This window comes from Amblyomma mixtum, chromosome 3 (genome assembly GCF_055824585.1).
Source record: "Amblyomma mixtum isolate Tamu chromosome 3, ASM5582458v1, whole genome shotgun sequence".
In the NCBI taxonomy this organism is placed as follows: domain Eukaryota; kingdom Metazoa; phylum Arthropoda; class Arachnida; order Ixodida; family Ixodidae; genus Amblyomma; species Amblyomma mixtum.
This window is the reverse complement of record NC_143014.1, coordinates 216,556,055-216,683,380: the sequence shown is the minus strand read 5'-3', so window position 1 is coordinate 216,683,380 and position 127,326 is coordinate 216,556,055. Positions and strand designations below refer to the sequence as shown.

At 46.3% G+C, this 127,326-nt stretch overlaps 3 protein-coding genes and 1 pseudogene across 5 annotated transcripts; 1 reads left to right on the top strand and 3 right to left on the bottom strand.

Moving 5' to 3' along the window:
- Positions 1-5,728: 5,728 nt before the first annotated feature.
- Positions 5,729-8,048, bottom strand: LOC149353668 (solute carrier family 25 member 35 pseudogene; annotated as a pseudogene).
- Positions 8,049-15,667: 7,619 nt separating this feature from the next.
- On the bottom strand, positions 15,668-68,287 carry LOC149353667 (solute carrier family 25 member 35-like). 3 transcript variants are annotated; one of them, XM_089582710.1, is made up of 4 exons: positions 68,081-68,287; positions 34,579-34,739; positions 33,082-33,374; positions 15,668-24,801 (listed from the first exon to the last, which is right to left on the bottom strand). In XM_089582710.1, the coding sequence occupies exons 2-4, from the start codon at positions 34,694-34,696 to the stop codon at positions 24,250-24,252; spliced, it is 963 nt and encodes a 320-aa protein (XP_089438836.1). In that variant the 5' UTR covers positions 34,697-34,739; positions 68,081-68,287; the 3' UTR covers positions 15,668-24,249. The 3 variants fall into 3 exon arrangements, with proteins under 3 accessions (XP_089438836.1, XP_089438837.1, XP_089438838.1); XM_089582711.1 differs by having other exon boundaries at positions 68,086-68,287; XM_089582712.1 differs by lacking the exon at positions 68,081-68,287 and adding an exon at positions 45,669-45,769.
- A 24,743-nt stretch (positions 68,288-93,030) lies between these two features.
- Positions 93,031-103,539, bottom strand: ubl (Ubiquitin-like protein 5). Its single transcript, XM_089582709.1, has 4 exons — positions 103,308-103,539; positions 103,101-103,184; positions 94,817-94,854; positions 93,031-93,231 (listed from the first exon to the last, which is right to left on the bottom strand). The coding sequence occupies exons 1-4, from the start codon at positions 103,361-103,363 to the stop codon at positions 93,188-93,190; spliced, it is 222 nt and encodes a 73-aa protein (XP_089438835.1). The 5' UTR covers positions 103,364-103,539; the 3' UTR covers positions 93,031-93,187.
- Positions 103,540-108,998: 5,459 nt separating this feature from the next.
- Positions 108,999-116,559, top strand: LOC149353665 (uncharacterized). The gene is made up of 3 exons (XM_089582708.1): positions 108,999-109,156; positions 110,936-111,262; positions 113,258-116,559. The coding sequence occupies exons 2-3, from the start codon at positions 111,154-111,156 to the stop codon at positions 113,620-113,622; spliced, it is 474 nt and encodes a 157-aa protein (XP_089438834.1). The 5' UTR covers positions 108,999-109,156; positions 110,936-111,153; the 3' UTR covers positions 113,623-116,559.
- Positions 116,560-127,326: the final 10,767 nt, after the last annotated feature.

Here is a 127,326-nt window from a genome sequence, read left to right as displayed (position 1 = left end):
CGAAAACACTGTACAGGTTCCGGATAACAATCCAGATTCCACCTTTCAAAGAATCCCTCGCTGTCCGCGAAAACCTGAACACATCCGACGCACAGAGCATGGAACACCATTAGGCAACTCGTTGTCGTGCAGAAAGCGAGGAAGAGATGAAGAGCTCGGGTCTGGAGCGAGAAGACTGAAAGCAGAGTCGGGGCAGGCTCGAAGGCACCCACTGTTTATCCGGGAGAACAGAGGCTGGGCGCTTTTACGTACAGCTCTAGCTCTGCTCAGGCGGAGAACAGGGACGCGCTCCCTTGGCAAGCGAGAGACCAATGCGGCCGCTTGAGCGGCAGGAGGGGCTGCGCGACAGCGACCACGTGCACCCGTTGTTTATCCCGGGGTCCTTCTAAAAACGGAGTCGGGGCGCACGATCCGCACGCACTGAGCGGATCGCCTTCATTCCGCACCTCCGAGCGCCCAGACAGCCGCAGTGACAGAACGCTGGCAGTAAGCAGTCGAATTTTCGCAACTGGGGTGCGCGGTGGTATACACACATGGTCGCTGCGCACAAAGTACAAGACGTGTTCGAGTCGGAGTCTGGGATAAAATCTTCAAAGAAAGCCGATTGGCGACTACCTTTGTGACGCCGGCGAGACCGAAGTCCGCCATGTTATCCCTGAAGCGGTTCGCCGGCGCTATAGTGTGCGTTTGGCGAGAACAGACAAAAGTGACATAGCCGAGACACCTACGTCATGAATGGATGGAAAGCTGAATGAATGCTAAGAGCGTTCACTTTGAAACAGGTTGAGGGCGGCTGGCCACCTGGCCAGTTTTTGTTTATATTAGGGGTGTGCGAATATCAAATTTTTCGAACACGAATCGAATACGAATACTTGATTCCGAATATCGAATCGAATATCGAATAATCAAGGACAGACGCATTTAACCACTACAAAACATTTATTTGAGCACCCGAGAACATCACAGTTCAACTATCGGTGATTAAATGAACACAAAAGGTGTGTGTGGCTGCACAAAAAGTATCAAAGGCTCGAACATTATTCTTAGAAGAGCGGAAATATCAGAGAGGATGGCTAGTACACAGCATGATTAAGGCTAGCTTGCCATCAGCACAAAAGCGCGTTGCTGGGATGAATATAAAAGGTTGTCGTGAAGGAAAGCCAGCTGCTCCACATGGTCAGGCAGAATTAGTTCCCTTCTAGCTGAAACGACTCCTCTAACCACAGAAAATGCCCTCTCACTTGCCACTGACCTGGCACGTATTGCGAGGTACTTCGTGCACAGCTCTGACTATAGCAGCTTCTCAGGTATAGCGATAAAAAAGCTCACCAGCGCAGTCAGCTACGGCATGGCCCTTGGAGGAAGGAAAAATTTTCCTTCCTCGAAGGAAAAATTCAAATGAAAAATTTTCCTTCATCCATGCGCATTGCTCTGGGCGCCGCTATGTTGTTAAGTCTCTGTCGATAGGGTTTGCGGACCGTAATGAACGCCGGTGCTCTCAATGAATATTCGGCTAGATACGAATATTCGCGTCGGGTCGAATAATCGAAAGAACACGAATACTTGGATTTCGAATCGAATACGAATACTAAATAGGATATTCGAAATATATTCGAAAATTTCGAATATTCGCACACCCCTAGTTTATATATATATATAACTCGACTTACACGCTCCTAGCATTCTTAGCAACCTAGAATTATTGTCCTGTGCGCCCGATTTCCCTATTAAATCGGATTAAATATGTCAGATCCCGCCTTTTTTTTTAACTGACCTCCCGTGAGTAGGAGTCGTCAAGGAACGTGTGGAGTGCCTTTCAGCCAGTCGCGTGGTGGCTTGTCGCTCTGCCATCGGCGGAGTGATACGTGATAGGCGGAGTGATCTGTGAAAGCAGAGTCCACACGCATTTTTTATTTAGGTGGGCCTAATTCACGGCTATGTTGCCTGCGTTTGTAACTACGGAAACATAAAAAAAAGCGAAAGCGAAGCCGCCACGCCACTGGCTGCAAGGTACTACACGTGTTGGTTGACACCTCCTACCCTCGGAGGTCAGTTAAAAAAAAAAAAGGCGGCAGCCGGAACGTTTCATCCGATTTAATAGGGAAATCAGCCACACAGGACAAAAATTCGAGGTTTTTAAGAATGTTTGCAGCATGTCGATAAAAGACGAGCTCAGAATCCTCTTTAGTGCACCTTAGAAAGTACGATCTTGACGGTAACCCTTTTCAAGTAAAGATTCTGGCTTTTCCGCTCTGCCGACTCTGAGTCCCGAGTCCTATCTTTAGGTGAGTGCCTTGCTTTTATGCCACCAATCCTCCAATCGTTTTTTTTTTTTACGTCTTTTCACAGTACCTTTGTCATCCCTGACACCTATGGGGCCTCAGCGATACTTACTGTCCCCATCTGGATGAATATTGCTGCATTGCAATATACTGAATTGTTTCTTCAGACTTACCGCTCACTGTACTGAATCATATCGGGGCATAACTCTTTTTGTAACTGCGTGTTCTAAGGTACCTTGCGCTCGTTTCAAACACTCATACGCAGAGTATTTACGCGAGCGCCGTGAGGATCGCTGCGTATCCCCCCCCCCCCCCCCCCCCCTTTCTTACACCGCCCACTCTCTCGAGAGAGGAAGCTGCCCTATGTCGGCAGTTACAAACAGGCACCTTCCCTTCAGCTCAAAGCCGACATTCCCCTTCACCCCTACCGACACCCCTTCAACATGCAGCGTAAGCATGCGTCCCCGACACTCTGTGCCAGCACCGCCCGACCGCCCATCCACAAATCCTCAAGAACCTCGCGGGACCACTAGCTGTCCTTCCCGAAATTTGCCCGACCACCAGCTTCTGCTGGTCCGCCGTACACGGGAAACAGCAGCCAGCGCTTTTTTAATTATAATGAAGTTGTCTCTCTCTCTCTTTCTCTCTCTCGCTTCAAGCACTAACGCACTGCTTGTCGAATTATCATCGCAGGTCCACTCTGCTTTTTCTTCATCGAACTGATCCTGTTCACAATCTCTGCCGTTTTGGCTATGCCTTCAAACATTTTTATTTGCCCGTTATTGTTTCTTATAAGCGTACTGGTTAGTTTTGCGATCATTTTGCCCACTATGAGTCAACGTTCTTTAAGTACGTAAATATCTTGGCTGCACATCGGTTTTGTTCATTTCCCTCAGCCATTCATCATATATAGGGGTTGAACTTTTAGGTTTTTATTTTTTTGTAAATTCAGCGGACTTTTCTCGTTTTTATGACGCTACTTTGTTTTTTTCAGCGATTATTGTTTTGGGCGAATGAAATACTGACTTTTTTCGGTGACTTAATGTAGCATTTATTTATTTATTTATTTATTTATTTATTCCTTCATTCCTTCAGGTACCTACAGCGCCCGTTGAGGGCATTTTTATAGGGGCAACAGTTGCAAAGCATACATCGTCATGCACTGTGACACTGTGTAAAAGTCATTTACGGCCTATTTCGGTATTTTTGTCATCCTGGACAATTTATTTAGCAGTAATTAACGTGCAAATGGCAATACTTGAAGCTGTGCTTGTAGAAAAATTTTCTACTGTCATTAAAACATTACGTCAAGTTAAAGAGCCGGAAACAAAAACGGAAGTGGTAGTTTACTTCGAAGAACTGGGTTGACGTGTTATCGTTGGGTTGTCAGACTGCGCTGAGCGCGAAGGCGGAGCATCACGAGGTCTACGTGTTGACGGCAGCGATGGAACTGGCGCTGAATCGTCGCAGTAGCCAAAACATACTTTTTCGTGACGCCCATTAGCGGTGTCGTGACAGTATCCTAGATGCATTTGATTAACATAGTTAACCGACTAACTGCTCTAAGTAGGTGATGAATGAAGAAAGTGTTTAGGTAGAAGACGGCGAGGAGATGATGCTTCTCGGGTCTGCAGAAACGTGCAAGCTATAGCGGAGCAATAGCTCAAATCGTACAGTTACGCTGCTTATCCTACAATACCATCGTCGCATCATGGCCGTGGCTTCCCTGCTTAGTTAAATGTCAACTTTAAGTGAGTGTAAATTGATTTCAGCACCCGCCTAGCTATGCCCTAAAAGCCAAAAATGCTTACCTTTTTCGGTGACCGAATTTCTAAAAGTTAATTCGGCGAACTTTTAACGTTTTTTTTTTTTTCGATTTAAACCGGAAAGTCCAACCAGCAGTCATGCAGTATTTCATTCTGCGCTTCCCTCACTCCAAACTATGTCTGGTCTGTGTCCTCCTGTCCTTTTTCATTTCTGGTTATGCCTGTGAACACTTAATGCTAGTCTCCCAAGAGCTGTCTGGTTTGTTTCTAGACATGATTAGTGCGAGTATGAGGGCCAGCCTCGCAGCGCTGAAGTCATGAAGGGTGTTTGCGCGAAGAACTATAGTTGGTACACTTAGGGGCAAGACTATTTAGAAGACAACGAAAACAAAACACTGCGCACGCAAGTACAATAGAAAACGTGCTCAGATGCGGAGAAAAAAAGCAAATCTTTGATATTATTCGCGTGTAGAAATAGTGGCAGTATCATGGTGCTAAAAAGCGTGGGAAGAAGAGGAAGAAGCATGGTATGTGGAATTTAACGCCCCGAAGCGATACATGGAGGCTATGAAGAATGCCGCAGCGGAGGGCTCCGGACTAATTTTGGCCACCTGGGGCTCTTCAACGTGCGCTGACATCGCACTGCACGCGAGACACGGACGTCATTTGCGTTTCGTCTCCATCGAAATTCAGCCACCGTGGCCCGAGCAATAGATTCCGCGACCTTGGGATCAGCAGGCGAACGCCATTGCCAGTAAGCCACCGCGGCGGGTGGAGGAGGAAGTTGCAGCCCAGGGTGAAGCACACGCAGCACAACCCCGGGCACTGTCGCGGACCTTGGTTGAAATCCTACAGAACTATAGGCTAGAACGACCAGAATTTCACAAACACTCGAAACAATTAAGATGGAGGGACAGCACTGAGGAGGATACAAACCTCTCACACCCTTAAATAACTACACACCTGGTACCCAGAACTGTATAGTCCAGAATATCGGCACGATAGAGAAATTTCGTATCTCTACCACATGCTATGGGCCTGCCAGAAAAACAAGGCTATTTCCCCCATCCCTTCCCCAACCTTTAACCAGTGGGAGACCTCCCTGCGCAGCGCAGGCCTTAGGGGACAGAAATAGCTCGTATAAACAGGGCGGCCGTACCACTTCCGACCAATGGAATCCTGAAAAAGGGATTCCAAACACAGGATTCATACTCAGTTTGGTCAATAAACATTTTTAACAACAACGCACGCTCGCATACGCCAGTTTCGACCAGTTATTCCTTATTGGTGATGGCGCTTCATCTGCCACAACAACAATAGAACAGTATTCCGCAGGGATTGCGCAGCGCTGAAAACGAACGTGCTTGTTGCAGGAAAACGACGACGCTATACGATCAGCAGACACGGATAGAAAAGTCTGCACCGAACTCGGCACGTGCAAAGACAGGTCATGAATAATGATATAAATAAGCGAGGCTTGGGCACTTTGCATATAGACCATGCCGTGTGAACTAATTACGGGTCATAGTTGCGGGTTTAGCCGGCATGAGGGTGTTACCGCACAGACCTTACAGGACTTCACGCAGCACGGAGTCTCGTTATGGACTAATTCAGACGCGCGCACCTGGTCAGTGCATCGACAGTGGTGTGTGAACAGCGTGGTGAGAGCACAAGGCTAGTTCAGTACATGCCGTAGTCGATGATGTCGTTCCTGTCTCGGTGGCGCCCTTTCTCCATCTCGTTTTTGATTTCGTCCCAGGAGACGAGCGTTATGACGGACGACGTCATAGTGTAGAGGAAGGCGCCGCCAATTCCCCGTGTGAAGCCTCGCAGGCCCTCCGTCTGTTTCACCTTGCTGATGCAGTCGCGAATGTTGTTGTAGTAGATGCCTGCGCCAAGCGGGTTCGAAGGCTGCGCGTACATGCGCGCCCGAAGTACGTCAAAGAACGCGATGATAGGCGCTGACGCAAGGCCCGACAAGAAGGCCGCCAGCAGGGTATTGATGAAGAGGTAACGCTCGCGACCTTCCACTGTCGTGTGGAGCAGAATCTTGAAGCTGCTGAAGGTGGACAGCTGCAGCGCCGACCCCGTGGACAGGCGCAGCACGTTTGAAGAGGTGGCGCGCCACAGCCCGTTCCAGACGCCCTGAGTCTTGTAGATGTGCACCAGGGCTGCTCGCGCCGTCCGGTAGCCATGCTGATAGCCGACCGCGATGGCAGCTGTCGCCGAGTGCAGCTGAGAGGAAAGGGAAAGCTTATTTGCATTAGGGTGGGACCGCATAATGAGATTTATACGAATGGACTGGCGGCCGCGAGCTCTGCGCTGGCGTCGATTCCAACCTTCGCTTTGAAAGTACAGAGGGCTGAACGCTTGCCTAGAAGGCCTGAGCTGTGTATTCCGGTCGTGTTCCGGGCAAGTGAACATGCGCAGCTACTCTCATGGGATTGTGTTATCTTGCCTTTCCTTCCTAGTTGCCGCGGATTTGACAGCTGCTTTCGCAGTCTGGAGCACGTAGCTAGAGTGCTGTAGACAAGTGTTTCGGCCTCTGTACCATTCAATTTGAGACGAAGTACCTGCTCTTGCATATGAGCATGGACTGGCTCCGGTATTAGTTATCGTAACCAAGACTCTTCATCCACAAGGGTCAGTTAATACAAACATCTTCCCTTCTGCATGATCGCTAGTTGTAAGAAGCGTACCTGTATGTGTGTCTTCAGGAGAAAAAGCGGTGAGCTGGCAAAAGCGCTCAAGGCGCCGGACACGCCGCCAAAGATGGCGCTCAAACGGATGCTGGGCTCGAGGTCGCTGTCCAGAGTGAAGCCAAGGTCGTCGCTGATCTGGTAAATGCCCAAGCGTAATCCATTGCCCACTAGCTGGTAGGCAAGGTTTGGACACAGGCCTCGGTACACGGCCAGTATGCCGTCGTATTTGGCAACCGTGTACAGAGCTTGCAGGGTGTTACGGTACATGGGTCGTGCCCGCGTCGATCTGTCTGCAACGTATTTGGAGGCAAATGGAGCGTAGCTTTAGGCGCTCTTCCAAGAAATAAGGAACATGCATAGTCTTATAGTTATTTGTTTTGAGCCACCGTGATCTAATTAGATATTTCCATTTTACGACAAAGCACACAATCTCACTGCCCAAAAAACATTGCATGCAGACTAGAGAAACGCTGAAACACTTATGAACATTGAGAAGACCCTCTGCACATTCAGATTCTTGGCAGCATCTCACGAGGCCATATGCCCCAATCGAACAGCGTCAAGTCACTGGCTGTAGAGCCCAGATTCATAGCCCCTTAAATTAATCCGCAAGCATGGATTTTCCCTTTGTGGAGGTTCCTTTGTGTGACCTTTATAAACGGCTGAGGTATGCATCGGAGCATAAGTCGGCTGCTAATATTGTGCGCACGCCTGCACACTTATCACTTTCAGGAATTACAAATATCACTTGAGAAGGCGTTCCACATATATTTGGAGCCAGTCAATGGAAGCTAGTCGCACGGTTCGGATGCATCGCGTGTGGTGTCCGTCAGTCGTGACCATACGAAAAGCAACTTAGCTCGCCCCTGGTAACAACACGAGCGTCTGAAATAAGCAGGCCACTTGGAGTAGATCAATACATTATAATGTGTGCCGTGCGGCATTCTGTGCTCTACAACGCGCCTTACTGGGAATGGCATTCCGCGAAACTGATAAAACGGCTCCGAGGCTGGTGAAACCTGCCCGCTGCGCCTATAGACGTCACCTGCGACGGGCACCTGGAGCTCCTCCTGCAGCTGTATGCGCAGTTTGGCCACCTCGATGGGGTGCGCCACAAGCGTGGCGGTGCAGGCGGCGATCGCGCCCACTACGATTTGCGCCACCGGTTGGCTGGTATGCTCTTGCAGGAAAACACCCAGGGGTGCCAGCAGCTGCAGCGACCAGCCACCAGCGCTGCCGCCGGGCCTCTGTCGCCCCACGAAGCCGGGGCTCCAGGACGGCGACGCTGACGGACGCATCTTTGCCACGTTCTTCTTTTTCCTCAACCACCACTTCCGCCTCCGAAGTAGCAGCGTCACGTTACACCCAGATATTACAGCTCGGGATGTGTATGACCTTCACTTGTAACTCTGACATTCATGACTGCCGAGAGCGTTATTCACGAGGATTTAGTGCCATCTTATTGCTCAAAGTGTCATGGAAAATACGGTGCAAACAAGAGCAACGCAAAACAGCACGCGATCACGGGTCCGCCGGCCTTTTGTCTTCATACCAGATATTTCAGGGAAGACTTAATTTCAAAAATAGGCTTTTGGGGGTAAAAAAATATGGCTTCTGCGGCATAATATTACCAGTGTTGGCGGACACCAGAAAGCCGGTGTTTTGTCTTAAGTAGTAAGCTGGTTAACTGATTTCTGATAATTTACTTTTTAACTATCACAGCTAGGCAACTGCATGATTGCAATAAATTTGTAACTGGTGGTTACTAATAGCCATATCAGTTATTAGAATTTTCGAAAATGCGGTTTCCCTCGGCGCTGTGGGTCGACAAAATTTGGCTACATCGTTCCAAAATACATATGCTTTCGAAAAGCATGCAGGCAAAGCAACCTTTCCAGTGCACGTAACTAATCAAAAACGCCAAATTTTGTCGAGTCACAGCGCCAAGGGTAATCGCGTTTTCTAAATTGTGAAGACAACAGCCTTCGCTCAGGGGGGCTCGTGAGCCGCACTCCGTGCGACGAACCACCAGCAACTACGCTAACAAAACTTTTTTAATTCCAACAGCAACAAAAGAAGAATCCAAGTCTTGTAGATCGGGAAAACAGCGTCAACCTGCGGTTGGGTAAAGAAGGAAAAAAAAGTAAGCGAAGGCAAGGCAAACAATTGCACACGCGGAAAAGCAGCTCAAAAGGGCAGCCGAGGCACCAGGCAACCTGCCGCAACAGCGAAGCGATGAGACGTACTCGCCTAGCAAACGGAAAACGGACACCCTTGAGCGGGGACTTACGCAAAGTTCCCTTCACCGCCGCCGCGGTAATCCACCTTCAGGGGAAACGCTTGGCCAACACCGCCGAAACGCTCCGGCCGAAAACAGCCCCACTGCTGTTTGCTTGCGGCTTATCTATAGCGCGGGACGGGTCACGTGCGATTTCTACGCGCTGCCGTCCTGGGACCTTCCTGACATGCGCAGTAAGGTAGCCGTCGTTTGAGTGCAGCCGGGTGCTCTGGCCCCCAACAGAACAACGCCCACCGCATGGGTGCCTCGTGCGCGTCCTTATACACCGAGAAAGAGGGGCCACATGCCCACATACCCGCGACCTCGAGTACTGCGGGTCGCCTTCCCTTGTTTTACTGGTTGGAGTGTTCCAGGCGGGCGAGGTCCAAGTTCTCTCTGGCCTCCTTCAGGGTTCCGGTCAGGCGGCCAGACAGATCCTGGGTAAACTTTGGGTAATTGCAAGGTGACAATCCAGAACAGTGTCAGATCATGTTCGATAGGAAACCGGAGCTCACGACCGAGAAGAATGGCTGCCGGCGTGAATCCTGTTGACCGGTTTACTGTTGTCTTTGTGGCAAAAGCCATTTCCTGCAGCCGGGCTTCCCAGTCCTTATGTCGCTTTGTGCACGCCACCATCATCATTTTCAGGTTTCTGTTAACCAGCTCTGTAATGTTGGCTTGAGGGTGGTATGGCGTAGTCTATTTGTACTGCACGGCCAGGGCCTTGCAGGTGTCCGCAAAAATCCTGCCCGTGAAATATGTGGCATTGGCCGTGACAAGCTCCGCGGGAAAACCAAAACGGGTGAAAGTGTATAGCAGCTTATCCCAGATTACCCTCGAGTCTAGCCTACGCAGTGGGTACAGTTCTACCCATTTTGAGAAATGGTCCGTCACCACTAACAAATAGCGGTTCCCTTCGGGCGATCGTGGGTAAGGGCCCATTACGTCGCATGCTACGATCTCCCATGGGTATCTGCTCTCCACGGGCTGCATGAAGCCCGGTGGTTTCCCTCCCCTCGGCTTCGCAGTCTGGCACGTAGGACAAATTTCAGCATACTTCAAAACATCTCATCTGCGGCCATGTCACGATGCGACACAACTTCTCCTAGGTTTTAACGCGACAGGGTTAAAGGCCCTGTATTGCAGAAAAGCCGGTGTCGTCGTCGGCGGTGTTGGCCGTGAGCGAAAAATTCCAGAAGCTTTAATAAATAAAACCGAGCAGAAAATTAGTCGAGTTGGGGAATCGAACGAGGGCCTCCGGAGGGCGAGACGAGCACGCTAACCACTCCGCCACGCCAGCTCGATGCTTTGGAATGAACAAAGGCGCGTCTAGTGAATACGGTGTTGTCCTAGAAGGGTGCTTTAGAGACATGTACTGTGGTGTCCATTCCTTTCGATATGAGAGGCAGGCGTCGTTTCGTTTCCTTTCATTAAAACCAATTTTCATTTCATTTTTCTTAATGCCCTTGCGCAGTTCGGGTTTCCACCGAGATATGAGAGAGACGCGTCGTTTCCTTTCCCTAAAGCCAATTTTCATTTCGTTTTCCTTTCCTTACGGCGCGGTTCGGGTGTCCACCGAGGCATGAGAGACAGGCGTCGTTTCCTTTCCTTCGGGCAAGGTATCGCGCCGAACGGGCGATGGCGTTCCGTGGACCCCTTGGCAACGCTGCAACACGCTGTCGCGTCCCGCTCTTAAAGACTTAAGCGTAAAGTTTTCTTCCCGTCGCTATGGCCTGCGAGACCGGTGCTGTGGAAGTACTCTAGGAAGGGCTTGCGGAGGCTCCTAGGAACGACTACACGGAATGGGGACTCACCCCTGTCCGTGTCGGCAGCAGGTATGTATCGTAAGAGCAAGCCGTTCGCAGCTTCTATGCAGCAGTCGTAGTTTCCGTTAGGCGTTCCGCCGCCGGCAGGTTTGGGACTTTTCAGGCTTTGGCGTATCAGATTACACTGGTCATCGCCGAGCTGAGAGTCGAGCAGCTGTTGACGAGATACCAGTGTGCCCCAGGCATCTGCGGGTGCTGTCACAGCCAGGACCGCAGGTGACGGCTCGCCATCACCAGGAAGTGGAGCTCCGGACAGGGCGTCGGCTGCTTTGCTGAATGTTCCTTTCCTGTATTCCACCCTGTAATTGTATTTTTGAAGAGCGAGAGCCCGGCGGGCTAAACGGCCAGCTGGGTTTTGCAACCTTGAAAGCCAAGATAACCCCAGGCAACACAACACCTTTGGTCGAACGTCGGGCAATTGTTGGCAAAAATTGGCACGAAAATCAGTCCTACACTAGAATTTGGGCCGAGCGCTACCATTTTGACACACTGGCCCTACTTTCATGCCAATTTAGGGCCAACGTTCGGACTATCGAGAGGCCCACGCAGGTCCGGCGTTCGTTCTGGAGTATGGGCCAGTAAATGTCTCATACTGGCATCCAACCTTCAAACACTGGTATCCAGCTTTCGAATAGTGGTATCCAGCTTTCGAGCATTGATATCCTAGCATATCCTAGATATGCTAGATATGCTAGCATTGAAGGACTATGCTATTACTAAGGACCAGCTACAAATCTCTAATTGCCACTAGGCGCGCAACTCTAATAGTTAAAAAGTTCATCATTAAAATTAGTTAACAAGCGTACTAAAAACGATTACTGGTTTTCTGGTGTCCGCCAACACTTGCAATAGCATGGTGCAAAAGCCATAATTTTGCCTCGAAATACCTATGTTTGAGAATTACTTAGTCTTCCCTGAAATATCTGGTATATATTCCTTTGTCTTGTCCATGCTTTGCTCTGCGTGCAGCATGACATAAGGCGCCTGGAAAAACTGGAGGGGACACTTGAGCTCCACCTTAGGGATATGACGCGGCATCAGGTAGTGATGACGTCACAGGGTTACGCCACTTAGGTGGCCCACCTGCCAACTAGGTTGCTTCTCGGGGGGTTTATTCGTGGATTTTTTTGTTCATGGCCAACGATGCTGACGACGACGCCGGCTTTTAAAGGTGCACTGAAGAGGAATCTGAACTCGTATTTTTACCGCTGGAACTCGGTCTACACTCTCCGAGCGTTCTTGGAAACTTGGAATTATTGCCCTGTGCGGCCGATTTCCCTAATTTAAATCGGATTAACGTTGGGCTCCCCCCCCCCCCCCCCCTTTTCTTTTTGAAATTCCCGCAAACGGTGGAAGGAGTCGACCAACCTTTCAACCAGTCCCGTGGCGGCTTGCCGCTCTGCCATCGGCGGAGTGATACGTAGTGTTCGGCGAAAGCAAAGATTCCACCCGTATTTTTATTTCCGTGGACCTAATTTGCAGCTACGTAGTCTCTTACTAGACCTATTTATTCACGGAAACCTAAAAGAAACAAAATAAAAGCGAAACCAAAGTCGTCACACGACTGCCTGAAAGGTACCCCATGCTTTGGTCGACTCCTCCCACCGTATGCGGGGAATTCAAAAAAAAAAAAGGCGGGAGCCAGACGTTAATCTGATTTAAATAGAAAAATCGGTCGCACAGGGTAATAAATCAAAGTTTCTAAGAATGCTGGGAGCGTGTAGACCAAGTTCCCGCCGCAAAAAGACGAGTCAGATTCCTCCTCAGTGCATCTTTAACTCTATCGCGTTGAAATGGATTTGGCTGAACGGCACAGGATAACCAGTATGATTAGGAGAAAGTATGATACAAGATATCTGGTGTTGACAGTATACCACCACTCTAGTACCATTACATTTGATCAATCTCGTCACCGCTCGCCCATACTCGTGCGACCACTCGCATAGTGTATGACGTTAAATATAGCATAACTTGATCGTAATTTCCATTTGCATTTCTCGCATGCGTTTTTCGTACGGTTGTGGTTCCTGCCAGCTTCTAGCAAATATCTGAAGACTTTTAGTGAAACTTGATGCTGTTTTTGCGAAATAATCGAAAAACAAGATCATTACACCGAATGACTGCCCGCTCCTCCGCTTGAGAAAAAAATTAAGGTGTTTTTACGTACGAAGCTGCCGAGTGGGATAGTGTAGGTACGCCATAACAGAGGTACGCTACAACTCGCGATTCACTAGCGATTTTTAGTTTCGCCCTCAAACTAGAGAGGCCGCTGCCGTTAGGTGTCCAGCCTCGGCTCGGGCTCACTGGGCCTGATGAGCAGCCACAGATAGGTTAGAAACAAACAAACAAAAAAATCTGGGCCTATAGGTAGCTACTAAAGAAGCCTTTGGAGGAATAGCGCACATTGAAAGCGTTGACGCTAGCCTTTAGGCTAGCGTAAGCGCTCAGAAAACACAGGCAAACAGTTATTAGTCGGATTAGTAAGGATTCCTCGCTGCCGAGGCCTATCTTCTAGAAAGGCACACATGAACCAGTGAGATGCACGCCATTTATGAACTAGGAATGCTCTCATAGCAGAACAGGGTTAGTTATATCCACTTGCGATGTTCGCGCGTCACTTATGAAGTCTGCTGATAGACGCATTGCAGAGGCGACATTGAGCTATATGTGTCGGCAAGAAGACCCATTAAATATTCCCTTCCGCTTTCGTTGTCACGGAGGCGTACTAGCGTAGGCGTATACCGCATTGTATGCATTAGGAGACAATCAAGGCAATGTCACTACCAATATGGATCAGAAAGTTAAGCCGAGGAGTTCTACAAAGACCTATAGAGTGGCAGAAGTAATTACGACGATAACGAGAGAAGCATTAGTGCAGAGAAATTGGACACTCCGCCGGTAACGAAGGAGGTATTTAAGAGAGCCTTGGAAGCAATGGGAACGGGGAAAGCAGCTTATGAGGACGAGGTAACAGCAGATCTGTTCAAGGACGGTGGAGAGATTGTGCTAGAAAAACTGGACACACTGTACACGCAATGCCTCATGACCTCGAGCGTGCCGGAATCTGCGCTAACGTTATCTTAATCCTTAAGAAAGGGGACGTCAAGAACATGAAATATGCCAGTCAGCTCACCAAATGTTTCCTGCAAGGTATTAACAAAGGTAATCGCTAATGGGATCAGTGCAACCTTAGACTTCAATCAATCAAGAGACCTGCAGGCTTTCGTAAAGGGTGCTCGGCAGCATACTCGCACCATCAATCAAGTGATACAGAAACTCGCAGAATATAATCAACCCCTCTATTTAGCATTCATAGATTACGAGAAAGCATTTGAGGAACCTCAATAGCCATGCAGGCATTGCGGAACCAGGGCGTACAAGAGGCTTGTGTAAAAATACTGGAAGATGTCTATAGTGGCTACACAGGCCCCGTAATCCTCCGCAAAAAAATAAAAAATAAAATACCAATAAGGAAGGATGTTTGGCAGGCAGACACAATCGCACCAGTGCTATTTATCGCTTGTTTACAGAAGGTATTCAGAGACCTGGATTAGGAGCAGCTGGGGATAAGAGTTAATAGAGAATACCTCAGAAATTTGCACTTCGCTGATGACATTGCGTCGCTAAGTCACTCATGAGATGAATTGCAAAGCATGATCGATGACCTAGAAAGACAAATCAGTAAGGTAGGTGTTAGAATTAATGTGATGAAAGTAATGTTCAACAGTTTCGGAAGTGAAGAGCAGTTTACGATATGTAGCGAGGCGCTGGAAGTGGTAAAGAATATATTTAGGGCAGGTAGTGACCGCAAATCCGGACCACTAGAGTGAAATAACTAGATTAAAAATGGGGTAGAGCGCATTTGGCAGATACTCAGACCACGAATGACAGTTTACCAATATCCCTCAAGAGAAAAGTATACATTAGCTGTATCTTACCGGCATTCACCTATGGGTCAGAAACGTGGAGGCTAACGAAGAGAGTTCAGCTTAAACTGAGGACAGCGCAGCGAGCTATAGAAAGGAAAATTGTAGGTGTAACGATGAGAGATAAGAGAAAGGTTGTGTGGATCAGTGAGCAAACACGAGTTAATGACATCCTAGTTGAAATTAAGAGGAAGAAATGGGCTTTGAGCAAGGCATGTCCAAGAGAAGGAAAGGGCAACCGAGAGCGGCAGAAACTTAATTTAACCGTAACACCCGTAATTGCATTTCAACGTCTGGCTCGAAACTTTCTTTATCAGTGCACACAAGGACGGTGAAGCCTTTTCTGGGCACCAATATTTTAATATCAGCATGGAGAAAAATATTTTCTCTCAGACTTGATTTTATTAGCCTTCTATACCAAACAGGCGTAGAGTCAGTATGTATCATTGGGAATGCGTAGTCGCAAAAGCGGCAGGCAAAGGATATAATAAAAAATGTTTTCCTCATTCTGAATAACTGCATAGATGTGTATTTTACCAGTTCCGAAAAAATTTGCCAGGCAATGCATGGATATGCTGAAAAGCACTGGGCTGCTTTTAACGTGAAGTGCATGGCCTTCATTGTGTTTGCAGCCCCGCCTTGTGGTTGTGATAACAACTTGAATATAAGAGAATGAAGCGCCTGTGATTAAGAGCAGTGTTTGGGCTGGTCATCCGCCTGCGCCGAGACAGGGATTGCAAGGAACTCTTGCTGCCTGTTACTAACAACGAGCAGACCGAGCCCTTGAGTTCTAATAACACTTCTGGGGTTTGTTTGATGACGTCGGTTTCCCATTCGCCCTTAATACTCGTATATTCACATTTTATTTCGAACAACAGAACAGCCAGTTGAGCAACATGTATAACAGTCCTTTATTTTTTCCTTTTTACAGTGTGAAGTCTCTGCGAATTCGCACGCTACTTTACATTCGCGTATTCTTGCGTTCCCACGAAAAAAATGCATGCAGCGTAATAACCACTCCTGTATAAATTTTTAATCGCACAAAACTCGCTGGTGCATATCACCAGCGACATCCTAACGAAAATGACGCAGAATACTTTGCTTACAGGCAACATCATAACCTGTGGCAATCATAACATTACCACTTTGGCATTGCCGGAATGCTGTAGTGTAGAATATGAAATGCATGCCCAACCTCAGTCACGCTTTTCTACACGACAGGTATTCGCATACATTAAAGCGCCAATCCACACATTCACTCATCATCGTACCTGAAAGAAGAGTGACATCACCTTCCCTCAAATTGGTATTTCGCCCGTATACTCAGTACTAGATTTTGTGTATGTCTTGTACTACCTATGACAGTACAGCGTGGTCGGGGCTGCAGTCATCAGGTGTCCACGAAACACAGTCAGCGCACGTTGGCGCGTGCGAGCAGGGGGAAAAAACGACGAATACTCTCGGTTTCTGCGCTTCGCGCACACTAAGCATGCGTGATCAAGCGCAAGATTGTCTCAGCGAGTAGCACGTGAGGACAGCAGCATATACATTTGCCGAAAGAAGTTTCTGGAACGCGAAAGTTTCGATTAAAAGCTCTTGTTCCTCGCAGTTTGGAGTGGCAGCCTGACATTCAGAAGTTGACTGGTCAGGTCACGCAGAAAAATGCACAGTACAGTTTGCACACCTTTCAAACAACTTTAGTTCGTGGCTGCATGCTCAAGCTGCCCATAAATTAAGCGCTTTTGTGGCTTCCGAGTTACGGGAACTTCTGTGGGCACATTTACATCCGCGGCTACGTCCACAGCCACGTTTCGTTCAGGACGTAGTCTTGGAATGCCCCTTTCGCGCCTGTGTCATTGGGAGCACGTTTCACGATAATTGGGAACAAAGCCATGCGTAGCAAAATGACAGCGAGGCAGTTTAGCAAGAGGATATATAGCTGAAATAAAGAATTCTTCGTTGCATCTTCACGAGACTTTGTTGGGGGCAACGCTCACTTTTTTTTAGGCTCAGCATAGAGACCAGCAAATTGTATTGAGATGCTCGTGCACATTCTGCGTATTCCGTCCATGAGGGCCTTTGTTTTCAAAAGTGGGCATGTAAAATGCCGCCTTTTGGATGACTAACCTAGTCCATCAACTATAATAAACCCGCGCTGCTAATGAAACCTCGTTGCGCAACGATTCTTGCTTAATGAGTTATTCAGTAGAAGTCTGAAGTTCCAAAGGTTCCAATTACTCCACTTAACCTTGACCAATTATGGTTAAAACATGGCGAGTAACAATTATGCTCACGTAGTGGAGCATGCAAAACGCCTAGATGGTGTATTTGCTTGAATATATCCACCACTGAATCCAGCCTGCTCAGCAGGACGAGCAGTGCTTCCTCTTTTGTGTAGATGGTATAGAACACCCGACACAAGAGAGCAAGTACCGCTAGCCCAACAAACCACTCATGTAATGCAATTGAAGATGACACTGCAAAGTCATGTGGCAATATCATTCCCCCTCCTCCCCCACCACATGCCCTAAGACTTGAGAAAGGGACGTCAAAATAACGATAAAGTCCCTAGACCGCTAGAAGTGGAACTCGTGGTCATCATGGAGACCAATAAGCTCCTTTCACATCCGACTTGTGACTTCCCCACTCTAAGAGATGCTCAGGCTGCCTGCAGACACAGACGCGACATTAATAACCCTTGCCACCCACGCAGCGCACTCAATTACGGTTCCAAACTTACCCCCAGCCTAGAGTCACGATCCAGTAGAACCCGGGTCACTCGGCTGTCTCGAGAAAGAATTTTTATTTTTAATGACTTGCCTTGACCCACGATATCACCTGTCGACGAATATGACCTCCTAACACATCAGAACGTCCTTAAAGGAACCGACGATTGACCAAAACATGTTATAAGATTAAAGAGGAAATCAACAGATTTTGCCTTGCATTTACCAACCCACGCATGATATCAACGGTTAAGTGAGAAATTTTAATTTTAATTCTGCATGCGGCGCGCAGCTTGACGGAGTGACTTTCTGCGGTGTAAATTCAGGACTGCGAGTACTGAACTGCGCGTGTATTGCGTCACATGACCATAACTTTGCTGTGGGTGCATTATTTAGATGCCGCTGTATTTTTTATTTAAAAAAATGCTTGATATATTTTGTTAGCGTTTACACAGCCTTCTGAGTGCATTTTCTGGTGCCCGGAGGAATAGTGGCAACCTCATCGCACGCTGTCGCAAATCGATGCTCTCTTGTATATGCATGCGTAAAAAGCGTAGAAGCGTGAGTGTATTGCCGTACAGGTAATGAAACAGCCCTGAAGACACGTACAAAAATTACAGCCGAATTATTTAACCAGGGACAGCGCTTGTTATTGGTTACGCACTTCTGCCGGCGTGGAACTCCTGTCACACTCACTGATCATTATTTTTGGCACCAGGAGATGAAGAAACCAGTTCGTCCTGACCTCAGGATCCTAAAAGTACACTTTATATTTCTAAAGCAACCACTGCGGGATCGGGCACTTTGAAACCACACTTTTCATTAGGCAAAACTCTTAAAGAAAATGCCATAGCATTTAGATTGTCTGCTATGGTGTCTAAAATGAGTTTCTAATGTTCATTTTGTGATTTTCCCGCCAAAGCTCCGGTTGGAACCAATTCCATTGCCCTTATATGGTGTGCATGAGTCATCACCTACTAGGATGGTCGAGTACCTTCCGTTGGATTAGCGTATGGGATTATACTAATCTGAACCCCTAGTCTACCTTAATCCAACCACTAATGCACCCTAATCGATTTCCTGGGGTGGGCCTACTTCCAAAATTTTGGGGTCCTCAGATTTTCTACTTGGCGCTGCCCTATGGTTGGTTCACTGGTGATCACGTGGTGCTGATGACGTCAGGCCTCTCTCAATCGCATTCATAGATCCCGGGGAGACCTCATACCACTACTGGCGCAAGTGTTGCAGCGGTTAAGCGATTCTCCACCGCTCCGGCAGGTAGGTGTTTCAAACACAGCCGCGGGTGGGGCTTGGGAGACCCAGGTTGCTCTTCCCGAGCTCCCGTACGGCTCATGCGCAGCGGGACGTGCTGGGCAGGTGGCAGGTTGCTACCTGCCACAGCGGGCAGGTTGTGATGACGTCACAAGGTCATGTGGCCTCTGTCGACCAATCAGAGAATTGCGTGACAGAGAAGCCGGAATTTTTTTTTTTTTTTGAGACGCCAACCTAAACGCTGTCGCATTAAAAAAAAAATTAGTGTGCTTAAAAATCAGCTGTCAGTGCCCTTAAGCGCCATAGAAAGGCCACCATCAAGTTACCACCCTTTTTCTTCACGTCAAGACAGTGCATTCTGGCGGGACGCTCTAATTCAAATTCACTTTCGTCAATAGACTCTACATACACAGACCACCACCACTGCAAATACCGAGCGGCGCCACCCGAATGACCGTCATGGTTTTTGGGACTGCCCACACGCCCTAACTACCCCCAACCAACCCTTGTCCCACATCCCAGCCATGAACCGCCCACCTCATGGACAAACTGACTCACAACATCCCGCTTATCCGCACTAAATAAAACATGTCAAAGTAATCTTGAGCTTACAGCGGCGAACTTGGTGTTGACTTAAAGACGTCATCGTTCTCTCCCTCTTTCTCTCGCTTGTCCCATGCTCTAAGCATGCAGTGGCGAAGACAGTGGCACACATCCACCACAGGCACAGTGAAAGGAGCGCCATGACAACACACTGTCAATAAAGCTGAAATCGTGGCACGATTATCAATAAAAAACGCTTTGCGGCAATAGTTTTGGTCACACATGAGGAATAGCGCTCCGTGACGAAGGCTTCAGCAAACTTCCAGTGAAAAAGTCGATCAGAACCTAACCATTACACTATGCCTGCGCAACGTTTTGTCCCGCGTTAACTCTTTTGGTGCCACCAGTAATAAGAGAAGCTGCGGTGAAAATTATATATGCAGTCGCGCGAAGTAGTGGTGGCCGATGCCGCTGAAAAATCTTTACCTTCCCAAAAGCACATTCAGTGGTTGCACTAAATTATTTTTCCGCGTCTAAAACATACCCACCCGGCAGGTCAAATCACTTTCAGGAGCGCATCACAATGGCAGGTACGAAATCTCTTGACTTATTCGCCCATAGTTGCAGCCTGAAATGGCATGCGAGCACCCTCAAGCTCTCAAGCACCACACAGATACTTTGTTTCTGCAAAGAAGCATAATTGGCACGAATGCGATCAATACTTAAACGACATTTCCACTAAAGGACATCTTTCTTTGGAAACATTCGGGCAAACATTGAGCCGCGCTTTCATATGGCGCTCACCACTATGACAGCTCTATAGGTCACCGTTTGCTAACAAGGCGGTTCTTAATTTCACTCCGGTCATGCTACGGTTCTTAGTGGTTTATATATACTCAGCGCAAATACGTGAGAAATCTGAGCTTCCCGAATGGCGCTGCGATCGCCTCAAATGCGCTACTACTAAAGCTGGCGGCAGTAGTGGCCTCTTGCGTCGCGATGAAAACGAGAGACAGCATCCTGCAGACGAGAGATATGTGTTAGATTCAGGGAGCTCCTTATCTTGTTGCTGCTTCTTCCTGGCCACATGGCTATGGTAGAAAGCGGACGCCCAGGCCTCGCGATATGCGATAGCGTGTCTGCGTCTTCAAACTGCACAGCGAACTACTAGAAGCTGTTCCCTCCATTTACTAGGCAATGTGTTACGGCCGCGTCCAGACCGCTTTAATGCGGAGCGCAGCGACTGCTAGCAAAGCACCTCATGCGATGAAGATTGCTACCTCATCGCCGTGTGACAGTGCACGATTTTGGCATCACGCTACGTTCAAACGTTGAAACTCGCACTCCTCTCCTGCTGCACGACGACGAAACACTATTCATAAACGCTGAGGGAAAGGTGTGCCTCTCGGTGTCACGAAACCGAGAGCAAATTTATCTATTTAGACTGATATACTCCACGAGGAAGCGGCCATAAATGTCAGTTAAATGTCCCACGTGACAAACTTCAGTGCACTCAAACAACAGTCCTTTTACGTGCCGCCCTTATTTGCAATCAAGAAGCACGAGTCTGTCTCAAGAGGTGACACACCTGTCAGAAAAACTTAGGCGCCCTTTTGCCGTCTGGAACCGCATTTAAACCCCACCTGGTAAAGGTGTCATTAATCTGAGTTGCTCAAGGAGTAATACAGGAACTGAGTAAAGGACTAGACTAAAAAGAACGCCAACACCTCGTCCGCTGCGCTGCTGTTGGATTTCGGTGAATCCTTTAGCATTTCTCAAGAGCGACCCTTTTGCCTTTGCCGTCACTGCAGCGTGGGACTCCTCGATCACAGACGTGCTTAAACAATCTGAATTGAGCAGTCTCAAAATGTGAATGACAGTAGCACCGCGCTATCTCTTCCAGAGAGGCCCCGCCGCGGTGGCTCAGTGGTTACGGCGCTCGGCTGCTGACCCGAAAGACGCGGGTTCGATCCCGGCCGCCGCGGCTCAATTTCGATGGAGGCGAAATTCTAGAGGCCCGTGTACTGTGCGATGTCAGTGCACGTTAAAGAACCCCAGGTGGTCGAAATTTCCGAAGCCCATCACTACGGCGTCCCTCATAACCTGAGTTGCTTTGGGACGTTAAACCTGAATAAACCAAACCAAACCAAACCTTCCAGAGAGCGCGACTAAGCGAACCCACCATGGCTTGGTCAGCAACCGTCGCTGACTATAGTAGCAATAGCCTGATCAAGAACTTTCTGTTGATCGACCAATACCAAGGCCTGGCCACTCATACCGTCGTCATTGTCATCATCAATTCGGCACTGCAATCAAAATCACCTCCCGACGCTGCGAACGGTCTCTCAGGGTGAGACGCCATGCATTTACTAAGGTTAACAAACACTTTCTCGGGCCTTTGTCCACCGGCACAGGTTACCATATCATAAACAATGTCGATAGCAGGCCGATAATGTCAACGCTACAATACAATACCTTCGGAGTGCCGTGATAACTTGGCGAACACCGCGCGATTTGGCAGGAAGGTCTAATAAACAACATGCAAAGCCGAAAACTACACACTGCAGCACAACCACTATTGGTCAGAACCAGCGATACCAGCATTCATCGCAACAAACGATGGCGTCGCTAATCAACTTCACTGCTCCTAAAAAAAAACTCTTCTAGAAAACGAGGGAAGGGGCAATTGCAAACATTCCCAGCTTACGACATTAAGTCCAAGATAAAGGTACAGTATGTTGTACTCCTGAATACAGTGGCACATTTAGATCCTCGTTGCTACTCTATGACGCCAAATTGTTCACAGAAAAGCGTCTACAATTATGTACACAGCTCTAACGACGCTACTGGCCCACAAATGTTTAATTCGCGTAAAAAATCTAGCTTCAAAGGAGCGCAGTGATAGAAGTCGGCGAAGCCAGTTGGTGTAATGACTGGCGCCGTACAAGTTGCGCGACATTGTTGTTCTCTGGATGAGACATTATCCTATAGGTAGAGATCATGATAAAAATGCGGCGAAATAGTTTAACAAATGTTTGCTTTTTTAAATACCGCAAACATTAAAACTGTCGAGATGTTGCTTGTCCATGCTGTTTATATGGCAGTGCAGTGCCGCGATGGTACGTATTATTGTGCATATACTATCATACCAACCACGAACAATATTTAATCCGTGCTCTATGTTTCACGTATCCGGCGATAGAAAACCTGTGCGGCTAGAGGCACTTTAATAATGGTCAAGTAATGCGGCTTTGTATTAAACGTTGCGTCCAGATTAGATCACTTCGTTGACCATTAATTGATCTTAAGCGCCGCAGCACAAAATAATTTATCTTTAACGCAGGAAAATAGTGGCACGTTAGCTTCTGTGTAAGCACGTAGGAGTAATTTTCGCGGCAGTTACAGTCAGCAACACTTACGCATGGACCCTATAAATCCATCAACAAATTCGTTTCGCGCAGTGCCAAAGAAGACGTCCATGTCTCATTCGCCAAAACCAATCACCGCTGTCTTTATAAAAACTACGCCGTATCTTCGCGGCGCTGACAATGCTTCAGTTACTAAGTCACGTTCGCATCCAGTCGTATTACACCTCTGTCGCCACTCAGATGCAATTGGTCGCCCGTTATGCGCACATTCGAGCCTGCGTATGACAAAGTGTTTTCAAGCTAAAAGAAAAGAGCGCTTAATAGGGAGTATGCACTGAAATCACAGTGGCGGCCATTTTGTGGTACATACATGTAGCACGGCGAAAGGCTGCAAGCATACTAACCAGATTAACGCCACTTGCTCCGTTTTGCACTGCTGAGGCAGCGCACTGTACCACAAAATGGCGCCTGTGGCGTCACATGAATACCTCGGATACAACTGATAGATTCGATTCAAGATAAAGCAAAAGAAAACGACCTGAAGAAAAAACTCTACAGAACTGCTTTCATTTAGTTTACACGGTTACGATTTGGCCTAGTCTATCTGAAGACGCGCTCCTGCCACGGTTTCCTTCCTCAGCTTTTGGCCACGGTTGATTTCCAACAGCGCAAGGATATCACGGCGACCCTTTGAAGCCAAAGCCTACTCAAGCATGGATGTAGCTACTGCATTTCATTATTTCATGCTGCCTCGTGGCCCTTGAATTAGCCATGCTAGCTGCGGAACCGCACTTAACGAGAGAATAAAGCCCACCTTTTCGCCGAAGGTGGGCTTTATTCTACGGCTTTATATTACGGTCACTTAGCTTGAAACGCACGCTCTCAGAAGTCATGTCCGTGGTCTACACCCGGCTTCCATCCTTTTTCGAAGTGCAAGATGTACCGCGTGCGTTCCACGTGGAAGCTTAACCGTCAGGGCTAGACTCACCAAGTAAAAGATGCTGCGTCAGCCATCGCCAACAAGATAGAAACATACAAGAATGGACAAGACTATTTCCCTAACCCTTCCGTCTTACCACTGGTTGGGGTACCTTTACTCAAGTTCTTCGAGCTCGCCTGTGCAACGCTTTTACTGCCGCTCGTATCAGCTCTCAAATGATGGCTTAATTGAAAACTGGTATAGAATCCGGCTTGCGCGTTTGGTAGCATGCACAGCATTCTAGCTGCAAATTTTGCGAAAACACCAGCACTGACCGACGCATACTCCGCGTTCCGCAACCGTTTATACAAGGCATGGGCAAACAGCTCGAACAAACCTAAGGTGAAACAAAGCACGCGCCTTTGCAAACCGAAGCCTATGCAGTCATGACCGCTTTAGAAATCAGGCTGTGAACCCGTCCCTGTTGACGCTGACAACCCGAGCGGACGCGCCAGCTTTTCACTCACTCTTTCGAAACACACCCCAAAGACAGTAAGTCTTAACAATACTCTCAAACGGAATAAATGTCCTCAGTCCGCGTACATCTGCGCCCCTCGTCGAAAGTACCGCGGGGGGCGTCGTCACTGGTAGCCGAAGTCGATGTAGTAGTCCCTCGAATGCCTGCGCTCCCTGCGGGCGTTCTTGAGTTCGTCCCACGAGATGAGCGTGATGGACGAGGTGGTGAGCGTGTAGAGGAACGCGCCGCCCAATCCCTTGGACAGGCCGCGCAGGCCCTCGGTGCGCTTGATCTTGCGCACGCAGTCCCAGATGCTGCGGTAGTAGAGGCCCTCGCCCCGCGCATTGGACGGCTGCGCGTACATGCGCGCCCGAAGCACGTCGACGGCCGCGATGAAAGGCGCCGACACGAGGCCCGATATGAGCGCCGCCAGCACCGTGTTGATGAAGAAGTAGCGCTCGCGGCCCTCGGTGGCCGTGTTGAGCAGCGTCTTGAAGCCGATGAAGGTGGACAGCTGCAGGGCCGAGCCGGTCGAGATGCGCAGGATGTTGGACGACGTGGCGCGCCACAGCCCGTTCCACAGACCCTGCGTCCTGTAGATGTGCATGAACGCGGCCCGGGCGGTCCTGTAGCCGTGCTGGTAGCCGACGGCGATGGACGCCGTCGCGCAGTGCACCTGCGAACACGCGGGCGGCGATCGTCAGCCGGCTTGCTGGGCCGCACCACGCGGCTGCACCCTGTTCCTTATGACCTTACGTCTAATTGAATGCTAATACTTGATTCTCATGTTTCTGGCTCGTGGAAACAACGTACTGAGGGCACAGGAAAAATAAGCATCGCACGAAGCTCACGACGGTTAATCTGCTTGGAGGTCACGGCGATACTCGATTATATGGCGAAAGGCAAAAATCCGGATTGAATAAAACTTGGAAAACCTTTTTACACTACCTCCTCTTGAGTTTGCAAGGGTAGTACGTAGAAAAACTCGGTAAAACTCACAAAAACCACTTAATCCGACCGCGCTGCCTGTTCTTGGACACAATTAACTGCTCTTAAGCATGGTGAGGGCGAGGGCTATATAAATGATTCCAATCTAATTAGCACGTGTTTAGCATGCCCAAGCTGCATGTGGACTAAAAGTGTGCCGTGTAGCGATGGGCTCTGGATTAGTTTCGTCACCTTGGATTTCTGCAACGTGAATCTTGGTACACGAGCGCTTTTGCTCTTTGCCTCCATCAAATGCAGCCCGCTGCGGCCGAGTTTGAACTCGTGACGTTGTTTGCGACGGCCGTTGTGCCCTCATGGATAGATTATTAATTATACTGCATGTGCGAAAAGCGCGGCACACAGTAAAAAGCCGTTGCGGTCACGAACGTCTTGGAGGCTCAGAAATAGTCAAATCAACCTAAAACCACACGCCTGTGCTGAAAAGTTATAGGTCTGCTCGTAAGCCTACAAACTTTCTTCCCACCTTTCTTAACTAATGAATGACTTACTACAGATATTTCGCCTGACTCTAAACGGCGAGCACGATACACGGCTGCCAGTGACAAAGCCAGGGCCGGTATAATATCACTATCATTTTCACTCGACTCCATACCAGTGTTATCACGCTCCGCGCTGGCTGACCGATCCCAGCGATAACAAGGGTGTGGGAGGGCACGGCGGCACCTCAGCCAGTGGCCAAATGAAATCGAATTTGAATGTAACCGTTACGTTATCCCGGTCCCACACAGCGCATAACGAAATTCGAAGCACATCAAAGAGCGAGAGCGTAGGTTCTTTATCGAAGCTCATATCAAACAAAGAAGTTGGCTAAGCCGAGAGAATAACAAAAGAAAAGCGAAGAGGTTAGCCTGAATCTGATTGTTCTGGCCTGCCATTCTACGATAAATGTTGAGGAAGGGGAAGAAAAAGGGTAGCGACAGGGATCGACGAAAATAGAGGATAGACGCGGATCTGTAACGCACACTGACAAACATTGGGTTGATCTACATAGCCTGTAGTTAAATTCCCGCGGTAAAAGCAGAGTCACGTTTCGATGCCTTGGCAGAGAGATTAGAGTCCAGTCGCGGTTCTCTGTCTGCGTACGTCCAATTAAGCTAGCTTAAACTTGGAGGCAACGAACTTCTTTTCCTGAGCTGGCGTTTGATCATGTTTTGCAGCTTACAGGTTCCATCACGCAATCCAATGCTGACTCACTCACTCGCTGTGCGTCCGAAATTAGCAAACGATGGTCATCTCCTCCAGTACATGCGCGCTTTTATCTCCTTTTTATTATTTCTAATAAGTATCGCCCTATCATATATGTTTCTCAAGTGTCAGCCTCTAAAAATGGCGGACAAAATGGTATTTGTAGTTCTTGCTAGAGTCTTCTTTGCACGCAATGCACCGAGCAGCTCATGCAGACAACACGCAAACGCGCAGGCAGACGCTTCACCTTACTTTCCCACTTGTGCTGCTCGAGGCAACGCGCATACATTCAGGACAACTGGTTCCTGTTAGCACTTCAGTCCCTCGAGGCTTTTAAGTGCAAATGAAAAAAAAAAGAGAAAACAATTCGCAATGTCGAGGTCTATTGGTCTACTCTTTCGCCTTCGTCATTTCCTGCCTATTCAAGTTTGAAGGGCCGCCGCGGTGGCTCAGTGGTTATGGTGCTCGGCTGCTGACCCGAAAGACGCGGGTTCGATCCCGGCCGCGGCGGCCGAATTTCGATGGAGGAGAAATTCTAGAGGCCCGTGTACTGTGCGATGTCAGTGCACGTTAAAGATCCTCAGGTGGTCGAAATTTCCGGAGCCCTCCACTACGGCGTCTCTCATAGCCTTAGTCGCTTTGGGACGTTAAACCCCATAAACCAACCAACCATCAAGTTTGAAGACAAAAAACACTTCAGTTTAATTCCCTCACATCTTACTTACTGTAACTTCATTTGGGGTATCTGCACCAATACCGGTATGAATATGCCGTGTATTCCCTTCAAAGACGAGCATTAAAAGCGTTATCTATAAAATATACCCATAAGCACCGCAGCAGTGGCCTAGAGATTTGAGCATCCGCCTCGCATGCGGGAGGTGCGGGGTTCGATCTCCAGCGCCGCCGAGTACCCACCGGCGATAAAATAGGTACAAGATTTCCCCTGTCCTGGTGCCCGGCTTATTTAGGGTGAACTGCTTGAGGAATGGGTCTTTGATCCCACCTTGAGTAGTCGAAAACACCTTGTGTGATGGCGATCTTTGGACACAGATGCCCTTCCGCCCTAAAATTTCATCATCATGATCAAAATATGCGCATAATCTACTCCAGCAATGTTACAGGGAGAAATTAGCGATTTTATGTTTATCGCTATAAACGAGATTTAGCCTCATTTTTGAAGACAAACAACTGATAGAAGAATAACTTGCGCACGGTTTCTTTACTTGCCCCTAGAGGACGCACAAATTACGGTGCACAGTCTGTGCACAAACAGTTAAGTGTTTTTATGCAATACATGCCGGTTTCTGATTACGTGCGCTCAGGAAAGTCGCACCGAAAGCCAAATTAAAAACGAAGTCCGTTGATTCCTTTCAAACCTGCATTAATTTGTACAATGGTTTACGATTATCTTTCATATTGCTATGATCCTAGTTGTTTGATAGCACATACTAATAGTATATGTGTTTCATTGTTTCTCATTAATTTCAAGCTGCAATGAGCTCCAACAGCATATGTTCCCAGTGTTTAATTGTTTTTCTTGTGAGCTAGAAATTGCGCTCATTTCGGCTAGTTAAACCGCTTCCTGCATCTTTTATGTGTTTTCTTATTGTATTGACCATTATTTCTGTCACCCTATTGTCGTCCTGATATGCGAACGAGGAGGTTCAGGCTGTCAGGAGGTATTAAAGCATCCTTTTCTCACACCCCATGGGCATGCTGTACCGATATCCAAATAAACTTCAAACTTTACGCGAGAGCATGTGGTACTAATCCCTGCCACCAATACTGGAATGCTGCTCTCATATTGGTTGCTTCCATGCATGTGTTTATAGCAGGTGTTTCAGAGAAGACTAAGTTATTCTTAAAAATAAGTTTTCTGCAGCTGGGGGTGCACAACACGCTAGAGGAGACAGCGGAGGCCCAACGCGCCGCACAACTCGATAGACTGTCTACGACCAAGGCCGGCCGGAAAATCCTGGACAACCTGGGAATTGGATATCAAGGCAGGGAGCAGACGCAGCTCCCCGTCCCCGAAGAGATCAGGCGCAACATCAGAGTGGACTCCGTACCGAAGAACATGCACCCGGAGCATAATAAAGGGAGGAGAGCAGCGAGAGCCAAGGCGCTGATAGACCAGCACGCGGCCGACACACACGCACGCTACGTTGACGCGGCTGAGTACGCTAAGATACACGGCTTCACGACGATCGTCGTCGACGCGACCGGCACCGTTCGCACGACCGCCAGCACGAGATGCCCCAAGGCAGAGCAAGCGGAGGAGGTGGCCATCGCCCTGGCCATCGCCGACCGCGACTGCCACACGGTGCTATGCGACTCGAGGCAGGCGGTGAGAAATTACGCCAAAGGCAGGATAGCGAAGGAAGCGGTGCGCATACTGCAGGCAACCAAGAACGACGATGGCAGCAAACAAGTGAGAATCAAGTGGTTCCCGGCGCACGCGGGCGAGGCGTCAGACCGCGACGCCAACCACAACGAGACGGCACACGCCGAGGCGCGCGCGCCTGGCCGCTGTGGTTCAGCACCAAGGACCGAATGACCGAATACAACAAAATAACCAAGGCGTTCCGCCTAGCTCGCAGAACCCTTCCACCCCCTTGCTCGGGGCTCAGTCGAGAGCAAGCCGTTTTATTCAGACAGCTACAGACGGGCTCACTCCCCAGCCCGTCGCTGTTGCACAGAATGTATCCCGAGACGCACCCGACAGACAAATGCAGAGTCTGCCGAACGGAGACGGCCGGCTTCGCACACATTCTGTGGAATTGCAGCAAGTACCAGGAAGAAGCTAAGTCTGGGAGGATCCCGCCGCGACTGGAAGCAGCCGCAGGGAGCGACAAACAAGAGGAACAACTTTGGGCTGTCCAGCAGGTCATCGAGGCGCTGGCCCGGCAGGGACCCAGCGAGCCGGCAACGGCGAGCGGGGACCCAGGCCGCGCGGCCGGCGCCCAGAGGACGACGTAGGCCCCGTCCGGAGCGCGCGCGCGCGAGCGCGCGTTCTACTGCAGGCCCCAAATAAACGTTTTAACAATCCAAATATGAGGTAAAAATATGGCTTTTTCAGAACAGTATTATAAGTGTTGGCAGACACCAGAAAGCCAGTGAATCGTTTCAAGTAGTAAGCTGGTTAAATAGTTTTAATTAACTGTTTAACTATTAGAGTTACGCGCCTAGTTTGTAGATTTGTAGCCGGTCGTTAGTAATAGCCAAATCAGTTTTTAGAATTTAGGAAATGCTATTACCTCTGCGCTGTGGCTCGACAAAATTAGGCTTTTTTGACTAGTTACGTTCACTGGAAAGGCTGCTTCGCCTGCGTGCTTTTCGAAAGAGCACGTATTTTGGCACGATGTAGCCAAATTTTGTCGAGCCACAACGCCGAGGGTAACCGCGTTTTTGAAATTCTAGAAACTGATATGGCTACTAACGACCGGCTACAAATCTCTTATTGCAACTAGCGCCTAACCCTAGTCGGTTAAAAATAAATTATAAAAATTAGTTAACTAGCTTGCTACCTCAAACGATTCGCCGGTTTTCTGATGTCCGTCAACACTGGTAATACTACGCCGAGTCATATTTTTACCCCAAAAAGCCTATTTTTGAACATTGCTTCCCTGAAATACCTGTTATGTTAAGGTTGACTTATAAAGGAGGCGGAGCTTTACTGTTTCATTTTGACACATTAAAATCAGTACTGACACTACATTTGTTTTAAGAATACGAACAGTGCGGCATTCTAAATCCCTACGTGCTTCCTTTTATTCTTTTCACCTTATTGTGTAGATCTTGTTCTGCTAACGAATGCAAACGTTTCGCGAACCACTGTTTAATGAGATGCGAGGCATAATCATAGTTTAATGAGGAAAGTACTGACGCGCTTTGTCTTTTGATCTGAACGTACTAAGTGACGCTTACGACTCATTTTTACGAAGGCCGCCAGGGTAGCAATGTGATGGAGGTCGCCGTTATTTCTCTTGCGGGCTAGGCACTTTTGTTTCTCTTTCTTTTTCTTTCCCATTCTAACACATGTCCTTTGAAGACAGGGGCTTGCCAAGCCAGAGCGGCGATCTGCCCGTTTCCAGCTTGGTGTACACTCTGGTACGCGGATGAGATAGCTGTCCGCAGAACCGGCAAGGCTTGCCGGAGCAGCGAACCGGCAACGCGCGCAGGTTACCGCTCGTATACTGAAGAGCATTATTCATGCCTTATGAGAGTGAAAACTAAAAAAAGAAAGAAAAGCGAGGAGTGCATAATTTCGGAGCACTGTCCTTTCATCTACCTCACGGTACACCAAGCAAGAAAGCTCACCAATTCCGCCAGAACACGGCGGCGTGCCCGTACGGGAGGCAATTACGTACAGAGGACAAAACGTTCGTCTGGAACACGTTCTGGGCGTGTTTCGGGGTGAACAGGTGATATCTAGTGATAACATTTGGTTTAAAACGGTCTGGATGTAAGCATGTGCAGTTAAACTCATAGGATTTCAGCGTCATTTTTTGCCCTCCTGGTCGCAGCTGTTTTGGGAGCTGCGAAACAGAGTTCCGTCGTTCTGGACATGCGTTCTGCCCTCTGTACGACACGGTGTACACTTTATTATCCCCTCTCCACAGCCGGCAATGAAAAAAGCAGCTCCGCGGACAACGGTTGTGGCTCTCCCCTCGAATACAGGATGTGGCTTCTCGTGCGCAGTAATGAGAATAGATTCGCGTTCCCTTCAACCAGTCACGTGCCCCCTCTTATCATGGCTTGTCACGGGGCGCGTGGCAGTGAATACAGATGAGCGCGCATACACCTGTCCAGGGAGACGAACGAGCGTACGTAAAGTAGGACACGGACTGCGCAAAAAGGAAAAGGCGTTTCGCGGCACCGGCTGGTCAGTTGGTACGCGCGATCATTTCATACGTGACTCGCCGCCAGTGTCCGAAGATTTGCGGATGGCACCGCTACAGCCTCTGGACTCTAAGCGGCAAGCCGCCTCACGTCGTCAATGTCAAAGCGGCGCTCAAACCCGAAGAGCACGGCAAGAACTGCGGTAATATGATTAGGCGGCGCCCATGGCCGTTTTGTATATATATTAACGCTATCGATACCTATACGGTCGTTTCAAGTTATTCAATGCAGAATTTTTATAAAAATGCTGTATCGGCTAAAGAGCCTCTGAGGTTAGGTTAAATGGCCAGGAGGATATCTGGGTCAAGAATATTAGTAAATATTAATCGACTAAACACATACCATGTTTGAATTCTTTCTAAACTTATATGCAGAGAATAAAATGAAAGACCCCGTAGAGAGTACCCTTCTTACGTAGCGTTTATACAACGCCTGCATACTATTTATCTATAAAATGACGCTGCATTTGGTCATGAGCAGAACCGAATTGGCATATACTGTACTGGCAGTATTTATTTAAACGAGGTGGACATTTAAGAATGAATTCATTTTTCCTTACGAAAGCTACAGCCGCGACGGAGGGCTTCGAATATACTTCGACCGCATTCTATCGCACCAAGAATACGCTGCACACGAAGTGACCGATTTTAAAGTGAAAAACAAGTCTGAGGGTTATGAGACAGGCCGTAGTGGGGTCTATGGAATAGCTAAAAGCGCGCGGAGTTCTATAACATGTGCTGAAATCTCGGAGCACAACGCTTTTTTTTTTTTTTTTTAGCGTTTAGTATTTTGCCTGCATCGAATGCGGCCCGGCTCGAATCCGTGAACTTGTTCTCAATAGCCGAACGCCACAGTCACTGAGCCATCGTGGCGAGCGGGTAATTAGCCTTTATCACGCGGCCGCTCTGCGCATGCGCTCCTCTACTCCGCTGCCCTTTCCACCGATTGAAAACGAATCGCTTGCTTGTACCGCGCACGCGAAGTCGATGCTGGAGACAGGGGCGAGCGGAAGCTGCGAGCGCACACCTGCCACTTCGCATCCGCATGTGTTTTCAACCAATATAATGTGTAGCAGATGAATTTTCGCGCACTCCCTAAAGGGCGCCACATGTCGTGAAAAAAATTGCGAGGACACTTCGGCAACTAAAGTGTTGAGAGGCGAAAGCCGAGGACACTATGCCGTGACGACTTTCGGTGGATGTGAGGTCACACCATTCCCGTGGATGTATCGATACCCAAATTATACATCTTTCGGGGATCTTAAGTGTTCATTAAGCTTAATTGCACATCTTTCCATCTAATTTGACCGAAATCCGACGTTTTTCCGACAATTCTGTGAAAATTTTCACTATGCCATGACGACTTCCGGTGGATGTGACGTCACACCGTTCCCACGGCTATATCGACGCAATTTTGGAATTTTTGCCTATAATTATTTAACTAATTAATCTACAGTCATAAAACTTAGTTTATAGTTGAATAGGTTTCAGGCGCAAAAAACAGACCAGACACATAGGAAGGTAACAGGACGAAGCGCTTCGTCCTGTTACCTTCCTATGTGTCTTGTCTGTTTTTTGCGCCTGAAACCTATTCAAATATGAACAAAAACCAACTAGCCCAGCAGCAAGTGCTTTTAGACTTAGTTTATGGGTTAATTTTTACCTCCTCTATCTGAGGCAGCCATTCGTTTTCTCCTATCTTTTTTAGTTCCCGAGTTAACACGAGTTAAACGCTGCCAAAGGTGTGACACCCTCTGCTAACGGACGGCAATATGAGCCATTAAAGGCATTTGCCTTGGAAAGGCGAATTCAGCGCCCCTGCGACTGTGCATTCCGCTCCATCTAAGGGAGGCGTGTCGAACCTGCATGTGCGTCTTGAGGAGGAAGAGCGGCGAGCCGGCGAACGCCCCGACGGCGCCGGCCACCCCGCCGGAGATGGCGCTCAGCCGAATGCTGGGCTCGAGGTTCTCGTCCAGCGTGAAGCCGAAGTCCTCGATCGTCTGGAACATGCCCAGCCGGAGCCCGTTGGCCAGCAGCTGATAGCCCAGGCCCGGCAGCAGGCCACGGTAGATGGCGAGGATGCCGTCGTAGCGCGCCACCGTGTACAGCGCCTGGGGCACGTTGCGGTAGACCGGCCGCTTCCGCACCGACTTGTCTGCGTGAACGGCGCAGTCACGGTGTGTAGCCCCGCAAATACAGGCGACGACGCCGTTTACGACAGCAGTGCACTGCGCGCTTTCCTAAAGTCCGAAGTGATTTGTACTCGTTAGAAGAGCAAGGACAAAAAAAAAAACGAAAATAGAGGGTGGCATAGTCTACATTAGTGCACGTTAATGGTAAGCCGTTGTTGGGATAGCGATCTCTTCCTCTGAGCTTGTTGATTTTGACCTTGTTCAAGGGCTATGGAACATGTCGCTGGGCTGCGTTGGCGGACAATTTCTTAATGTATTGTTTATATTAATGATGTAACACAGTTCAAAACTTGAGGTACATAAACCAGGTCCCAATGAATTCGTTGAACGCGCAATGGGGCCAAGCCAGCAAACCTTCCCCTGAGAGCTAGACATATATCGCCGTTCCTCCCCGGCAAAAATTTCTAGCCAAGCCACTCGTTGTGAGGTATATACTCGAGTGGACATCTCCTGTTTGGTCACCGCACTGTGCGTACGACGTTTTAAAACTAGAATCACTTGAAGGAAAAACTGTTACAGGTGTTTGTGAAAATTTTCGCTTTTTGTTATTCGAGGCACTAAAGTACGGGCGCACGAGTGGGTGGGTCACGGATTATAACGCGACCTTGTGTAGCGCTGTACTTGTATTCACATTCACACACTGCTGTTTAAATCGTGAATCCTGAACGTGCGACACCGTGCGTTGGCACCACTAAATAATGAACCTTTCAAGTAATTTCCAAATTGTTAAAAATTTCAGTAATGCTTGCAAATAGAATTCTGAACTATACCTCTCTGGAAATAACCATGCACGGTGAACTATCTGCAAAAGAACTGCGTCCTCCAATTTACGTTTTATTTTTTCAGTATATTTAAAATTTGATCCGTGCACTGACTCCTGCAGCGTCTCAAACCTGAGGAATCAGTATCTGTACAGAAAATGAACCTAATAACTTGTTGCACGATTCTACTGCGGCAGCACATCCAGACCCTCGTGCAAGTGCGCCAAAATTGTGTGCTACATCGCACTCAATAAAACCGACGGTCATTGGCAGGAACGAAACCCCCTACCTCATTTCGAGCGATAACAACAAAGTGGAGGGGAAGGAAAGTCGACTTCCCAGAGAGACAGTATAAGTTCTAGCCCAAGAAAGCGGTAGTGGCAGGGCAAAAAAAGAGAACTCCCACCTTTTACCGGCGGCTGCAGCTCCCCTTGAAGCTGAATTCGGATCTTGGCCACCTCGATGGGGTGCGTGATGAGGCTGGCCGAGCACGAAGCGACGGCGGCGATGAGTACCTCCGCCATGGCGCTTTCTCCGGATCACGGATGAGGAGGACCGGGCAGGTGTCTGCGAGAGCAGCGGCCGGAAATCGGACGCTGTCACTACAACCACGCCGTGCACGGATGCTCATGATGCAGACTTCAGGGGCCATCACCCAAACGCTTCACCTAAAGGGCTGCACAGAAATGGCCGAGTAGTCGCGCGCACTTCCCTGTTCAGTGTTGTTTAGTTATTCACTGGGTAGCAGTAGGACTGCTTTCGCAGTATGTGACGGTGCGGGCGCGTTTGCAAAGGACTTCTAGTGTATGGCCGGGACGATGAGGACTAGTGGGGTAATGTAGGGTGGTTTACCAAGCGAACTGTAAAAAGGCGCAAAAACAGACAAAGAGAAGCAATGCGAGCCGGTAGGAAGAAGCTGTCAGATTTGATTATATTTTAAGCGACGGATGTCCTATGAACAAGCAGAATCAATGAACCTCGTGGCACAGTTTTTAACCGATTCGGGAGTGTCGATGCGATACGCTTGGTGCGGCCTCCAGATACGCGTTTTCTAGTTTCGGTCTGACAAGTGATTTGTAGGCGAGATGTTTTAGCATTTTGAGGTGCGTGCCGTATATGATGGTTAGAAAAACCGAATGATTGTTTAGAGGATGCTAAAGCACATTTTACGTAGTATGTGCGCCAGGAGAGATACTTTGCATAAGGTGACGCTTAGGTACTTGCGTGAATGTACAAATTCTAGCGGGACGTTAGAAACTGAGTAAGTGAAAAGGTAGTCAATACGTCGGTGGTGAAAATGCACGTTTACATTTATTGGGAACAAGCAACACTGGCCAGTCATCACACCATGCATGCATGGGGATGCGATTGGTCAGAGATGTTAGTGATAGTGCAGCAGATAACGCAGTCGTCGGCATGCAGTCGTACATTACAAATTAGTTTCGAGGGTAAGTCATTTACTAGGTGTTTCAGAAGACTTTAAGTAGTTTTCGAAAGTAGGCTTTTTGAGGCGAAAATACGGCTTTTGCGGCACAGCATTAGAGGTGTTGGCGGACCCCAGAAAACCGGTGAATATTCTTAGTAAGCTGGTTAACTAATTTTTAATACCTAACTTTTTAGCTTTTAGAGTTAGGCGCCTAGTTGCAATTGGAGATTTGTAGCCGTCATCTACCAATAGCCATATAAGTTTTTAGAATATCGAAAACGCTATTATCTTCGGTGCGGTGGTCCAGCCTATTCTGGCTACAGCGTGTCAAATTACACACGCTTTCGAAAAGTATGCAGGCAAAGCAACCTCTCCAGTGCACTTAACTAGTCCAAAGAGCCCAATTTTGTCGAGCCACAGAGCCAAGGGTAATCGCGTTTTCTAAATTATGAAAACTGATATGGCTATTACAAACGACCAGCTACAAATCGCCCATTGCAACTAGGCGCCTAACTTTAACAGTTAGAAAACTAATTACTAAAAATCACTTAACCAGCTTACTACTTAAGACGATTCATCGGTACAGATACAGGGAGGGCTTTAGCCCTCCCGCCTAGACAACGGCTAGGAGTCCGTCGATCCTAGCGGCGTCTTCGGCCAGTCGGACGCCGCCGGCATCGACGGCCGCAGCACGAAAGAAAATGTTTATTAGTTCGCTAACACTAGACGCCTCACTAGCGAAAAAGCCGTCCTGTCTGCGAATGAAGCTTCCGCCTGCCACGGTACCTAGGTATCCCACCTTCCACCTAGGATGCTTGTCTGAGGATTTTTCGTGGATATTTTGCTCGTGGCCAACGACGCCCACACCGGCACGTCTGCCACACTTAACGCTATCCGTTAAAAAAAAACTGCGTAGATCCTGTGAAGACAGGTAGCCACTCGACATGTAAAATGTGAGCCACTTTAGCCACAAGCGTGCACTGGCTGACGAAAAGGTTGGGACAGCATCAGTAACGCCTGCATGCAGTCTCCCAGGTAAGGAAGCCTCGTCGACGTGGAATGCAGGCATTGTTCCGCCACAAGTGCGTCTTTCTAACGCCGTCATAAATTGCCAATACGTAACGACCCTCGAGTCGTTGCAACTTTCCGTTCTAGGCACGGAGTTACAGAGGCTCCTTTTAATTTTCCTTCGAGCCGCGTCTTGTTACGTAAATGAACTGCATTTCCCCGCATTTCCGGGTGTGACGCAAGTCTCCAGACGCTCAAAGGGTGTGCAGGTTTGACAAAAGGAGCCAACCCAAATGAAGAGAAGCACGGTGACACGAAGTGTCACGTCCATGCCGGGAAAAAAAAAAATGCGCGCTCTCGCGTCCTGAATGTCCCGCGGCAGCGCTGTCGCTCAAGTATGTGCTGCGTAGCCGCAACGATCGATTCACAGACACGGGCCCCGCACACTGAAGAAAAGGAAAAAAATTGACGGTCGGTTTGCGTAGTTGGGCCAAATGCGAATTAGGTGCGCTATAGCACTTCGGTTTTCACTTCGGTTCCGGCGTACCGATCCATTGTTCACGGAAGGAAGTTGTTCAGATAGTGATAATGGGTTAATGTCCATATATGTGCAATTGATCATTCACTACTGCAAAATCATGGACAAAAGTTAGCGTTATGCGGACTCGCGGAAGAAAAATTATTTTGCGTTGCGTCGCTGTCAGTCAGCTAATATTTTTTTCTTCTTAATGGAGCACGCATGCCCCCTCGCGATTCAGTAATTTTCAATGAGCTGCTTTGCCCGGCCACAAAGAGAGAATTTTTTTCCCCCGCAAACACGCATCCCGCAAACTTTAGTCCATCACTGCACATTCATAGATTCATGGGAGTCCTCATGCCACTCCCGGCGCAGTGGTGCATCGGTTAAGCGATGCGCCACTGCCCTGCGATGGCAGATGCTGCCATCGGTGAGGGTTCTGAGACCCGGATTTCTCTTCCCGAGCAACCTCTCGCGACCAATCATGAACAGAACTGCCACCGGTCACGGTGGGCAGGCTACCAGGTCGATCTTCGTTAATCGTGTCCTGTCGTTACCTAGAAAGTTGGTTTACGGTTTGGTTTACGGGGGTTTAACGTCCCAAAGCGACTCAGGTTATGAGGGACGCCGTAGTGGAGGGCTCCGGATAATAACTACGGGCAGAGAGGAGGGCGGCAAGTGTGGCCACCTGTCACGTGTGACGGCGGCGGTCGCACTGCTCGACAGATGGCGCAGCACCCTTGCGGCGGCTAAGTTTCAGAGGCTTTAGAGGGCGGCATGGACAAAATTTCACTGGCGTGTGGGGGGTAATGAGGCGGCGAGGAGCGCTCGCGAACAAAGCCACGTTCGATGTTTACCGACAGACAAGGCCGATATTGGTGCTGCTTCGAACGCCCATCGACCCGCTGCTCATCAGTGTGCCGGAGAAGATGAGTGGATCAGAGTTAACGTGTTCGAAAGAAGAAGCACGAGAACGTCCTCGTGAAAGCAACTGTGAGCTTATCGGACAACGGCGATAAGAAAATGAGGTGCGTGCTCTTGAAGATCTTGTGAAATAGCGACTTCACTAGGTCGCGTAGTGAGCAGGACACCCGAGTATCAATCATTTCTCGCATCATAAAGCCGTAATTATCGCCCATAAACTAATGTGTGAGCGCACACGCACCCTTTGTGCGGAGTCTCAGTGGATTTTGGCCAGGTCGATGCTGGTTAACCCCTTAAAAGAAACTAATTCCAAGACGATCATTAAAGACGATTCGACTGTCAACGCCAGTTGCAGCTTTATCGTTGCTTTGCCGCTTACCATAAATTAGAGTGCACAGCCACCATCGCAGAGTAAGGCAATGTTAAAGCTGAAAGGAGTAGAGGCATCAAATTTTAGTTGCGTTTTCTCTCTTTATAAGGACTCACAGCACATTAGAATAGATTGGAATCGACCATTTCCGGAGCCCTCCACTACGGCGTCTCTCATAGCCTTAGTCGCTTTGGGACGTTAAACCCCATTAACCAACCAACCAATCCACGCTGATAGCGCCAACGAGCGTTAAATAACTTAGTATCGAATCTTTTCTCTCATGCTCTTTCGGTTTCAACAGCCGAGCGACGGCTATGACGCAAAAAAACGCGTTCAGGTGACGTGCGGCATACAAAAACTTCAGTAAGCTTAGGTCGCTGCTTTCTTCGTTTAACAGGACAGGGTTAATTGGAGAGACATGAGAGAGGCCTTTGCCCTGCAGTGGGTGTAGTCAGGCTGATGATGATGATGATTATTTCTTCCTTTTAACTCACGTCTACTCATACGCGAGCCTTTCCAAGCTCTGGAGTGACAAAAAAATGAACAAGCAGCGATTATATAGCAGTTTTTGCATGCCTCACGCGACCTCATATCGTTGCCGTCGCAGTCGTTACGGCGTTTGAAACGGAAACGAGACAAAAAATTCAGTAATAAATTACTGAGCTGGCGCAGCTGAATTGCGCGTTGTGACTCATGTATATCATTGTCCAGCTCAAAATTCCGGAGAAAAGCACTTGCATCCCAAAATTCGGTGTCTCTGCTCCTGTAAAATGGCACAAACGCAAAGTTTTTGGGCGTGCGTGTTTTGTTTTTTTTTTTTGCCTTGAAAGAGGCTTTCGAGCCTAGTTTTCATGAAAATGAACTCAAAACGTCAGTGCGCAGCGTGAATAATTCATTAAAACGATTTTGTACCGGCGGTTTTGGTTCGGTCGATCTGTGACGTCGGCGTCGCTAGCAAGTACTGGTTGTTCCTGTGAGCAACCGCTGATTTAGATGACGCCACAATAGTTGGGGCACGTGCACTCTGACGTCACTGGATGTGGGTGGAAATTCCGAGCGGCTCCTCGGACAACATTCAAAATGATGTTGAATTATGTTCCAGTCAACACCTGCGGCTGACACTTGGTAGAAGGCACCTCCTTAGGCCCATGTAACAAATTGTATCGTTTGTTTGCGGCTAACTCTGGCAATCGCATCATGTTTAATAATCGCCTGGCATTTTTTCCTTCCTAGTCCACCTTTGGCGTGCTTGTCACCCAATGCCGCAGCTTCTTAATTTAGCGCAAAGTTTGGTCGAAAGTAACAAACACTGCTGACTTTTGAGCTGAGTTTGTCCGCCACGCCAGCTATACGGGTGTTTCACTTAAGACCTTATACAATTTTTTTTTTTTTAAATAGGCCTTTTTAGTTAGAAGAGCGCTTTTTTCGGCATAGCATTGCCAGCGGTGTAGTACATCGGAATACAGCTTAGACGCACTAACTAGCAGGCCTGTTAAAGTTAAGAATGGTTAACTTTTTGACGATTACTGTTAGGCTCCTTACTTATTGAGAGGCGTGTAGCCCACCGTAAGTAATATCCGTACCAGTTTTTAGAATTTCGAAAACGCGGTTACGCTCGGCGCTGTGGTCCAACAAATTTTGGCTACATCGCGCCCAAATACATGTGCTTTCGAAAAGCTCACGGGCAAAGCAACCTCTCCAGTGCACGTAACGCGTCGAAACAGCCAAAATTCCTTGCACCACAAGGCCGAGGGTAACCGTGTTTTCGAAATCCTAAAAACTGATTTGGATATTATTTACCGTGACCTACACGTCTCTCAATAATTCAGGAGCCTCACAGTAATAGTTAAAAAGTTTACCGTTCAATATTAGTTAACCAGCGTGCTAGTTAGCAGGTCTTAGCTGTATTCCAACGTACTAAACCGATGATAATGCTAGGCCGAAGAAAGCCCTCTTCTGACTCAGAAAGCCTATATTTTTATAACTGCGTAAAGTCTTACGTGAAACACCCTGCACATGCCAACCACATCGAAGAGTCAGTTGCCGCGCAAAATGTCCCTGCACCGCAGTCAGTGGCGAGTGGGACGAGTCCATAGTTATCTTGCGAGTATAGGGCCTGTGCTTGTCGCCCCAAAAACTACAAAGCACTTGACATGGGGAGCACGTTATATAAGCGCGCCATCGCCAAGAGTATCAATACTCGGCTGTTCCATAAATTAACGCTCTTCATGTTCTTCAGTCTTTCCCGACCTGACAGACCGCGGACGACGTGGGGTCTACCTTTACAATTCACAAGTTTTATCGGCGGTTTATGTTTAGCAGGAGCCGTCCAAGATGAGTGCGTTTGGCAGCGCCAAACCCTCTTTAGCAGGTTCTCGGCAACCGTGTGCTACCAAAGCCTGTAGAGAGAAGGAGACGGAAGGGGAAACGTAACCAAAACATTGTCCTAATTTGCATGGTTCCTCTCTCCTCAGCTGCCGCCTCCTCTGTTTCGGGCGCATTTAATTCTTCCGTACCGTACCGTGCGCCTCAATGATGGCAGCACTTTATAGTGTGTTTTAACAGGAACACGGAAAGATCCGAAATTTAATGCACACTGCACACACTATTCTTTTCTTCCAACAGCAACACAAAGGTAGGTAATACACAGCCTGCCCCGTCGCGGTGGCTCCGTGGTTACGGCGCTCGGCTGCTGACCCGAAAGACGCGGGTTCGATCCCGGCCGCGGCGGCTGAATTTCGATGAAGGCGAAATTCTAGAGGCCCGTGTACTGTGCGATGTCAGTGCACGTTAAAGAACCCCGGGTGGTCGAAATTTCCGGAGCCCTCCACTACGGCGTCCCTCATAGCTTGAGTTGCTTTGGGATGTTAAACCCTAATAAACCAAACCTTACACACAGCCAAGGAGATGTCCGGCTGTATGACGCTGGCGACAATACCGCGCTGAACCACTTTTAATTCATGGTATAGACCAGATTTTTGAGCCTCTCCTGGGCGCGGCCATTTTGCACCGACTGGCGCGCCGCGGTGCGGGCGTTTCTTTGGGGACTGCGGGGCTGCGGCAGTTCCGCGGCCGCGCCTGCATATAGCCGCGCTTCGGGCGCTAAAAAAACATTGTCGAGCATACTTCCGCTGCGTGGCTGTGTTGCAGGAAGTATTTACGTTATCAAAGCGATAACATTGACGCGTTTTAATGACATTTAGTTTGACATTCAGGTTAATTGTGCCGGCGCTTAGAACGCGCTCGTGCTTATATCGAATTCCATCTTGGTGCTCCACGTCGCAAAGAAACTTTTTATTCAATATCAAGAATTAGGTGTGCGGCTAGTATGCAGTTCCAATTCCCATGCACTCTTATTCCTTCCTGCCGGCCATAAAGCCCCCCCCCCCCCCCCCCCCCTTCCACAAACGGCTTTCTTGTCGCCGCGCCAGTTTATCAACAAATTACCGCTGTGAGCTCAACTGAGTCGCAGCGCCAACAGAAAACAAATTTTGTCATGGTTTATGCAACCTGGTGCATAAAAACGTACTTTCGCTTAATTTATAAAAGCTTGAATAGATATGAGCAGCTAATCCAGCTTTCACTAATTCTGAGGTCCGAAGTCGCGTTATGTTACTCAGGAGCTCTCGCCGCGTGTGAGAGCGTTGCGTAGGCGTTTGGCTAAGTGTGGAAAATGTAATGAAATCGCGCATATTTTCCTATGAATAATGTAGATACCGCACCGCTGCGGTGGCTCAGTGGTTACGGCTCTCGGCTCCGGCCCAAAAGACGCGGGTTCGATCGCGGCCGCGGCAGCCGAATTTCGATGGAGGCGAAATTCTAGAGGCCCGTGTACTGTGCGATGTCAGTGCACGTTAAAGAACCTCAGGTGGTCGAAATTTCCGGAGTCCTTCACTACGGCGTCCCTCATAGCCTGAGTCGCTTTGTAACGTAAAACCTTAATAAACCAAACCAAGCTAAGGTAGATACCAACAGCAGAAAGATACTATAGATAAACCTTTACCCCCCAGATACCTCTGACATGTGTGCGGAAAAAGCAGCTGAAATCGGTAGCGGTCGTGCTTACAATCCTGTGCATGAAATGTTCTGAATGGGAACAAGAGCAAGCTCAGCGCAAGGATGCTGAACACGTACTGGTGATCGAAAACACGCGCTCCGTCGGGACAACCTTCAGTCTGCAGCTCGCCTATCCAGTTACTACTCCACTGAGTCAAGTCAATAGATCTACATTCTAATGCATAATATTATCATAGATGATTTCGCACGTAAAAGGCGACAACAAACGACACGACAGCGCAGAAATCTGCTTCGAAGTGCCGGTTTCCAGTCCGTACACTACCTGGTCGACTACCCTCGGATGTCACGTTAAAGGCCGATTCACACGACGGACCGTTCGTCCGCGGCCCGCGCACTACGTGTGCATACGTCAGCACTTTGAGGGGCGCGCTGTCGGCCGCCATCCATCCATGCATCCAGCGCGCCTCTCAAAGTGCTGACGTATGCACACGTAGTGCGCGGGCCGCGGGCGAACGGTCCGTCGTGTGAATCGGCCTTAACGAGTAACTGCGCACAAGATAACCGCAGCACTGTCTGGAAGAGGGCAAATGTGAGTAGTGACGCACAGCACACACCCTCATACGTTAGCTGATGGAGCACAAAACGGCAGAAGCGAACACGTAAACATGCGTTCTATGCGCGGCGCCGGCGCGACCCGCAGTCCCTCGGGCCGCGCGCGCCGACAGATGGCGACTGGCGTCGAGAGTAGGCGCGCGTCCGCAGCCTGCGTGCGAGGGTAAAAAAATCTGGTCTATACGCTTAGTATATTTTGACTAGTTTCGACCGGTTTTTGACGCCGAGACTACCAGCGGACGCGGCCAAAAATTCATAATTATAACCGTGCGTCATCACATCCAGTTTCTTTTTCGACTCACGATAACGACGCCGCAAGGAATGCCGCTACGCGCAGTTGTTTCAACTTTGCGCTGCAATTGCGGCGCGAAATAGCCCACCCATTTATCTCATAGGCCCCTATAGATGGCGTACGAAAACTCGCATAGGTGTTCAGCAAACTGAGCGACCATTCAGAACAGGCTATATAGAGTAAACGAGGTAACTCTCCGACCACTCCGCCGCACAGTTCACATCCGACTCTCAAGTCGTGCTGTTCATGCTCGTGTTAGTTGTTTTTCTCCTTCAATACTGCGCTGCTGTGAAAAACATGGCTCCTCGAAGAGCGGCCATTGTCTGCGCGCTTTTGTGCAACGGCACTAAGCGGAAAGGGAACGCTGCACTTGGGAAAACACGCATTGTCTTCCTTAATGAGGGACCTGCAATTATGTAGGGGCCACCTGAAAAAGGAAAGACGAGCCGCGCGGCTGTGCCTTCATCCGAGCGCTCTCCTCTATTTGGATCTAATTAATCGCTCGTGCACGTCTCCTTTTTCCTGCCGCTCGTGCCCTTAGCTCCCGTCTAATATGATTCAGTCACCTGCGCCGGCTGCCACGCTACCTATATACATGCCGTACTTAATTAACCACTCTTTTCTCGCTTTTTTTTGTCACTCACGTCGGCGATGTTTTCCTTTATTTTATGAAACGGGAGAAATGCGAAGAAGGTCCGTCTGCGCACGCCATTTCCCGAAGCGGTCGTCTTGTGGTAGAGCATCCGCCTCGCATTCGGGAGGTGCTGGGTTCGATCCCCAGTGCCGCCGGGTACCGACCGGTTTCTTTAATGGGTACAAGATTTCCTCCGGCCTGGTGCTCGGCTCTTCATGGGGTGAAATGCTTGGGAAAAATGGTCTCGGACCAAACCGTGTAACTAATGTATACGCAACGCGCCAACGAAAGAAACTTGGCAATTTACTATACTTTCTGAGGCACTAAATGCGTCGCTATTACTGGAGACCGTTTGTTCGTATTGGATATCCAAGGATTCAAAACGGTCCTCTATTAAAGAAGCAAAACCAATCGTCTTTGTGGCTGCTTTCCCGATTGGCGACCCAGTTACGGGTGACAAAAACAAAAGGGACTGAGTTTTCCTCTTCGGCCGTGTCCTGGAGGTTATAAGAATGAAGCCAATTTTATTAACAAGTGCGAGCCGCTGCCCTCCTTCTGAGACAGAAGAGAAAAGGCAGCCGCCCAGCTCTGCAGCAGCGCCAATCGCGAAGTTTCCCATGTAGGACGGAAGAGCTCATCTGCGCGCGGTTTCGCGGCGCCGCGTGACACATGACGGACAGCATCGGCGATGACAGCGCCGCGGTAAGGGAAAAATAAAAGAGCACGAATGACGGCCGCGTCACCGAGTTGCGGCGGGAAGCCGAACACGTTAAGAAAAACCAGTCAGCGGCGCGTAAGATCGATGGCGCTGGCGTTGAGAACAGGCGCGCGGAATTCTATATGGCCGCCGATCGCTGAATAATGACCTCATGAGGCAGGGGAGCCGAGCGCTTTCTGTCCCTCACTGCCCGACCGCTTCTTCTTTTTGCTTTTGTCTTCATCAGACGGTCGGAAAACAACTATAGACTCGAGAAAAAAAAAACGTTCTTATAATGCACGTGATCAACTATCCGAAATAAAGCCTTCTAAAAACTCCGCACTCGATCCATTACGAGATGGCGAGAGGTCGCACTCGGCGCCTCTTCTCCCGGTGAAAATGGCCGTAGAGTTGTTTTTGACGCGTATATTTCCGTTCTGCCAACGGCACAGAACCACAAATTACGGTTGCGCCTCGCAGCTCGCCTCACACCTATATGGCTATTTTGGCTCAGAAGCATCTCAGCTTCTGACCTAAAAAGTAACACACACTCAGGGGAGATCGTGAATAATTTGCACCGTCGCCATGGCTCAGCAGCTTTGGTGCTCGACTATTATACCAAGGTCGCGGGGTCGAATCCCACCTGCGGAGGCCGCATTTCGCATTGTGTTTGGCGCATGATAGCCATAGTTGCTTATGCGCCATAAAACCCCATACAACTAACTAACTAATGACGAAATGAAAAAGGCGAAATGAAAAAGTGCCCGTGTGCTGTGCGATGTCAGAGCACATAAAAAAATAAGTCCAAAGTGGTCTGAATTATTCCGGAGTCCTCCAATACGGGTCGTCTGCGATCATTTACTACGTATAGTTAATCAACAAACACGGGATATTCGACAGCATAGCGCGAAGTGCGTGCTATTTTCACTCAGACGTGGTGTTGAATTAAATACGTTAGATCGCGAATGCTGCTCGCGTGCTGCTGCATTTGCACCTTACCGCTGTGACGGCCGACTGGGCCAGGCGGGCTAGTTCCGGTTCCGGTCTTTGGAAGTGGCGCTTTAAGGCGAAAGCCTTTAAGGCGGCCATGACTGTCCATCCGTCCGTTACATCTGAAGTGAGAGTAGTAACTAGTCATTACTAGGCACAAGTTATGCCTAACTAGTCATTAACCAGTAATGACTAGTTAGGCATGACTGGATGACTGATTAGTCATGACTAATTAGTCATTAACCAGTCATGACTAGTTAGTCGTGACTGGTTGGTCATGGTCATGACTAACTAGTCATTAACCAGGCATGACTGGTTAGTCATGACTAGCTAGTCATTAACCAGACATGACTATTCGGTAGTCATGACTAATTAGTCATTATTGGTTAATGACTAACTGTTCATCACTATTGGCCAGTCGTGACTAATTATTCATGACCCATGACTAACTAGTCATGATTGGTTAATGCCTAACTAGCCATGACTAATTAGTTGATGACTAACTAGTCATGACTGGTTGGTCGGAGAGCTCCATCGCAAATGCGTCACAGAGATAACGTAATTGCGCTCATTTTTCGCGGGCGGCTTGAACGTGAAAGCGTTTCGGGATTTTCATCTGCGATTTTCTCATCAACGCAGCCACCTTTCCGCGCAGAAAAAAAGAGTCGGTAGTGTATACCCGAGGAATAATCTATCCGTGCTAGTCTGATGCAGTGCACCTTTTAAGACTCAAAGTGCCTACTCAAGATTTGTGCAACGAAAATGAAAGCAAGTATAAACAATGGTAACCAGTCCGGTGGGAAACTCAATCTGCAAAGCACCATGTGCGTAAAATGCATAATTTTGGGGAAACAAAGGTTTCAGCATTGCGGTCCAACATTCGCTTTTTCCGCATGCTGTGCAGTCCAAGGAGGAAGAGCGTGCCAAATGTTTCTTGATTACGGCGAGTTGCCAAGAGATATTGCTCTTTGTGTGACTTTAAAACGAAGGACGCCCCAAAACAAAATTTCATCGCATCATTAGATGATTGGCGGTACGTCAAACCGACTACAGTTAACAGAAGAAACGAAGGTTCCTTTCTGTGCCGCCAGGTTCTAACAAGCCAAGCTTCGGTGCGCAGTTCATAAATAAAATGTACCCCCCCCCCCCCTTTCCAACTAACAATTTAAAGGCACTGCCACTCACGCCCCGTTGCACGCGGATATCAGCGTTACATGCTACCTCTAACAGCGCAATGACGCCATTACCGTTGCAGCGCTGCTTCTTCAAGCGCGGAGGTGGGAGAGGGTTTCAAGCCTCGCCCTTTTAGAAGCCTTCCGCTTCTGCCCCGAGACTTGATTTCTATTCCTTGCAAAAAAAAAAAAAAACAGCGCAAAGATCTAAGTATTGGGCGACACCAGAGCTAGCTGTTAGCGGCCATAGCTTCAAGCGCCTTCAATGATGCAGCAATTTAAGATATATATAATACAACGAAGCAGCATCCACGCACTTCTCACGCTCGCACGCGAGACATCTCCCGCTACTGTATCTTGCGTTTCCAGCGATGCACTTCCATTTGCGACGATTTGAATAACATGCTCCGGATGGCGCATATCCGCCGCCTCGTTCATTATGAATGCCCCAGCTTTCATTCCACTCGACCTGACTGCAACCACCGATTTCCCGTTGGCTCCGAAGGTGGCGCTCTCTGCATCTTCGTTCGGCTCCTCTCAGGAGTCGGGGATTCCGTTCCGGCCTCGGGCTTCACCAATAAATAACGTGAGGAGAGGTACACCATCCTCTGGCTTCGCTGGCATGGGCTATTGGATATGCGCAAACATGCCAGGCGTATCTCTCCCTAAGCAATACAAATGCCGCCGTTACGGCCACATTTCTCTTCAGACTCTATGTATAAAGACAACACTGGCGCACGGGAGCCAACAAACAGCAGGGGGGTACGCCGGGAAGGGGGAACACGGGAGGAAGCCATGCGGGGAATGGGACGCGTACCACAGCGCGAGGCCGAACGGTCGTTAATGTTGCCTGGGTGGAGAGAGCCGCATTTTTCAGATGTACAGTACGCGCGACCTTGTAGACATTTTACGTCCGGACCTTGGCCGCTGGAGACGTATTCCAGACCGTTAATCGGGCCTCTTGCGTTGTACTTGGAACATGGTTACAATATGCGTATTCGGTACACCGTCTGCGCAAAGCGAAGGCTGCGCCGTTGGTGGCAGGCTCGCTAAGTATGCTCGAGAGGGCACAGTGAATAAGATTTTTTTTTTTTTTCGGAATTCGTGCGGTGGGGCAAGCCACATTGCTCGCGCATGCACCTTGAAACAAACGTCGCAGTACGTCCAAGGACAATTTTTGCATGGTTGAATATTTCAGTACTTAAAAAAACTCAACGTACACACACGATTTTACTTCCGAGAACGCGCAGTCGGTCGCATTTCGTTTACTGCTTTTCTGTTTCGTCCCTTCCTTTTACGTTCCCAGAAAGTATTCGGACTAATCGTCTTGTTACCGTATGCAGTCAGACATTGGTCGTCACTCGTGCGTGTACGTCAGTAAGCGAACAATTTCACTTCTTCGCACCGCAGGTCTCACTCCCGATTGCCATGCGCAGCGATAAGTTCCACTTGCCACAAAGTGCGATCGGTTTCAAATGTAGACAGCCTACGGCTGCACACTGTTACGACGAACGATAGCCGTCACGGCAGCAGCAAAGGCTACGCAGGTTGTTGCGGCGCAGCGTGCGTACTCGTATTTGTTGATTGCTGACCCGTGAGAACTTTGTCCTCGGTCACTAGATGAGTAACGGGCCTGAGAAGTGCATCGACGTGCATCGGAAAGGCAACGAATGAGTTCGTGGTTATGGCACCCAGCTGCTGACTCGAAAGACGCGGTTTCGATCCCGGCCGCCGCGGTCGAATTTCAATGGAGGCGAAATTCTAGAGGCCCGTGTACTGTGCGATGTCAGTGCACGTTAAAGAACCCCAGGGGGTCGAAATTTCCGGAGCCCTCCACTACGGCGTCCCTTACAGCCCGAGTCGCTTTGGGACGTTAAACCCCCATAAACCGATAAACCGGTGTATACATAGACATCCAATGGCATTTAGGTCAGAGGCCTATAAGGGCAAAGGCCTTTAGGTCAAACGCCTTTAGGTTGAAGGACTGAAATGTACAAGACAATAAATTCGGCTTTGGAGTACTGATGCCCTTGATATTTCATACGGAGTAAAAATGAAACGAGAAATTCCGCCAATTTATTCGCACGCGTTCTGCGGAGGCACAATTTAGTCGTTCACATGATCCCAAAAGGCTTGGACACCGCTATGAAAAAAAAAAAAGAGAGAAACTAAATAAATACAGAAATATCCTAGCGTGAGATGCCCATCCTTCTGGCCGAAAAATAAGCGCATACAAGGCAGACCGGGTCGTTGGAGATCAATCAGGCTTAACTTCTTCGTGGCGAACTTTGCGCCACGTACGAGGCGCACTTTTTCTTTGATTCTTTTTTTTCTTCCGATGTCCCTAAGCAGGCAGAAGATGCACCCCAGTGGATTAACCGCCCTCTCGATGCCAGCAGAAGGCGATCCCGCCGTCAAGAAACTGCGACGCATTTGGGACAGCTTTCGTTCGTTCCTCTCGTTCCCTGCTGCACGAGTGGCGCTTCATCCCTTTCCCTTCAGGCCGCTCCGAGGATTCGCGGCAACTGACAGCATTAGGACGCAATATGTACGCACGAATCGCGAATCAACGTTAAAGAGGCGGAGGCTATGCCACACTTGAGCGGAATTTTGATGAAAGAAAGAAGAGTAAAAACAGCTCGAAGACAACATGAAAATAACTATTTAGCACTGCTACCGCTGTTGTTTACGCAGAAAAGATAAGAAGTATCTAATGCAACAAAAAATAAACCCAATGAGCGAATTAAAAATTAGAGGACGCTTAAGCTTCGCCCTTCTCGCAATCCGGAGTGTCTGTGCTCGATTCCTACCCAAACCCAAATTCACCGAATTTCCTTTTCAGCTAAGTTTTATTAATTGTTTGCTTTCATCGTGATTTTTCGCTTACCGCCAGCGGCCGACGCCGACGACAGCGGCTTTTCTGCGAGATGGAACCCTTAACGTGATCGCTTTTAAACGGCTTTTTTTGTGGTCTTCACCGGCCAACTAAAAAACAGGGCTGCTTACGTGCGCTATGAGAAGGTATTTATTTACTCGCAGCATGTCCGCCTTTATGACTGACCGTCACGCTAGTGAACCCTGTAAAGCTTAGGCTACACGCAACATCAACGTCCTAGAACGCAAACTGGGAGGCAGCCGCCGCTGGAAGTCAGTGGCAAGACGCGACAAGCGGAGGTCGTGGGTTAGGCTCCCAAAGACGGCACGTGGTTGCGTTTGCTTGCTCTTTCTGCAATATTATGTCCTATCAACTATGATTAGTCGATTAATTCTCTTCTGATATCAACGCCACGATCAAATAGCAAAATAAAAATAGCAACATTTAAATCCAAAGGGAAGCCGGTCGTAAATCACGGCGATACGTGCCTCGCAATATCTGAAGGGAAAGTCCGGGGTAAAACTGCGCGTTGACCCAAAATTCGCTGCGAGACTCGCAGATATCGTCAAGAGGTTGGATGCACTAGCAGGTTTGCTTTCTCGAGTCAGCGAGGTCAAGGCGTCCATAACAATGATGCCAGCAAAATATGATGTCATTCTAAAGAAGCACGAGCAGAAGGACAAGAGAACAGGCTGCCTTAGAAAGCGTGCCCAGGTGCTTGAAGAGGCTAGCTGCGCAATGTCGTTCAGTAGCTAAAAATGCTGCTGAATGCGCTAGATATATACAGACGGAGGCACAGGATACTGAAGTTCATGATGTTCAGGTCCTGATGAAGACCTGCTCGCTGAACTAAATTGCGTTGGTAGAACTTTGAAACTGCCAGAGCTGCAATCAAGTGACATATATCTTGAACCTCTTGAACATATGGAACTTTCTTACACCGAATTCCCTCTTACACCGAATATCCTCTCGCCCTGGAACTCCGCAGCCGAACGCTACCCCGCACCTCCACCAAATGCAAGGTGGGATTTGTCCGGTGAAGCTTCTCAACGGGAGCAGGGCTAACAGCAGTCCGAGGTCAGGCAGTGGAGCCAGGAGCGTGCACCAGGCGATGGCCATGCGGCTCGCGCGTATGCCCGTTGTCCTCCTTACAAAAGTCAAATTTAGCGATTCGAAAGTTTTAGCCGAGATCATATATGGTCAGTTTTCAAGAATAACGCTGAGCATGCACTACTTGTCAAAATACGTACCAACCAAAGTCCAAACCTTGCCAAAAGTTAGTCCGTGGATAACCCGACAATTCATACAGTTGAAGCGAAACAAATCATCTCTACCTAGATACAGCGATAAAGTCCGTGAAAATTCCAGTGCACTGAAGCTAGCCATTAAGTTAGAGAAACAACAATACCTTAATGCCACTCTACGTAATTTTATCAAATCTTCTCTTCAAAAATTCTGGCGATACCGTAATTCCAGGACGCACAAGCAATGTAGTCTGCCGCCGGGTGAAGCTCAACATAGGGCGGAAGAGTTTAACGACTACTTTAAATCCGTCTTCACCACTGAAAACGGCGTGATACTCGGCACAGGCTCCTGTGCCATCAATCAGCAATCTTTACTAACCAGTGAAGTACCAAGGAACTGGAAAATGGCTAAAATAATTCCTATTCATAAATCAAGTGATTACGGAAACCCTTCACATTATCGCCCATTTCAATTACTTGTACAGCTTGTAAAATTCTCGAGCGCATTATTTTCAAACGTAATGTAACATTCGCGAAAGAAAGCAAATTCACCAGCAGCGGGCAACATGGATTTCGAAAGGCTTGTCAACTACCATGCAATTAATTGAAACCACACATGACCTCGCCGTAACTACTGATAATCGTGGTCAAATTGAACATCGTGGGTAATCGTGGGACATCATATTTCTTGATTTGTCCAAAGCTTTCGGATAATTTAGGATGTTTCATACCCTAAACTATTTCACAAACATGGAATTATCACAAGCTTATCTGCAAAAGCGGCGTCAGTTTGTAGAATATGAAGGGCAACGTGCGGTCTGCGTTGAAGTTGTATGCCGCACGGGACAATTTTAGCTCCTATTCTTTTTCTTATATACATTAATGACATCGCAAATAACATAAATTGTACTGTCCGTTTATTCGCAGACGACTGCATTATTTACAATGATGTCCTGTGTCATGAAGACCAACTAATTCTTAACAACTCACTCGGGCAAGTTTGCGAATGGTGTTAGAACTGGCGAATGACGTTGAACTATAAACAAGACAGCCTGTGTGACAATGACTAGAAAGAAAAACCCTGTAACAGATACCTATGGAGTTGAACATCAGACACTAAAAAGAGCAGACGAGCACAAACACTTGGGTATTATAATATCATGAGACCTAAAATGGAACAGACAGATCTGCTATGTAAAATGCAAGGTACTCTCCACACTTTTTTCTTTTAAACGTTCCTTCGAATCTACTCCACCTGACACCAAGTTATTAGCTTACATCTCACTCGTTGGCTCTGTGCTTGAATGCAGCATCATTTGTTGGTTTCCGTACGCTAAAAATTGTACTGCTCAACTGGAAAGCGTTCAGCAGAAAGCGATAAGATTCATTTACAACAAATACAGTCATTGCGATTCCCCTACACAACTTCTGCGCAAAGCGGATCTTCCAACCATTAAAAAACGCGCTAAATTCTGGCGTCTTAAATTCCTTCTTCTTTTAAGCGATGCATAAACATAACATAAATACGTGACATTTTAGAATGCTGCAAATTCAAGAAAACAAAAACGTAGTAAGCACTTGCACGAATGCAGAATTCAAAGCGACAGGCTCAAACTTGCTTTCTTTCCTCAAACCATCCGAGATTGTAACCAGCTGCCGAATAATGTTGTCACTTGCACATCTTTAGATGCCTTTTTACACGGCTTGTCACAACTAGACTGGGAGTGAGTGCCATGATTTCGACTTGTTTGGTTTTTGTTACTTCTAATGTTGGTTTGATCCTAAAAGTTTTTTTTGTAGTTTCATATCCTCGAGGGTAACCAGAATGCACGCATTCTTTAGTCCCTTTCCCGCAACAGCCTCCTACGTGAGGCTAGCAGTATTTTAAAATAAATAAATAAATAAATAAATAAATAAATAAATAAATACTGTTGATCGACTCCCTTCAAAAACGAGGAAAGTCCCCGCAGTCAGCTTCTGATAGCACGCGCTTCGTGACAATAGGCTAGAGGGGATACAAATTTTGGCAACTGCGAAATCATCTTTTTTAACGCGACAGCCTTAAGGCTCCCGTTCTCCAGAAAATCCGGCATCGTCGTCTGCGTTGTTGTGCGTGCAAAAGAAGGTGAACCACCCGCCATCTAGGTCACGTGACCTTCTGGCGTCATCAAAACCATCTCTCCGCTACAGGCGCCAGTCAAATTAATTATTGGTCACAAGAAGTTGTTCGGAGAAAGCAGCCTGGGTTTCACAAGCATCCACCGGGGGCTGTGTCTGAAACATTCACCTGCCGGAGCAGTGGCGCATCGCTTAACCGCTGCACCACTGTACCAGGGGTGGTATGAGGACTGCCAGCGATCTATGAATGATAAGTAGAGAAGGAACAATTCCGCATATATGGGCACGTAGGCAGAACATAGGCGAAGTGACACGCAAAGAGGACCGCAGGCGGCTGTAGGGACCCATTAACGGTATCGCGTTGTGCCCTTAAGGCGCAGCTTAAATGCCCGCTCAAGTTTTCTTGTCTGAAAACTTGACGAATTAAAACAGAAGCCTTCTACAGTTCAGCTTGGAGTGGGCCGCCGAAAACAGCTATCGCTTCGCGTGCTATACAAGTGGCCGTGCATTAATTTTTGTCAGGAAAACGGAACGTGCAGTTAGGAGTAGTCAGTGTTGAATTTCTTTGGAGGACAAATTCTAGAGGCCCGTGTACTGTGCGATGTCAGTGCACGTTAAAGAACCCCAGGTGGTCGAAATTATCCGGAGCCCTCCATGGACTACGGCATCCCTCATAGCCTGAGTCGCTTCGGGACGTTAAACCCCATAAACCAAACCAAACCAAACCAAACCAAACCAAACCAAACCAGTGAAACTGGCCAACTCACGATGCAAACGGCTAATTTGACAGCATTTGTTCAATTATTGCCTGCTCTTCCTTGCAATGCCTCGTTTCCTGCAAATCTGTGTGCCTAGATCGGACCTCGCTTTCTTTTTTTGCAAAAATTCGCAGTAGTGTTTAAACTTCATTCATCGTATTATGCGATTCGGCAGAAAGAAACAAGATCGCATCGAATTTTTTTTTTTGTAGTGTTTGCTGAAATGAACTTGCCGTTTTAAAGGTGCACTGAAGAGGAATCTGAACTCGTATTTTTACCGCTGGAACTCGGTCTACACGTTCTTGGAAACTTCGAATTATTGCCCTGTGCGGCCGATTTCCCTAATTTAAATCGGATTAACGTCGGGCTCCCGCCTTTTTTTTTTCAATTCCCCGCAAACGGTGGGAGGAGTCGACCAACCACTCACCCAGTCCCGTGGCGACTTGCCGCTCTGCCATCGGCGGAGTGATACGTAGTGATCGGCGAAAGCAAAGAGTCCACGTGCATTTTTATTCCCGTGGGCAATTTGCACCTATGTAGTCTCTGCCTAGACCTATTTATTCACGGAAACCTAAAAGAAAGAAAATAAAAGCGAAAGCAAAGTCGCCACGCGACTGCCTGAAAGGCACTCCATGCGTTGGTCGACTCCTCCCACCGTACGCGGGGAATTAAAAAAAAAAACAAGGCGGGAGCCGGACATTAATCCGATTTATTTACGGAAATCGGCCGCACAGGACAATAAATCGAAGTTTCTAAGAATTCTGGAAACGGGTAGGTCGAGTTCCCGTGGCAAAAATGCGAGTTCAGATTCCTCTTCAGTGCACCTTTAAGTCATTATGTTTTCGGAAATATAGTTCCGTACATAGAACGATGCATTTAACATGTCAGCATTTAAGTGTTACTGCTTGAATCGCCACTGGAAACGTAGTGGTGGCGTATCATTGTTGGCACTAAAAGACACGGATTGCGTGCGACCTGCTTGATGAATCCTACTGTGTTAACGCGCACTACGAGACATTTACGCGCATGTTCCGTCTATACGTATTTTCTATGTATTTTCTAACCTCCTGTGATACGGACATTTGCTTTATTTGTCCGGATTTCTTCCTTGGATTAGTGGATAAAGATAAAGTTGTCCGTGCTGATGACCCAAATATGAATCTGCTATCAAACAGTAATGCGAACCGTGGATTAGATGCATTATTCAATGTTTACTGCTTTCTCAAAGCTACAAATATGCCAGCGCAAGCAACAGAGGGAACAGGACTGTTGTCAGATATTTTTATTACAAATATTGACGCAGGCCGCCTAACATCCGCAGTTATTAGTATCGCGATTAGCGCACACTTGCCCATTTTGCTATGTCAACCATGCACTAAGTCTTAAGAGCAGTTGAAAACGATATACTTATAGGGACAAATTAATTAATCTAAGCTATTTAACTTTCGTGAACACACAGTCAGTACGGACTGAGGCAAAGTTTTAGGCAAAAAAATCCTGAAACAGCGTACAATAAAGTTATGATAAAACTTCAACAAATTTATTTTAACTGCTTTCCCTACAAAGCCCTTATTCGACCCCGTAAAGTTCGTAAATCATGGATCAGCACAGGGATGCACATGACGTGCCAATAATGGCGCCGTGACGACCTCCATGTTGCCCTGCCTCAGCTGGGATGGTTCGGACAAGCATTTCATGTTTGACACGAGGCGTGCGTGTCCAGAAAGTAAAGACAAAAAGGCCAGCACAGGTGTTGAAAAATTTTATTCCACAGAACTTTAGCTCGGAACTTACTATACTACATTTATTCTTTTTTTCCCCCATATATTTGCCGTCATTATCCAAGCACGTGTTCAGCCTGGGAAAGCAGTTTTTGGATGCCGTGGCCATAGAAGTCTTTCACCGGCCAAAAAAGTAACATCATGACTTCTAGTGGCAACTCTTTGTCACTCACGAACCGTTTTCCAACCAGTAATTTTTTCAGATGAAGAAAGAGGCTAAAATAATCGGACGCCAGGTCTGGGCCATACGGAAGTACGCTCCAAAGCCACCCACTTGAACCTTGCCAAAAGCGCGTTGGTGTCGTGCACGGTGTGGACCCAAGCGCTGTCGTGAAACAGGTGTATGCCACTTGTCAACAGTCCTCTCCATTTGTTTTGGATGGACCACCGTATAGACGTTACAAGATTTTACAGTATACAGCGCTATTAATTGTTGTGACTGGAGACGTGAAGTCAACGAGCAGAATGCCACGTTTTTATGCGAAGCATATTACTAGAGCTACACTACAGCCCGTCGAGCGCGGCGGTGGAGCTACCATTGACCTTTAGCGTGGCCACGTGACACCACGTGACGCCACGTGACAACATGACGTCACATCACATCAACGTCACATCAACATGACGTCACATCAGAGGCGCTGCAGCTGACCACGTGACGCTACAGCAGCGGTATAAAGCTGAGCTTGCCTCGCTCTCCGGGCACTTACGAGGCGGCCAGGTGTTGGGATGCCGCCTAGAAGCAGGGCTGATTTGAACGAGAAGCGAAAGCTTCAGCGTGCCACAGAGACCGATGAAGAGCGGGATGAACGTCAACCAAGGAAAGCCATGTATTACCAAGCCTAGCCATCAATATGCTTCGCATCTGACTAGGCTTAACCTTAGCTAAGCCTCAGCCATTTTTTCGAGAAAATTGTGGCCATCAGTTTGCTGCTTCAATTGGAAGTTTCGAATTTGGGTTGTTTTGGAGAATGCGTGTGACTCCACTGCAGTGACTTCTGGTTTGTATGCAGGCATGTGGTGGAAAACCTGTTTCGTTCCCGGTCGGTGCTGAGTTCAGAAACTGTCCAGTCGTCCTGTCTTTCTGTGTGTCATGGGTTCATGCGCAAACCTTCATGGCGTTAGAAATAAATTGATCTCCCTCGTATGCGTAGCGCGTCTGATTGTTTCGTGATCGTCGGTGAGTATACTGGGCATCCACCCGGCGCACAATTTCTTGCATCCTTCATGAATCACCTCCGACTTTTCGGGAACGAGTTCTCGCAATCCGCTTACTTTCAAACGCCTATTCGAAAGAACTTCATCGTTGAACTCGCGAAGAACATCACCTCGATGGCACACGGCCTCCCGTTACTTTTTTCGTCACAAACATCTGTTATGCTTGCCCAGAATTCACGGCGCCACTTCGCCACGTTCTGTCGATCCCAAACATCAGCATAAACAACAAGAACCTCTCTGTAACTGTCAGGTGGGAGAGCGCGTTTCGCTGATATCGCACCTTGCATTTGGCGGGACTCTACATAAGCGAAGATTTCCAGGCCACGCTACTCGGCCAGGCGCTGGCGCAGGAGTGTAGATCGGAAGGAGAGCGGAGCATACAGTTCGAGGTCTACATGACAGTGCTGCCACCTCTCGACTAGTTTTGTGAAAGTGTGGCTGGCACCACGGCCGGTCTCGGGGAGCGAGGGTAGGGAGCGCTCACTGGCACGCGCTGTATTCTTACTTTCCGGACACGGCTCGTAATAATTAGCGCACCTTGCGCCTCCGACGCGCCTGGACGGCGTGGCATAACCAGCGAGCATTCAGACAGGCCGTGGCCAAAGGCACCGCTAGTGCAAAAGTTCTCTGGGGCAGCACGTGCACTGCTCTGTCAATAACACGTTAAACGACTCCTGCTTTCTTCGCGGGCACTGCAACTGTTGTCTCGCTGCACGGCTAACAGCGCCTGTTTCAAACGTCCTACATCTCCTTCTCTTACGCTACTATGTGCGAAGCGTTTATTTATTTATTTATCATTTTAGAACTTCGAGGGGGGTGAAACGCAAAAGGCGCCTGTGATTATCAGTGATTATTCAGCAGCCCTTCACCAAAGCACCACGTTCTCGTTTTCTTATTTCACTCCCTCCTTTATCCCCTCCCTTGCGGCGCCGTTGATGTGTACCGAGATGCGAGACAGTTACTTCTCCATCCCCTTTCCTAAAGAAAAAAACATTTTTTTAGAGCGAAAGCTCTACTTCTCGACTAAAGCTGCAAAAGCCATTTCAACGCTGAAGCATGACCTAAATAAATAAATAAAGTAAATATTACCACGACCAGGCAACGCCTCGACGTCCCCACGTGGGAGACCTAAGGCCCCGTCGGCGAAAGCTCTGCAGGACTACAAATAAAGTTGTTACCAACCAAACCGCGTTTCGAACCCGCAGCGGCGACAACAGATCGACTTCGCTGGCGACTGCGCGAGGGCACTACGCTATTGCCGCATTTTTTTTTCATGGTATTTATTCCACATGAATATGTACCGAAAGGATGTGTGTGTGTGTGTGTGTGTGTGTGTGTGTGTGTGTGTGTGTGTGTGTGTGTGTGTGTGTGTGTGTGTGTGTGTGTGTGTGTGTGTGTGTGTGTGTGTGTGTGTGTGTGTGTGTGTGTGTGTGTGTGTGTGTGTGTGTGTGTGTGTGTGTGTGTGTGTGTGTGCGCGCGCGCGCGCGCGCGCAAAAAACTTTTTACGGAGCACCTAGGTAGGCACTACGTGGGACAAACTTGATAGAAAACATAACAGAACTAAAAGGCTGGCAAGGATATACAGCGCATCAGGAGAGGAAACGAATCCGGTAAAAAGTCTAGACCTTCGTAAATGTCCGTTACCTGCAGCAACATTCGGCTAAAATGAATTCTGGGCGAAACAACACGTTCAACGTTGAGGGTCTTGCATGCGCGTTTTCCAAAGGCTATGAAGTCCAATCAGAAGAATCATATCATAGGTTTTCGAGTCAGGTTGGGAAACAACACGGTAGTGCACACTGTAGGAATTTAGGAGAAAATCTTTCTGTAGCGTCCTCTGCCGCACATCCCCCCAAAAAGTCGCGTCTTTGCAGTCTATAAAACAATGTTCAATTGTTTCAGGTACATTGCACAAGCGGCAGTTTACAGAAGACACAAAAATGTTTTTCCTATCGAGCCACGTGTTGACAGGTAGAGTTTCAATCTCTTCATCAACTTCCATCTGCGGCGCGAACACATCAGATCAGCTTAACCTCGATCAGAGCTTATCGTGAGTATATCGTCGCCATACATGCCGACGACCCATCAAAGCAAAACCATGAGCCAACCAGGCTAAACACATGCTTTCGCAAGTCTGCTCGTTTACATACGCCAAAATCCGACCATTTTTCTCCAAGAGGCTTTCATGCTTTTTTTTTTGTCGCGTCGCGTCATGTAATTATATGATGCATAGTCGCCAGCCACCTTTGACAGCTCTTTGGGAGGAATGTGCATACTGAGAGCGATCGAAACCAACGTTCTTAAAGTTCTTAAAGGTATGGCAAAAAAAAGTTCTTAAAGGTATGGCAACACGAATTTAACAACGTTAGGCTAGTAAGATAACCATGTAAAATTTCATTAATTTAGGTATTAGAGAGCTATCTTCAGTAGTCGTTTTAAAACGAGTAAAACCTCTGGCAGAATGACGCTTCTGGCCACGATGGTTCAGTGGTTACAGCGTTCCGCTGCTGAGTTCGAGGACGAGGGATTAAATACTTGACAGGCTTTGACAGACCCGCTTCTGGAACTCTGTACTCTTTTTGTGCAATAAAACATTATTATTATTATTATTATTATTATTATTATTATTATTATTATTATTATCCAGACGAAGTGTTGGAGGCTACTTCATAGATTGCATTAAATCATCTGTTGAGAACTGAAAGTTTCTGCTTATTTCCCTGCCAATTTAAGTCAATCACATGTTATTTCATTAATTCCGTAAGGTTGTGAAAGTGTGCAATATACTATTGTGACTTAGCAAGAATTTTCGCATTAAAGGGGTCGTGAAACGTTTTCCGAAAATTTTGAACGACGTGTGTATTTGGAATTCTGGCCCTTCATTCTATAGTATACTTTGGTTCGTTTCATCGTCTGGGTTGATTGAATAGCGAAAAAAACTAAATTTCGGTTTCCCAGCGCGCGTCCTCCTCAACTCACAGCAAACGTCATTTTAAGAAGCCAATCAGAGGTTTTCGTCAACACAACATGGCGGCTTAGCGAGGCCTGTTTAGCCATAGTTGACCGAGGTTACAGCAGCATATTGACTCGAATGTGGCACCGTCGTCTGCTCAGAATGGAGTCTGCTAGCTCTCAAGCTGACACATGTGCGATAACTTTGACGGCGCGCCGCACCAGTTGCCGCTTGCGAACTGCCGCCTACAGCAAGCAGGGACACGGAGCGGCAAGCATCTTTGCGCCACTAGACTCATGCCAGGCCCACATCCGGTGTAACACTTTGCCACCGCACACCAGCGCCTGCGCGCTGCTTGACTACTGAAGTTCGCACCAGAAAAGACAAAATAGCGATGTTATCAGAAAGACTGCCGGCTGTACTCGGGCGGCCACAAAGCATGCCTGCCCACGTAGCGCGCTTTCGGCAACGGTTCTGGACGCGGGCGCGCCGGGCGACGAACTGCACTGCTCTCTGGCTGCCCTGGTCGTCGCTAGGCCTGTTTCGCACCGAAGCCGCGGTGGACAGCGCTTCGGAAGTAGCCTGGGTTATGATAAAATGCCTGCTTTTGGCATCGCTTTACTGTCAACAGCATCGTCTCACAACAAAACATATGGTCATTGTTGCGGAGCGCTCGGCAGCGGAGCTATATAGCGGACGCTATAGTTTATTATTTACGTGAAGAAAAATATTTAGCTCATTTTTATAACGCCAGCGGACGGGATCCAGGTTTGCCGGCCGGCCTGCAGCCTCGCTGTATTTCACATTCGCACCAGAAAAGACAAAACAGCGCCATGCTATCAGAAAGGCTGCCTGTTGGCAGTGGCAGCATGCCGAGCTTTCGGCAACGACGCCGCCTGCGGACGCGCCGGGCGATGAAGCTGCGATCGAGGCTTGCCGGCGGCCCTGGTCGTCGCTAAGCCTACCTGGTTTTGCATCGATACTATCGATACCGCAGCTGAGGGAGCTCCGGAACTGGTCAGCGCTGTAAAAGGTACTGCTCTCGTCACCCCTTTAACTGTGAACCTGTCCCATAATAAAATAAAGATATGCTCGATTTCCGCGACGCCAGCGGAGCTAGCAAATGCCAGCTATGCGAGCGGCGACCAGGCAGTAAATAAAGCGGTCATTGGATGAAATTTGCTTGTATCGCCGAACTAAATACTGCCAGCAACTCGGCATCAGCCAACGATCCTCAAAAATGATTCATTTTTGGCATTCATCTATTCCAGTGCTTGTTATGAGCGTGAACAAATAATACTAGCGTGTTTTTCTGACGCCGGCGGCCGGCATCCAGGCTGACAGGCCGGCCCCGAGAAACGCGCCCCACGTCATTATGACGCTGGCGCTCTGCGCGCTCGCATTCTGCCCCTTGTCAGTGCGACGCGCCGCGTGCGGCCTGTCATTGACATCGGTTGGGCGCAGGCGGCGAGCTGCTGTCAGTCGTTGTTACGCCGCTCGCAACGGCACGTCGCGCGCCAGGCAAGTAGCAGTCATGCCGAGAGACCGCGACACCTCTGCCTGCGGGAGCCCCGACCGTGAACCTCCGAACCCGGTCGTGGACTCGAGTCTTCATCTCTATCGCAAGGGGTGGGTTGACTCGCAGCCCCATCTGCAAATTATGCCTAACCCTCTTCACGCTTCTGGAATATATTTTTCTGCAGCAAAGAACAGAAGCGCGGAGCCGATGAGCGCCGCGATAGCTGACTCGTTCGTATCGAGTTCATGTAAAGAGTGAGTCGTCGAGATGGGCTGGCCTTGCTCAGCTCGATTCTCTGACTCAAACCACCGCTGTCAAGGAACACCACCTAGATAGGTTCACGTAAGCAAGGCTATGTCGAGCCGCTGATACTGAAGCCAAGGAGGATGGAGAAGCAGAACCGAAACCGAAACTGGTCCCAGGTCAGTGATAGATGTATGACCACGCGCTGCAGTTTAACAGAGTGCAATTACGCGTGCAAATAATTGGAAAACCTTGTTTCACTTTCTGAATTTCTCATAAAGCTATTATTTTAGGGCAAACGAAAGTTGAAGATATCTCTACGTTTCTGAAGATCTTAAAATGACGTAGTCGAGTAGTGCGTGTGCCAGCCGACGGCGGCGCATGGTCGTTTCATCAGCTCAAAAAGGCAGTGATTTCGAACGGGCTTTATTAAATGCAGACTCAAACTTGAGTCGAAATATTTCGGAATTAGCATGTCTAATGTTTATGGAAGCAGTAAAAATTAAAATCGGGCAGCTTCATTTTCTTTTCACAACCCCTTTAAGTGCTTGCGTACATTTTCAAACGGACAGCCAACGTACCACCAGGTTTGTGGCGTTCCCGGGCCTATAGTCGCGCAACTGAGCACTTGTAGACTTTGACTGGCCCGCAATATTTTGTATTTCTGTTCGCTCTTGGCAATAAACATTATTATTATTATTACTATTATTATTATTATTATTATTATTATTATTAATTTTCCTGTCGGGGCTCTATGGGAGGAGTGTACCTGCGAGGAAATGCCTTACGTCACACTGAATGAACAAGGCTCGGCCGCTAGAAAGAATGCATAACCACGCTCAGTTTAGCGTTTCTGATGGATGCTGAGCCCACAGCGGATTCGTAAAAGCATTCGCCAGTTTGTCTGTTATTTCGATTCCCGCTTTCCGAGGCGGCGGAAGCGGGGGGAAAGGGGACCGGAAAGGATGCGCGGCACAGTCCCCTTGCGTTTTCCGTGCGGCGCATCCTGCAAGCCAGGGGGCGAGAATTCTCGCTAGGAACACGAGTGGCTATGCGCCACAAATAAATTATTTTAACAGATGCCTCACAAATTTTTCCGCGCTCTTTTACAGCGCTGGCTGTTACTTGCGGGGTCAAGTGGGTTTCGTGTCGTCGCTGTATACGTGCACATCGGCGAACACGTGACCACAATCACAGGTGAAAAATTGAGGCTGGTTTTGAGGAAAGGAAAGGGCGCTGTAACTGCCCCACTTTTTGGTGGACACCTCAACCGAGCCTCGAGGGAATGGATGAAGCAGGGAGTGAAAGAAAGGAGAGAGAGAGAGAGAAAGGAATCGTAGTGGAGGGCTCGGGAATAATTTCGGCCACCTGGGCACCGTTCACGTGCACTGACATCGCACAGCACACGGGCGCCTTTTGCGTTTCGCCTCCATCGAAACGCAACCGCTGCGGCCGGGGTTGAACCCGCGTGCACGGGTTCAGCACCAGGACGCTCTAACCACTCAGCCACCGCGGCGGGTACCATAAGAGGTGCGGAGCAGGAGAGGAGCGGAAAAGCAGGAGTAAAGTGCGGTGGGGAGAGCACAAGTGTGGCGCAGCACAGGCGGAGCACCATGGAGAACGTCACGACGCCATCATCGGCACGTAATACGCCCGACAGCTGTTGGCTTATAATTATAGTATCACTTTTGTAACATAAATGTGCCTTTTGCACTGCTAATTGCAGCACTTTATCATAAGACATTTCTGAGAAAAAGGGGCAAATGTGTAAATGAATAAAATGTGAAATGTTTTTTCGTTGTTGTTGGAAATTTTTTACTTTTTTAAACTACTACTTCCGCGCATTATTTGCGCCAAGTTACATTAATATTACTTTGATTATACTACTGCTAACGGATATCTGATTATTACAAACAAGTCCCACCCGCCTTAATCCAGACGCAAGAGCTCGGAAAAGCGCTGCAGATCGAACAAAGGGGACACATTCGACACCATCACCGCAAAAGCGTGCGCATCCGGAATGCAACGTGGCTCACAAACGCGCGGCTTCACAGAACGCCAAGGTCCGCATGCCCTCGATACTGTGCGACGCTTACGCATTCGGTTTAACATTCCACACAACCAGTTATAGCGCTGACATAGCACCATCATTTTGATTAGCGTTATGGAATTTTTTTTTTCGAAACACGCTCTTGAACACAGTCTGCTCTCCTCTTGCACAGTGTAGCCGGCGAATAACGGCATTTCATACGTGACGAAACGAAAGCCGTCGCGACGAAATAGATCTCATCAATGACGTCAAGTGGTCCCAAGGAAATCAGAGTCGGCAGGCGTGCCTGAGGGCTCTTTAAACAGACATTACAAAAAAAAAAAATTCGTACACCTGTAGTTGTCGAATTTGCCACATAAGAAATCATCACTACAGGCCTTACGACCGCCGTGCAAGGTTAGCACATTTGCTCATAAAACGCCTTGAATGTTCCTTTCGTACCGCTGTTTCACCTGGGGATCTTTAACGCGCATTGAAATCGCGCAGCACACGGGCGCCTTTTGCGTTTCGCCTTCTATGGAGGCGAAACGCAAAAGGCACCCGTGTGCTGCGCGATGTCAATGCGCGTTAACGATCTCCAGGTGGTCGAAATTATTCCGGAGACCTCCACTGCGGCACCTCTTTCTCTCCTCCTTTTCTTTCCAGCTTCCTCCCTTGCCTCAGGGCGCGGTTGAGGTGCCCACCACGAAGCGAGACAGTTACTGCGCCTTTCATTTTCTCAAAATTACCGCCCATTTAGTTTACCTGGCCACATGCGAAGAATGTGCGCTAGCACGTCGCGTTCCATTTCGTTTTCGGTTCGAGGCTAGGGTTTGAAAGTCAGGGCCTAGGCAAAGATCGGCGAAATCGGTGATGGGCGCCTAAGTGGTAGCGCAGTATAAAATTTGGGGACCGCTTAACGCACCTTAAGAGGGCACAGTAAAAGCGGTGTGTTTTGGATCCGTTGTACGTGGATGGAAGTTGACAAAGACGACACGCAATGCATAGCGCGAGAGAGTCACAGGACAACAACAACAACAACAGTTAAATACAAGGGGTGATCGGAAATAAAGAAAACAAAATGCGGCGATAGCATAGTGCTCTCGTGCAGTAGTGGCCAGCGAGGCTGATCTGTTCGCGCCGCCGAGGGTTCGAATCCCAGGCGCCAAGAAACAACCCAAGAAATAAAATATATACGGCCGCGACTGCGCCGCGCTTGGTCTTCGAACCGGCGGCGGCACAGTTTAGGTCGTATACATTTTATTTCTGCAGATCTAGCTAGCTTCACACACTCAGGAAATGTTTTTTTTTTCTTTTTCGAGGTTGGAAGCATTAGTTTTAGGGCACTAAAAATCAATTTCGTTTTTAACGTTGGTGAAGCCAACCGTACCTGTCACAATAATATAACTGTATGACAGTCATTCACAGTTAATGTACTGACTCGAGGGAAAGCTGAGCCTTTAGCCCATGCATTCGAATGGACGTGAATGAACTCGGCAGTGATCCAACTGCTCGCGGTTGCCAGCTGCCGACCCGCTTTCTAAACCCGGTGATGAAACGGGACTTTGAACCTGGCAACGCAGGCAGTTGGCAGACGGCGGCGGCGTGCTGCGACGTGTTTGACGTGTTGTGCAGTCGTCAACACGTAAACAACTACTTCAGCGTAGTGTTTGGAATTTTCAGACGGTACGTAGCGCCTACTGATGGTGCGTATCCACTGCAACGTTGTCGGCTGATATTTTCTGCGCATCTTGTAGTGATTCCAATAATCTCCGCGCCGAATGGTCTAAACACAGCGCTTATTTTTAAATTTTTTGGCCAATTATCAGTCGAGCGCCCAAGTCGAAGTTTGGTGTACGGGACAAGGGCGTTATCTAAAGGAGACCGCTGCGGCTAAACGAGTAATAGATCCGGCTTTCTGTATATAGTTTACACCGCCTGCACGGATTTTAACCTCCCGGTGGTGCCGATAGCCGAAATACTGCGACAATCATCATGTGTATTTTATTTTGTATTCGCAAAGAAAGATTTTTTTTTTTTTTACCGGCGTAGGATGAGCTCACAGTGGGGTCGTTAATGCACAGCGGCGCTTTTGGCTTTTTGCTGACCGGGTACGTTTACACATTACTTATAGGTGGGAAAACAGCGCACAGAAAAACGAGGACGGGAAGAAGGTGACGCGGTGCCTCGATTCAATTTCATACAGCGACAGTCGCTTTGCGCTCAGCCACTTGTTCGATAGTTTGTTGTAGAAAACCTGCAAATAAAAACTTCGCTCATTATGTCTACGGCATCATGTCTCTCTCGCCGTTCAAAGCGGTCCCGGTAAGTGGCTGCTGCACTGATCTTACGCATGTTTCTCAGATCTGCTTTGGTTAGCTTAGTTAATAAAGGTAAACAGTCGTCTGTTGTTACAAGAATAAAAATGCGTCATTTTGCACATTTGCTGTAGAGCGACTGATAACGAATAATTCATGAAAAATGCTCCAATCCCCCCCCCCCCCCCCCCCCCCCCCAGAAAGAAGGGAAAAAAAATCGAAACCGAAGCTTCAAGGTGTCTGCTTAAACGTCGGCGATTATACACTGAATAAAGTTAAAAAGACATGTTTTTTTTAGGCATATAAATATGCTTCACAATCGTCTCGAACCCGCGTACCAATTATAGATGCTCATTTTCTGCAGGATGTTTGGAGAACTCAGTGTAACTTCGGATCGTTTTCAACCAAGTTTCCCATCCCGGCCGCGGCGGTTGAATTTCTTTGGAGGAGAAATTCGAGGCCCGTGTACTGTGCGATGTCAGTGCACGTTAAAGAACCCCAGGTGGTCGAAATTTCCGGAACCCTCCACTACGGCGTCTCTCATAGCCTTAGTCGCTTTGGGACGTTAAACCCCATGAACCAACCAACCAAGTTTCCCGGCCACAGTAAGAGATTGAAGGTGTCAGCGCGCCGGCGTGGCCCACTTATCTGGGCCAGCTTTCAATAATATCTGGTCAACAGTCGCAAAGGGGGATTTCATAACGAAGTTGGCAGTGATAATAAACTTGGTGAAGGTCCACGGCTATGGAATTGTCGCTATCTTTTGATAACGCATTCCAAGTATGGTTAAAACAGGCCGAGAACAATCGCGAATGGTAATGCTGCGTGGTGTAAAAAATTAAAAGTTCATTCGCACTTCGGACTCCCTTCATGACAACCGGTAGACAGCAGTGGATAATCCGAACTTCTAATGGTAATGAAACCTGGCTTCGGGGCATATGCAACAAAAGTCATGAATTTAAATCGACGCTTGTCCGAACACGAGAGGAAAGAAAGCGCAAAGAAATCGAAATCTCGCGCGGAGGTGCGGGAGCAAGACGCAGTTTTGAAGAACGGAAAGGCGCGATAATTAATAATCCACGTGACCGGACACCTCAACCACGCCAGGGCGAATTAGTTTTGAGGAAAGAGAAGGCTTCTTATCCTCGATAGACTACAGTGGATACTTCAAACGCGTCATGAGAGAAAAATTAGTTTTTGAAGGAAAGAGCACAGTATCAGTCTCACTTTTCGGCGGACACCTCAACCGCGCAATGAGGGAAGGGGGAAATGAAAGATCATATCTAACGTGCACGGACATCAGCACACAGGCTCCTTTTGCGTTCAGCCGCCACGGCCGGGTTCGAACCCGGCTACTCCGCCAAAGGAGGGAGTGAAAGAAGAAAAGCTCCGAAGTGGAGAGGTACCAGGTGTACCACGGTTTTTTTAACTGACGTCGCACACGTGCGTCTTTTGCATGCGGCCTCCATCGAAAACGTAATAAGGAAACAACTTTCCGCCAGTGACCTTTTGTATGGCTTCGCGAAGAGAAAGCTGCACTTTTAGTCCACGTAAGCGAAAAAAAAAACATTAAAGTAGACCGTTCCAGATTTGCCCGCTATGAATTTACCGGGAAGCACTTAACTTGCATGCGGTTGCAGGCAGCACGCCAGCGATGTGCGCATCCCAGCTTTTTTTTTTTTTTTTTTTTTAGCGGCTGCAGTGAGAGCACGGAAAGTCTTGCGAGAAATCTGGAGTTAACGCTGTGTTTTAGACTTACATCAGAAGAAAACACGCGCATCAGCTTAAGCCGTAGTACGTGAACATATTCGCAGGCACTTGCATGCATTAGCTTAACAACCACAGTTAAACAGCGTCAGTTTTTGAGCATTTTGGTTTATTGCATTTTTTCGCAGTTCACAGAAAAGCAAGACACCCTGCAGTGCAACAACCAGTGACGGGGAAAAGCAAGGGAATTTTTGTCTCAGGCATACTTCTGGTGCATACTACGAGGAAAACAGGGACACGGTGCGCCAGGCACGACCATTCACACGACTTCGAGCCGTGCCACATGCCAGCTGCAGAGCTTGTGCAAAGCAGATCACGCGAAGGAACCCCACGTGTCATTCCACAGAAATGTGTTATTGTGATGGGTACTTTTGCAGGAAAGGCAAAAAGCAAGCGAAGCGAGGGCGTCAAAACTACGCAGCAATGTACCTTACGATGTGCCGCGTATCCTAATGCAGATTCGATGTGGGCTTGTTGAATGCACGTAGTATGCCCTGATGGCCATGTTCGGTCAGTCAAAAAGTGCAGCACGAATTCAACTGATGCATTGAATGCCACGCTATTTTTAGTTGAGAAGCACAGCTGACCGACCACAACGCGAAACAACGGGGTCAAAGCAACCGAAACGAACAGCGCAGAAGAGTGTCGCCATCAGTCGGCGAGAGAAGAGACTACAAACACTTTCGGTTTCTGTTAAGCTTGGCGCTGATACCGCATAATTTATTGTCACTGGGACCTGTGTTCTTCGCGGAGGCGAATGGGGAGTAATTTAACATGCCGGTTATACTTTTTAAATGGAGAAATATTGAAACTACAAGGTGACTTTGCTTTAGTACCCAAGCTAACGTCTATAATAACGCGCACTGCCGCAGTGCGGCGCATTGCAAGGGCGCGAACGTTGAATATATGAACCAGTTACCAGTTGAGCTAGCTTTATCACAGTAAAAATAGTAAACTAGCGGTGCTAACGGATACAGTAGTTTCGAAAGAGCCCTGATCGTTATTGTAGTCGAACCTATTGAAACTTATATTGTATTTTACTCGGAGATAACGCTCAGACGTCAAGAATGCCCATCTTATGTGCTCTATCGTGCCGATCAAGGTAGGTTCGACTAAGAGCCCATATAGGAGGGCTAGCTTCCTCGAGCGCCGGGTGACTCGGCGAAATTTTTTCCAGGAGTCATGTAACACATAACGAATATAGCAACCGCAGCGGTCGCATTTCAGTGGTGGCGAAATGCTGGAGGTCCGTGTATTTTGCGATGTCAGCACGTTAAAGAACCCCAGTTGGGCGAAATTATCCTGAGGCATCCTCTACGGCGTTCCTTATCCCGAGTCGCTTTGGGACGTTAAACCTCACAATACCCAAATGCTTAACGAATATGTAGCAGCCCTCCGACCATTAGTGGTCGGTGTGCGATGTTGCACGCGCTTGAGCTAAGATTGGCTGTGACATAATCGCGGATGTATGGCAGGAACATGGTCATATGTATGGCACGAGTTTCGTAAAGGACTTCTACCGCTACCCAACTAATTGAACTAACCCATGATATATCCACCGTTATTGATCATCGAAGTCTACTTCATTTTCTTAGGCTTTTTGAAGGCTTTCGACCGCGTATCATGCACTAAATTTCTTACGAAACGAATTAACTTTAGGAACTGGCGACATTTTATACTGGATTAGAGACTACCTCACTGACTGTACTCAGTTCGTTGAACTTAACTACAAGAAGTTCGCGACATTCAGTGTAATATCTGGTGTTCCAGGAAGTGTTCTGGCTCCAGTATTATTCTTAACTTTTATAAATGACCTGCGCCTGCTAGAATTTCTCGCAATATTAGACTTTTTGCCGACGACTGCGTACTTTATCAGGAAATTAACCTTTCAATGACCATATAGCTTAAACGCCTTAACACCAGCCAAGTAGTGGCAAGATTGACAGATGACTATTAACATTAAAAAATTTGTTATCAGTAACCAGAAAGAAATATATATTGCTTTTTCAGTATACCTTATACTACGTTCCTCTTGAATCTGTCCGCAAATACAAGCACTTAGGCTTAACACTAACCTCTGACCTCAGGTGAGATTCTCATGTTAACAATTCACATCAGCCGCACTAAAGCATTATTTTTCATTAATAGACACCTCGAACTGGCACCACCTGAAACAAATTTAAGTTACTTGTACACAAAACATCCGTCAGACCAGTCCTAGAGTATGCAAATGCTGTTTATGGTTTCCTTTCACCAACATGTTAATTAAAAAAGTTAAAGGTGTGCTAAGAAAGGCGCTACATGTATATATAAAAAACAAAAGTTAACAGACTCACCGACAAAATTACTCCAAAATGCAGGACTGCTAACTCTTCAAAATAGAGCCAAACTTGTGTGCCTAAAACTATGTACCAACTCATACACAATCAATTAAAACTAGATACTTCACTATACATATCAAAATCTCGAACGAGGAAAACACGTTCTAACCTCACACACTCTAAACGAGTTTGCATTCCATACTGTCATTTTCAGGTACTCATTCTTTCTGCGGACTATACGTTATTGGAACGCTTTGAACATGTGTACCGTTAATAGCTCATAGCTAAATGCCTTTATCGCGCTTGTTGAAATCAAATCACATCTCGATAGTTCTTGCGTTAGTTTATTTTTGTGAATTTGCTCCTACCTTTTTTTTCTGCATTTTGTCGTATCTGTCCAGCCAAATTCTCGTCCCATGCACTTCATTGCAGCTCTTCTTTCATGCTGATATATAAACTTTATGTAGTGTATTATATGTGTATGTTTGAATCACTGATCACTGTCATATTTGTATGTCAGCGTACTTTAAATGCCCTTTCTGTTACGATCCCAAATGGGATTGACATGTCATATAAATAAAATAAATAATAAAAATATGTGATTGGGGTAGTTACATATCAAGTCGTAGTCCCAACAGTTTAAAATATTGAAATTTAATCGAGAAGAGCATTAGTGGACATGCTGTTTCTATGCATGGCGTCAGCAGCTCAATCCAATTTCAATTTTTTTACTGGTGATTAAGTTGCACAAGTGAAATCGGTTAATTAAGATCAAAGTAATTTTACTTCTCTAAAGCACACATATGTTCTAATGAGGCCTTTTGGGATCACCGAGTGAACAACGGGAGCAGTATATTAAAGCATAAACAAAGCCTGTAGTTTTCAAGCAGACATGTGGAAGAAGTTTGAAACAAGAAGCTGGACATAGCGCTAATGGCCTCATGATGTCATTGAGACATCAGTTATGGAAAAACGTCGAGACAGAATATTCTCAAAATTGTTTAGTACGTATTTATTTGCCAGTTAACAAATGAGCAGGCAGGAGCTTTTTCTTTTTGTTGGTTTCAGTTGGTCGTTTCTTTTGGTTCCATTTTTCACTGTGTCCATGGTCAAACAGAGGGCTCACGATTGTAATTTCCTGTTGCAACCTTTCAGCACTATTAAGCTACAGCTGCTTTCTTTTCTGAAGGTAATTGTGCCAGAGTCCAGAGTTTATGCACAAATTGTGTACACTGTACGAAGCATTGTTCCTCACTTTGTGTGCTCAGTATTCTTATGAGTAAATGTGCACTCCGAACATGCCTTGGAGTATTAGTATTACACAATAAAAGCATGAAAAGTGTGCAACTTGCTAGTAAGTTCACTGATGTCTAAAAGATCATGGTTTCATTTGAATAAGGATAATCTAAATGCTATAGACCCAATCATGTACACCACTTGGCAAAAGTGCTCCGATTTTATTAAAACTGCCGTTATTTAGGTAGATTTCATGAAGCCATGACTGGCATACATTGGAGCACAGAGGCGGTGCTGGTCACATTGATAAGATAATGTTCTGAGAGACTGTTGTTCGTACAGTGCCTGCCCTGTGTCTGGCACTGGTAAAGGAAAGGGCTGCATACCTTTCTGCTCCCTGCTTTGTCTTTTATTATAGTACTGTTGCAGATGACGGGCTACATGCATCAAAAATGGGGGAAAGATGCAATCATTGCCATGTACTGCCAGGCTGGATTCAAGTGCAAACATGTCCATTACACCTAGTGTGCAGCATGACACTGATCTGTAGCCAGTTGATGAATGTGCACTTTCCAGGCCCCTTTACTGAGGTACATGAATTGCACTGATTGCTGACTATAGCTGAATGTAAAAGAGCGAAAAGACATTTCGAAGGCAGTGCTCACGTTTTATTCCAGCCCAACAGTGCACTGCAAGAATGATACAGTTCAATCAATCAGTTGTGCTTGCAGCATTGAGCTAGCTGAACTATGTTTCAGTGTAGCTACAGGTAAATGGCTGCTTATGTTTGAACAGTAAAGGTATTATGCAATGTACTCCTTCCCAACTACCACAACGCAGGCAACTGACCGCAAGCCACAACCACATACCGCTATGGGTACACGCCGAGATTTGTAGCCACCGGTCCATCAAGCAGAATGACACAGTATACCGCATGCTTGCCAGCATTCATGTTGCCTGTTCAGGGAACACGTCAGCTATTGCATGCTGATCCATAGATAGAGCAGCCGCATTGCTTTCGTTTTTCCGCATAGGGAAGGAAGTAGTGAATCTTGTGATAGTAGACAAATCTGTGCCCACTTTTGCCTATGTGACAGCTCATCCATTCTCCCATTGTTTCTTAATGACATGTTATAAGGTCATTGAAACATAAATCACAGAAGTGCAACAGGAATCTGTACTAACTTGGCAAACAGATTAGCAGACAGTGTCTGCAAGGGTGCATACTCTATGTGCACTCACTAGCTCTCAAATGTTGCCCCCTTGCTCTGTAATAATGACATTGCTCGCATGATATTGTTGAAGAGAATGCAAGGGTGTGAGCACGGATATACTGAACCCACTACCTGCCCTAAGTACATTTATTCCCTTACCATTTCCAGCACCTTGCTACCAATTGTGAACTGCTGTTCCCTTGTGAGACTGTTGAACATTGCTTTGGTCTTCTGCATGTAAATTTTAAGACCTATCGTTCTGCTCTGCCTGTCTAACTCATTGATCATGCTTTGCAGCTCATCTCCTGAGTGACTCAGCAAGGCAATGTCATCAGCGAATCGTAAATTACTTAGGTATCCTCCATTAACTCTTATCCCCAACTGTTCCCAAACCATGCCTCGGAACACCTCCTGTAAGCAGGCGGTGAATAGCATAGGCAAGATCGTGTCTCCTGCCTGATGCCCTTCTTTTTGGATCATGAGAGGGAAATACTAGAAGATTGAGAATGGGGTGGAGCGCATATGGCAGGTTCTCTCAGATCGTGGGTGGCAGTTTACCAATATTCCTGGAGAGAAAAGTATATAACAGCTCCATCTTACCAGTACTCACCTACGGGGCAGAAACGTGGAGACTAACAAAGAGGGTTCAGCTTAAGCTACGGTTATAGAAAGAAAAATTATGGGTGTAACGTTAAGAGACAGGAAGCGGGCAGAGTGGGTGAGGGAACAAACGCGGATTAATGACATCCTAGTCTAAATCAAGAGTAAGAAATGGGCTTGGGCAGGGCGTGTAAAAAGCGAAGGCAAGATGACTGCTGGTCCTTAAAGGTAACAGAGTGGATTCCAAGAGAAGGCAGGCGTAATGGGGCAGCAGAAAGTTAGGTGGGTGGATGAGGTTAAGAAGTTTGCGAGGATATGGTGGCTGCACCTAGCGAAGGACAGGGTTAATTGGAGAGACATGGGAGAAGCCTTTGCTCTGCAGTGGGCGTAGTCAGGATGATGATTAGATTAGATTAGATTAGGTATTGAACCCGGACATTTTGAATTATTGTTCCTACTGAATAGTCAGAACATCCTCTTGAAAATGTTATGCAAAAGTGTAGCACTATTCTTGGCGTATATCGAAATCACAATCAGCGAAACATTTGATGTACTGAACAGTCTGCCACATTCCTCAAGTGCCGCTTCTAGTGGCGCTTTTCCGACCCTATTCACACGTGAAGACTGATAAACTGCACAGCCTTAGGCAGCCGCTGGCAGTGCTGGTGCTGACGCTGTGAAACCGTGTGACAAGGGAAACATTAGGAGTATTTGAGGGAGACCCATGGTCTTTTGTAATCCATTTCCACACCACATTGCTGTCATGTGGTGAAGCCAACCTAACTAAGCCCTTGCGGCGGCCCTCACCTGGCATGCTTTGCTGCCAAAGTCACTGGTGGAACTAAGGGTACCTTAGTTTTAATAAGATTATTGCATTTATGGTTTACCGGTAACAGAATCAAACATCTTATGATAGGCAGTGGCTAGTTCCAAACCACCTTCCGCTGTAGATTCGATGCAAATCAGGTTAGGCATAGAAACACCAAGCGAGCGGTGTGCTGCCAGCATGTCGGCGGGCACCACGTCGCCGCAAGAATGCGTCAAACATAGATGCAATGTATTCTTGCTTCTAGGTTATACAAAAGCTTTCCTATTACCATCTTTTTATATATATCAAATTATCGATATATTGAACTATTTCACAATCTTCTTCGAATTCAATATATCCGGGTTCGACTATTTTTTTTCATCAGTGCAGGAATTCTCTACTGACTTGTTTCATGATGCCCTTTCTACTTGAAGGACATTAAGCTAAAATTAATAATTTTTCATACATACAGTTTAACCTGGTTGTAAAGAAGCTGAAGGGGCCTGGCGATTACTTTGTTATAGCCGTAGCTTCATTATAGCCAGTGTTGACCAAGCTTTCAAGGGTAATCGTCATCCCTTCATTATATTCATTATTTTGTTTTTCATCATAATGAGGTTCAACTGTACTTACAATGTATTTTTTTAGAATAAGAAAAGAGAGTATCATGAGCCTTGGCATGGTATTTTACCTTAATGATCCCTCACCACCTGCTAACATGGAAATGAACACGCCTTCATGAACACAAAGCAGCTGCAGTGATAACTGGCAATGCAACTTTTTTTATGTTTTTTTTTTTTTTTGCATGTCAGCTGTTTGCACATAATTTGCTGTACTTGCCTGAGCCGCACGGGAAGACTGGTGACAAGATTTTGCAGCAATAGTTTGCACAGAACTACTCTGAACTACCTTAATTTTACAATGTTTTACAAAGCACATTGTCATGCACAGCTGTATGGTACTGTTCAGAAGATGTCTAAATTTTTATCTTGAAATTATATAATTCTATAAACACACTGTTTAGTACTGTCAAGCAGTGGTGATAACCAGAAATTCTAATTCTGTCTTTGTTACAAGCGCACGCATATATGCAGTACGTGCATGATGGTAACCGCAAACAAATGTTCTGAAAATGTGAACCACAAAATCAACTTTAAAAAAACTATCAACCTGGAAACTGAAAAAAAAAACAAAGGCACCAAAGAGCCTCTTGAGTCATGGCACTCTGAAATAGAAGCAATCTTCCACCTGTGTATTAGCTCATGGGTTTCACTCCCCAACTTGAAGAAATTAAAAGAAAAAGGATGCAGGCACCCATCAGGCATGCAGTGACAGCACCGAGGGGAGGTGAGGGGTGGTGTCTGACACCCCACAATTTGTCTGGCCGCATCAAAAATTTGCTGGGCACTTCCTTCAGACCCTGGCAAGGATGGATCTTGATTGACCATGCATCCGTTAATTAGACCTTCTCACTGGTTAGTCAGTGTGTGAAGCTATCACCTCTGCAGTTTGTTAATTTTATTTGTTATTTTTATGAGCACCAATGCCAAAGTACAATGACGCCTACTCGAATTTTGACTTGCCACCCCATTACAAAGATCTTGGTGCTGTCCTTGCAGGCATGGGCTACAACAGAAGGCATCAGCAGGTTACCCTGTCCTCTCGGCCCAAGTGACCCCACTACATGTATGGTGCTTCTTTTGACCTTTTCTTTTGCTGTGATTTGCGTTTGCTCAGTGTTTGTTTGGCCATGCTACAAAAGTGATGAATCACCTATGCACTCAAAAAGACGTTCTTCTGCATCTGAAGCTCATGAAAAAACTCCAGTGTCGTACTGCGCTTGGCAACTAGTTGATATGTCGACGCCATGGTGCTTCGGATGAAAGAAACTGCCTGGTGTTATCACTTGTGAATGTAGCTGTGCTAGAAAATGTCTGTTAGGAAGTTATGTATAATAAAATGAAGCGCTGTTACACAATTACACTCTGTTGCACAACTTGCTTGCACTGCAGTGGAAGCTACAAGTGCAAGGCAACAGCTTCCAAAAACGTGTTTGCTCACGTTTGCGAGCCTACCACAGAGCTCCAGAAGCCAGTACCTCGCGCTTGTAACTTCCACTCCGCTGCAAAAAAGTTCTGAGACTCAGTGTAGTTGCATGGTGTGAGCCGTGCCTTCATTATTGTGATTAAACAGAAATAATGCGTGAAATGCATAGTGCCAAGACGATGTGTGTTTCACAGTGGTTCGTTATACTTTTCCTATTTCTCTATTTCCTTTGAAGTGCAGATGTGGCCAACCTGCGGAGTGTATTCATACCTAAATTGTGCCATGTCATGGAAACAACAGGTAGGTTGAAATTATAATCTGAAAGTTGTCTACTCTCACAGCTTATAGATTAGTTTTCTTAGCCTTGGAGAGTGGATGCTTCAAATCTCCTACAGCACAGTACTTCACACGGTGCAGTAGCAGTGAATGCAAAAATTGAAGTGTTTAGCTTCACTTGCACATTCTCCACTTATTTCCCTATTGTCACACGCATGCACTACATTGACACAGCTTTGTCAGACGTGTCCATGCCCACAGGGTTCGATGCTGAGCCTGGTAGCGAAGCCATATGGCACCTCCAGAGCTACATATCCCTGGTTTGTTAGTAGACCTCTTCTTTACCCCTGTGGAGTTGCGGATCTTAAAATATGTTGTCAGTGCACTGCTTTGCAATTTGGCAGTGAACCTTGCAGGCAGGGTAGTTCATCATCATCATCATCAGTCTGACTACGCCCACTGCAGGCCAAAAGCCTCTCCCATGTCTCTCCAATTAATCCTGTCCTTTGCCAGTTGCGGCCACCGTATCCCCGTAAACTTCTTAATCTCATCTGCCCACCTAACTTTCTGCCGCCCCCTTCTACGTTTGCCTTCTCTTGGAATACACTCTGCTATCCTTAAGGACCAGCGGTTATCTTGCCTTCACATTACATACCCTGCCCAAGCCCATTTTTTCCTCTTGATTTCGACTAGGATGTCATTAACCCGCGTTTATTCCCTCACCCACTCCGCCCACTTCCAATCTCTTAACGTTACACCTATCATTTTTCTTTCCATAGCTCACTGCGTTGTCCTTAATTTAAGCTGAACCCTCTTTGTTAACCTCCACTTTCCTGCCCCATAGGTGAGTACTGGCAAGATACAGCTGTTGTGTACTTTTCTTTTGAGAGATATTGGTAAATGTCATTCATGACCTGAGAGAACCTGCCATATGCGCTCCACCCCATTCTTATTCTTCTAGTTATTTCCTTCTTATGATCCGGATTAGCGGTCACTACCTGCCCTAAGTAGACATATTCTCTTATCACTGCCAGCACCTCGCTACCAATTGTGAACTGCTGTTCCCTTGCTAGGCTGTTGAACATTACTTTAGTTTTCTGCATGTTAATTTTTTGCCCCACCATTCTGCTCTGCATGTCTAACTCATTGATCATGCTTTGCAGTTCATGTCCTGAGTGGCTTAACAAGGCAATGTTATCAGCGAATCGCAGATTAGTTAGAGCCGCCGCGGTGGCTCAGCGGTTATGGTGCTCGGCTGCTGACCCGAAAGACGCGGGTTCGATCCCGGCCTCGGCGGTTGAATTTCTTTGGAGGAGAAATTCTAGAGGCCCATGTACTGTGCGATGTCAGTGCACGTTAAAGAACCCCAGGTGGTCGAAATTTCCGGAGGCCTCCACTACGGCGTCTCTCATAGCCTTAGTCGCTTTGGGACGTTAAACCCCATAAACCAAACCAAACCAAACCAGATTAGTTAGGTATTCTTTACTTACTAACTCTTATTCCCAACTGTTCCCATTTTAGGCCTCGGAATACCTCCTGTAAACAGGTGGTGAATAGCATTGGCGAGATCGTGTCTCTGCCCGACACCTTTCCTTATTGGAATTTTAATTGCTGACTTTATGGAGGGTTATGGTAGCTGTGCAGTAGTTATAAATATCTTCCAATATTTTCACATAACGCTCTTCTACACCCTGATTCCGCAATGCCTGCATGACAGCTGATGTTTCCGCTGAGTCAAATGCTTTCTCGTAGGGGTTGGTTATATTCTGCGCATTTCTCAATCACCTGATTGATAATGTAAATATGGTCTATTGATGAGTATCCTTTACGAAAGCCTGCCTGATCATTTGGTTGATTGAAGTCTAAGGCTGTCCTGACTCTATTAGCAATTGCCTTAGTAAATACCTTGTAGGCAGCGGACAGTAAGCTGATCGGTCTGTAATTCTTCAAGTCCTTGACGTCTCTTGAATTAAGACAATGATAGCGTGACATGGGCTATATTTTTCTGCATCATGACACCTAACGGTAAGTAGTGAGTGTGTGGGATAAGTTGCTTTCTCACATCCCATTACATGGTATGGGCTTGCCAAAACAACCCTTATCCCCCTCATCCCCAACCCATCCATGGACCAGTGGAAGGCTGCTCAGTCAAAGTGTGACCCCAACCACCTCAAGTGGCTGGTCGACCTGGCCACAAGGGCAGTCCCAGCGAACAGCTTCCTGAAATTGGGATCCCCCCACTGAATATGTCTGATACAACGTGTAAATAAAGAAGTTTTCCTCCTCGTCATCTGAGGGTGCCTGTTGGTGACTAACGTCTGTACCTTCAGGCCTGAGGCTCAAAAATTCTCAAGAAACATCCTGAGGCCTTACTTCTATGTGAGCACTAGAGTGGATCATTTGAATTACAGCAAATATATACATACCCCAAGCAGGTCCTGCTGAAAATACAAGTGCTTTTCCAGCTGGGATCAATATCGCCGTTTTCATGTGAGATGTTAACTTTAAATACAGCATCAGAAGTGTGCCATATAGGAGGTTTATGGATGCAGTGTAGCTAAATATAAATAAAGATACAAGAATCCATGTTCACGCCTACACCTGCACAGCCTGATTTAGTTCTGAAAAGAATGTCATTTGCGCAACTCCCTGCAGAATCTATACCAGTCTGTACTCTGCCACTTTTCTTTCAACAGGCCAAAGCTAGGGTACATAAGTATAACATTTATATTTTTCCATTTTTCCTTGCACAGTATGACTGGAAGAATGTGTTGCAGCTTCTTGCAGTCAGTAAAATTGTAGAGATTTTAACTTGCTTAGGTGTTCCTTACTTGTTTATTACTGCTTGTTTATTTGCTAATGCCCCTCTGCTTGAAGCCGAGTCAGCAATTAAATAAATAAATATCTATTCCAATTTCTCTACCTAATCCACACTGAGCAACATGCAGACCTTCACCCCTTCCAGTGATTTCATCTTTATCAAAGTTTTGAAAGTAAAGATGTATCTGTTTTGGTGCCTCATTTTACAGTCCTTGAACTTCACTGTGATGTATTTTCTCTGTCCTTACTGCATGCAAGTATTGTAGAGTGCTATGCATAATTATTGAGTGATACATATTATTGTGTTAAGCACACAAATGAAGGGAAAAGAGGTGCTTATTCTGACATACATAACGGAAGCCAACAGACATTTCGTGTCTGGTGCTCCGGACGCAAAATTCGAAGGTCATGGGTTCGGATCCCACCGGCGGCATGTGGTTGTTTTTATTTATGCTTTCTTATCAATTATCTTTGAGTGAAAAAATAATTACATTATTAATCTCAAATTAATTAACACCACAAATTAAAAACAAAAAATATCCCCTATGCTTCTTGGTTTCGATGACTGTTGGCTTCCATCAATTATATTATGGTGTTGCCCTTGGTAGACTGCTGATTTAATACTGCCCCCAACCCCTCTCCTTATGTAGTATACTTTTGAAAGAACCGAAAGTTGGGAGAGTTGGTGTACGTTCATGATGAAAAAAAGCGCGAGAGGAACACGAAAGACGGACAGGAGGATGCAGTCAAGCGCTTGTCTGCGTTGTCCTGGCCATCTTTCATGTTCCCTTCATGCTATTTATTAATTATGAATATACCTTTGATAGAGGGTCTTCAGAAGTACAATGAATAAACAAACGAAAGAGTGACATTATGCATACCTAGCTGGACAATCTTAAAGCACACAACTTGGCTTCTGTTGTTCTCCGGAAAGGTGCGCATACCATATTTGCCAAAATGTTAGGAGATTCTGCATTCATCTCGTGATAAACAAATATCTCAGACCTGAAGGATTAAGTTACGAAGCTAAGCCTGTTCTAGATTAAAATATGTTATGGACTCATGTTATGGACTCATTACCAAACAATACCTTTTCCAAAAGTGGCTATGTGTGCCTTGATACCAGCCAGAACGTCTTGTATTAAGAACTTGAATCTGCCCAAGCCAGCCACTCCAATGGATCTCCAGAAAATGTTGCTGCCGTCACGACAAGTGCACAATGAACTTTTTACAAGCTACACAGTGCCTCACTTCGATTGTCTAAAAGATGAGAATATAATGAATACATTGCTTGAATTTTGTGCAGCACTAGAAGGAGAGGGCTAATATATGCTGCTCTTCATTTGAGTGTTTTCTGACATCGGGAAGCTCACTTTCTTCAGCTTAGCCACCACAGTGCCTCATTGGTTATGGTGCTCAGCTGCTGACCCGAAGGACGCGGGTTCGATCCCTGCCATGGCAGTTGAATTTCGATGGAGGCGAAATTCTAGAAGCCCATGTACTGCGCAATGTCTGTGCATGTGAAAGAACACCATGTGGTCAAAATTTTCCGGAGACTTTCACTATGGCGTCCCTCATAGCCTGGGTGTCTTTGGAACATTAATCTCAACTAAACCAAGCTAAAGCCAAATTTTCTCCAGCTTCCAAAAATCCATCCCTGTCATCATAGCACATGCCACCTTCACCCTTCCCACCTTCTATAATGCACGCAATATCCAAAATTTACAATATGGAAAGGACCACTACAGTCTAAAAACATGACTTGAGGTCATTGCATGATACTATGAGTGATACTATGAGTAAAACATGACACGATACTACAGGTAAAAACTTCAAACTTGCAAGTACCTAATGCAATGATTATTTCGTGCCGGTAGGCGTGACATTTAGGCTGGCTGTTTGTGTTCCCCTCACCGTGACACTGGACATGTTGGCAAGTGTGTCCAGTGCTGGTGACAGTGATAACCAAGAGCCTTTGAACCTCCCTAACAAGCCATATGCCCAGTAGAGTTACATGCTTGAGTACCCAGCTATTCTTCTGGGAAACACGGCATGTGTGGTGTCAGCATAAAGACAGATACTACATGTGAAGACTAACTCCAGGCAGTCTAAATTAATCTGGAGCCTGGGTGTTGCTTTGAGACGTTAAGCTCCACATACTGGCCCTTCAATACTATGATTAAAGGCTCATTTGATTCTAAATGCTCTTGCCTAAAAACTCACTGTCTTTATAGCTGTTCAAACAGCCTACTGTTGTACAATGATAGGATCATTTCGTAAACCCTTATGCATTCAACACCCCAAATAGCACACCTGCACTACACTGACAACAGTAATCTCCCTACACAGTCACTGTAGTTGAGTAAACTTTGCAATCTTTACAATGCATCATGCATGGTTTTTCTATCTATAATGGCAACTAGCAGCATGCTAGCTGTTCAGGCTGGCATGCGAGAGGTTGGAAATTTCCCGAATAACTGCAGTAAAATTGAACAAACGGTGGAACAAAACAAGGTAGATCGCTATATGGCATTTTGTTGACATGCCATTTTTGTGCAAGATTTTGAACCAGTGAATTCATGCAAACAAATATGATGAATACAACAAGGACCTGTGTTTTGGAGCAACAGTTATTGAAAACATCAGCATTAACATGCAGATCTCACTTTGCCATCTCTTTAGACTTCTGTATGCTAATCTATTTGGCTTCAGCAGTTGCTTAATTCATCTAGCAGAAACATAAGCTGCTTTGGCCTTTAAACTTGTCCTTTAAGAGCAATTCGCAGTGAAATGGAAGGATTGGCATCGCTATCTGGTGAGAGAAATGTCAGAAAAGACAAACTCATATAGGTCAACAACTGGGGTATTTACATCATTCCTTGCCTGCAAATGAGGGCGCCTGTCCACTCAGCTGTCTCTGAAGAATTGGTATCTCTGGGGGCAAATCTCAAAGCAGTTTTCCACCTCTGCCACAAGAGCCTAAGGTACCCATGGCTGCTGCAAAATTCAGTAGACTTCTAAATAGTTAAAGGGACAGATAAAGCTACAAAAAAACCTGGTCAGTGTGCATCATTCTACTTGAGTACAATGGTTAGTGCAAACTCCTGCTGTGCCTCATGAGCATACTTCAACAAGTTTTCACATGTAAATATTTTATAGCGTAACAAAGCAACAATGAATATTAGGTGGTCTTTCCAGTGGGATGCAATTAAGCACGTTCTGCCTTTAAGCACAACTGTTTTTCAGGACTGTAAGCAGTCTACAGCAAAATGGGCATACCACCAATATGCGACGAAAGAGGTATTGAATAAAAAGCTACAGCAGTTGAATGGTTTGATTGCAGGTGCCCTGCAGAATTACTGAAACGTTTTTCTTCGAGTGCTTTTAACCCTTTAAGGCGCTTTGAACACAGTTGCGCACTTGTGAACTCGCAGCCTTATCTCAGAATGTACACTACCAAGCACTGAATTCTTCATTTCAGGCGAATTTAGCATCCTTAATCTTGCAACTATGGTGCTTTTCCATGCCAACTAGTGAACACAGCAAATAATATTTCACAAAACATTTTGCCACCAGTGGCAACATAAGCTTTTTTTTTCTGAACTTCTTACATTATGTGTATCTTCAAAAAAGAAAATGATCTTATGATCCTTAGAGTGTTCATTTAAAAAATTCTGGTGTTTTATTTGTATTTGCAACTGCCTGGGTATACTATTCAGGTGAAAGAAAAAATATTTGTTTTGAATCAAAATAATAAATGTCATCGTATAGGGTTCAAATGTTCACAAATTCCTGCTCATCAGTGTACGGTGCACGTGTGTTCTTACACATTCTTATACCATGGGCACTTCTGTTCAGCTGAACAGATTACCGAGCCCCATCATGCTTGCTGCATGTAGAATATACTGCTAACAAGCATAATGTAACCACACTGGAAAACAGGGAGAGGAAAAAAGACAGGGCAAGATGTGGACTTCAACTTGACGGAAGACTTGAGAGCCAAAAAGCCAAAAGTAAAATGCTAGATAGCTAATTAGATGCTGTGCAAATTATATACATATGCATTGTTCTTGATACACATTCTTGTCTTCCCTTGTCTCGGAAGTACCTTGCTTTGAGAAAAGCCATTTCTGCAAGTTGTCCTTGAACAATGCGGGCAAGGTGTCCTGTCTTCCACTTATACTTCTTCAGGCTGAACTAAAAATTTTGTATCAGCTGGAGGTCTCAATCTTAGCATTTAGTAGAGAAATGCTCATAACACACTACAACACGTGCACTCCAAGTTGTGGGCATCCATGGCTTGCCATAATCGACCTTCTAGACAGCAAAGTCCCACTCTTTGCTTATTTATTCAACCTTATTTATTAAAGACATGCACTATAACTTTCTGCTCCTCCAGTTCATACAAAACTGTTCCTCCTACACTATATTATGCTTCCATTACCTGGGACCTATATACTAAAACTGATATTAATAAGGTAAAAACAAGAGAAAAGGGGTAAGGCTTATTACAACAGCTTTAAATGAGCCTCAGTTTGCGACTGACTAATAAGAGCTAACTTACTGCCAATAAGTCAAAGAAATAATTTCAGCTGACTTAAGTTCTTATTTGAATTAATCAAAGGGCTCTACAAAACCAACTTTTCTGAAATAAATCTCATTCTCATCTGGATATGCTATAGATGAAGGCATGCATTCACTCCATTTAAGCTGCTCAATAACTGCTTTAATTATTTTGTTCCAAGAATGGTAACTGACTGGCGCAACTAGCTCAGTGGCACTGAAAGTTTGCAATCATCACTGATATCATTTGCCCACTCCTTCGGTAATGTTAGATATGGATGTTTGCTTTTGTTACTTCTTTTGCTTCAACTGGCCGGCATTGATTTGTTTTTCTCTCACCCTGCTAAAATCCCAAAATGTGAGATTGTTGTATCTATAAATAAAATAAAGGAAATAACCTTGCAGGCTCAAAGCACATTGCAAAGGAGGCTGGTGAGAATGGTTTTGAAATTTAATACTGCAAAAACTCCGCGTATACTCTTCTTTTGGAAATGAGGGATGGTATCCAGGCCTTCTGTCTTTCTTGGCAGGCTAGAATTAGCAGTAGTGGATGAGCAAAAATTTTTAGGTTTCATTTTACATAAAAAGTTCATTTTATCGTGTATCAAAACTACATAAACTACATAAAGGAAAAATGTATAAAATCCATCCACATTTTAAAATACCCTGTCGCATGCTTCCTGGGGTACCAATACAAAATGCCTGATAAAACCCCAAGTAGTTTGGTTCTTTCAAGAATAGACTATGTATGCATAGTGCACCAAAACGCAAGAGAATCTGTCTTAAGTACCCACTGCGTCGTGGGTCACCGGTGGGTCACGTCATGTATTCATGCTGTGTGGCAATGAATACTGAGTCCTGCGATGAATCCGTGGCTCAACTCTGATTTATCAAAGTACCTGCGAAAAGCACACATGCCATGTTGCTGTTGCCAGTTACTGGTGGTTCCAACAAGGTGGCTTTGCCGTGGCTCCCTGTGCATTGTAGCGGTGCACTGTCGTGACGCGGCCAAGAAAATTAAACTTGGCCCACTGGTGGGATACACCACACAGGGGTTAGGGTTCTAAAAATTACCACTGCAGTGAACATGTTAAGGCTTCTCAATCCAGTACACCACATGGGCCTTCATTTGTCTTCTGGTGCCTTAAGAACTAGTCCAATTCAGAGCTTATACGTCACAACCAATATCTGGAGTCTATCCAAACAGCGAACGTGCTTGTCAGTGATGTGCACTCTGAAGGGCAAATCACTTAGGGGTCACCAGTGTCACAGCTAATACCAAACCTCAACATCGAGGCTGTATGCCCGCAAACCAACTAACCAGCAGCCTTTTCGCACACATGTGAGAATGCTAGCAGGTGAAATTGATTTGCCCCTTGATGACTGCCCAACAAAATTGCATGAATGATGCACCAGCTATGTGGCTTACTGAACCTATTGAATGTGATAAATTGTTCCTGGCTATTTCCAAGAGGAACAGCCCACTGCAAGCTATTCGACAGCACTTGCTGTCTCTTCAAGCAAAATGCAATTGTGAAGAGTTCTACACTTATGGATCGAAATGCATAGATTGTTACGCCTACGATAAATGGAAAGATGTTCTCGGTAACCCAAGCCATAAATAAGGATGAAACTACCTTTACTACTGAAACAGTCATGATTTTTATAGCCATATATAAAATTTAGAAAGCAGAGTAACAAAATCTGTTATATACGTAGATTCACCTAAGTGTTGTCTCAGCCGTTTTGGGTGCACTGAGGAATATGAATCTGTTTCGTGGACTTGTTGAATACAGGCCACTAAATAGCATTCTGCGAGGTTCCTAGCTGCTGGGGAACACTTTAAAGATGAAGAAGCTGACAAGGCTGCAGCATCTGCGTCCAAAAAACGGGACCTATTCAATTACCCACATTCCTTGCCAACACTATACAGACATTGCATAAAACGGAATAATTTAAATGTAGCAAGCTGAATGGAATAAAAAAACAGACAAACTATATTAAAGAGCAAGCCCAGGGGTTTTTCAACATTTTGAGGTGGCAATCGCATCACATTCTTGGAGTCCCCTCTCTCCGTAACAAAAAACTGTTTTTCAAAATACCGTGTGGAAGTATTTGAAAGCGGCAAAAAGCAGAAAACCAAAGTCAAAACTTGGTTTCGACTGAACTATGATGCCAAGGATACTGTCACAAAACCTATTATGTGCACGGTGACTGGTTAAACTGGCGACTGCTTGGATGATTATTTGTCTGAAAATGACTGAAAATTGCCTAGTAACTTTGTCCTTCAGTAAACGTAGGGTGAACACTGACAAGCATGCAAACTGCGATGTCACACACGCAAGGCTGCTTGTAGAAATTATCCCGACTGAGGCCACAAAATGGGAAACTTTAAAATTATTTGTACAGCAACAAAATGCCGCCTGGTTGCAAAATTTGGCAAAAAAGATCAAAAGCTTGCAGAAAATGTGCCTAGAGTTTCAGTAAAACTCGTGGAGGTGAAAAAACGCCAGAGTTGCTCTTTAAGCCTCAGGAGCAGCTTAAAAATTGGAGGGGACACATAAGCTCTGCCTTTAGGGTACGAAGCAATAGCGTTAATGCCTTAATGCCCATATATACGGAATTGGTCATACCCTACTTTCCATTCATAGGTCCCTAGGACTCCTCACACCACTCCTGGTTGCAGTAGTGCAGTGCTTAAGCGATGCGCCACTGCCCTGCGATGGCAGGCACTGCCCTCCGATGGGGCTTGTGCAACCCATGTTGCTCTTCCTGAGCAACCTCTCGTGGCCAGTCATTAATTTGACTGCCAGCTGCCATGGTGGTCAGTTTGCTCACTATGCGGTGGGCAGGTTGTGACAACGCCACAAGGTCACTTGACCTAAGTGGCCCGCCTAGGTTGATTCCCAGGGGGTTTTTCACTCACAACGCCGCCGCTGCGTTTTCTGCAGAACGGGAACCTTAACGCTCTCACGTTAAAAATGGCATTGTTTAAGTGGCTTTGACAAGATTGAGGATAGGCCATACATTCCGGATGCACTCATATCTACTCACTTCAAACCCTCACCCTGTATGTGATAAATGGGGGCATGACTCATTCAGCGTAATCATTATCAGAGTGACCGAAAAACATGGTTTCCTGAAGTGTACAAGCAACAGATCCCACTTCACCCTACACTTTTCTTTGCATTTGATTCACTAATTCTGTGACAGAAACTCAATTTTTTGAAGAAAACAGTTTCTTTATAATCCGCCTCTTCAGCTGACATGAGCCCGAAATTTTATGCTATCTCCACAGTGCACAGTTTTGAAGCCATTCATTTTTGCAGGAAATTTACACCTGCTTTTATTATTTAAAGAGACCCTGAAATGATTTATATGGGCATATTCTAGTGCAACAAATCTGTAGAAGTGGTGTTTGTGGGTATTCAAGTCAAATTTGAAAGCTCTGCGTGGGCCATATAATTTAGAAATAATTTTTAAAAATCGCTGCTTGTAGTAGATAGCAAACGATTCTGGCGACTCCTCCGCCGCGCATCCCCTACTCCAATGATGTCGGTGGGCAGTCTGAGCGAGCCTTCGCGCCATAATTGGTTGCAAGCTACTGCAAGCAGCAATTTTTAAAAATTATTTCTAAATTATAGGGTCCATGCAGAGCTCTCAAATTTGACTCAAATACCCACAAAGGCCACCTCTACAGATCTGTTGCACTAAAATAGGCCCACAGAAATAATTTCAGGATCCCTTCAATGAGCATCACTAATGGTTACGTAAAACCCATCACTTGTTACAAATTTATCATCCTGAGATTTTCCAATATCAGTTTCTAAAGCTCACTGATCATCACCATCACGAGTCCATTGGGCATTGTGCAAAGCAGGCTACAATATAGCATCTGTAGAGGGCTCATGAATAATAATATAAATGCTCCAGAGGACAGGAAAGGTGCATTAACTGCCCCACTCTCAGTGAACCCCCAAGCTGTTCAGAGAGGAAAGGGACGAATGAGGGAGTGAAAAAAGAGACAGGAAAAGACACTGTAGTGGAGGGCTGCAGAATAATTTACACTGCATGGGGTTCTTTAACATGCACTGACATCTCATCATAGATGGGTGTTTAATGTATTTTGCCTTGATTGAAATGTGGCTGCTGCAACCAGGATTCGATTCAATCAATGTACGTGAGCTCAGCAGTCCAGTGCCCCATCCACCGAGCCAGTGTAGCAGATAGACTCATGAAATCATATGTCCATGTTCCTGCTGGTAGAAATCAAATGAGAGCCATGTCTCAACACAAGGTTCTTTACATTCTTTGTACACCTATAAAAACAAAACATACTGCCTTAAGTGCTCTGCAGAATGTTTTGCTGCAGTTTTCTTTACTCAAGCTGAAAGCTATTTGACAGCATTTAAATGCTACTGTAAAGCACAAAAAAAAAAACATACTAGTCCATATTACAGAAATACACCCTGCTTTTTATCCGTACCTTTCACGACACATTGCTTTCTTTTTATGTAGATCAGCTGAAAAAGAGTTGGAGGGAAGTGCAGTATAGACGTTTTGTTCACTGCCCCCAAAAATTTGGTGCGCATGCGCAAAGCAGTGAACGACGAAAAGAAGCCAACCTGCACAACAAGATACGAATGCAAGTTTGTACCATGCAGAACTGGCATTGTATACCGCATATCACTTTCCTGTGGGAAGTGCTATGTCAGGCAGACGGGACGTTGCTTAAACAACCGGCTAAGAGCGCACCATGCAAAAGTTGATTCATTAGCGGGGGGCGGATTTTTGGCCGAGCACAGGAAGCACTGCGGGTGTGTGCCAGCATTTGATGCCTCGTGTGTGCTTGGTAGGGGTGGATCGAGGTTACATCGGGAGATATGCGAGGCCTATCACATTAGCAGGGAAGGTGATAACTGCGTCAGCATGCCTTCTCTTGCCTTATCACAAAAAGAAACGATATACCTGAGAAAAAGTTCGCCACGTGTGGAATTGTGATTTTTTTGCTTTGTTTTAATCCTGCACACGCACGTGCCACGGAACTGAATTTATGTACCTTCTATCGAAGTAAATTTTAAGTTGATGCTTAGCGCTCATCCTGTCCGTTTCTACTCCTGTGACCTAGTCTATTGCGCTAGTCTATTTAATTAATCAATCATGACTTGAAAAGCACTTGTAACTATAGTCAGACACAAGCAAAGAAAAAAGCGGCTTTTCCCGGTCAAAGGACCCCTCCAACTAATGGCTTCGGCCGATTCTCATGAACCCGCTAGCGTGAGCAGCCGGACAAGGCAGGGAGCGGAGTGACAATGCAGGGAGGAGTCTATCCCCTTTTATCTGCCACTCCCTGCATTGTCATGCTAGCAGGTTCGTGAGAATCGGTCGACACCATTGGCTCGAAGGGGGTCCTTTGATGGGGAAAAGCTGTTTTTTTTTTTTACTTGTATCTGACTGGGGTCAATAAATCATCTGATACCTCAAAATTCAATGTTCAAATCTCACTGGTACCTAGCACTGTTCTATAGCCACAGATTTAATCCCATCCTGCAAATTATGTGCTTTGCAAATGCATACATATATACAGAAAAGGCATTACTCAAGCAGATTCTCCAATCACCTAGCATTAAAATACTGAAAGTGTGTAATGTTAGTGCATGGGTCAAAATCTGGATGGGTATTAACTAGTTTCATTACTGACCGGGCACTTGTACAAGCTTTTAAAAGCTGCTATGTTTATAGTACACAACACTCTTACACCCGTGTTATGCAAAGTTAGTTTCTTTGGTCTTCTGCATCCACCTGATGTGATCCCCTTCCAAACAGAGACAACATCCAAATGGAAACATAAGACCCCCAGTATTTTCCCACAAATTTTAAGTGCACAGCTGCAGTGAAAGGTTAAGAACCACTGAAATACTTGTCATCAAGGCTGCCACTTTTTTTTTTATTTTTAATGCTTTGCTTTCTTATTGAGTATTGCACTCTTGCTGAGCGGTACAAGGCAAGGCCCAGTGCAGCATGCGCATGCTCCCAATACCTTGTCAACCACATGTCATCATGCCATGCTTCTTCCTTTTTTTTGGCAATACACTAAAGAAGCTGTTCCTTTTTTCACTCACAAAAGAAAGCTTGAAATGGTGGCCCTTTCAGGGGTACAAGAAAAGCTAGCCCAGAATGATGTAAGCCATGAATGAAGGCCAGGAGATGAAATAAATATGGGCACCAGGCAAACAGGAGTGCTCCCGTGCCCTTCGAATAAGCATGTCACAGTGGAACAGAAGGTTGGTCTAGGCAAATTGGTCAGTGGTTGTATTAACAGTGCAGCATGAAACAGAGACATGACACACAAATGACATGGACCAACTCCTAAATGACAGGCACCAGTTTACGTCGCTTGCTTTTTGCTTGAGGTTGCAGCGGTTGAACTAGTCCATGTCATTTGTGTGTTGTGTCCATTTGTTTTGTGCCGCACAGTCAATAAGTTGCAGTGTTCAGCAGCACTTTCAATTTGGCACAAGCTGCTTTCAGAACCATCGAGCGAGAGTATTGGCAGACACATGTCAGCAAATTTCTTCAAGTGAACTTAAGCAGGCCTGTGCTGGATGACCCATTAAAAGTTGGCAGCTCAGCCCTTCCTGTTATATAAGCTCTCCAGGAAGATTTGATAGGCATCAAATGTGGCTTCTTTGTGGTCATTGAATTATTTTACTTGGTTCTGCACAACAAATTGTTTCTTGGATGCTCATGAGTGCATCTATATGTCAGAAATCACAGCCTTCCAAAATGCTTGCAGTGTCTCAGTGAAGGCTTTTCTGGAGAGCTAATAGCCCAGAATTTATATTCCATGACTACTAATTTTGACGATTGGTTTTATATGCAAAACCACGGCATATACATAGGTCCATGTGTTGCACTCATGTTGTGAGAGATGTTTTAGCCAAAATCAGCTGCACTCTGATAAATTAAGAATAAAGAATAAAGCCAAGGTATTGCAAAAACATTCAGATAGATATGCAGATGATTTCCTGGTTTTCTTGTTTTGCTAGTTTTTAATGATAACAATGCTTTTATCACTAATCTGATCTTGGAGTGGTTTAGCACTTAATACAAGGCTGTGCTTCACAAGCACCATTTCTTGCAGCTTTTAGACAATTTCATTTACCTCGGACAACCATGCCTGTTCAGGCTTTCTATCCTTAGATTCTTCACACTTAAAGCTTGTTAAATGCAGTATGGCATCATGCTGCCCGAGATCAGCCCTCCCGAAATCTTTGCCACATAGAGATGGCCCCACTTTTGACCTTGCAAGTAGACCACTTAAATTTAAATGCAGGTTTCTCCCGTAACTGTTGAGGCCTCTGGCCGAGGCCTTGGAGCAAATGTCGAGGCCCGTCAGCAGCCCCGATGATCCATGGGGTGAGGAGCAAAGAGAGAGTGAATGATATGAAGTTCCCCTGGACATGCACAATATGAAAACGGTAGCACAAACGTTTGGAGTTAATGTCATTATCGCAGCCCCTTGCACTCTGGTTTGTGTGCACTTGCCAGAAAGAAGCCAAAAAGATTGTGACACCAAATACTGCACTTAGTAGCACAACGTTCTTGCAGGCTAGTTTGTTCATTTCAATAAAAGGTAGACCTATGCAAATAAGACAGGAGACAGAAACGAAAACAACACCACGGGCGCAGACTTCAAACTATTTATTCATGAATGAAAGCACATGCTAGCAACATGACGCTGAAACTCCTAGCGACATGCTGTCCGATTGCCCACTTGTTTGATCTGGCCTCTTGCAATAATGTGACTGTTTTTTGTTTGCCCAAGGAAAGCTGAACAAATGACAAAGGTGGTTGCGCACTTCGGTTCCGCACTTATATAGCATGTGCTTTCACTCATGAATTAACAGTTGGCAGTCTGCACCCGTGGTTGTTCTCATTTCTATGTCTCCTGGATTGTCTTATTTGCACAGTTCTACTTTTTATTGCACTGTGGGTATAGTGCACAAAATACCGCTCAGTTATGGCCATGTCTATATTTCCAATATGGTGGTAGCCTAATGACAGGGTGCTAACTGTTTCCTGAATTCATGCAGTAGAGCGCACTTGTCTTCCCACAGCAAAAACTGTTGGTGCCGTCCATTACTTACTAGCACTCAGGTAACTGAGCTTGCCACAAACAGGCTGGCAAGGATGTTCTTGTCTCGATGATACCAAGGATACAACGGATACAATATGTGTGTTGGCATGGCATCTCGCCATGTGATATAGAACTGCAGCTAATTTGTTTCCACTCGCGACTTTTGTTTTGGTCCCTCCTATTCACACTTTCTAGCCGTACATATTCTCAGCGCAATAAAGACAAGTACCACAGAAAGATAACACGGGCTCTACTTGCAAAGGGTCACCGAAACGGTGGCCTAGTGGTCAGATCATCTGCCGCACATTCGAGAGGTGTTGGGTACAATCCCCACTGCCACCGGGCACTCACCGGTTTTCTAACGGGTACAAGGTTTCCCTCAGCATGGTGCTCAGCTCTTCTGGGGCGAAATGCATGGAAAAGGGTCTTTGACCAACCCCTCTTCTTGACGAATGCGAAAGCATTAAAACCCGGCACTGACCAACCGTCCACAAGAAACAGACCGAAAACCCCTATGTGACCTTACGATGTCATTGGCAGTCCCTACATCATCAAAAAAGAAAGAAAAATAAAATTTATTCCGAAATAGGTTCCGAAGTCAGGCCGGCGTGAATAGATCAGTTTCGCTGGCCACTTCATTAGAGCACTACGCCATCACCGCAGCACAACACCCCAAGTGCATGCTTTCACATTCACAGCACGTAAGTAGTCTTTAAGTGCACTCCGTAATTTTTTGATCCCCGCATGACCGATACCCACCTTGTGTGGTAAAGGCCATTGGCCAGTACCAACTAGCCCAAATTTCTGTTTTACACTTTCTAGGAATGCTACTATGCATATGCATTTTTGTTCTCCTTTGAACAGTGCTTTAAAAAATGTTAGCTGCATTTCTCTCTCCTTTCTTCCACCCCACCTATCCACACTAATGGTTTTCTAAGTTCGAGCAAATAAAGACGCTTCATTTCCCCTCACCCCAACTGCTAGTTACTATCACTTGCAAATGGCACATGAAATGTGCAGGAATTAAGCTAAACTACATCAAGGCCTTGACTACCTTGTTTCTTCTATAAAATTATGCCAAAGCTCAAGAAACAGTTTTGCAGCTGCTTTTTGGTAAGATTGGCTTCATATGCAAAGCTAAAAAGAATATTCACGACTGCTGCCTCTTGACTCACCACAACTGCCCAAACTGCACCAAGTTCAGGAAAACTTTATGAAATGCAGTCTTCAGGCCTCAAGGAAGATGCACCGAGAAAAAGCAGTCAGACTTGAAGTGTACATTCACGTGTGTTGAGACAGGTCTTCCAGCACATGATGCCATTCATATGCCGCTGCAGTGACCACAGTACAATACGTCATGAGAGAAATAAGTACAAAAGAAACGAAACATTTATTCTCTTGCCTTTGTTGATTACTTGGCGTGGTCACTGCACATTCACAACAAACATCACTGACAAGGTTTAGAGATGGGGAACACTGTACAATGGCCAATCTGAAATGACGGTCATCATCTCACTGGTAGTAGAGCTCCAGGTTCATGCCATCATGAATTTCATCTGGTGCACACTGTTAAGACATTTCACATTTGCAGCATAACTCTTGCACATTCAATGAACAGTTAAAAACACTGTCCCCTACTTTTCATACTGAGTTTTAGATCAGCTACATACAGGGTCTGTTCTGAAAGTAGTAGGACTGGTTTTTTCCTGGGTGAACGGGCGGACGAGAGGTGGTGTGCGCGTGCACGATCGTTCAAGGGGGATATTGGGAATGCTGGGGAAAATCGGCAGTCGGCTCTCGGCCGTTGAAGAGAGCAGGTCACTTGTACTTTGAACCCCTGTCGAAACGTCTTGTCACGCAGAATCATAGAGCGTTTACTGGATCAGCGATGCGCGATCAAATTTTGTGTAAATCTTGGTAAAATGGGCAAAGAGACTCACGACATGATTAAGGAGGCCTGCGGTGACTCTGCCATGCATAGATCAGCTGTTTTTGAGTGGAACAAGCGGTTCCGAGAAGGTCAGGAAAGAGTGGAAAGCGTCCACCGCTCCGGACGCCCTTCGACCAGCAAGACCAACGAAAATGTGTAGCGAGTTACATTTACTGAACAGTGATCGTAGGATGAGTATCAGAATGATTGCTGATGACATGACCATTCCTCAAACCCAAGTTTTGGAGACCATGACAGAAAACTTAGCCATAAGAAAAGTGTTCGCGAAGTTGGTGCCGGGAGTGTTGTCAGAGGAGCAAAAGGCCAACCGGAAAGCGATCTGCCAGGATCTTCTTCATCATGTGAATGAGGACCCTGATTTTTTGCCCAGCACAAGGCGGCAACGCTGCCTCAGGCCCCCTACAGCCCCAACTTCGCCCCGCCAGACTATTTCTATTCCCGAGAATAAAATCGGCGCTCAAGGGGAAACATCACGGATTGGTAGAGGCGGTTCAACAGGCCGTGACGAGGGAGCTAAACAACATTCCGGTCCAGGCATTCCTGGAGGCGTAGGAAAACTGGAAAACTCATTGGCAGCAGCGTGTAGGTGCGCAAGGGTGCTACTTTGAAAAATTATAATCGTTTGTACTATTCTCTTGAATAAATTTTATTTTAAAAAAATGAGTCCTACTACTTTCAGAACAGACCCTGTATTCCACACAGCACAGCAATTGACACTAGTGCACTTCTGTGGAATCAAACTTGCCCACTTTCATACTCCAGAACCTTTTCAGTAAACTTACAGTCCTATGCAATGCTGATAGACAACTCAGTGATCTGTTAGCACAATGGCAGAGTGCCTGATACAATGAAAGTGCATAGAATCACTCCCTAAATATTTACAATTTCACTGGCAAAGCAACAAGCAGGTTAAATACAAAAATATAAACTTCTCCATGCTGACATAGCACTACAAACAAGAGGTGGCTATCAATAAAAAAGAAGACATGAAGCATGGTACGAAAATGTGAAGCTAAAAGGATAAATAAAATGAGCCGCAGCATTAATATTTTGCAGCACTATGTTCACATTTACGACCCTTCTGACTATCTTTCAGAACCACAATTACTGCAAACAAAATCTAAAGCAACTATTCAGTTCAGCAGAAAATTTTGCATATTAACACTCAGCAGTTTCCTTTTTAAGGATACAATCTTCCAGCTTGATGTTGTCCTTGAAGACTGTGTACCTGAACAGAAAAAAACTGTAATTAGTAGGAGCCTGAGAGATGCAAACTAGGTATGCAAAGTAAAATTAGAGGGAAACTATGAGGATCATTTGAGGCTAACATACATAAATCGAACAGTTACTGCACGCTTCCTCCCCAGTCTTAATCCTCCCCACCAAACTAAGCAGCTAAGTAGTGAGCAGCTATCGTCCATGTGAAAAGTTACGCGTCTGCATTGTTAAGATTGGAGAACACGGGTCTGGGAATAATTTGTACCGGACGTGACTCATCGCGAAGCAAAGAAGCGGCGAGGGCTGGCGACAGCAGCGGCGGAAGCAGGAGCGACGGCGACAAGTGGCCGAGTCTGTCCTGGGGTCGCCGGATGGAGTGGCGCTGTGCAAGGTCAAGCAGTTGCTGTTGATTGAAAGGCGGCTGTGTCCTCAACAGAAGTCTCGTGTTTCGGACAACCGGCGAGGGAGTTCGAGGACATTCATTCACCTGCTGGGAGACTGCAGCAAAGGCAGCGAACAGAAGACTTGCTGTAGTGGACAAATTAACACATCAGTGTTTCATGAGTCGTTCTCTACCCCTTTCTATCGACCGAGTTGCGGGACAGTGAGAGAGCTTAGCACCGCGCCCTGCCGTGGGTGGTACCACCAGTGTCCACATCTGCCCACCTGATTGGTCACCGTTCTCCAAACTTTATTCCCCAGTCAGGGATCTGGGAAATAAGAAGCCTATTTAGTGGGATGTTGTTTTGTGATCGAAGCACTCCCATCTCGATTGTAAATGTGTAAAATAAACCTTCTGTACAGTTTCCTCCATATCGGAGTTCGACACCGTCCTTCGGAGCCGGACCTGCGAGGCTGAACGAGTCAGTCATCTCCAGGCCCCCGCCGTCCTCAACAGCATATACATATGGCAAGAACTGAGGTGACTTTTGCAGGCAACTCTATGTTTGTTACAGCCACTGACTGGTACCTGCTCTGTGCTCGGTGGACAAAAAAAAAAACCTATTTTCTGGTCTATAACTCGTACCCCCGATAAACGGCAGTTCTTCCGAGAAAAATTTCACATAAATTGCACGAGTGACACACCTGTTCATACGGTAAGTGCTATAAAAACGTTATGAGGATCCCTTTGCCAGGGAGTAAGAGGAAAATACACGCTTGCAGCAGCTGCTGTATGCAAACAATTCTGGAGCTCTGGCCAGCATGCCTTCATCCTGCAGTCTGCCTCTTTTGCTGGCTTCACTGACCGGAGTGCTCTGGCAGCTTTGCGCCAGTCCTGGATCATTTTTTTGCTCAAGTCAAACTGTCTCCCTGCTGACTGGTTCCCACTCTCTAGTGCATATTTAAAGGCATGCAACCTGAATTTTGCATTATAGCTCCTTCGCCTCGTAGGTGGCGCCAGCGTGTCAAGTTGAGTAAAAACTACTCCCGATACATGTGAAGCCATATCGATGCAACGCCGAAATCGAAACTTTCGAGAATATGGCTGGACCAGCTGGACTAGATGCAGCAGTGGCACGTGCTTTGCGCCAAAGCTGCATTCAGTCACGTACTGGCGAGATTATGTGGTTCTACCCAAAGATAACATTTTAAAAATAACTCGATTTTTCGCTCTCTTACACATCAATTTTCTTTTCAAGCATAACTGCTGGGCATAATAAAAGATGGTGCACGATGGTGCGTCAGTTTACGTCGTATATAAGTTGCACAGTTGTATAAAATGCACTGATGAAAAATTTAGAAAAAAAAAAGTTATGCACTGAATAATACGGTACATTAAGTTTCTGTTTGCAGTTGCTAGTTTAGCTATTAATGTGCATGCAGAAGTTTTGCTGAAAGCACCTGTAACATCAATGGCACATCACAGAAAAGGCTGCTTGTGGCAACGCACAATTCAATTTGATTTACTATTTTCTTTTTTGCAATTTTAAAGGCATTTCACTTACCGCATCCCTCACTGCAATGAAGAAGCTCCAAAGTAAAAAAGCGTAATTGTTAACTAAATGTGCCCAAAAAGATTCAGGAATTGCATTAAAGAGACACAGGGAACAACTCCATACAATTTTTGTTCATAGTAAAAATAGATCCTATGGCTCTTTCTAACTGTGTTCATCTTTGTCCAGCAGCAAAATATGCATTTATTGCTGCAAAAACTGCATTTAAAAATCTTCCCATTACTTGATTGAAATTCACCGTAGCACCAAAAAGGACTCCATGATCACCGCTTGAGGGCAGATAGTGGTGTAGCCTGGCCTCAGGGATCTGTGTGCACGAAACGTGGTAACAGCTGTAGTCCACTAATACAGGCTAACTTCAACTTGTCCTTGGTGTCCCTTTTAAGTTAACTTTTGGTTCTAAAAACTCACAGTCTTCTTCAAATAATTGCAAATGAACATAGTGAAATAACTGTAAATGAACATAAGGGCAACAGTCAGGCTAATGTGCTCTGACAATGTGTTTATCAAAACGTGATCGCTGTGTATGTGTCAGATATTACATTCAGTAACAGTACATTTTGTAAGACTAATGTGCCTATTTCGCTACTGCACATTTTTGTGTAAACTGAAGTTCCTCATGCAGCGAGTGAACACACTTTACAAGAGATGTCCTGTGTATCATTTCCTTTGACATTTGTTACTGTGCACACATCTGTGCACTTGCCCAAGACCATGTCCAGCCGTGCTCATGTGCTGTTAGTGTTATCACAGTGCACTACTCTCTTCCATTATGTGCTACTCCCCTTACCCCTTCCCTCCGCAACCCATCTGTACCTGAATGTGTTCATATGCTCTCATCATGTAAATCTGCAACCATGTCTGCAAATGCTGGAAGAGACAACTGCAGAAATGCATGCGCCATTCCTCTCCTCATAACTGTCTCTCCCTTGCAACGCTAACTTTTCTTCACCTTGAGTGCCTAAGTGCACAAATCACACTTTTCATGGCAGTTACTGTGGCTTTCCTCTGCTTCGAAGAGCTCCCATAAAAGCCCTTCTATTCTATATAAGCTTTGGGTGACAACAAAAACCCAAATTTCCACTCAATTTGAAGTCCGTGTTATTGGCTATTACCAGTAAAAGTTACATGGCTGCTAACAGCAGAAAGACTGGCTTTAGAAACCAAGTCTTGAAGCGGTCAGAGCAGGACACTTCGATTCCAAATGTCAATAATCCTACACTACACAGTCATTTCTAGGTGCCTCTTCTATGCTGTATTCATGAAAAAGTACTGCTCTTCACCCGTATGTCCAGTAAATGAAGGCATGCAGACCTGCTCCGAACAGCACAGGAAAAAGACAAGGAATTATTCCGGCAACATGTTGCAGGAACGGCCGCTTTCTGCCATTACAGTCCTTCGTGAGAGATTAACAGAGCAAATATTTTGACAACCATGCCAAAAGCCTGTCCAACAAAAAATCATTTTTTTCCACAAACACTGTACGAGTTTACATGACTGGTGAACAACCATCCAACACATGGTGGCGGAAAGGCGCCTGTGAATGTTTCTTAAGTATGATAACGCTGTACCATTATTGAAATTCTCATGGCTGTACTTGGGAACAAATGTGATGAAGTATTTTATTAATTTTCGGTTTTTCTTGCTGAGAGCAATGACAATGAGACAAGATGAGACGAGATTCACTACAACTATCACTTCCAAGTTTTGCCAAAAAAATTCAAACATATATTCGCCACGAGATCGACCTACAGGTGGTGGCACCATCGCTCCACTAGTGTGGATTAGCAGCCAGCGATGCTCACAGGAAATGTGTGCGGCAGCAATTCTCTGCTAAATTCATGTGGAGTTTTCTGCCGAAGAAATCTGCTCTTTGGAGTGGATGAGTGATATACTGCTTCAAATGTTCCAATTTACCCCAAAAAAAGTGTAGAACTGGCAAAAACTCAGGGAAAGAAGTGCAGATTGTAGGAAAACGGGACTGGATGCAAACAGATCCCTCTTGTTTTGTGATCTGCCACTTGCTCACAATATTTAGCATGCATTTGCCGTGAACTGTGCTCATGGGCCTGGTATTTTTAATGCATCAGACTTGCTTAATCAAAATTTTGTTTTCATTTGCCTTTTCACCAATATGCGTGCCACAGCCTGTCTCCGCAGAAGTCATGGGAGCCAGACAGGCAAATTTAGAGTAACTTTTAGCGAATGCACTTCGCCTCGTGAAGTGTCACTATGGAAACACTGTGCTACACTGGGAAGAAAAGTACCATTCAGAATTGCAGCAACATACTATGCATGCACTGTGCCTCCTCCTATATTATTTTAGGCGAAGCCGCTGTGCCTGTTTTCCACGACAGGTGCATCCTTGGGCAAAGGCACAACAAATTGTAGGACAACATGTTAGGCGCTGTGTTAAGATCTAATCCTATGCAGATGCGTACTTTTCACATTGACCTGCCTCAAGACAGGAGACATGGACTGGTTCGCTAGCATCCTTGAGTCGAGCAAAAAGTGGATTAAATGTAGTGCTGACAACATACTGTCCAGAAGGTGTGTCACAGATGATGAACACACATCTACTCTGGCTAGACGATACCTGCACTGCCTGCACTGCTCCGAACTATTCCCCCAAAGTAAGACCACCCTGGCATTCTACAGGAATTTTCGTCGAAAAGGGAAGCTCACTGTTCACATGTACAGTGTAAAGAGTGTTTCAGTGAGTTCGCCGGACTGACTACGAGGCAAGTGCTTTTGCAGCCAATGTCAATGCAGTTAATCGTGTGTCATTGACTGAATGATGTTAAACCTGGCCGTATGAAGGAGTATTAAACACTTATAAAAATTTAGGAACTTCTGCAATTAATTTTTTATTACACTAATGTGCAAGCTACAAATCAGACACTGCAAAGACAATGCACATTACTGCGCATGAGTGCGGTTAGACCTGCGCAGGGAGTTTTGAGGGAATGAAGATTTCTTATGCAAAATAAAATATGGGGGACATCTGCAAAACAGGTAACAGAAATAAAACATTATGTACTACTACACTATTCTGAAAGAAATGAACTGTCTTTGTATTCATGTCACTATCAAGACGTATTACTCCTCATCAAGTACACACCGCCAGGCAAGAGGGAAGCGAGTTAGTTAAACACGCTTGATAGTCAGTGCTATTATATTACACTCCACAGACTGACATGTCACATATTTTGCTCATATTCTTCTCTTAATTTTTACTTGTCAGAAACAATAGGCTTACGTGAGAAAGCACTAACACTTAGCCGAATAGCAACATTACTAGGCTGACAATGGCGTACCTTTATCTAGTTGGACCATAGCTCTGTTTACATGAGCCCAATAGTTGGTGGTCGGGCTAAGCACGGTCAACCCTACTTGAGGACTGTGTGCATACACGAACTTGATTTTAGTAAGTCGAGACCGGTTCAACTGCAGCGACACCAAGCGTTGAGAAGCGTAATGCGAGCAAGCTGTGGCAGCCTCCAAGATTGCGGCACACCGCCGCTGCCTTGAAGGCACGACGGTGCAAGCCAAAAACAGGTTCATATTTATCTTCTCCCCTCCCACTAACCTGACTCTTCAACTCGACAGCATTCACAAGCACATCGGGGCAGGCTTGAGTTGAGTCAGCCTACCCCTTGTTCGGGTCGGGTCCAACTGATTGGACCCGACCCGCCAACTTTCAACCGACTTGGCGTGCGTTTACATGAACCCAGCAACTGGTTTTTGACCCGCTAACTTGGCTCAACCCAGCCCTGTTGGGTTCATGTAAACGCCGCTCATGTAATATTTGCAGCGACATTTAAGTTCTCACTATGACGTGAATCCTCGAAGACTTTCAAATTTCTATGAGGCAAAATTTGCTCACTGCTGCGATGTGAAGGATGTGCAGTAGCCTTCTAGTTTAACAGCAAAAAAAAGAAAGGATACATAAACACCTTGCATGTACCTTTCAAAAGTGAGAAGAAAATACTGAAACATCTTGATCATGCATATAGAAGGCACAACAAGGCCAATCCAAACTGCATTCTGCTTGCCAGCAGACAACCAGATCCCAAACATAACTGAAGGGAATATTAAAGCTGCATTCAGTTGTATGGCAAGCAGTTACCTGTTCTTTTTGCTTTGACATGGCGCCTAACGCCATCGCCGCTGTGTTTGAGACCCCACGCAGCAAAGAACCCGAAGTGCTGAAGACCAACGGAGGATTTCATGATCCAGCATGACATACTTGATATGGACAATTATTGCCTTCATTATAGCATAGAATGAAGTGTGTTCACATCTATTTCACAAGAGGCAGACGAGTAAACAGGAATGCACTGAAACCGTGAAACAAACAACAGCCACCAGGAATGTGTCCCGTATGTGTGCAGGTAAACACTGCTGACTAGCAGACAACGTGAGCAGGCATCCACACTAACGCGGGTTCGCCACTATGCAATGTGGCGACTCTGTTCGATCTTGCGGCCAATGCTATCGAACCTTTCACCAAGCTTTCACCTAGCACCAAGCCCTAGCAACGCTTAGCCTCCAACCAGAAGGTAGTGAAGAAAACTTCTAGCTGTGACATGTTCTTCCCGCTTTTTTGTTCATACTGTTTGTACAAAATACCAGGACCAGTAATGAACCTGTTTGTGCAAGTGAGAAAGCTCAGGTTTCTAAGCAAAGATGAAAGGGAAGCATGTTTTCACTGCTTAGGTGTGTATTAAAGGGACCCTGAAATTATTTCGATGGACATATTCTAGTGCAAGAGAACTATAGGTGGTCTTAGTGGGTATTCGAGTCAAATTTGAAAGCTCTGTGTGGACCCTATAATTTAGAAATAATTTTTCAAAAACGCTGTTCACAGTAGCTCACAACTGATCAGGGCAACGCCTCACCGCAGCGCATCCCCTACCCCGATGACATTAATAGGCTGTCTGGTCAAGCCTTCGCTCTTTGTGTGGAGCAGCCATGGAACGCTAGGCAGTATGGCTAAGGTTTTAAGGAATGCGATCCCCTGTTTTCTTGGGATGGCGTTGCGCACACAAACAAACATACACAGGAAGAGGCAGAAGACAGAAAGAGCGCTCTTTCTGTCTTCTGCCTCTTTCTGTGTATGTTTGTTCGTGTGCGCAACGCCATCCCAAGAAAGCTATGCACCAACTCGCCCAGCAAGAAGATCCCCTGCTAGAATTGTAATCAACGATGTAAACAATAACAAATTTTCACTGCTATGCCTACAGGTTAGTATGAGGGCTTGCATTCGGAAGTCCAGAAATATAGCAAAAATCTGCATATTGACGTAATACACTCATCACCAGCTGCACCATGGACGTTTGATGAAAGCTACCCTCCACACTGAAACTGATTCTGTAGGCTTTCCTAAGATGCCCTAGACATCTAAGAAGCCCTGCCAACGTGCGACCTACAGCACCAAATAAAGCCATGCAGTAGACTGCATTTCATCGTTTTTCTATGAAGTTCATGGTAGTTACAACTTCCTTATTTATTGTTTACCATAAATGTACTTGATAATGCTTCTTACTTTATGATCTGTACGCACACGGACGTAAACAGGTTCGAACCGCTGTACTTCCGCATAGGAGTTAAACCAAAATTGAACGATTAACTATTAACCAAACATTCATGATGGGTTTCAAAGCGCGACAAGACGGAGACGAAAGGAAAAGAACACACACGACAAGCGCTTTACAAGCTCCTTTCGTCTCCGTCTTGTCGCCCTTTGAAACCCATCATGAATGTTTACCAACTTGCCCAACTTTTTGCCCTCCAATTAACCAAAATTAAATCCGGAACACAAACATCCTGGTTTACCATCATCAGCCATCCAAGCTGCGCTAACAAAAAATCGTCCGCACACCATGCAGAGCAGTGTGGAAACACAGGTTCAATATATCAGCAAATCAGCGCCAGTCCTGTTTTGTTGTGTCCTGTCGTTGTCTATTCGAGCTGCTTAATTTTATCATTCAGACAACAACCTACGGAAATGTCATGAAAGTTGAAACCAATCGCTATAAGGGAGTAATGCGCTCACGGAATGAATATCGGCATGAGAATCGCCGATATTCTTTCCGCACCGCTCACAACTCGCCAACTTTGTGCGTCACTTACAGGCATGACGTGACCAAGATCTGTCGCAGCACATGTATCGTTCGCAAACATGCCCCGTGTGCCGTGCCGAGTAATATCACAGCAATAGTAATTAGTAAAGATTCCACCTAAACGCCAATACCTTATATGACTTCCGCCACTTGCAAAGCAACAAACCTAAACTCACCATTTCTTCAACACAATCTTGTCCCATCGCGTTCCTGTTTGTGCTGCTATCAGCTTCTTCAGGTCTCCGATTGTGTCGTCGGGGCTGCGTCGTTTTTGTTAAAGAAATTAACTGTTCTACAGAGTCACGCGACCATGCTAAAGTTTCAATGTACAGCAGTTTGGAAACTGATCGCTGCAACCAAAACAGACCACGCAAAAAGGATACTTGCACTTGACCCGAACCTTCTTCCCCAGCCTGTCGTTGCATGTGATTTCAATCATTTTTACTACTCTAGCTTGTAACAATCAATGTTACTGTCGGAAAATCTGGGCTTCAAATTGTCTCGGACCGCTGCTCGGAGAAAAAAACACGCCTGCAACGTCCCGGCACGGCTACCTGCAAAATCGCGAAGAGAATGCGAACACAGTCGCTTTGTTATGCCCAACGTTGTCGGCACTGTAACGAAAACCCGCTGTGCACACAATAACTTTATTAGAGGAGGAGAATAAACAACTACTTTAGATTTCAGCTTTAATATACTGTACAAAAAATGTGTATCCTGCTCTGCCTTGAATATAATGCGCAAAATAATGCGCGGAATGGCTTAACAACAACTGAAAAAATTTTTGGATTTAAAACATTTAGTCTGAATTAAACTAAGAAAACATAATAATTTTAGCTTAATTTCAAATTTAGTGAATTTGTTCATTTTTATTTTAAGTTAAAGCCTCTCATATTTGTCCATTAGCGCCATCTAAAACATAAAACATTTGTTTAACTGTTTCCTCCATAGATGGCGACACAAGTATCTCTTCTCGCCGTTTACGTTGCTTGTTGGCAGCGGTTCGTTCGTTTCATCGCGAAGGTTGATGAAGAAACGTTGTGAGGGTGGATGGAGGTGGGGGTTGGCACACAGCATAGAGTTTCTTACTATTACCTAGAGGGAAAGCTGGCAAGCCGTCTATGGGAGTTTGCATGGAGACCCCACGTGACCACCTCAGCCACCATGGGCGCTCAAAGCATCATGGGGCGGTGAGCTACTTGTTGCGGAACTACAACTTTTGGCCAAAAAATAATAGAAAAATTAAGCTGTTTGATAACTACAAACGTCCTAACATTAAATATCTGGTCTAATGATTGCAACAAACGAGCAGAAAAGCATTTAAGTGCAAAGTTTGCCTAAAACAAGACATGACTAGATTTCCTATTGGCCAAGTGATGAACACTAAAAAAACTAATATTTCGTAATTAACAGGCGCACTTTTAAAAGTAAATATGTTTTCAAAAAAGATGTTGTTGCTTAAATACTATAAGAGGTTTTTTAATAGCATTTCGGAAGAGTAAAACCACTTATTGGCGTCGTGTGTCGTCGCGTCTTCACTACTATGGCTTTTGCACACTGCGTTCGCGCGAAAGTCGTCTGCGCACACACGGACAGCGTTTTCGGAATGAAACGCCTTAGTACTGCCACTCTGTGTTCCCGAAAAACTACGACTGTGCCGCAACAAGTAGCTCACCGCCCCATGATGCTTTGAGCGTCCATGTTGGCTGAAGTGCAGCGCCGCCAGCTTTCCCTCTAGGTAGTAGTAAGAAACTCTATGGCACACAGAGTTTGAGCGTCTAAGCAGGGCTTGCTAGCGCGCAGCCGCGAGACAGACGCCATGACGTCATGGCCGTTGGCAACGAGGCTAGGAAATGAAAGGAGGAAAGAACAGTCGGCCGCGAAGGGAGAGGGAACGCGTTCTCGCAAAACGCATTCGATTAGGGCCGCCTCCGCCGAGCTCTTATTGATCCCGCTGCTGCAAAGAACAGGATTTGGATAATTAACTGGATGATTGCCCCCTCCTCCTCGCGCGAAACTCTCTTTCCCTCGCGTGCGCCCGCGTGCCTAAATAGCAAAAGAAATTTCTCTCACCCTCTTTTTCCTTCTCACGCCAACTCGTTCGTCGCTATTCAATGCCCTCTCCCTCCCGCCAAACCGCTAGTACTCTCTCGGGGTGGCTGTTTCTTTAATAAAGGGGAAATCTATTCGCCTCCGCTGAGCCCTTTATTCTATTTTAATGACCGCATTTCTGATAAGCGTTTTCTCTGTGGCTTGCGTTTTTTCCTCGCGGCCTGTACACGTGTGGATCCTTTTTAATTTTTTCTCGCTCTCCTACTGCCTCCCCCCCCCCCCCCACCTCCTCCTCTTTTCTTTCTGCTCCTCGATTCATCTCTCATATCTCGTCATATACTCGTTCACCCTAAACACATACCCCGCATCTCGCGATTCCTCCTCCCCTCCTGTTCTCTCGCACGTTCTCCAATTATAACCCACCGCCACCCAGTCACGTTTCTGCGTGAGTCTTTGCCGGTTTTGTTCTTAGGAAAGCTGGCGCGTACGCCGTGCGCGTCGAGGACGAGGAGGGGCCCCTCCCCTTTTCTTCTGAGGAGTTTCTTGTCGCGAGAAGAGCCCTCGGCTTTGCTTCGCTCGCTCATTGTGTTAGCCGCGGGGAGTCACGTTTATTTTTCGGATTGCGGTCGTTAAACGCGAGCGCCGCTGATGAGGTTATTACAAAAAAGAAACCCGATCGGGTGTAATCACTGTAGAAGGCCGTCCCGGAGCTGTTGCGGCGGTACGCCTCCTGGCGCGGCGGCAAGAGCGACGTCGGGATCCGGCGCACAGATACTTGTTGAACTTGGGCGCTTGGGGCGTCGCGGTTCGCGCTCGCCGCTGCTCGTCTGAAACACGATGCCGGCAGGCGCGGTGGCATGTTGTGCGCGGTGATGTACGGTAGGCCCGGCTCTGAGCGCGCGTGACTCGAAACGCGCTCGGGGCGGGCACCGCTTTCTTTACTTTTTTCCCTGCCGGAACTGGAGAAGGGTGAAGTTAATTCGCTTGCCAGGGTGATGTGCCGTGCTCGGTGATTCGTGACGCGCAGAGCGGACATCAATGCCACTGGCCACCGTGGGAGCGACTTAACGAGCCCGTCTATAGCGCCTGCGAGGAATATTCCTTGATAACAAATCAGTGTTCGCATGGTAAACGCGAGCGAAAAAATCGGCGGTTATTACTGGTGGTCGCCAAGATGAAGGTGTCAAAGCAGGCTATATCCCTCTCAGGTGGCCGGTTTACTGCGACGTGTGGCCTCTTTAATTCCTGCCGTGTGAGCCCAGCTAGACCATGCTCGTTTCCCGTCCGGCTCATAATCTTTAGTAACGCGTATGATGAGTGCCTCTATGCTGAGGATGTTGGCTGTCGGCAAGTAGGTTGGGGTTGGTCAGCGTCTTCTACACTTTCCTCCTCCGAGCGCAGGTATTTTTGGCAGCTGATGCAGTATCCCACCACCCATCACAGAAGCACCATCAGCCACCACGTGACCAGCAGGCTGCCTCCGTTACGCTCGTGATGGCCTCTGACCTTCCCTCAAAGTGGTACGCTTCAGTGTGACACGCCGCAGTGGTGGATTAGTGGTTGTGGTGCTTGGCTTCTGACCCGAAAGGCACGGGTTCGATTTCGATGGAGGTTAAATACTAGAGACCCGTGTACTGTGTGCGATGTCAGTGCACGTTAAAGAGCCACAGGCGGTCGAAATTATCCGGAGCCCTCCACTACTGCGTCCATCATAGCTTGTGGCGCTTTGGGACGTTAAACCCCATAAAACCGAACTTCAGTGTAACGTTTATTCAAAATAGCCCGTATATACTAAACCTAAAAGTTCGAAGAGCTTTCTTGTCTGCTTTCTGTTTTGGGGTGACCGAGGCGATAGGTCGGGCTTTTGCGCAAATTTAACTGCGGAAAATTTCACTCAGAAACTGGCGAGCTAGAAGTGACAGGCACAACTATTTGCCTCCCCCGCGAAGTTTCCGAGCCCGCTTTTTGAGGACTCAAATTTGCTTAGACCGCTGGCTTTGAACGTTCGATTAAAAAACAACTACCGATCGGGTAAACAACTCATTAGGCGCCGTACGCGGGGGGCCTGCGCTGCACGGACAGCGCAGCAGCTGTTAGACCGGCAGACTCAAACCATGCCGGCTCTGGCCACTTAAAATATAGGCTCCGATGGAAATAACACAGCGTTCCGAACGCCAAGAGGCGCGTTCCTGACTCACAACGCCCGTTATGGTAACATGTTCCTCCAGACAGCGCAGCGTATCGGCAGAACACGCAGGCCAAGTTGCGCGCGTGCGCAAGAACCGGTATGAACTTTACTCCGACTTTTCCCTGGTTGCTTGTCTTTCACGGTTACGATCGAAGGGCGCGTTCGCAGGCAGCAGCTTACCAAGTGAAGCTACTCTAATATTCACTCTAAAAAAGGCAAGAAAGGTCAAAAAGTATTGTTTACGAGGCCACTGCGTGGCGAGTCCCACGCCTCGGAGGCAGCAGTCGATAGCAAGCATGCCGCTTTCTTATAGCGCTTCAAAACTATACTGCGTCCGAGAGCTGTTCACGACCATTGACAAGAACGCGCTCGGCAACTTTAGAGCTAGGACATGCATGATACTGAAGACTGCCCATCCACTAAGCAGCGATATGATCTCTCATGCCGGGACCAAGATTATCTGCAGCCTAACTAAACCTAATTGATTAGTTTTGAAGGGATTGCATAATAGGCACATGTAAGCGCGGCGTATGGTCCTTTTTCTCAGTTTTCAATAATGCACGAGCAATCATAGCAGTCAAGTCGTATGAAAAGTGTGAAGCAAACGAAACCCGTTAAACGCCTCCGCAAGAACGTGACACATTTCTTTTCTGTCCACCCGTGACTCCGCAAGCACAGCGCGCCAGTACATGACACGACATCCGCTCATTGGCGTGCGGCCAGGGTTTCGAAACGAAGCAATACTTATTTCGCCACTTTGGAACTGCATGGACCTTCCGAACCGGTTCGGGAGAAGGCTAAGCCGGGGTCTTGGAACGGCAACACAGGCGCACACACGCGCGCACACACGCACGCACACACAGACAAAATGAGAGCTCTCAACTGCCACCACGAAGAGGCCCGTCATGATCTGTGCTTAGGCAGTGGGTAAATGGAACCTAATTTAAGAACTAACACCAATCATGACAGTGTTGTCACGAAAATCGCGCTTCAAAACTGCATAATCACTAATCCCCGAAGCATTTTATCGTGAAGCGACCGAACGCTTTGGTTTTATTAGAGTCAACCAGTTTCACATATCTGCAAATAAAAAAATTGCTGAGGCTCAGCTTGGCTAAGCCTGGGGAACGCGAAGCATATTAGTGGCTAGGCTTGGTAATACATGGCTTTCCTTGGTCATTTTAATACAACCACTAGAAGCCTTCGTCGTGGGGGAAGACAACGGCATGGCTACAGCGGAACGCCGACTAACCCCGAGACGCGCGTTGGGTGAGCGCCTGGATTGCCACGGAAGCCGCGTCTGCCTGCCCGGTGGAGCGAGCGTTTCACCTACACCGAGTGTGAACGCGTGTTCGAAATGCGCGGGAATGCGCGGGTGTGACGGCTAGGGGACCCACAGCGACCGGAGGGCGTATTCAGAGGAAGGTGATCCTCGTTGCGATTGGCCAACCGAGAACAGACGTCACTGCTCTATTCTACGTCACTCTGTGGGGACTTTTGGGGAACACTGCGCTTCAACCGACAGGGAAAATCTCAACTCTTCTTGAAAATCCTTGCTCAATATCCCAAGGTATCGCAAGGTGCATTTCTTGCTCGCTTGTTTTCTTTTATTTTTTTGCCTTGAGCATGGAGACGGACACGTGCGATGGCGTTGCTTCAGCGGTTTGCGACAAGGCGTTCTTCAATACTAGTAATTTAAAAACACCCATCAAGGATATTCATGGGGAAGGACGCGGTTGTTGCTGCGACGCGTCTTTTCTTTTTCTCTTTCCTCTGATCTCTCCTCTATCTGCACGCGGCAGCGGTGGTGGCTCGGCTCCAGCCAGTAGGCAGCAGGCCCATGCATCCTTCTCCCAGTCACAACAGCATGTAGTAAGGCACGGCCGTTCTTGTGCGACTTACGTCCGAAGCATTTTGTCGCCCTTCGTGACCTGCGACGGCACCACGACTTCGAGGAAGAGGTGGAGAATCTAGTCTTCGACTCTGATAAAGGTAAGAAACGAAGTCTGCATGCACGCACGCTGTGATTAAAGCAATAAAGGGCCAAAGCGGGATGCAGTCGCGCGCTTAGATTACCGATTGAAAAGTTGCAGTTTATTGACTTTTCGAGTGCGCGCATTTTAAGTTTGTAAACACAAAGCGCGTTCTTTTTTTTTATTTACGGGCTTACACTCACCTGGGGAAACTTGCACGTGGTTTTGTGCACAAAAACTTAGCTATGACATGCACGTTTTTTAAAGGAACCATGAAGATTTCAATGGGCTTGGTCTAGTGCGACAGATCTGCAGAGGTAGCCTTTGCGGGCATTCGAGTGAAATGTGAAACGTAACGTACTATAACCTTTGAAAGCCATGACTTGTCGTAGTCATTTTGCACTTATTTGTAATGTAAGGTGTATAGTTTGTACAAAGTTTAGGTAGTCATAGTTTTGACTCCAAATCATTCTGAAGTGTAGCATGACTCAGCACTTTACTAGTAACATAAGGTGTGCAGAGTTTGTACAAAGTTGCGTAGTCATGCCTTGTACTCATGACTCGTCATTCTGCAACATAGCATGACTGTGCACTTTAATGCTTTGGCATTCTCGCTGGTAAGCAGTCTTATGTGTGTCTGCAGAATTTTTTTTTGGTGTCCTAGCTCCTCCATAAGCAAAGTGACAAGCAGTGCACTCTCTTTCATATTTAAAGTGGCCACTGCAGGAAAAAAACTGGTCCTTGCAGCAGACTCGCTGCTACAGGCCTTGCTTATGCTTTGTTGCAGGCATCTGCAATGTCTCGACAGGACACACAACATTGTCGCGGCATGCACTGGCTTAGCAGCGCTGAAGCCATGGCAATCGCAACATGCAGAAGTGTGTAGGAAGAATGCCCAGCATTGTTCTGCCTTTAGAAGTCAACAGCGCTGGCCTGAATTTGTGGTCAAAGGACAGGGCCATGTAAAAGGTTGCTGTGCAGGAATGAGTTTTTGCAGGGTGTAGTAAAATTGAAATACTTCCATGTAACAGTCCGTGTAATAACTTAACCTGAACTTAATAATTTTCTCCAAAAATTGTTCCCCATGTGCTATAGCAGGAAAAAACAGTAAGCGAATGACTGATAAATTTTTAACAATAAAAAAGCTGGGAAATGCAGTTTTGCACTGCAGGCAAAAGGCTAAAAATTTGAAGCTAAATCTGTGATTGTCATGCGCACTTGGCAGAGGCAGAGCGCCAGTAGTAGTGCGAGAGTACTGCATATGTGCCCACTCCATAGCACATGCATTTTTCATTAGTGTATGTAAAAAGTACAAACTTTAATTTGGCCTTGCTTTTCAAAAAATGATAGTAGTGTGATACACAAAAAATTGACAGAGAAGTTTTGCCGAAATTTTATAAACGTGCAAAAGCAGAATTTCATGAACATTGCCTTGTCTTGTTACTTTACTGTTGGCTTTCTAAGGATGCCTTATGCCGTTATTCATGTGCTATCATTGTGTACACGTTTTTATCAAAATGGAGCCCACCTTTGTTCACGCCTCAATTTTTAAAAATTTCTTTTTAGTCATGAGTGGTCATGGACTTAACATCATATGTTGGCATCGTGTCATAACTATGTTGCAATGCTGCTGTGAGGCTGTGGTTGCTATGTTGCCGTTGCTATGCTCTTGGCACAAACCCACATACACATCGCAGGATCTTGCTCGGGGTTTACCGTTCGGAATTGTGCTTTCACACTAATAATTAACTAATACTATGTGGAGTGCTTAGTTATGTTTACAATCTTTCTGTTTCAGGATTTTGCGCCTGGAAAGACGGAGAAGAAAGCAAAACTTGCTGCCATTTTATAGCTTCTACAGGAAAGAAGGAATGTGCACCAAGGGTTTTTAAACGCTACCTGCACTGCCACCATTCCGGCTCGTACGAAGAGCTTCCTATAGAACAGCGCCAAAGGCAGGAAAAGGGGCAAGGAAGCTGCAAAATCAGCAAACACTGCTTTGCTACTCTAGAGGTCATGGAGAAAGAGGGCAAGGTATATGTAGTGTTTCAAAAGAAACACTACGGACACTTCAAAGAGGCCTGCCACCAAAGGCTGTCCCAGGATGATGCCAGAGGGCTTGCAGGTTAGCCACTCCTCTTGTACAAAGAATTTGTGCATGCTGTGTTGACTGTACCGGAATGTGAAAACGTTTAGAAGCTACACTCCACCAACCTTTCATAAATGGGAGACGAAAGTGCAATAGAAATGTATTTTAGGGGGAAGATATTGCTCATTAACTCGAGTGATCATTTCAATGATTTTTATTCTTCTGCGATGCATCTATGGCACAAAAGAGGTGGGACAACATGAAAATGCCTATTGTAAAGTGGGAGAAGGCATGTCCCACAAAACGAGGGGGCGGAAGAAGTTATAGTAGGGCACAGCTTAAGAACCCAGTGGCCAATGCCCCTCAAAGGAAGCCTGCCATCCAATGGCGTCGACCGATTCTCATGATGTCATGGTTAATCCTAGGGGGTAGCACTGCAGGAGGGTGGCAGGTGAAAGGGGATTAGTTATGGCTTTAATTGGGTTAACTGATGAAAATCAGCTGACGCCATTGACTGGGGGGGTCTTCTTTAAGGGCCATCTGCCGCTTCGTTCTCGAGTTGTATCTGACTGTAGTGCAATTCACTTGAGCCTACTTGGTCGCATCGAAGGGTGAAAAACAATTGATCCACGGCACATTGCATGCACAGCACAGTCTGTACGAACTTCATGCCGTTTAGTTTAGAGATGCTTTGTGGAAGGGGTCCAGTCTTTCGAACTGAACATAATTAGGAATGTCGTCTAGCACTGAACTACTCCAATGTCTGTTCTTTTGTTTTTCTGCTGGTTTCATTGACTATCCTAGGTCTGTCGCTCAATCGGCTGACGTTGAACTTCATCCGTAAGAAGTCGGCTTGAGCTCTATGAAACGTGTCTTGAATGACTGACAGTTGCACTCGATGCTAGCCTCTTTTTTTGGCTGCCTGTCAAAAGCGTAGGCATTTTGTTGCTGATCAAAGCAACGCCACCAGTCTAATGGTTGTATAAGGGCCATGTTTTTTCTCATAAAACAGATTGTCTGCAGTGAACTTTCATTAATTAGAATTATTTGGCTGTTTCGGCACTTCATCAGTAACGCTCGCAGGAACGGCTGTGGTTTGAGTGTTCAGCTACTAAGCTGGAGTACCCGGGTTAGAACCCGGCTGCGGCAGCTGAGTTTCGATGGAGGCAAGAGGTGCCCGCGTGCTGCGCAGTGTCAGTGCCCAAAGATCCCCAGGCGGTCGAAATTATTACGGAGCCCTCCACTACAGCACCTCTTTCTCTCTTGCTTCTTTCACTCCTTCTTTCCTTCATGGCATGGTTGAGGCAGTTACTGCACCATTTCCTTTCCTCAAAAACCACTAACATAAAACACAAGCCTGCACAAGAGTTGAAATTGCAAAAAAAAAAAAATGAACAAGCAGCATTTATATTTCAGTTTATGTATGACTGGCATGCCCTCCAATTGTCTCTGACTTAGCAGCAGTCATTCAGGTGTTGAAACTGAAACAGCATGAGAAAAATATTCACTTAGAAATTATTCACCTGGCGTAAGTGAATTCTACATTGTGACTCGTGCACACTATTGTCTTGTGCACAAGTCCAAAGAAACAAAGTTCGCGTTCAAAAATTTGGTGTCTCTACTCCTTTAAAGGTTGCTGTCAGGCGAATCGGTGCATTTTTTGAATATGCAGAATGAAATGGGACAGGATGAGAAGCACGTCCTTATTCTTTTCTTGTCCACATTTTCAGTGCTGTTATATTCCGCATTTATAACACGCTGTATATAACTTCCCTGTTTTGCATTGCAGTATGCAAGTTTAAACACTCAAGCTCATAAAAATAAAGTCCATCTGGCTTTGAAACAACCATTTTGTTGTGTGCTTTGCAGTGCCACAAAAGTGAAATGAAAGTAAGATGAACTGTGTGTCACCTGTGAAAAGGAACAAAGTGCAAGACGAAGGAATCCGACCAGAAGTATTTGTCACTTTATTACATGGCTGTAGGCAGATGAACCAGAGATGTTAACAGTTTTTTTCTGTACCATTTTCAGGCCGGTTAGCAGAAGGAGTGCCAGAAAAAACCATTGTGCACAACATCCGAGCAGTTACAAGTGGATCAAGCCCACGGATGCAACTTGTGACCACTAAGGACCTCCGTAACATTGCAGATAAGTTTAGGATTGGAAAAACAGAGCAGAGAGATCCAGACGATTTTAAGAGTGTTGAATTATGGGTCGAAGAAATGAGGGCAAAAAATGAGTCGCCACTGTTGTATTACAGGAAGAAGGGTGACCCCAACAGTCATGATGGTGACTTTGAGCTAGCATTAATGACGTTCCCACAACGAGAGCTCCTTTATGAATTGGGGGCAGCGAAACTGTGCACTGACTCCACCCATGGCATAAATAAGTACTAACTCCAACTGACAACCCTGCTCACAATTTCTCAAGATGCCTTTGGTATCCCGTGTGCCTACTTGATTTCAAAAAGGGTGAACACGGGCACTGTGGTGAGGTTTTTCGAGGCCATCAAAGAAAAAAACACAATACCATGTCAGGCATTTATGTCTGATGATGCCCTTGTTTATGGCAGTGCATGGGAGCAGGTGATGGGTCCCTTGAAGAGTCGACTGCTTTGCAGCTGGCAGGTGCTACACAACTGGAGCACGCACCTGAATACAGTCACAAACAAGGACTGCAGGAGTACAACAAGGGACATGCTGCACACTCTGATGAAGTGGACAGATGAGACTGAGTCTCAACAGTTGCTCCCTGCACTTCTTGGTATCCACTCCAAAGAGCATCAGCTTAATTGCCTTTGGCTTTGTCAGAAATTTTGAGAAAACATACGCAAAGAGGGCATGTCAGTGGGCTTACTGCTATCGGCAGTACATTGGATTAACAACAAATAATCACTTGGAGTCAAGGCACTGAAGTACTCTCATTTTGGTGGCAAGGTAAATGGGTGATTGGATACATTAATCAAAGTACTCTTCAATTTCACATCCGAAAAACTTTACAACAGGTGTCAAAGGAGGAGCAGACCACCACAAATCTGCCCTATTTAGGAAGCATAAAGTGGGGATTGAGCTTTCTAAGTCCAGTACTGAGAGAGTGGGAGATGGCCAGTGGCATGTAAAGTCACAAAGTTTGGTGAACTTCAAGCACACAGTGGAAAGAACTAGCAAATCGTGCAGTGGCTGTGAGCTTCATTGTGAGCAGTGCGAGGCTTGCCACAACATGTACACAAGTACGTGTTGACCATGCAACGCATGTGCACATGTGTAAGCACATGCATGCTGTTGCTATAATGGAGCTACACTTGTGTCAGATGCAGAGCAGCCAGAAAGTAGCATTTGACTGTGCTGGCATTTGTAGGCCCTGCCAGCTGAAGATGGCAGATTTCAGGTGAGGGATTAGGATTATGTTATGAGCTAGTTGGCAGGCTATTCTGACAAAGTGCTTTAGCATAGCAAGCTCAAGACACAGCAGGGAAGAGGAGTGTCATTTGCTAATTTTCTTGAAGCCCACATGGTCATGAGAAAGGTGCGCCATCATATCCCATATCAAGCAGCACCATTGACGGTACACTACAGGCCTCTGGTATTTCTTTTCTAGTCATTCCTTTTTCCCAAAACTTTCCTCCTAGGAATGGAGAACTCATCCCGCCACGGCGCCTCAGTGGCTCTGGCGTTCTTAGACTGCTTACACGAAGGCTGTGGGTTTGATCCAGCCATAGCGGCCACATTTCAGTGGAGGCAAAATACAAAGATGGCCATGTGCTGTGCAAAGTCAGCGTGCATTAAAGGGCCCCAGGTGGTGTAAATTAATCCAGAGACCTCCATTATGGTGTCCCTCATAGCCCATGTGCCGCTCCCGAATGTTAAACCCGACAGTTAAATTGAGATATTTCAGGCCCCTCATTCCCTACTCAGAATCTGCTTGTGTGAGTACGCCCTCTCTGACACTGCTCAACAGAGAACTTCTGACAATTGGCAAACATTTTTCATCTTTGGGAAATTAGTGCACTCATTTTCTTGTTCATACCTGCCTTGCATTCACCATAATTTTATTTCTTCGTCATCCCTGCTTGATTTCATTTTGTCTGCATGTGATGCACTCATAGAGGCATGCGCTCTTCAATAAAATTAGTATGAAGTGTCGCTCCATGCTGCATTCCTCTTTGTTGCGTCGTGCTGTCACAGTGCACCGCCCTTTTAGGACATCTTGAGAAAAACAGCGCTTGCAGACAAAGGACCAGAACAAGAAGGACACACAAAAAAAAAACAGCGCAGTTGTGTGTCCTTCTCGTTTCCTTTGTCTGCAAGTGCTGTTTTTCTCAAGATGTACCCCAACCAACTCGCCCAGCAACACACCTTGCCTTTTAGGACAGTTGACAATATGTGGTTCTACAGTTCTGCAATGCATATGAGAAAAAGTATTCTTGACAAAAGGCTAAGCCGTAGCTGTCATCTTGCACACTGAAAGCTGCAGCACAAAACTACTATTCATCTTATTTTGCAAAGAGAATACTGCTGCAACAGAAAAACAGTATTACTCATTTTTCAGAACATTGCTGGTGCAATTTGTGACACGAACTTATATTGCCATGGTAGAAACAGCCGTGAATAGCCTTCCCTCACATGATAAAGCACTTCATAAATGAACTTGCTTGGCTCTTACACAGTGTCTCTCCACCAGCCTTCCAAGCAATGAGCCTTCTGTTGTGTGATGGGAACACTGTGCCAACTTTGTTGCCTAGAAATTCTAAAATGCCCCTATTTGTCGAGAAGGCAGCTTAGATGAAACATATAGTGCCCAGTTAATGCCATTTCCTTTTTACTCATTAATGAAAAATGCTTCAAAGCCCAACTGCAACGAAATTATAATTTGGCTAGAATGCCTGTTAATGTGCTGGGTGTGTCATAAAACTAATCGAATCAAAGTTTCATGCTTCTGAGAAAACTGACACTGTTGCTACAAGTGTTTAAAAAGCTGTGTAGTAGACAACGTGGCATGTCCATATAGGCAGATACGGATACCCGAGTGCCATACGGCCTCATATCTGGCCCATTGGGAATGAACAGATTAAGGACAGTGTAGAGTGAAAGGCTAGGGGCTAAAATGTGGCTTGGCAGTCATGGGTATGGTGCTGCGCCAAAGTTGTTAGGAATTTGTTTCAATCCTGCAGATGCTGATTTCTGTTTCCATTCCAGGTTTTTGTACACCATATTTACTTAAATAATGGATGCATTTGCATAATAAATGCTTTCCCTACATCAATCATCAAAATCTGGGGAAAGTTCACCTGACCACACCATGTTTTACACCATGTAATAAATGCACCAAACTTACCATTCTAATTTTTTCCCACAAGAAACTGCATCCATGATGCAAGTAACTGCAGTATTACAGGTTACAGAATGAAGCACTGTCAGCTGTATTATGTGGCCGCAAGACTGCCTGGCGCCATGTGAAGAGGAATGCTCCCAAGGCTCATCACATCACATTTACTCCAGTATCCACATATGGCACCCGTTTCATCCTGCACGTCACATTCACCTTGGGCTGGTGATAGCCTGCCAGCTAGATTAAGAATGTCACAAATAAAATGTCTACCTAACTGAAAACTGTGGTTGTATATATCGGAGATTTTTATTGACTTGTGGCAGTCTACCTGGACAGGTTATGGTAATGCAAGGCAGCCCATTATGCACAGAATATGAGTGCATAGGCGCCACAACTTCGCATGTTTTCCAAGGGTTCATGTTTTGCACTATTGGGTGTGACCCGACCCATCTTTCCACAATCCTCGCGTAGTTAATAATAAAGTGCTCCTAATCCTTTTTTGACAGTCAAAATGTATTTCCCTAGGCATATTGGCAATCTTCAATTTGTATTTCTCCACAGATTTGGTACTTCTGAGAAGTTGGACGGTCATTTTATAAATGATATATTTTTAATAAGCTAGCAGATACTATTCTTGATTTAAACATTTGCAGGCATATATACGCTGCCATTGTTTGCCTTGATAAATACTGTGTCCATTGTGTAATCATAGTACAAACACGTTAATTGATTCTAAAGGATGTTAATGCTGCTTAATTACGCTGTACAAGCCCAGCTGTGGCTTTGGAAAGCTGCCCTTCCTTGGACACTGACATTAAATACAACTTGTACTTGGGAAAGACTAATCTTACTGTGAGTGTAACGACAAAAACAAATTCCATTAGACGCTGGTATGACCCCGCCTGCGGCAGTTGTATTCCGATGGTGACACACAACAGGCCCAGATGCTGTGCGATGTCGGAGCACGTTAAGGGCCACTGTTGGTCGAAATTACTGGATCCCTCCACTGTGGCGCCCCTCATAGCCCGAGTCGCTTTGGGACGTTAAACCCCATAAGCCAAAGTTAGCATTATGTTCCTGCCGGACCGAGCAGCCGCTGACAGGGTCAGACTGTACGAATGGGTACCATCAATCACTACGTGACACCCCCACTCCACTCACCCGATGAAATCCCATCCATCAGTGACACATCCACTCCACCCTTCGACTCAGATTTGCAACCGCTTGCCAACCGCCTCCTCCCGCCCTCTCTTCTTCCCTCTTCCCTGCAATTTCGTGAAGGTGGATTTCACTCCCTCCACTCTGTCACCTGAGGCTTCAGACCGACGGATTATTCCAACATGGGGGGTTCTGATGCTGATGCACTAAAATGATATTTTTGAAAGACAGCTACAGTTTGTTACATGTTAAGGAAAAGAGTACTCGCTGTACCATGCAAAATGCGAGATCATTCGCTGGTGTGCACACACTGCATCACAAGGAAGTATATTTGGCACCTAAATTGAAATGTGCAGTATAGCGAGCAGTTAGCACCAGGTGCTGTACACAGACACGAGCACAAAATGAACACGCTTATTACCAGGCCCTCTCTGTGCACCCTCCCTATACATAGTGCGAAGACTGCTTTTGAAGCTAAGGTTGGTCACATTGCAAAGAAATAAAGACAGCATGAACATGAGAACCGGACGCACAGCACTGACAGAAATCTCGATAGTCGGTGCTGTGTGTCTGGTTCCCGTGTCGTCCCTTTCTGTTCAGCGACCAACCTTAACTAGAACAAACAACTTGCCCGAACCCTCGCTTTTGAAGCATTGCACATTGCATGCAGTAAGTAGCATGCAGTACAATGCACAGACTGAGCCATGTGTGTTATTGTATCAGCAGTAAACCACGTGCAAAAAAAAAATGACAGCCAATAACTACAGTCGGTAAAGCGAAATTTGAGCGCAGCTCTTCACATATTTTAGTTTTGCAGTATGCTGAAGTAAAGAATTCCAGAGAGCCACCTGCCCCGGCGAGAGGCAGTGGTAGGTGACATTTCGCCCCGAGCACTTGGCTATCACATACTTTGTACACAAGTTCTGTCCCGCCTCATACGAACACCAAAACACTTTCTTGAATATCTTTTTCAATGAAGGCAAATACACTGGCGTACACAAACATCGAAATTACTTGCTATTACATCTTAATAAAGTGTTCAGTGTCACACTATTACGATGCTATATATCAATTTATGCATGCCAGCACATCATCTCTGGCTGAGAAAGATCTGACAAATCTTGCTTTTTGACAGTATGTGGGCACAGAGTCATTGATTGCAAAGACCAAATATGACTATACCAGCAGAACGAGAACTCAGAGGATTACCTTAGAACTCATGTGCCTTTGAAAACATGCAGTGAACATGGAAACAATTTTATTTTTAAGGTGCGCCGCCCAGCGTATGCACATGCGTTCAGAGCACTCTTTCTGCGCCATGAAGGACGACTCGGCCCCAAGAGCAGAAGTACACACTGCCAGTGCATTCCAGAACATTTAATTCAGATAGGTACTACATGAAACGTAAGCAACGCATCTATAGCGTTCGCACCGTGCAGCTTTATTGCTTCGCTCTGTCCCGAGCATTTTTCAGTCCACTGAGGTGGTTGCGAGCCACAGGTGGGTTAGTCTTGCGATTATTCTGCCGGCAATTGCTTCTCTCTGTGATCTAGCAGATCTACGCCACCTCGCACCCACAACAGTCGTCAACTGGTACTGTCACTACTCGGTGTCCAGATCAGTCTTGAAGGATCGAAGGCGGGCTGGAAACGACATGCTGCAATGTTCTCCAACCCTTGCATCACGAGAAAGTCAATGTGACGACATATCACAGCCCACGCACTGCATCGTGATGATTATAACAAGAGTTATATGCACAGATATTTTCCAGAATGAGCTGGAAACACCCAGATCAGGGACGCCAGTACTGGACGGCGCGGGCTTGCGTCCTGCTCACTCACCTTTAGGGACGCATGGGAGGCAAACACGCATTCCATAGGCGGTCTACTGGTCACAAACAAAAAAAGGGGCAAATTTAAAGAACTACACACGCCACAAAGACGAGACACCGACGAATACTTCACTCGCAACAGCCGCCGACCGCGATTCGAACGTACGTAAACAACCGCCATGTTGTTTTTTTCTCCTTTGCTAACTGACTGTAGGGGGCGCTGTAAGAGCGCTAGCATCATCATCATCGCGCGCTCCCTCAAAAAAAATTAAATACAAATAGCCGAAACCAGCAATAAACTAGAAAAAAAAGCATTAAACGTTAAAAATTGCAACATAAATAAGAAAGTCATTTATGCAGTTGACGAAAATCAACACACTCATTCAAAGGAAACGCCAATAAAATTGATTCATAAAAATAACAAAAATACAAATGTGCATGTTTTCTTTTCCTTGGTTTTGACTAAAGCTAGGACGTGCGACTATTTTTTGGCAGTTTTCTAAATCGGGTCGCCCAGTGCGACCATAAGAAAATTAAGGCAAGAAAACTGAAAACGTAACAGGGGCACTTAAGGGTCAACATTGCATCGTCAACAATATGCACGCTTTCTCTCTTGCTGCTCATCCCAAGCTTGAATGCATGTCAATTTGCTGTTTCAAAGCAGAACGGTCTTCTATCATTGTAGCGGATTGAACCGAACCAAATGTACTGTCATGAACAAAGCGGTCACATAACTTTCACTTATGCAGCTCAAACTCACATTATTTATTATTTGAGTTTAGTTTTAATGACATGAAAGAACCACAAGTACCATTATAAATGGTATTTTTCATCAGAGCACTTCGGATGGACTAGAAGCCTTACTCCCAAAAGTGTACAATAAAGCCATTCACACAAATCATGTTGGCAGCAATGTTGAAACTGTGTGCGTCCACCTTACTTGAAACTGCAACGGATGCAAGACAGACAAAATTTTACCATTCAAAATCATAATGTGCCGAGATATTGCTGCAATCTTGAACGTAACCACGCTTTCCATTACAATCAAAATGACTCAACAGCACATGCAAACATGAGAACTTTTTTTTCACAGACATTTTGACACTACATTTAGTTCACTATTTATGCAACTTCCGTTTATTTGCACGATGGACACGAATATTCACATGCACGCCAGTCTTAGCATGAGTGCCACGCATACGTAATTGTCGATATGCACCCCGTCACACATTGTGCATTTACACATAAAAATACTCATGAAAACTCAACAAGTGCTCAGCAATTACTGCAGCTTAAATGGTCAAGCACACAGAACACGTCAAAGTTATGGTATGGTATAGAATATGGGGTTTTACGTCCGAAGGCAACATGGGTTATGAGGAACGCCATAGTGCAGCGCTACGGATTAATTTTGACCACATGGGGCTCTTTATCGAGCACTGATGTCACTCAGTACACAGGCGCCTAGCATTTCGCCTCCACTGATAGGCAGCTGCCGCATCTGGGATCGAACCCGTCCTTGGGAACAGCAGCGGGCACCCTAACCACTCAGCCATTGCAGCGGGGCAACGGCTGACCACATTATAAGCAACCCAAAGTCCAGGTCTCTGCTTTATGTCTTACATGTTGCCTAGGTATCGTCTACTTTTACTAAATCTGCAATCTAAAAATTAACAATAGACAACTTCCCCACTCCATCTAAATTACTATAATTGTCCCATGCCCTTCTTGGTTTGCTACACACTTAAGCCTATAATTTTCGGCTAGTTTTATCAAGGTGTCATACAAGTGTAACAGCTGCCACAGTATGAATTGTGGATTCTAAGAGAAAAAAGAACTCACAAATTTTGCACTACTTTGAACAAAAATATTCAGCCAATATATGCACAACAGGCATACACCAATAACATTTCTACCGCAAAACCGTGAACCCACCGTACCGAGGGCCAGTAATAGAAAATCACTGGCCGCCGCGGTGCCTCAGAGGTTATGGTGCTTGGCTGTTGACCCGAAAGACGTGGGTTCGATCCCGGCTGTGGCGGTCGCATTTCGATGGAGGCAAAATTCTATAGACCCCTACAAAAATTTTATTAGTCACCCCTTGTCATGCTAATATGCAGGTACCAATTATTTCTGTAACGTACCTCTTATCATTTCTGTAATACCCGTTACTAGGTCTTCAAGAAAATAATAAACTGAAATGTAGCAAAGAGCTGATGGTTGTCTTTTCATAGAACATTCTTCACAGCAGCTCTGCTTCTGAAAGGAGCACCTCATTCTTTGTGGACTCAACTAGTTTTCTTCTATTTTAATCACCATGAGGTCAGAGTACTCCAGTAACACTCTGACTCCTGACATGCTACACTCTAGTGAGCCAGTTTCACAACTCTCATAAAAGAATGATGAACTCAAAGGTCTGCCACAAGCATGTCATGGGCTACATCTTTAATGGAGTAGAGAAACCAAATTTTTGGATGCGCATTTCTCTTTACACTGATGCACTAGGCAATGCTGTACACAAGCCACCATGTGGATTTTAACTTTGTCAGCTAAATAATTTACAATTTAATTTTTTTTTTCTCGTGTCATCTGGTTTCGGTTTTTAACAGCCGAATGACTGCTCTGAAGTCAGATACATGTTCAGGTCACATGAGGCATGAAAAAAGAGATATAATCGCTGCCTGTTCACTTTATGTGATTCCAACTCTTAGACAGGTTTGTGTACGAGTTGATGCAAATAACAATGAACAAAGCTGCAACAATACTGCTGTCTTTGTATGCCTCACATGACCTGAACACATCCCTGACATCACAGTCGTCGTTCGGTTGTTTAAGCTAAAGCAGTGCGAGAGAAAAAATGCAATTATAAATATATTGCCTCTTGTTGTCGCAATCCATGCAACTGTCTAGTCTTTCTAAAGTACTGCGCATCATTCTAACCGAAAGAAACAACTAAAATTTTGTTGTCTCTACTCCTTTAATACCTACTGGGCCTTGACAATATAAAAAGTACCTATACATATCAGCGAACTGAGCTGCCAACCTTCAAAAATGTATCCACAAGCTCTTTTCACATTGTGCTTTTAAATATGTTGCCTCATACTCGTGATATACACATGTTCTGACTGTGCACATTACAAAAACAGTAATTCAGGAACCAGCAGACCCACCCATTCAGCAGCATGGCAAGCGAAGAATGAAAATTAGAATGCAGCTAGAAAGAAAAGGCACACAGCTTTTTCAGACCTTCTAATTTGAATACCTCAAACTTATGTGGCCAACTGTAAATGTTTCCTTAATGAAATCTCACACTCCTTTAGACGTTTGCCATAAAGCAGAAAAAAATTTGTCAACATGCTTCCCTCTAAAAGGAACAACCAAATATAAGCAGACAAGCCATGTTTACATTTCATGCATTTTTAAGCTCTTCACTGTATGCAGAGAAGCATGTCACATGCATGGCGTGTTGATGTTTGGTTTATGCTGCTTCTTCACTTTATATTGAAAGGTCATGGCTACTCTTTTTTTGTGTGTGTGTCCATTGCCCCACAGAGCTGCCATCTATGGAGCAAGCTTATTTGCATTCAAAGGTCGCTTGCCTAGTCACTGCTGACTCCACACAAAACAGATTTTCTCCTCAAAACTGGCAACGTGCAGTAAAAGCAGGCGTGCAATTAATGTGACACCTCATACACTTCGTAATGATGCAGTGGCCTACAAGGCCAAGCCAGCATGCTATTCATGTATGTGCACAAATTATATTCACTTATACAATGCTAATGTCAAAAAGAAACCCTTCTAGCTACAAATGCTAGCACAAAGTTAACGCAGCGCATTATGGCATGCATGGTACCCAACGTCCCTGTACAACATACTTTTACTAATAAGGCTAAAACAGTGCACCTGCACAAGGATAAAGGAAGATGAGACAAAACGCAGCATCTTCCTTATGCAGGTGTGCTTTTTTTGCCTTATTATGTCATACCAACTTGCCCATCAGTCTGTGTTTTCACTAACTGGTGCAGCAGAAAAAACAGCTAGCTGTGAAATTTGGAATGCATTCATGGCGTCTAGAAATTGAAGCTCAGAAAATGTAACACACAGAAAGTGCAAGAAACTGATCATCCCGAGTGTTTACGTTTCTCTCTGTGTTGTGTTTTACTTACCCCGCAATAACCCAACATCGTTCCCAAACAAACCCAAGGGCCACACTGGCTACACGGATGCTGAAAGCCTAAGTCAAGCCTCCCACTTCATCACAAACCATTACAGAAATGACAGAGCAAGCAAAACAAGTTTCGGCCTTGTCTGGCTTTATTCCAATGCTGAACGTTACAAGAAATACACCAAGAACCACACGTTCTACTTAATGAGTATAGAAACACTTCACCAAATAGATAAAAGAAAAGCAGCTTTCTACATATTCAAAGGTTCGGTGGTGTGACCATACTACGACATTCGCTAAACGCCTATCAGCGAAGAAAGAGGCGTACGGATCATAGTTCATGTGGCACGATGCGTCGCGTTAAGTCTCTCCGTGGGCAACGTTACGGCGTCCTACAAAGCAGCTGTGGCCTACCGTGTGCTTTGCGCAACATGGGTGTAAACGCGAAGTAATCCATTACAGAAGTAATCCATTAAACATTAAGACGGAAGATGTGTTGTCCTTTCAAAGGCTAGCGTGTAGTACGTCCAGTCCGCCTTCCTTCCGCATTTTAATTTTTTTTTAGCATAGCTTGTCGCCGGTGGGCATACATGCAGGACTCCAGGAACATAGTTTATATGTACCGCAACTGCCAAATGGCTCGCAGTATCCACCATTTTTATGCATACGAGCTCATCCTATCAGTACGTACAGGTCAGAATCAGTTACGCGCAACACAAGGAAACATAATTTTCGACACTCATCCAATGCTTCAAACCATTGCCTCCTTCTAGAGGAGGGAATGTTCAAACACGAGATACAATACCGAAAGGTGCCGAAGAGAATTGAAGTGACCTCAAATTCAGTCAAGCACCGCCTTGCAAAACGTCTCTAGGGGCTTCCGATATCATACCACGGCTGGAACAGGTCGCACTGCAAACTTGCATAATAAAGACAACACTGGGGCACTGGGGTACAAGTCCGGACGTTAGCGCGGTCAATATTACTCGCCATTGCACCAACCTTTGATGACTTTCACGGCAGCACTTACTCCACGCGTCAATGCACCGCGCGGTAAATAGCCATCGCAGCCATGTCAACAAACCACCGTGGCGTTGGCGATGGTCACCGTGGCAACCGTGGAGACGCCAGCGACCTAGAAACTATGGCTAGGGACGTTTCAAAATTTTGCGACGCCATTTTTACCTAATTTTGCAACAAAAAGTACCCAGAAATGTACCTAAACAAACGCCATTTTGGAATGACGTCATTAAAAGTCACGTGACATGAGGATCGTCTTCCTCCATTTAGCCTTACGCCACAGCGACGGCGCGAGGTGGAGGCCGGCTCTCTCATCCGATGTCACGTGGTGTGACGTCACGGTGTCACGTGGCGTGACGGCTAGAGGTCCCACGGCGACGGCGCGAGGTGGAGGCCGGCTCTCTCATCCGATGTCACGTGGTGTGACGTCACGGTGTCACGTGGGGGTCCCACGGCGACGGCGTGAGTGGTAGCTCTAGCAATATGCTTCGCATAAAAGTAAAATTGTTGCAATTGGGGGCACTCCTTAAACTCGGCAAGCGCCGAGGGAGACCAGTCGGTCGCTCGTATATAAAGTGCTGTGCGCCAATCCAACCGGACTATAGAGAATGTTACTGTATGACCGGACAGTGCAACACTTCCTTTCGGTGATATTCGTTGACTCAGAACGCAGCTACGAAGAAGAGGTTGCAAAAATGCCAGCATATTTTTTTTTTTCAGAATCCTGACTTTTATTGCCCCTCTAAGCACGTCGGCTTATAGCCTGCAAAAAATGGAGTGGGGGATAAAACGTTAGCAAGGGCCACTGGCATATGGGCTCCGCCTAATCTCACTATAGTTCTTCTCTGTTCTGTCCTCTCGTGGTTCGCCGCAAGGCCTGCTTCTTGCATATTCTGGCAAGCAAAAACGTCATAGGAACGCGATCGCAGTGCTGAACGGCGAATGGTGGTTGGGACCGAAACAATATCAAAGGACTTTTTCGTGGCCGCCTACTGCCAAGTTATACTCGCCGCGCGAGAAACTGTGACCCGCGCACTCATGTAGGCGCCGAAAAGGTAGTAGGCATCCCTGTGCATCGATGGAACGTTTCTGCCTGCTCATGAGGTCGGTGTAGACATTCGCTTGAAGAGTATCGGAGTTACGTCGTTATAATCTTAAAACCGGAAAAGCATTTCTTAGTTATATAGTGGTGTGTCCTTTTGGCGGACATGTAAGACGCGAATTGGAGCACGAAGAGGTGGGCAAAGGAGCAATACAAGCAAGATGACGCACACTATACTGCACGCTGTTTTGACCTTGGTTTCAAAGGCGGACGTAGGCTTGGGTCCTTAGTCTGATGTCCGGCGTGCTACGCTTAAATCAGGACAACCCGTGGCACCGCCGACGAAGCCCGTCGGTCACTCTGTTTGGCAGTTGCACCCGCCTCCGTCAAGACTGAATTTCAAAACGCAAGAACGCTAAGACGGCAAGCGAGGCGTACCTAACTAACGGGACGTTGGGGCGATGAGTGGGAGCGAAGTATTGAGGATGGATGGGAGGGGGGGGGGGGGGGGGGAGTCTAGCCTATACGTAGAGGTTGGACTTTTAGATTTCAACCAAAAAGAAAAAAACGATTAAAGTACGCGAAATTTAGTTTTTAAATTATTTTTCAACCGAAAAAGGTCTGTATTCTTTGCGTGCAAGGCATAGCTAGCTGGCTACTGAGTACGAGTTGCGCCCAGTCAAAGTTAAAAATTAACTTAGAGAAGCCAGGGCCGCGATGAGAGGGTAGCGTTGTTGGATAAGCCACCCAGTCGTGCGATTTGAGGCATTTTTCCACTTATTTACACTCCTATGCAGACCGAGAAGCACCACCTCCTCGCCGCCTGCTAGCTAAGCACTGCTTGTTCACTATCGCCCACGAATTAGAGCTGCTAGTCGGTCGAGCAGGTTTATCAGGTGCAAGTAGGACAGTGACACGAAGCAGTGCATTGTCGTCATATAAAATATCATCCTCGGGCTATCGCGACGATTGAGCCGCAGTTCCATCGCAGCCATCAACACGCAGACCACGTGAAAACTTGTGAACCTGGTTTCTTAGAAGTAAACTCCACTTGCGTTCTTGACGGCTGACTGTCTGATTAAACTTCGGTTACTTAATGACGAAAGAAATTCCTTCTACAAGCACACCTCCAGGTGCAAAATTAGTAGTAAATAATGCCAATTACTGGCAAACAAACATTTCATGCCGACAAAAATGTCTAGATAGACTATAAGTGACTTTTTACCACAAAAAATTACCGCATTAAATCACTGAAAAAAATCAGCAATTCATTCGCCGAAAATAATATTCGCCTAAAAAAGCGAAATTTTCAGTATGAAATAAACACTGAAAAGTGCGCCGAATTTATAAGAAATAAAATCCGAACAGTCCAACTTCTACCTATAGAGTGAGAAAACGTGGATAGAGCTCAAGAGCAAGCAATAAAACAATTACATTTACATTAACTTTAGCCCCACGACATCACATCACTGCGTTTATCCCTACAAGTAGCCTGCTGCTAAAACATGTATATCTTTGAAATAAAAGATGGAAGCGTATGAGATGAGATGAAAGCG

What these genes read in the sequence shown, in the direction of transcription:
- ubl (XM_089582709.1), bottom strand. Translation starts at nt 103,363, where the DNA reads ATGATTGAAATCACATGCAACGACAGGCTGGGGAAGAAGGTTCGGGTC. An exon ending in AAGATTGTGTTGAAGAAATG is followed by an intron (nt 94,855 to 103,100) that starts GTGAGTTTAGGT and finishes TTTTCTGTTCAG; the next exon opens with GTACACAGTCTTCAAGGACA. An exon ending in CAACATCAAGCTGGAAGATT is followed by an intron (nt 93,232 to 94,816) that starts GTATCCTTAAAA and finishes AGTGTGCACCAG; the next exon opens with ATGAAATTCATGATGGCATG.
- LOC149353665 (XM_089582708.1), top strand. Translation starts at nt 111,154, where the DNA reads ATGGAGAAAGAGGGCAAGGTATATGTAGTGTTTCAAAAGAAACACTAC. An exon ending in TGATGCCAGAGGGCTTGCAG is followed by an intron (nt 111,263 to 113,257) that starts GTTAGCCACTCC and finishes TACCATTTTCAG; the next exon opens with GCCGGTTAGCAGAAGGAGTG.
- LOC149353667 (XM_089582710.1), bottom strand. Translation starts at nt 34,696, where the DNA reads ATGGCGGAGGTACTCATCGCCGCCGTCGCTTCGTGCTCGGCCAGCCTC. An exon ending in GCTGCAGCCGCCGGTAAAAG is followed by an intron (nt 33,375 to 34,578) that starts GTGGGAGTTCTC and finishes CCGTTCACGCAG; the next exon opens with ACAAGTCGGTGCGGAAGCGG. An exon ending in TCCTCAAGACGCACATGCAG is followed by an intron (nt 24,802 to 33,081) that starts GTTCGACACGCC and finishes GCGTGTTCGCAG; the next exon opens with GTGCACTGCGCGACGGCGTC.